Here is a 144,179-nt window from a genome sequence, read left to right on the forward strand (position 1 = left end):
ACTCTTATGTAGGCAGCGGATAAGGCTCTTGAGTATTCCAAATGTCCTCTCAATGGAACAGCGGGCGGGTGTGTGGGCACTGTTGTACCACCGCTCCCCAGCAGTGGCTGAATTCAGGTAAGGAGTCGGGATAAAGTCACTGACAGCATACGCGCTGTCTCGTGCAGGATGAGAAGAATCAGGTTACATACTGTCCTGCCACTGCTGTGCTTTACTGGTGTGTCCTTGCCCATTTGTGAGTCATCGGTGAATACCACTGTGGCGAAAGATGAATGAGTCGTGGGTGCTGCCTGGGTATTTCGCAACTATGTCAGTGATGATATGTTTGGCATTGCACACTACCTGTATGTTCAGGGAATGGTAGGGATTGCGATTCCTGAACAAATACTCATTCTGTGAGGGGGAAATAGCAACATGGGTCCCATCTATGCAGCCAATTATGTGGGAGAATTGTGCTATCTCGTAGAATTCCTGCTTGGACTGGTCTAGTGCCTGTTGTGTGCTGCGGAATTGCATGTGATGATACAGCCTCTGTACCATTGCATCAAGGAACGCATGGAAGAAGCGCAACAGTGCACTCTGAGAGACCCCTCCTGCTGTGGCTTTCACCCCCTTAAAACTCCCTGATGCCAGTAAGTGCAGTGAGCACAAGACCTGTACATGGGTGGGGATGGTGTGTGTCCTGCGTGTGGGGTGTTCAAGTATGGATTGAGCTCCGCTATTAGGTCCAGGATGCTGTCTTCATCCAGCCTGTAGTTCACATGGATCTCCTCCACAGTCCGCTGGAACAGGGTAATGCGCGCTCTGAAGATCCTTTCCTGACGTCTCCTTCTCTGTGCAGCAGCTCTGATTTGCAGCCTCATGGCTATCACATACAGCCCAGCCATTGTGGAAAAGGCCTGTGGCATTGTGGGCCTCTTTAAATAGGTTGCACCTGGTTACCACCTGCTCAGACTTGGTGGTAATTGTGATTACCAAAATTGCGAATTTCGTGAATTCGCAATTTATGATTTTTTTATGCATTTCATTTTGCGATTTCGCAATTAGAGAACTCATTTGCGATTTTCGCAATTGGCATGTCGCAGATTGCGAGTTCGCAAATATATTCGCAAAATGATTTCCTCGCAAAATAGCTAATCGCTAATTTTGCGATTAGTAATTTTGCACTCATGCCGGCTCTCATACATAGGGATTCTCTGTTTTGCGATCGCAAACACCATCTTTTTGCGATTTGCAGTATTTGTGATCACAAAACAGCTTCATACATATGGCCCAAAGTCTCTTAACCTTGGTTCCAACTTCTGCAAAGTCCTGTACCAGAAGCTAGGGTGTTGGTTAATGGTGCTTTGACAAATGCGGTTCGGATTACCAGGGGCACGAGGCAAGGTTGCCCCTTGTACCCATTATTGTTTGATCTATATATCGAACCGCTAGTTAAAAGAATCAGGAGCAACCCAGATATCTTACCCTTCCAACACAATGGCTGGAGAAAGAAACTAGGTCTATATGCAGATGACCTTTTAATTTATACTACCAACTTACAACAAACTCTGAGCTGTGTCTTGGCATTAACGGCAGACTTTAGGTAGATCTCAGGTTATGATATCAACAAAGAGAAAATGGAAATCTATACAGTGAGGGGTGAAGGGAAGAGTAACAATGAAATGAGATATCTAGGGGTTAAGATCACCCATGACATCACAAAGTTAACCAAAGAAAACTTTGAAAATGTTAGGAAAGAAGTGAGAGCTGAAGAACTGGTTACACCTCTCGCTGGCCCTATTCGGCCGAGTTAACTTGGTGAAGATGATAGTCCTCCCCAAGTTTACCTTTCTTTTCGATTCAATTTCCTTAACTTTTAGGAAGGAATGGTTTGCGAAGATGCAAAGTCAGATTAGCACTTTTATTTAAAGGGCCATGGATAGCTTGGAAGAAGCTGAGAAGGAGGGTGGAGAAAGGGGGACTAGCATTACCGGACCTGTTCTTCTACTCATGGGCTTACCTATTGAAGAATGGGGAAATATTATTGGACAGACCTACAAATTCAGATATTGGCAGGCTTTTTGAGGTGATGTTGAAGAAGGTGAATGGAGGGAAATGTGGCTTTATACATAAGTATGTGGATCCTAAGTACTTTAAAAATGTTAGACTAAAGATTTTAGGGGTATATCTGAGACATGGTATAAAATCAGAAAGAAATAACAAAAATGGTAACAGTTCCTTAAGAGGAAGAAGGGGCTGGCAAATGCTCAACAATCTGACTATGGTTGTGAGTCATTAGTCACTGTCTAAAGGACGATTGAGTGTGCTCGAGGTGGGGGTATACCTCCTACTTTTCTTTTGTGCCCTCACACACTCTTACGAGTGTAAAGCATCATCATTGGGCGGTGCTCCTCGTGAGGGTGGCGCTGCAGTCCTTCACGGGCCCTACAGGAGGGCTCTTTGTTGGAGATCTTTTGAAGGAGGTGCCGTATTTGTGCTTATATGTGGGTGTGTGGGCCAAAGTGGTGAGAGTGAGTGATAATAAAATTACCTCTCGGTACCTCAATGAATTTAATAAAAGGTCCTCAAGGTAAATTAAAACTTGTAATATGGTTTGAAGACTCTCCTTTGGACTAAATAGAGGGGAGGGATTAGTGTGGTCCCACCTGCTCTCACACCGTGATTGGGATATGTGATGTGTTAAAGGTATGTGATGGTCGACATGTTTCGTGCAACCTAGTGGTCCCTAATGGATCCTTGTGCGCTTCTTCAGGACCGTGTGTCCAGAAAAAGGGGGTTATTGGTGGGAGTCAGGGAAAAGAACACCCTATACAACCACGTCAGCTAACGTCAGGATATACAAGACGTCTCTGCGTCCGAGAAACGTGTTGTCCGTATTCTCAATAAAACCGAACCCTCTCCTAAAGAAATAAGGGCCGCATCAGCGTATCGTCTGGCAGCCGGGGGAGATAACGTGGCTCCCTCGTTGAGGCGTCCGTATACCTGTCGCTCGATCAGGTTACGCTGGTTATTGTAGAACTCCCGTATTTCAGTCAACTTACCCCCATTTGGGTCTCTCCAGGCTCTCCAGAATGGTCAAAGGACATGTTGGCAATTCCTTTATGAGAGGCCAGTATATCAAGGTGGAAGCATCTAATTCATGATGGTCGTTTGACCATGTGGGAGTGGTTTAACCAGGAAAAGGGATACAGAGCTGGTATCAGGCTTCAGGTACAAATATTGGGGAACACAATAAACTTGAAGACAGACTTATGTCAGGGACCGCAGTGAAAAAAGAAATTGCTACATGGTATTGGCAGATGATTGAGATGGAAGATGGGGATTTTACTTTGCCGTCGGACTTGTGAGAGGATGATTGCCGGAGACTAAGCTGGAACACCTGTATTTCTGAGGAGAAATCCTCTTTTCACCATCCACAGGGCTTATTGGATCCCCCAAAACCTTTCCAAATTTTTGAAAGAAGGTGATGTGGCATGTCCGAAATGCGGCAGCATGAAGAAGAATGACGTGCATATGTGTGGGCATTGCGCAAAGATCCAGGTTTTCTGGGAGGCTGTGAGTAGAGTCTTGTCTAATTCCTTGAAGATACAAATAAAGGTAAGCATTTTACTGATTATCTGTGGACGTTTGGACCCGCAACTCATAAGCAGTAAAAATCATGCAAAGCTGGTATTTTATGCTATGCTACTGGCACGCAGAGAGATTTGCAAACAGTGGGTGGCCCATGCTCCTCCTAGATACGAGGATTGGTTATCATCTGTAAAGAGTACGTCTAGTCTGGACATTTTAGATAAGGGACAAAGAAGGTATGAGGTATGGTCACCCTTGCTACTTTGGTGTGACCAACAAGAGAGCAATTTGGATCAGGGGTCCAATTATTAAGCCTTCTCTGCCTCAGCTGGCATTTTCGAAGGAGCAGTGCTGCTCACTGAAAATGTGTGTTTGAAAAAGGGGGTTGTCACATTCCAAGGGCGGGACTAGGTGAACCCTCCTTTTTGCTCCATTTCCAGCTAAGAGGTTTGGACACTCCAGTTAAGTTGCAAGTGAAATGGTGTGAAAGAGGCAAATGAGGACAAAAAAAAGAAGAAAAAAAACGTACAACAGATTGGCCAATCTGCTTTATTCCAATAATCTGATCACATTTTGGGACAATAATTCTACCTTATCCCTGTTTGGAAAATAATTAAATCAATAACTTTACCCATAGCACCATTTACTAACCCTTCCTCAACATTTAAATTATTCTGCAAAATAACTCAACAGTTTTTACACACGTAAACACTTATCTAAACCTGCAGTCTTCAATATAGACTTTTACAAATAATCCAATTTTGCTTATAGTTTTTCAATTAGTAGTCAAGTCAGGATTCTTTATTCGGCGAGTAAAAGCCATAAAAACACACAAATAAAATGCTTAAAAATACAATAACATTTCAATTAGTAGTATTGTTACTCCGTAGTGTTCCATTTTATTGATAGCTGTAATTTCCAAAATATGTTGTTTTTCCAATTTTAGTAGTTCTTCATTAAAGGTGGAGCACTCTTGTAGTATAGGCATTAAACCGACTATGGATTTGTCTTCTTTAATAAAATTGTGCATTAGTTGTGCTGGTGTATTTTTAGATGAAAACAGTTTCCTGATTAGTTGACTTTCTAAAGTACGTTTCCCGTCTTTTGCCAAGATTCCCACTCTGTCATTTAGAATATTTCCATATTCCATATCAGATGCTTGATGCCCATTCTTAACTAATTCTTTGTATTCAGTGTTTAAAAAAATATTCACAATACCAATGCTTCCCAAAGAATTTCTTGTGTCATTATAGAGAAGTGTTTTGAAAACAGATTGTTCTTTGATGGTGGTACCTTGCAAGTAGGTCAACAAAGACAATTAAATGCTTTCCTGTAAATAGCACATCATACTCTATTTTTAAAATCTGTTGCATTCTAAACTGTAGGAAGGCAAGCATTAGGTTTGAAACTATGCTTATCTCATCGATGATTAAAAGCTTCAATTTCTTGAGTACTCTTGAGACTTCATGACAAGCTTCACCGGATACCTTCTGGTATTCCAGTTTATTGTCATGTGGAGGAATCCATGCTCTATTTTCTCTTTTAATTCCATATATATTTCTTTCTGCTCAGTGTTTAGGTGTCCTTCTAACTGGTCAAAATCAATAGTTTTCTGCCTTGCTTGTTTCATTGCAGTTCCCACCTCATTCTGCTTCATTTGCAATAATTGTTTGTCCAAGAGGATCCTGACTCAATGGTCCTGAACTTTGGCTGCTTTGCGAACTTTCACTAGTTATTTCAGCTGTGTTTTTTTCAAACAGATAGGTAAGACTGAATACTGTCTTATATAGCGTTGAAAGAATTTTCATGGCAGTCATAGTCTACAGGTAGTTCGGATGTAGCGGGCCAAGGCTTGAGGAGTTTCAGAAGTGCTAAATAGAAAATTTGTTTCTTGTCTGGCGTTTGTCAACTGAGTTTTCTATGGTAATTACATTTCCTTTTTCATGTCTGACCGAAAAAGAATTCACACCAACTACTGAAAACTCCTCGCACATCTCCTTCATCTCTGACTGCTTTGATTGTGTAAGGTATGATGTAACATAACAAGCAACAGCAATCGAGTTGTCTGCAATGAACTATATACCGGTGCTCGCATTCCACATTTTCAGAATAACTAGATTATAGTGAAATGAAATGAAATGAAAAGACACTTATATAGCGCATGGGTACCCGGAAGCATCCCAGCGCTGAGCAGTAATAGAAGAGGCAGAATATTAAGGAAAGAGCAAGGTCTTTAGCTGTTTTCGGAAGGCAAGATGGTTAGATTCCCTGCAAAGGTGCAGCGGCAGAGTTTTCCAGAGCTTGGCGGCATTATACGAAAAAAGCCGGCCTCCACTTCTGGCTTTCTTGATCCTGGGCACCACTTCTAAAGGGAGCTCATCCGAGCGCAGCTTCCTGTTAGCCCTGTAAGGGCAAATCATGGCTGAATTTATCAGTTGCCCATTCCCTTGCAAGGATTTATGGAGAACGCAGGATTTGTCAAACAGCGATTAGAGACTCTCACCAGCAGTCTAGCTGCACAATTTTGTACAGTCTGAAGTTTTATGACTACTGAGTTTGGGGCGCCTAAATATAGGGCGTTGCCATATATATCCTTCAGAGTATTAGTGCTTGAACTAGCACTTTTTTTGCTTGGAAAGGTAAAAGGGGGAACACTTTGCGCGCCATTCTGAGCAAGCCATAGCATGTAGCCACAGTCTTCCTAGCTTGTGCCATAAAGGTTAGATTCTGATCTAGCCAGATGCCCAGGCTCTTTATCTTGGCTTTAGGGGCCGGTACCGGGCCCATGCAAGCTGGCCACATGGTGCTGGATTTCAAACTTGCAGGATTACCGAGAATCATTAGCTCGGTTTTCTCACCGTTAAGTTTTAGGTGTGACATACCCATTCACTTAGAAACTTCTTCAGGACATGAGTGGAGGCCATTGGGCCTCTGATCTGCATGGTTCAGCACTACGACCAACTGTGTATCATCGGCGTAAGTCACCATGTGGATCCCGAAGGGAGCTACAATGTCTGCCAGGGGGCCATGTAAACATTAAAAAGAGTCGGGCACAACGATGAGCCCTGGGGGACTCCACACTGTAGAGGTATGGGTTTTGAGGTGATACACTCAAATACCTGGAAGAATCTTTCCTCCAGAAAGGAACACAGCCATTGAAGTACTGTATCAGTTACGCCTGCGCTCCTGAGACGGTGGACCAGGATGTGATGGTTCATTGTGTCGAAGGCAGCGTTAAGGTCGAGGAGTATTATGGCTGAAGACCCTCCTAAATCAAGAATCTTTCTAGATTTTTCCACCACGGCCAGCAAAGCAGTTTCGGTGCTTTGGCGCGGGCGGAATCCCGTTTGAGAGGGATGGAGCAGTTAATGGGATTCAAGAAAAGTGGAGAGTGTGTGATTTACATATTTCTCCATGATCTTGCTGATTCCCGGAAGGAGAGAGATGGGGCGATAATTGCCCAAGTCTGCAGGATCCAGACTAGGTTTTTTAACAATGTTTTCACCATAGCCCTTTTCCATTGCGTACCCAGATCGTAAGCTCTCTAGTAACGTCGCACTCACCGTCACTCTAGGGTAGGCATTTTAGGATGTTATGTACTTTAGTGGAAAAATGCACTGCCTGTTCATTTCAGCGCTGAACTGAGGTGTCTGGTGTAGCCGGAGGGGCGGGGGCTTTGAGTATCTTTTTTTATAAGGAAATTTTCTCTTGGGGAATTAGCAGCTGACAAGATCTTTTCCTCATAATAAGAGGACTGGGGTTTTTTTCTTTCTGCTTTGTAAATGCTGATGGCCACCATGTATTTCCTCTTCTTATTGAGTGAAAAGTCAAGTCTTTCCTCCAGCTTCTTTCCAGTATTTTACAATGCTGTTTTAGAGTGCAAAGTTGGGGGAGAACCATGGGGACTTGTTAGGTCCACCTGTCTGTTTGATCAATATTTTTGGGAGTCCCACATTTAGTGATTCCTCTATCCAGTTACAAAAGCTATCATTGGCTTTGACTGGGTTAGGATCACTATTCGGTCCTTTCCAGATCTTGAGCCCAATTGTCCAAGGGGAGCTTGGACCAGGGGCGAATTATGGTGTGTATGGACTGGGTTTGTAGTGTGATAGTAATAGGGGACCAGTAAGAGGGATGAGGAAATGATCCAACCATGGGAGGGGGATGGGATCTTTTCCTTTTAAATCACTTAGGTTAGAAAAAACAGAAATTAATATATTTCAAGGCTTCTTTTGTTTTAGGTTGTACCTGTTTTTCAGTGATTTCTATGTTTTTGTATGTCTTACTGCTGACAAAAAACTATTTATTGTGCTTGTGAAGTAATGGGTCGTGGGAATCCAAAACGAAATCTTGTATAAAATCTACCTTTGCATCTGTATTTTTGATTGTAGTATTTACCACATCTATGACTTTGAAAGCGCAGATCTTTATGTCTCAAGCTATTTTCACTACTGTCTTTTGGGATGGCATATGTGACATACTGTTCAATGAAAAGACAAGACAGACTCATCACTATCTGTCCCAAATTTTGCTGCATCCTTTATTCGTATCATCATGTGAATATGAGGAGCACCTCTTGCCTGGTACTCTTTTCACCTAAAGGCAAATTACTTTTGTTGCAGATAAAAGACATCATACCATGAAATCCATGGTTAAAATATCTGCAAACATTAGTTCTCCGGCGGTCTTCACTGTGATGTATTTAATGTTAGAGTTTTCTTTTCTCAAAAATTCAAGTAGGTCATCTCGGGCATACTCAATGCAGCTGAGTGTGAGAAACCAAGTAGGTGCACCTAAATTTCACAACATACATTTGAGTTCTCCATGACAGCGATACCAATACTAGGAGTTTCATATTGGCATGCCATCAAATTGATCAAGCTCTATTCTAACTATTCATCCTTTCCATGAACTTTATCAACTACTCCCCTCATAGAGACACTTTGTATGCAAACTCCTGTCTTCAGCATGTGGCTAGCAGCATATGAAAGTCCAGACAAGTCACTCTCAAACAGAAGATGAAATATGTAGGGAGTTCACTGCAAACATCTTGGCTCCTGTGAGTCTAATTGGGTTGCCCGGTATTCAGCTGCTGGTATCTGTACAGGGCAGTTATCTAAGCGACCACCTTCTCCAGTGGAAATCAGTTGTTGAGAACAGGAACCTTCTAAACTTTTCTCCCACACACTCATAGGAGCCCATTAGTTTGCTTCATTTAAAACAGTTCAATAGCATCGCACATAACTTGTTTGGAATGGAGAGGATGGATACTGTAGTGTTTATAAATCTCTTCTGACATGGATCAATCTGTCCACTTGATGGTAATCTTTCATCCTCCACACATGTCGCATTTTCAACAACATCAACATCTTTGTAATGAACATTATTTTTTACCAGGTATAATGTTGCTTTTTGAACTTTACTAAGATCTACTAACTCCCCATATGATTTTATTCTTCGTAGGCACACCATTTACTAGAATGACAAGTGGTTCATGATGTTCTCTGTGTACACAAAGTGTTTCAATATTCTGTTTAAAATCTAAAGGTAAGTTCACAACTCTTCCTTTAAGACATTTTTGCAGGTCAGTTGGTGGCAACTTCCCTGCCCTAGGCTCCATCTGAACTATGGCCTGGAATTCATGTACAAATTGTGTTAGAATGGCCTCATAAACATTTAAATCTCTCAGTTCTTGTGGAATAGATACCAAGTCCAATGTTTTATGTACTGCTCTAGCAGGCATTTTGTTTTCTTCTAACACATCGTACCATTACAAACAGTTCTTCTACAAGTAAATTAACAGCATATTCTTGCCACTTATCTCTATTCTCATGTTCAGTTTTCGAGAATACAACTACATCGCAAGTTTACATTTTGTAGTGAGCACCTCAACAACAAATACAAACCCAGGGCCTAATTCACAAATGTGAACTGATACGAAAGTCTAAGTTTACAACTTTTGGAATTCACAAAGGACATTTACTACCCATAAGTTCCCTTTGTGAATACCAAAAGATAAACTTAATAAAGGGCATTTACTACTCATAAATGTTCTTTGTGAATACCAAACGTTGAACTTTAAAACTTTCAGTATTCACAAAGAGCATTTTGCGAGTAGTAAATGCCCTTTGTTAATGTCAACAGTCATAAAGTTAGACTTTCGTCTCCTTTTACCTTTGTGAATCAGGCCCACAGTTTGGTTTGTCAGAGAAAACTATGTTAAACTTGTAATCTCTTTTACAAAGTCATCAATACTAATCCCTGTCTTCTGTTCCACAACACCAGCAGATGCAAAACCCTCATTTCCTTTACACTCCTCTTTAGGACAAAAGAAACGGAACTGAACATCATCACAAACGTTTTCTACCTCTGCCTATACCATGAAAAAGAACTCTATTAATTTCTCCTAACCATGGTGCAAGTGTTTTAATATAGTAAAGTCTCCTAACTTACTTCTGCATTTTCAGAGTGGTGAATAGCTAAGACTGTGAAATGATTAAAGGTGCATCAGCATGCTAGTGAATATCCCTGTAATTTACTATACTTTCTCAGTTTGCATGGATCTAACCCCTGCAAAACTGCAATTTTATTTTTCAAACTTCTACATGAAAATTCACATAGAAAACGTCTCATTATATCAATAGATTATTGCTGACCATTACAAATACTGCTATAATTCCACTTACATGCAAAGAGCTGTCTACACCTTGCCTGTAGCTCTTCAGCTATAACTTCCTCAACATTTCCAGGAACCATGTTACTCTTTTGCAATGGGAATACCTTTCTTCAACTGATAACATTGATCAGTTGTTTCAACTGCATGTGTTTTCTTGTAAGTAGCTTTTATAGTTAAAGGAAGGCTCAGTTCTAGAGGTATGCTTCCATTTACCTTTAAAGATTTTACAAGAGATAGTTTTATTCACAAGTCTTTTTTCTGACTTTTTCTTTTCATACTCAGCACTGTTTCATTCAGTGTCTTCATTCTGTTTAATATTAATGTAAATAGTTTGGCAAATGCTAGATTTATCACAGTTTCTATTTATTGTTTTTGTTTATAAGCTCCTGATCTTCTCTTATACTGCTTCATATTTCTCACCATATTCTGCATCACCCTACTTTAAAACATTCTTCTTCGAATTTACTTGTACTGTTTCTGCCTTCCTGTCATATCACTTGTTTTTTTAAATGATTTCCACATTGAAAATGGTTTAGTGTTTTTTGTTTCTGAGCTGTTGGTAAACTTTTCTTTTTAATGTTATCATTTTCCACATTTTTAATTTGTCTTCTCACTGTTCTAAAAAACTCTTTAGTTCTCTTACCAGCAGATTTCTTTCTGTGCAGTATATTCTTTTCACCATCTCCTTTATTCCAAGCAGAATTCTTTCTTTTGTGCTTTACTCCTCTCCATTTTTGTCATCTTAAATTGATCTCTTTTAAGTGAAGTACTTATCTGATAACAAAATACAGTGCACATTTTAGATTCTATGATTTAAACATCTAATCTATATGATTAGCTTAGTATTTCATACCATTCTAGAATTAAGAAACTTAACAGCTGTATTCACTCTGGAAATACATGTGTTACTTCTAAGTACACAGCACTGTATCCAATATCTTAGCAACAACCTACATTAGTAGTGAGTTATATGTAGTTTTTAGAAAATGTAAGATTTACAAGGAGTTTTAAATGTCAAGTCTATGTAGTAGTAAGCCTGGATACTATGGTGGGGCCCTAGCAGATCTGCAAAATTTTGAAAAAGCAAGAGGTCTGGATAGACAACTTCTTAGTGTTATTTCCTTAGTATATGTCTGCATGAATGTTTTAGTTTGTATTTGGATGTCTTTTTGTATATTTAAGAATCATTTTGTATATGAGTGAATCTCTTACTGAGTCTATAGCTCTCTAAATGTGTATGAAAGCAGCTGCATTGATTGGTTACTGGGTGTTTTATGGAGCATTGGGGTATATAACTGTCTGTATACCTTCCTCCATTAGGCCTAGTTAAATAAGAAAGGTGTGTGTTTGGGACCAAATTTTGAAGTACCTTTGAGCATGTGTAACTGGGTGTGTGAGAGGCTGTGCGCTTTTCTACAGAGCTATGTGAGTTGCACTAAAGGTGTGAGATTGGATGTATAACTAGACAAGAGTCTGTAAGTGCAGATGTGAGACACACATTTGAAACTATATGTCTTATGTTCTGAATACATACCTCACTGTCTATGGTATACAAACAGAATATCTTTGAGGTGACTTACATATGTAGGAGAAATCTTTATTGGCTTAGAAAAATTCTTTAAATATCAGGAATCTCTAGCAGTTACACTGCACCCACATGCTGTCCAGTAGCAGGCCTAAAAGAAGTTGAAAGAGTAAGTGGTCTGCATGGCTCACATCTGGGTGTCAGTTCCTCAGCACATGTCTGGATGAATGCATCAGTCCTTATTATAGTGTGATTGCATATTTAAAGAAGTATATTGGTATATGAGTGTCTCTTTTAGTGACTCTATAGGTCTTTAAATGTGTTTGAAAGGAGCTGCATTGGTTAGTTACTGGCTGTTAGAGAGTATTGGGGTATGTAACTCTGTGTGCAAGTTCCTCCTGTAGACCTAGTTACTTAAGAACTGTGTGTGTTTGGGACTGATTGTTGAAGTGCTTCTGTGCATGTGTAACTGGATGTGTGAGAGGCTGCATCTGTTTCTACACAGCTATGTGCCTTGTAGTATGCATGCAAGACTGGATATATAACTATTCATATGAATTGCATGCAGTGTCTCACATCTATAAGTGCAGATGTGAGATACTGAAACTTGAAAGAATGTGTCTTATTCTTATGTTGTAAGCCCATACCACAGTGTATATGGGCTACGTACAGTGCACCTTAGAGGCAACATATGGGTAATAGGAGAGAGCTTTATAGACTTGATGTTGTATATATGAAGTCGTTCTACCAGTAAAACTGCACAGCTTGGTTGTCCAATACTAGAGCTGAGGCATGTTGAAAGGGCAGGTAGTCTGCATGGCTTGTTAGTTTCAGTTCCTCAGCACATATCTGAATGAATGGGTTAGTCCCTATTTGGCAGTGATTATATACTTGAACATATATGTTGGTATATGTGTAACTGTATGAGTCTCTGTGTTTGGAAGGAACTGCATGTATTAGTTATTGGCTATGTTAGAGAGTATTGGGTATGTAACTGTATGTACAACTGCATCCATTATACCTAGTTACATAAGACTACTGTGTGTCTGGGACTGAATGTTGAAGTAGCTCTGTGCATGTGTAAAGGGGTGTGTGAAAGGCTGTATCCCTTTCTACATCGCTATTTGAGTTGAAGTACAGATGTGAGACTTAAGGTATAAATAGACATATGGTCTCCAAGTGCAGATGTGAGACACTTAAACTTGAAAAAATATCTTATGTTGAAAGGATATACTTCAGTGCATATGGCCTACTTACAGTGTACCTTAGAAGTGACTTATATCTGATAAGAGATGGTGTTATAGACTTTGGGCCACGTTATATATGTGAAGTATGTCTACTACTAAAACTGCACAGACAGGCTGTCCAGTACTAGGCCCAAGATGTGATCAAAGGTCAAGTAGTCTACATGGCTACCTTGTTGGTGTCAGTTCCTCAGAACATACCTGAATGAATGTGTCAGTCCCTATTTGGAAGTGATTATATATTTGAACAGGTGTATTGATTTATGAGTGCCTCTCCTAGTGACTGTATGGGTTTCTAGCTGTTTTGCAAGGAACTGCATGAATTAGATACTGGCTAGGTTAGAGACTATTGGGCTATGTATCTCGATGTGCAACTGCCTCCATTACGCCTAATTTCACAAACTGTGTGTGTCTGGGAGAGAATGTTGTAGTGCGCCTGTAAATGTGTCTCTTCTCTATAGGTCATGGTATCCTTTTCTGGATAAATATATCAGTTGCAGGACAGGTGTGATACTGCTTGCAGTGATGGACATATAAGCCTAGAGGTACATACAAATACACTGAAACTTGAAAATATATCTCTCATGTTTTAAGCATACACCTAATGGCCTATGGCCTACCTACAGTCTACCATAGGGGTTGCATATACAGTACAAGAGGTCCTTTTAGACTTGAAAACATGTTGAAAATGTTAAGTCTGCCTAGCAGTAACTCTATGCACACAGGTTCTCTAGTAGTAGGTGTAAGGAGAAGTTCTCAGTGTCAGCTCCTCAGTACATATCTGTATAAATGTGTCAACCCCAACTTGGGTTTGTCTTTGTATGTTTAAGGAAGTATGCTAGTGTCTGACTGCCTCACTTACTGAGTATATGGCTCTCTAAACATGTATGGTTTAACCTGCATGGATGGCTTGCTGGGTGTAGTACAGAGCTTTGGAGTATGTAAGTCTGTATGCAACTGACTGCAATAGTCCTACTTCCATAACAGGCCTGTGGGTCTAAGAGCGAATATTGAAGTGCCTCTATAAATGTCTGACTGGGTGTGTTAGTCACTGAATCATGTTCTAGGTAAGTATGTGAGTTCCACTGAAGGTGCGACACTAGTTCTAAAACTGCACATATTGGTCTGTAAGTGCACATAGAACACAGTTATAATTGAAAGTATATGATGTACAATTTAACCACATACCTCATTCATTGTCATGTACAGTGCATCTAACAGTTCACTTATATATAGTACAACAGCAATTAAGGATTTGGCAATATATTGTAACCCTTTCCATGCTGAGGATGGAATGGTTCCGTCCTCAGCCTTGGCGCTCGTGTGCTGGGGACAGAACATATTCGTCCTTTGCACATGAGACAGGTGTGGTTTGTGTGGATCCCCCAATGATTTCTTACCCAGAATCCCCTGCAAACCTCAAATTTAGCAAACAATATCACATTTTCCTCACATTTCTGTTTGGGAAAGCTGTGGGATCACCTGGCTGGCACAGATTTCGTACCACCCAGCGTTCTCCCAGGTCTCCTGATAAAAATGCTATCTCACTTGTGTGTGGGCCAAGTGCCTGCGACAGGGAAGGACCCAAAACGTATTGTGGAGATATTAAAATTATCTATCACAAATTGATCTGTTTTTGAAAGGGGGCACCTGCATTTTTGGTCCGGAACTCGGTGGCCATTTAGGGATATCTACAAAACACAGATATTTCTGAAAACTAGATACCTGGGGGAGTCCAAGGATGTGTGGTTTGCTTGGATTCCCTAACATTTTCTTGCCCAGAATCTCCTGCAAACCTCAGAGTTAGCTAAAAACTCTGATTCTTCTCTCATTTCTGTGTGGGATCAACATGTCGTCACAAATGTCCTACCATCTAGCGTTGCCCTCGGTCTCCTGAGTAAAATGATACCTCACTTGTGTGGGTGGGCCAAGTCCCTGAAAGGGAAGAGCCCATAAATGTATAGAGATTCATGAATATTAATAAACAAATATTTAATAATTAATTAAAATATATAAAATTAACATTAAAACATTTATAACACAATTACCATAATTGAATAAATAATACCCATTAATATATTATAAATAAATTACTTCCCACCCTATGCTCCTATAAACCTACAACCTGCTACTAAATATCACGAAAATATATTACATTTAATTTAATAACAGCAACAAAATGAACAAATATATTAAAAACATAATAATAATACACAAAAATTACATTATATACATTTAAATATATACTAAAATACATAACAATATATAAAAAGCTATATTTTAAACAGCTATATTTTTGCAAACTATATTAATGACTTTGATATTTTAAAAATCGATATTACTTACCTTAAAATCGATATTCTTGACAAAGATATTTTTCCTGATGATATTTCCATATCACGATATTTGGACACAATATTTTGGTATATTTTGGTATGGCAATATTTTATTTCTAAATATTTTGTCTGAATACTGCTTCTCAGCTGAGGATGTAGCAGTTATGCTGGAGAAGCTCCTTAAGCTCACTTCCTAGGGTCCAGAACTAGCGGGGAATCACTTGGCAGGGTAGACTCACAGAGTGTAGGTGCAAAAGCAGGGTGGTTGGAAGTCTTTTATGTCCCTGAGACTTCAGATCAGGTTGCCAGCCAGCAACCACTTAGAGTCACTCTGGGCTCAAGTGATGCGGGTCCAGTCCCCTTACCCAGGCAAGAGGGCAGCAGGTCAGCAAAGCAAGGCAGGACTAGCAGATTGCAGTCCTTTCAGCAGCACAGCACTCCTTCTTTCTGGCAGAGTCTTCACAGGTTCAGAAGTGTATTGAACTGGTGGTGTCAGGGGTCCAGTACTTATACTCAGGTCGGCCTTTAAAACTAAAAAGACAGGTCTTTGAAGTGAACTGAGGTCCTTGCCTTCCTGCCCTGTTCCCCAGACTCACTACAGGGGGTTATGCAGCCCTTTGTGTGAGGACTGGGCACAGCCTATTCAGGTGTAAGTGAGGCTGGGTCCAGCTCCTCCCTCCCATCTTGCCAGGCTAGCCCATCAAGTTACACCTAAACTCCCATTGTCTGTGGCTCTCTAAGAAGAATATACAAAGCCGAACTGTCACCTACCCCAGACATGTGATTAGAGACAGGCAGCAGGCACCAAATGGCTAAAGTAATAAAATGCCACCTTTCGAAAAGTGGTATTTTCAGAATTGTAATTTAAAATCGACTTCACCATAAGTGAGGATTTTAAATTAGGATTCCATAGACACCAGACATGGGGGTTTTATCTCTTCCCAATTGGAAATTACATTTATTCAATTTAATAAGGTAACCCCATTGTTATGCAATGGGAGAGATAGGCTTTGCAGTGGTGAAAAATGACTTTGAGAGCTTTCTACTACCAGGTCATATCCAACTTAAAATTACAGGTCCTGCTTGAAATATACATTGTTACTTGACTTCTGGGTTGTTTAGGGTCTACCTTATGGGTAATTTATATGTACAAAAGATTCATGTTTGTGACAAGTGTATTTTGCCAGGTCGACATGACAGTGAAAACGGCACACACAGGCTCTGCAATACCAAGCCTGAGACATGACTAAAGGGCTACTTAAGTGGGCAGCACAATAACTGCTACAGCCCCACTGGTAGCATTTAATTTACAGGCCCAGTGTACAGGAGATATTACTTTACTTGGGATGTATAAGTAAATTAAATATGCCAATTGGGGATGAAGCAATGTTACCAAGTTTAGAGGAGAGAGCCGAAGCACTTTAGCATTGGATAATAGTGGGAAAGTACACAGAGTCCCAATCCCAGCAAAAGTAAGGCCAGAAATGTAAAGGAGGCAGGTAAAACATTGGGGGGAAGACCACACTATGGCTGTCAGGTCTAATACATAGACACTAAACAACAAAGGTTAAAGTGGACTTATACATAACTTTTAATTTATGTTAAAAAGCTATGAAAATTCACTGAAAGAGCAACTAATCCCAACAACAGCAGCTATCCCTATTTTCCAAAACCTAATTTCTCAAAAACGATTAAACACATTTACACAAAACTAGAATAGTATGCTTTCTGGATGATTATCTAGCTTTGTGGCAAACTTTATGTAAGTCTTTTCAGCTTTTTTTTCGGTATAGTTGTCTAATTTTTCCTAAGGTAATTGAAACTTTTCAGGACGGAGCGGAGGTAAACGAAGATTTGTAATATATATGGATGTAAACTCTGCAGTAATAGTAAGGGCTGCCAGAGATAGGAATTCCTCAGATTTTCTTGCCATTAATACCATTGCGCCTGTTTGACAAATCTCCACTAAACCTTGCAGAACTATTTATTTTCCTACATTGGTGGATAATGCAAAGTTTTGTGGTGATTTGTCGGTGAGGTGCAAAGACTAAAGGGGGAGTCCCAAAAGACCTTTTGGCATCAACATATTTTCCACAAACTTTTTATTCACGCATAGGGGCCAAACAGGCTTTTGGATTGGCATGAAATTTATCAGGATTTTAGAAAATGGTGAGCATATTATAGTTTTTGGAACTACAGTTAGGTAGGGCAAGTTTTTTGAAGGTATGAGGCATTCAACCCTAGTGATATCTGTTGTTTAGTAGTTTCACTGTATTTCGCTATTACACTCAAAGCCACTCCATTCTACAACACTCCAGTCTATGCCACTCTAATGAATGCTCCTTCATTCTATAATATTTCAAAGTACTCTGTTCCACTGTACTTAACTCCGCTCTACGACACTATACTCCACGCTATTCCACTCTATGCCACTCCACTGTATGAAACACAGTGTACAACACTCCACTGTAAGTTGTTACACTGTAGGCCACTCCACTCTATGTCACTCCGCTCTTTGCCAATCCACTTTATGCTATCACACTGTACTCTACTTCACTCTATGCCACTCCATTCTACCCTATTCAACTATATGGCACACCATTCTATGTCACTCCACTGTACAAGACTACACTCACTGTACACCACTCCACTGTATGCTGCTTCACTGTATTTCACTCCACACTATGACACTCCCCTCTACGCCACTACACTGTACAGTCTGTCACTCTACGCCATTCCACTAAATGCCAATTCACTCTATGCCATTCCACAGCACGCAATTACACTCTATGCCACTATAGTCTACACCACTACACTCTACCCCTCTTCACTCCACTATTCCTTTGTATACCGCTACACTGTACCTTACTTCATTCTACACCACTCTATTTTATGCTATTTCACTATATGCCACTCCACCCTAAGTTATTACACTGTACATCACTTCAGTCTATGACACTATGGTCTACACCACTTCAGGCCACTCCACTTTATGCTGCTTCACTCTACGCAACTCCACACTATGCTGTTCCAATTTTAGCAACTCCACTCTAAGCAATTCCACTCTATGCTGTTCCTTTCTACCCCAATCCATTGTATGACACTCCACTGTATGCAGCTACACTCTACACTACTCTATTCTATTCTACTTCACTGTATGCCACTCCACTGCATGCTACTTCACTCTTTTCCACTCCACTGTATCCACTCCACTCCACTCCACTCCACACCACTCCATTCTATGCTATTCCACTGTAAAGAATTCCACTGCACGTCACTCCACTGTAGTTATTACACTCTAACCCACTCCACTGTATAGCACTTCAGTGTATGCCACTCAAATGAACTCCAATCCAGTCTACTCTGCGACACTCTATGCTACTCCACTCTATACTAGTCCACTCCACGCTGATCCACTCTATGCCACTCCATTCTACACCACGCCACTGTACACCACTCCATTCCATACTACTCAACTCTATGCTAATCCATTCTGCACTATTCCATTGTACGCAACTCCACTCTGTACTACTCTACTCTATGCGATTCCACTGTTCCCCACTCCAGTGTAAGCTACTCCTGTCTATGCCACTTTACCGTACGCTACTGGACTGTATGCTTCTCCACTGTACGCCACTCCAGTCTATGCTATTATAATATATGCCACTCCACTCTACTCCACCACACTCTACGCCATTACACTGTATGCTTCTCTACTCTATGCCACTACAGTGTGCACCACTCCAGTCTACACAACTCCACCCCATGCCACTCTATGCTATTCCAATCTATGCAACTACTCTCAACACCACTCCACTGTATGCTATTCCACTCTTCCCCATCCACAGTACAACTCTCCAATCTATTGCACTTCACTGTACACCACTCCACTCGATACTATTCCTCTCTGCAACACCCCTCTGTATGCCACTCCACTGTACGCTATTCTACTGTATACCACTCCACTGTACATTACATCTCTTTATGTTATTTCACTCTAACCCATTCCACTCCACTCTAAACCACTCCTGTTTAGGCCATTCCAATGTACACCATTCCACTGTATGCTACCTTACTCCACGCTATGGCACTCTACACTACATTAGTTATAACTTGCCACTCTACCATGCTCTGTGTTCTCACAAATAATGTAATTTCAGATGTCATAAGTGTTGTGTGAATGCCAAAAATAAAGTGCAAGGGTATAACCAGTGCATGGAGAAAGCCGACTTATACTTAATTTAGTGTGGTGAGTGAGACGACTAGACTGTGTACGGAGGTGTGAAACTTACAGTAAAATGAAGGTGGTGGATACATTATAAATGTAAGTTATAACTGGTGCTGTGTAAACTGTAAACTTAAGTTATAACTATCACTTTAGAATGTCTAATGTTTGTATAGTTTAAGTTGGCTTTGTATAGAAAGAATCAATCAATAAACCATATATCAGGAAATTGTGAAGCACGCTACTCACCTGTAAGGGTCTTAGGGTGCTGGAGGGGTGTGCAGCTCCAGTCAGGTGGAGAGCCAAGTCTTGAGGGTCTTTCTGAAGATGTGCAGAGTGCGGGCGCATCTGATGTTGATTGGGAGCTCGGTCCAGGTCTTTGCCGTGAAGTAGGAGAAGGCTCTTCCACCCATTCTGGCTCTGCAGATGAGTGAGGTTTCGGCGAGGTGGGTGGAACGGATGTTTCTCTTGGGTACGTGAAAGGAGATTCTTTCATTGATATAGTGGGATCCGGTGTTGTGGAGGCATTTGTAGGTGTGGGTGAGTATCTTGAAGGTTACTCTCTTCTCAATGGGGAGCCAGTGGAGGTCCCGCAGGTGTTGGGTGATGTGTTCATGTCAGGGGATGCCAAGGACGAGTCTGGCTGCTGTGTTCTGTATGGTCTGGAGCTTGTGGAGTAGAGATATGTTGATCCCGGCATAGAGGGCATTTCTGTAGTCCAATCTGCTGGTTAAGAGTGCATGAGTGACGGACTTTCTTGATTCAGGGGGATCCATTTAAAGGTCTTGCGAAGAATGCGGAGGCTGCTGAAGCAGGTGTAGGCGCTGGCTTTCATCTGTCGGGTCATGATGAGGGAAGAGTCAAGTATGATGCCGAGGTTCTGAGTGTGGTCCATGGAGGTGGGGGTGTTGCCCAAGGCTGCGGACCACCAGATGTTGCCCCATGCAGAGGGGGAGGATCCAAGGACAAGCACTTCTGTCTCCTCCGAGTTAAGCTTCAGTCAGCTGCTGCTCATCCAGGATGCGACGTCCTTCATTCCTTCCTGGAAGCTGAGTCTGGTGGTGAGGGGGTCCTTAGTGAGGGAGAGGATGAGCTGGGTGTCATCGGCATAGGATACTATGCTGAGTCCATGCTGTCTGACGATGGCGGCAAGGGGGGCCATGTAGATGTTGAAGAGCGTGGGGCTGAGCGACTATCTTTGGGGTACTCCGCTGTTGATCTCTGAGGGTTCGGAGAGGAAGGGTGGATAGTCTGTCTCTTTGGGTTTGGCCAGTGAGGAAGGAGCGGATCCAGTTGAGGGCGGTTCCCTGAATGCCGGCGTCATGGAGTCTGTGGCTGAGAGACAGTGTTGAAGGCTGCAGAGAGGTCAAGTAGGATCAGGGCCGCGGTGAGGCCTTGGTCGAGGAGGGCGCGGATGTCATCTGTGGTGGCGAGTAGGGTGGCCTCGGTGCTGTGGCTGCTGCGGAATCCTGATTGGGAGGGGTCAAGGATGGAGTTTCCTTTCGAGTAGTTTCATTAGTTGGATGTTGATTATCTTCTCTGTGACTTTGGCCGCGAAAGGGAGGAGAGAGATGGGTCGGTAGTTCTTCAGGTCCATCGGATCTGCTGAGGGCTTCTTCAGGAGGGGCTTGACTTCTACACGTTTCCAGTTGTCAGGGAAGGTGCCTGTTTTGAAGATGGCGTTGATGGTGCGTCGTAGTTCAGGTGAAATGGAGGCTGTGGCTCAGTGCAAGTTGTGCGGAGGGCAGGGGTCTGTTGAGGCTCCTGAGTGAATGCCTTTCATGGTTGATGCAGTGTCTTTGGTGGTGACCGGGGTCCAGGAGAGGATGGCGGGAGCGGGTTCAGTGTCCGGAGTCTGTTTGTTGAAGTTCTCATAGCGGGATCTTATTTTCAGGTGGAAGTAGGAGCCGAGTTTGTTGCAGAGGTCCCGTGAGGGTGTGATGTCTGTGGCTTTGCTGGGGGGCTTGGTGAATTCCTGAAAGATGCTGAAGAGTTCCTTGGAGTTGCTGGCGTCGGTGTGAATTTTGTTACAGATGAAGGTCATTTTGGTGGATCTGATGAGTTGGTGGTATTCTGTCATGGCGTTCTTGTAATTGGTGCGATCTTCCGAAGTTTTGCTGTTTCTGTAGTTCTTCTCAAGACATCTGCACGTGCGTCTGTATTCGTGGAGATCGGCGGTAAACCAGGTGGCCCTCCTCGGGCACTGTCTGTCGCGGTTGTGGAGGGGGCGAACTTGTCTGCGCAGTTGGTGATCAATCTGTGAAGTTCTATGGCTGCGAAGTTGGTGTCGTCGAGGGGGGGCATCGCTGTTGAGGGTGGAGTTGTGGTGCTCCTCAGTGACCTTGCTCCAGTTCCTTCGCGGAGGGCGGGGTGCAGGTTTGGGGGTGGTGGGTGTGTCGAAGTGGAAGTGTATGCAGTAGTGGTCTATCCAGGGGGATTGCATGGTGTGGCTGAAGTGGATGTTGTTATCTCCTGCAAAGATGGGGTTGAGGGTGTGTCCTGCCTTGAGGGTGGGAGTGGTGACGAGTTGTTTCAGTCCGAGGATGGCAAGGTTATCCAGGAGGGTGGCGGAGTTGGGGTAGCTGGGGTTGTCAATGTGGAAGTTGAGGTCTCCAATGAGTAAGTAGTCCCTGGAGGCGATGGCGGGGGGTGCGTGAGGTTAGCGATGGTGGTGGTGAATGCGGTTTGAGGTCCAGGGGGTCTGTAGGTGAGGGTGCTGCATAGGGTCATTCTGGGTCTGGTCTGGATCTGGAAATGGAGGTGTTCGGTGGTGGGCAGTGAGTCGCCCGTGTTGGAGGTCGGGAGTTAGAGGGAGTCAGAGGGAGCTATTGTGTGCGATAGCGAGTCCTCCTCCTGGGCAGTTGCGGCAGTCCTTCCTTTGTATCTTGTATCCGATGGGGATGGCGGAGGCGATGTCGGGAGCGGAGGTGTGGTTGGTCCACGTTTCCGTGAGGAAGGCGACGTCTGGCGAGAGGGTGTCGAGGAGGTCCCAGATCTCCACAGCATGGCTTTGCAGGGAGTGCACGTTGAGGAGGATGCACCACAGGGCTTCGGGATGGTGGAGTCCAGCGGGTGGCCATGGGGGTGCGGAGGGTGGTGGAGGATTGTCGGCAGTGACAGCAGGAGAATTGGCCGTACGTGGTGTTCTACTTAGACAGCTGGCAGTTGTTGTTCCTTGCGGGGTTAAGTTTGAGGAGGTCAGCTGAGTCGTAGAGGTGGGTGGTCAGAGAATCTGGGTACAGGCGAGCTTGCCTTTGGTGCGCCTTTGGCACGGCTGCACTGCAGATGGCAATAAATAGAGGAAGGGGAGGTAAGTGCAGCTAGAAGGCAGGAGCAGGAATCAGCAGGAGAGAGGGGCCACGGGGGCAGCAGCAGCAGGAAAAGGGTGGTGAAAATGGGCATGGAGGACACAAACTGGAACAGAGACAGGAAATAAAGAAAGAGGTCAGAATAAAATTAAAAGCAGAATTAAAAGCACAAAAAAAGACAAAAAGACAGACAAAGAGAGAAAAAGGCACAATGCAAATACAGACAACAGCAGATTAGTAGAAGAGCAAGGCTCTCCCACTGGACTACCAGAGATGAGGCACAGGCAGGAGCCTGCACGTGGAGACGGGCCTTCAACACCTAACTTGCAGAGAACTGAAAGGGGCAGCGGCACAACAGCAGAGCTGCAGGGGCGGTGAGCTAGGTCTCTGACCAGGAGGTCAGAGGTCTTGCTCAGACACTCGCGCAGCGGCCGCCATTAAATAGGGAAAGGGGAGGAAAGTGCAGCTGGGCGGCGGGAGCGTAAACTGGCAGAGGGGAGGGGCCACGGGGGCAGCAGCGGCGGGAAAAGGGCAGCGAAAACGGGCACGGATGACACAAACAGGAACAGAGACAGGAAATAAAGATAGACGGCAGAATACAATTAAAAGCAGAATTAAAAGCACAAAAAAAGACAGAAAGACAAGCTAAGACAGAAAAAGGCAACAACACAAAGAGAGAACAACAGCAGACCAGTAGAAGAGCAAAGCTCTCCCACTGGACCACTAAGGATGAAAGCAGGCAAGAGGCTGCGTTTAGAGGAGGGCCTTGAACAGGTACCTTGCAGATAGGTGAAAGGGGCAGCGGCACAAAGCGGAGCTGCAGGGGCGGAGAGCTAAGTCTCTAACCAGAAGATAAATAAAGTTTTCCTAACTATAATTTATCCTTAATAGATAGATAAATCGATATATCTATCTATCTGTCTATCTATCTATCTATCTATCTATCTATCTATCTATCTATCTATCTATCTATCTATCTATCTATCTATCTATCTATCTATCTATCTATCTATCTATCTATCTATCTATCTATCTATCTATCTATCTATATATATTCACTGAAAAACCAAAGGTTTCATGCACGTTATTCAATCCCTAACACACCCATACATACACTCACTCAACCATACAGTTCATCACAGATGCACTCTTAAAACCATGCACCCATATAATCACCCACTCACACATCTATGCATAGAGTCACACACACCCTACCCACACAAACACTCAGGCACCCATACAGATACTCAGACAATGAATCAATAACCCATATAGACACTCATATAGCTATTCACAAAACCATGCAGCCACTTATACACCTACATACAGACACATACAGACATTCACACAGTTTAGTCACTAGTCTGCAGTAAGATACATTTAATGACTCACTTATAGAGTCAGTTACGCACCTACAAAATCATCCATTCACACACTTGTACACCCACTCATTCTTCCACAGGCCTTTCACTATAAATATATAAAACATTTAAACTTTACAGAAACACACAGTCACTGGATGACGTCATCAGTGATGTCATTAGTGATGTCATTTGAGATGTCATCAGTGATGTCATCGGTGAAGTCACTGACCATGTCATGAGTGATGTAATATGTGACGTCATCAGCAGTGCATGCGGGGGCGCGAGTTATACTTAGCTGAACTAACTATAACAGGGGAATTTCTAGGGTTTTGTACGAGGGAAATGTCCAGCTAACTATAACACCCCTGAAACCTATGGTTTTTTTCAGTGAATTTCTAAGGTTTTTTAAATGCCAATTCCTAACTATAACGCCCTTGAAACCTTTGTTTTTTTCAGTGAATTTCAAAGGTTTTTTAAATGCCAATTCCTAACTATAACGTGCATGAAACCTATGGTTTTTTCAGTGAATTTCAAAGGTTTTTTAAATGCTAATTCCTATCTATAACTTATCTCTGAAGGTATCATGTTTAATGATTTTGATTGGATTTGTATATTTTTCAAATTCAGTGTGTCAATTTCATTAATTATGTTTTTTTTTAAATACTTTTTTATCTCTATTTTTTAAACTTATTTTTTCAATTAATACTATTAAAAATTAAAAAATATTATTTGAACTTAATGGGTTTTTCAAACATATTTTTTTATATTTTTCAAAATATTTTTTTAACTATATGTTCAAAACTTTATTTTATATATTTTTTTCAATGTTTTTGGATCCGCGCACCCTATGCGCACCGTTCTGAATTCCTACTCATTAGCATCCGCGCATGGTATGCATCGGGTACGTGGTTAGTGCGCGATTCCAATGCGACCGGTACGCAACTCCCAGCCTATACGCGACACGTTCGATGTACGTAACGTGACGTTTACGCGCTTCCACGATGCGTCATCTGTGTCTATGACGCGGTACGTGCGCGGTACGTGCGCGGATCCCGCGCAGTATTTAACATTTGAAAAAAACATATATATGTATTTCATGTGAATATTAATTGAAGACAAACTCTAAACTAGTCTTAAAAGTAATATATTTTTACATCTAATCCTATAATTTTTTTTAATTCAATTTCGCGGATGCGTGCTGGGTGCGTGCTGCATAAGCGCAGGGTGCGCGGATCCCATGTGACCTTCAAAAAAAGAGATTTGATTGGTTCATTACACTTCCTCTTCTAACTATTGAAAGACCTCACCCATTTCAATCATTCTTCTTTGACCTTCTTTAGAGAACCATCTCTTTGGAGAGAAGAAGATTTTTTAGACTAAGTTTACACTTAGCTCTAACTTTTTTCAACCAAAAATGGCTTCAGGGCAGCAGGCATCACCTGCAACTCCTCATATTTCTGAGGATGAATTTTTGGAGGAGGCACCACCCAAAGAACGTTTTTCTTCAGTGGTGTCGAAATTTTTTACATTTTTACCAAGGAGCAGAATAAGACCAATGCCACCTTGGTCACGTGCAAGATTTGCAAAAGAGTCCTGTCGCGAGGGGATCCTAACAAGAAATACTCGTGTGGCACAGCAAGTATGATGAAGCACATGAGGACCCTTCAGCCGAACAATCTTGCACGAGAAGAGTGCCGACGGATGAGATACACTCCTGCTCCTGCGCCTTTCACCTCATCGCAGCCGAGCACATCAAGAGTGCATCCATCAGCCCAAACCTTGGACATCCGTCCTCAATTTCAATTTTTAAAAGTGCTCTGCACTAAGTGCAATGCGACTTTGTGCTATGGTGAGCAGTCGATCGATCTGATCTGCCGCCGGCAAGAAAGTCACATTTGCTAGGTTTTTTTTGTTGTTTTTTTTATTGTTCCCTGAAGTTCATTGTTTGGTTTCTCCTGTTTTGTTTTTTGGTTTTTTTTGCAGAAAAACCCCACAAAATTCAAAATTGTTCAGAAAACCCCAAAAAATGTATAAAAGAAGAAAGAAGAAAAAAAAAAGTTCTTGTAAGAACTAACTTTCCTGGTTTAAAAAAAGAGCTAAATTTCTGTGTTAGTGTGTGAAAGTTTAGATGAATGTATGTGTAGTACGTAATTGACTGAATGAATGCATTAGTAGCGTATGGTGAATGTATAAGTGCAGAACTATGAGGAATTGCTGCAGCAACACACAGTAACGTCTTTAACTGCAGTGTGCTGTAGTACTTCCGAAGCACAGGGATGCAACATATGTACATAAATATGTTGCAAATCTATGCTTCTGTCTGCACGGCTGCTTAAACAGCAGCCATGTGGTGACACAGGCACCCTTGCACCATAGTGCAAGGATATCTGTGTCATGTGCTGTTTCTTTTTCTACAGGAAGACACACCTTCCTGCACAAAAACAATGAGAAAATGCATTTTTCTCCTTCAATGTATGCTGAACATTTTAGCATGCATTGAAGATATACAAATGTGGAGAAATTAAAACAATTCTCCTTGTTGTGCTTTCCTACACCAATTTTAGAGTGGTGCAGCATTCACACACATATCGAGATTTATGATTTCTGATAAATCTAGACATGTGTCTTGTTCTATGAGTATGAAGTGCAATCATGCACAACAACAGTTATAGAACACCCTTTTAACACAAAGTGGTCTACATGATGAGGCTCTATTTACATGGAGTATAAAAAGCGTACAGAGTGCCTTTTCCTCTCTTAGTAAATATGAAAGAGTATCTTACACAATAACTATGTTACAAAAAGTGACATATTTCCGTTTTTAAAATTCCTTGCGAATGATAAAAGGTAAGCACAGAGTTTTGTCTGCAAAGATGTTCAAAGAAGAATGATTGAAATAATTGCGGTCCTTCAATAGCTAAAATGGGAAATATTATGAACCCCTCAAATCTCTTTTTTTGCAGGTCACATGATATCTGATTATGGTCAGATTTCAAAACTACATAGGTATAAACAGAGTGTTTTTAGAAACATGTTTCAACTTTGTAGCTTCTTGCAGACCTCCTCATTCTGCATATTGAGACTTAGTTAAACTTACCTTCACAGTAATAGGAATAAAAAATGGTACACATTTTTTTCACATTTTCATTCCAACCTAAATTCATAAAAATTGCTTATTTTAAAATTTTGGATCTGTGAAAGAAAAGGAAAAAAAAAATATAACATGTAATAATACCTTTTTTACAACACAGCATCATTTCCACAAAGTAATTTTTTTGCATTTTTTGCTGTTCTCAGAATATATTAAATTTCGCTGAAAATAGTGATTTCAATCGTACTCATCACTTAACAGCGGGCACAAAAAAAACAATCTCAAAGATTGTTAAAAAAAAAACAACATGCTATTCTCAAACAAAAAAACAAGATACAAATCACAGATATATAAAATGCATACAGCTAAAAATTTTTTATAAGTTTAACTTACAAAAACTGTAAATGTTGTCGCTTTAAAATATTCACCGAATCTAAGGATGAATTTTTGGAGGATGCACCATGCCCACAACGTTTTCCTTCAGTGGTGTGGAAATTTTCTACTTTTCTCGAGGGGCAAACAAAGACCAATGCCACCTTCATCACACGCAAGATTTGCAAAAGAGTTCTGTTACGAGGGGATCCTAACAAAAAATACTCGTGCGGCACGGCAAGTATGATGAAACACCTAAGGACCCTTCATCCAAACAATCTTGCACGAGAAGAGTGCAAACGGATGAGAAACACTCCTGTTCTGTATCTGTAAAAAAGAATCACAAATAAATGTATATTAATAACTTTCAAATTTATACTATTCCATTACTGTACAAACACATTTTATATAAAAACTGACTAAGAAACTATAGCCCTGAACCACAAGTGTGACGATCGTTAAAACACTACATGCATGGTGCATACTACTTTGAAGCAGTTCATGCCCTAAAGCCTACCTCACTAAAAGACTACATGCTAACTGACTAAATGATTACAGTACTATAAGGAGACACACTGGGTGAGTGTCAGGGTGTTTGCTAGAAGTGTATGAATACTAACTAGGGAATTGAAGGTGTGAAAGACAACTGTGTAGGTGATTAGAGGACTACATCCATACTGGATAGGCATTTAAAGCAGTCCATTTGCTAACGCCTGGCTCACTGCATGAGAACTTGGGTACTGACTGAATGATTAGAGTACAGCAAGGAGAGTGCCTAGGTGAATTTATAAGTGGTAGGCTTTTCGCACAGGGAATAGATTAGTACTTGGTGCTGAATGGGTCACTAGAGGAGTGCAAAGAGAGTGACAGGATGTTTGCTGGACTGTATGGATACTGACTAGGGAATAGAAAGTGTGAAAGACAAGTGTCTAGGTGGTTAGGAGACTGCATACATAGTGGATAGGGGTTTGAAGCAGTCCATGTGCTAAGGCCTGGCTCAGTGCATGAATACTTAGGCACTGACTGAATGATTAGAGTACTGCTAAGATAGTATCTTGGTGAATTTATAAGTGTTTGGGTTTTGGCACAGTGAATGGATTAGTACATGGTGCTGAATGGGTCACAAGAGGACTGCAAAGGGAGTTACAGGGTGTTTCCTGGAAGTGTATGGATACTGACTAGCGAATTGAAAATGTGAAAGACAAGTGTATAGTATGTTAGAAGACTGCATGCATACTGCATATACATTTGAAGAAATCTATGTGGTAATGTATGGTTCACAACATGAGTACTTGGAAACTGACTAAATCATCAGACTACTGCTAGGTTAGTGCCTGGGTAAAACTTTTACATTTTCAGTTCTGGCACAGTGAAGAGAATAGTACATGGTACTGCACTTTAGTGTCAAACCCTGACTCATTTTATCAATGCAAAAGCAAAGAATAGCTTCTAAAGCTACTAAAACTTGACAACATGACCGATTTTAAAACAGTTATCTGTCATCAAATACACTATGTTACCAAATGCTTCTCTCACAATCCTTACCCAAATGTACACAGACTCACAGTGTGATTTTAGACAAGCAACACTATCCCTAGCAGTTTACCAAAACTCATTCACTAGTCTAGAAGAGGTAATGGTACTGCACACAATCTACATATTTAAGTACAGCACATTAGTGTCAAAGCATGTCTCATTTAATCAACGCATAAGCAAAGACTGGCTTCTAATGCTACTAAAACTTGACAACATGACAGGTTTTAAAACAATTATCTGTCAGCAAATACACAACGTTACCAAATACTTCTCTCACAGTGGTTCCCAAATGCACATAGACTCACAGTGTTATTCTAGACAAGCAATACTATCGCTAGCAGCTTACCAAAACTCATTCACTACTGTGGAAGGGGTAAGGGGACTGCACACAATCTACATATTTCAGTACTGCACTTTAGTGTCAAAGCATGAATAATTGTATCAATGCATAACCAAAGACTGGCTTCTAATGCTACTAAAACTTGACAACATGACAGGTTTTAAAAGAGTTATCTGTCAGCAAATACATGATGTTACCAAATGCTTCTCTCACAGTGGTTCCCAAATGCACACAGACTCACAGTGTGATTCTAGACAACAACCACTATACCTAGGAGTTTACCAAAAATCATTCACTACTGTGGAAGTGGTAAGGAAACTGCACACAATCTACATATTTCAGGACTGCACTTTTGTGTCAAAGCCTATCTCATTTAATCAACGCATAAGCAAAGACTGGCTTCTAATGCTACTAAAACTTGACAACATGACAGGTTTTTAAAAAGTTCTCTGTCAGAAAATACACGATGTTACCAAATGCTTCTCTCACAGTGGTTCCCAAATACACACTAACTCACAGTGTGATTCTAGACAAGCACCACTATCCCTAGGAGTTTACCAAAACTCATTCACTACAGTGCAAGTGGTAAGGGAACTGCACACAATCTACATATTTCAGGACTGAACTTTTGTGTCAAAGTCTGACTCATTTAATCAAAGCATAAGCAAAAACTGCCTTCTAATGCTACTAAAATTTGACAACAAGACAGGTTTTAAAACAGTTATCTGTCAGCAAATACACGATTTTACCACATACTTCTCTCACAGTGGTGCCCAAATGCACACAGACTCACAGTGTGATTCTAGACAAACAACACTATCCCTAGCAGCTTACCAAAACTCATTCACTACTGTGCAAGGGGTAAGGAGACTACACACAATCTACATATTAAAGTACAACACATTAGTGTCAAAGCATGACTTATTTTATCAATGCATAAGCAAAGACTGGCTTCTAATGCTACTAAAACTTGACAACATGACAGGTTTTAAAACAGTTATCTGTCAGCAAATACACAATGTTACCAAATGTTTCTCTCACAGTGGTTCCCAAATGCACACATACTCACTGTGTGATTCTAGACAAACAACACTATCCCCTGCACTATACCAAAACACATTTCTTCATCTAGAAGAAGTACTACATTTTAGTATAGAAACATAACATAACTCATTTCACAAATTCATAAACAATGACTGGTTTCTAATTCTACCAAAATATAAAAACAGCACAGTTATCTGTCTGCAAACACATGAAAAACACAAATGCTTATCACAGAATGGTTTCTACATGCACACACACTGTCAATAAGATTGTAGAGAAAAAAAGTGCTCTCTACACTTTAGCAGGAGAAATACATTAGTCTGATTAAAATCAAAATAGTCTTCATACATCCCCTCACAATTAAATAACTCACCTTTCAAGTTGTTTTGTAGATTAAGAAGTATATCAGTCACACACCAGATTTTCTTTTACAAAATCTCTGCACTGTGCACCTCTCAGCAAAAACAAAGAATGGAAAATATTCCCTTTAGTTTTCCACACATATACATGTAAACATCAAATCACAATCCTGCACACATAAACTCAAAAGCAAACACACATTTCTATTGGTTAAACATTTCAACCCTTTCCAACTGAAATACATTTCAACCCTTCCTCCAATCTGACTTCTGCCTCTTACCATAGAAACAGGTCATGAAACACAGGTCACAAGTTCAGCACACAATGTTGCTAAACAAGACAGGAAGTGTGCTTGACTTTTCAACATATCAGCTTATCATATATAATGTTCCTTACAATCTGTTTTTGTTAACCAATAAGAATCATACCTTTAAAAAATAGAAATATACACCCTACCTTTCAGAGTAGAAAGTAGTCATACAACCAATGATTTCTTGTCTTTTTTCCCAAAAAAATTCCGTGGATCCGCGCACCCAACGCGAGAGAATCCGTGCACCCAACGCGATAGGATGCGCGCACCGTGCGCGCATTTCGCCGTTTAAAAAACAAAAAAGGGGGGTCCTTCTAGAACCCCCTAAGCACCTCTAGAGGGTCAGAGTATTTCCACTCTCCCCCCTTTATATGTTTTACACACTTATTCCCCTTGCTTCTTCAGCCTCGCTTCTACCGAGGAAGAAAATGGCCGCCAACAGTTCCTGGTTTCGAATGTAGACAGACATTCGACAGCCAATTAGCATTCAGTGCGTGATCGGGAGGATGCGCGCTCGGTTCGGGGAGGGTGCGCTCACAGAGCGGGTAGGGTCCGCGGATCCTCCCCTGCTACAGATATTTATGTACTTTTAATTCTAATTTTCTCAAGAACTACTGAACGGATTCACACCATTTATGCAAAAGGCATGAGTCTGAACTGAGGACTACCTCTTTGCCAAATTTGGTGTCATTTCGTTCAGCGGTTCGGGCTGTAACTGCGACAAAAGATCCTATGGGAAATTGCATGGGGAAAACGGGTTTTGGGACCCCCCTTTTTTCTCGGCCCCCGCTTGACGAATCACCACGAAACTTTCAGGGTAGGAGCGGAGCGGAGCTGGTCAAAAGTTTGGAAGATTTCGTGAGGATTCGTCAACCGGCGCCAGACTTATTGGGAATAGAATGTTGTGGATTTCCTATGGAAAATAGGTCCTAACTATAACTATCTACTGGCGACTGCCAGTAGATAATAAATATATATATATATATATATATATATATATAGATATATATATATATTTTATACATATATATATTATCTACTGGCGGTCGCCAGTAGATAGTTATAGTTAGGACCGTGTTTCCATAGGAAATCCGCAACATTCTATTTGGAATAACTTTGGCGCCGGCTGACGAATCCTCGCGAAATTTTTAAAATAGGTGGGGCGCTCTGCTCCGCTCCTACCCTGAAAGTCTCGGGGGGATTCGTCAAGCGGGGGCTGAGAAAAAAGGGGGGTCCCAAAACGAGTTTTCCCCATGCAATTTTCCATAGGGACCTTTAGTCCAAGGTACAGCCCGAACGGCTGAACAGAATTACTTGAAATTTGGCAGAGAGGTAGTCCTCAGGTCAGGGATGTGCCTTTTGCAGGTCTGGTGTCAATCTGTTCAGTAGTTCCTGAGAAAATCAAAAGTAAAATCATATATATATGTGGGCGGAGCCTAACCACACATCTCATCCTGAGATCTGATTGGCTATCAGCACTTCATCCAAGAAGTGTTGGCAGCCATCTTAGGACCAATATATATGATATCAACTCATTAAAAAGCATTGCAGTTAATAGAAGGTTTTAAGACTTTAGTTACATTATAAATCATTGTTGATGATACCATACTCATTTTATGAATTGTGGTATGTTCTAAGGTGATTTCAACATGTGAAAAAGCCTTCTGCTGGGATATCATGATTGAGAGAAAAATATTTTCTCATGCTTTTCCCACAGAGATTTGGAAGGTGATCTATAAGCTAAACTGAGAGCTTATTTTCTGTAAATTCACATTATCTTTCTCAGTCATGTGAGAATGAAGTCTGACATTCTCAGTAAAACATGTACATCCAACAAGGGCAGAGACTGTCAGTTGATTCCTTTGTGTTCTACTGCAGCTTCCCAGAGTGTTCCAAAGAACAACTAGAGCGCTAAGAATCCTACTTATGATAAACGTATGGCACACCTGAAGCCATCTTGCTTGGATTAAAGTGGTAACTCTTAAAACATTTAATTTAAAAAGGAACAAAATGAGGGGGTTCATTTTTCCATAAAAAGTATGATTAGTGCTGCAGAAAGAAAAATTAGGGCACATTTTGAGTGACTTCCCAAATCCTCTTCTATTTCATTAAAAAATTCTGACATGCAGACTGAAACATGCACTTTCAATACCAGCAGCAGTTTCCCCTGGTGAGCAGTAGCTTTACTACAGTGATCTAATGAGCAAAAAGAGTGCTAACATTCTGAATTTATGGCAAATGTGTGACACATCTGAATGCCTTTGGAATCAAAGTAAAAAACTGAAAGTATTTCCTACTGAGGAGACTGCAGTAAATGAGGAAATTAGGAAACTTCATAACAAATAAGTCTGCCAAGATGGCCACCAGAGACAAAAGAGCCCAAATGTAGCCCAAATATTACCCAGATGTAGCCCAAGTATAGCCCAATTACTGAATGTCCCAGAGTGTTCTTAAAAACAACTAGAGCGCTTACTGTCTTCATTATGACAAAAGTATGGCACACCTGAAGCCATCTTGATTGGAATAAACTGGTAACACTTAAAAAATTTAATTTAAAAAGGAACACAATGAGGGGGTTCATTTTGCCATAGAAATTATGATTAATGCTGAAGAAAGAAAATGAGGGCACATTTTGAGTGACTTCTCAAATCCTCTTCTATTTCATTAAAAAATTCTGACATGCAGACTGAAACATGCACTTTTAATACCAGGAGCAGACTTCCATGGTGAACAGTAGTTTTACTACAGTGATCTAATGAGCAACTAGAGTGCTAACATTCAGAATTTATGGCAAATGTGTGACATATCTGAATACCTTCATGATGGAATCAAAGTAAAAAACTGAAAGCATTTCCTACTGAGGAGACTGCAGTACATGAGGAAATTAGGAAACATCATAATAAATAAATCTCCCAAGATGGCCACCGGAGACAAAGAAGCCCAAATGTAGCCCAAAATCACCCTGATGTAGCCCAAATATAGCCCAATGACAGAAGTGTGCAAAACACTTATTATTTTGTGTTTTTGCAGTGTTATATAGTGCAGACTTGTCAGGTATTGGAGTGCTTTACATGAGCATTGGTTACATCACACAAAAACAAATTCATTTTGGTTGTAGACATGGGGAGACTAAGTGATTTGACCAGAATCACAGAATGTCGAGCTGAAGCAGAAACTCCAACCTGGTTCCCCAGTTGCAAAGTCTGCAGTTCTGGAAGTAACACCACATCCTCTCCCCTAAGTGCAACATTTAATCAAGTGGTCAACTGGATAAAAAAACATAAAGGTAACAAATAATTTAAAAGTGCTTTCTCGCTATTTGAAAACTCAGAAAATATGTCCTTATTTTAGTCTTTTAGAGAACTAACCATAATTTTGATGCCAATAAGACCCTCTCATATATGTAATTTCTAAAGGAAATGCTCTAGGTATTACAGTTTTGATTACATCAAGATGACGTCAGGCGTTCCACACTTTTGTAATAAATATAGAATGTTAGCAATCTAGTTGTTCATTAGGATACTGTTGAGAGGCAGAGGCCAGGGGCACGGACTCTGAAAATTGAAGGCTGGTAGGAGGGTGCAAAGGAAACAATTTAACCACACTGAGCAGGCAGGAAGGGCCGTGGCAGCACAACAGACTATGGAGGGCAGTGGAAAGGGGGGCAGGGGCAACAAACCAACAATACAGGACTTGCAAGAGAGGCTGTGGCAATGTAATAGACCATTGTGGGCAGAAGGAAGAGGCAATGGTAGTACAACCATACATGCCAACAGACCCGATTCAGCCAGGAAACGTCCAATATTTTTAAGCTCAAATGGGCTTTATTTTATCTGTCTCCTGTCTACAATCTCCTCTTTTTCAATGTAACTCAAAGGGGAAAATCAATACCCCAGTTTTTTTTCAAAATCTCCCTCTTACCAAGTTCAAAATGTTCGCAAGTATGGTACATTGGATCATGGAAGGAAATGGGGTAGGGACATGGACTTGGATAACAGAGGACAGGAGGGACATGGAGAGGTGCACAAAACTGACCCTGCAGGGCAGGCATCAGGGTTTGCAGCAACACAATACACCACACAGGGCATGCGGGACGGGAGTGCAGCACAACAATCCATAGAAAGCAAGAGGGAGGGGACAGGACCATGCACATGGACAACAGAGAACAGAGGGGCAAGAGGCAGGACCATAATGGACAGACAGGAGAGAAAGCTGCAGCATAACAGACCATAAAGGGCAGGAGGGATGGATCAGGAGCATTACAATGGAACAGACAAGCCAGGAGGGAGGGAGTAGGGGTCTGCACATGTAAACAGAGGGCTGGGGGCAAGGGGGCAGGGCAGGAGCAGCAAGATAGCCATGGAGGTCAGCTAACTGACCACACAGGGAAGGTGGGAGGGGCCATGGCAGCACAGAAGACCATGCATGGCAAGTGGGAGGGTTAGTGGTAGCACAATGGCTATGATGGGCAAGAAGGAGGGTGCAGGGGCATGCACAAAGGACGATGGAGGATAGAAGGGAGGGTCAGGACCTGTGCACAGACAAGAAAGTTCAGGGGTAGGGGCCTCACAACAGACTGCACGGGGCAGGCAGGAGGAGCAGTTGCAGCACAACAGACCAGGGAGGGCAGAAGGGTGTCGCAGCACAATGGACCATGTAGGACAGGAGGAAGAGGATAGGGGCATGGCATGTGGACAGGCAGGGTGGAGGTGGCAGGGACAGGTTACAGTCATCTGACAACGCTAGGCAGGTGGGAGGGGAGTGGCAGCTCAACAGAACACTCAGAGTAGATAGGAGTGGCAGGTCCATGGAACATGGTGGGCAAAAAGGATGGAGTTGGGGCATACACAAAGACATCGGAGGGCAGGGGGAAGGAGAATAGGGGCAGCAAGCTAAGCACAGAGTTTAAGCAGGAAGTCAATGATGGGGCATAGAATTGGGCAATGGAGGGCAGGAGGAGTGGACTGGTACATCATACTAAATTGAGGGCAGTGGCAGCACATCAGACTATGCATGGCAGGAGGGAGGAGGCTAGTCCATGGATTCACACAACAGAGGATAGGGAGGAGGGGGATGGGGCAGCAAGCTAACTGTTTAGGGAAGGCGGGTATTAGGAACTTTATTGTTTTTAAAACGTGTGTCTGTGCGAACTACTTAAAATATGAACAAGTATGCAGCATAATCTCACTTTTATTCAGGAAGAGGAGGACCTTTGTGACAGTGACTCCGGGCTCACTTGGCAGAAACACCCCCTGACCCTCCACCCCCTATCGCAAAATGTAATGCCCGTGAAAAGGGTAGGTGAACACAGTGTTATATAGAACATAGTCCTGAGAGCACGATTGAAAATGAAAACTAGATATAGTGTATGGTATAAACCAAAAAGTGTGATATAAGATGAACCGGGCGTGAAATATAATATGCAATACATTGTGCGCAATGACAGATTCATTGGAGAGCGCGAGATAGCACAGGCACTAGCGCGTGCTATGCGATATGCGCCTTGGAGTGTAATATGCACAGGGCAGTGTTGTGTAACCTAACTAGTCTCTAAAGTTGTAATATAAAATATGTGCTGGGGAGTGTAACGTTGCATATGCACTGTGACAAAGATATGGATCCCAGATTGTAATATGTATGGCATAGCACTGTGCGTTATAACATAGGCATCGAGGAAGGCACGTTAGATGGGGCAATATAACCCGTGCGAAGACAAGTGTGGCATGACATATTCACGGGGTGGTGTTACAGTGCACATGGGCTAGAGAGTGTCATAGCATATGCACTAGCTAGTGGAATAGAACACAGTGGTGTGTGGCACTCAGCAGGCAATGGTGGGTGTAACACAGCATTGGGCTCTGCCAGGAGCGCGCTGTGACTCTCAAGTGATGTTCGTCCCCTTTCCAGAGAGTAAAATAAAAAGTATTACACATCCGGCAGTGGATGTGTGTTTTATTAACCGTGAGGGGGGTTTCTTGCATAGTTTTGGTCGAATTTTTGTCGAATCCCCTTTGAATGGCTTGGTGTGCATGTGTATTAAATGTGCCCGTCAATAGCTACCCATGTTTGTATAAATAAACGACAAGTGTGTCTACCGGGATTAGGCACGGTAGGGCATCAGACATGTCAGAGCTTCACTAGTGGTGTAAATACATTCCACGTGGATTCATTGTATGCATAGTCGCCTTTTAATGAATATCACGCAAATCGTCATGGTGATAGGTACGTACGGTTTGCCCAGCATGTCCTAGGTATGTCTATAAATATATATTTTTTTAAAAATAATAAAAAACAGTGGCCGGCCCTGGGGATTGGGGTCAAAAAAATATAATTAGGAGACAGGCCCTGGGGGATGGGGTCATCAGGGCCAATAAATTAGAATAAGAAGGGGAACCACACAGCCCCCCTTCTTAAAAAATGTAAATAAATAAAAGACTGGCATCGTGCCGGAGGCCACGCCCCCTCCTTGCAGCACTCTGCAAATGTGCCCCCTGGCGAGTTGTAAGTTGGGGAATACATTCCTCTTCAATACTGAGGGTCCTTGAGGGCCAACTAGCCCAACAGGCATCTCCAGTATGCACCAGGGAGCTGCGCTGCAGACAGGTGTTCTGAGGCCAAGCCCCTTTTTACACCTCTCTGCACCGCAGCTCTGTGGCGCTTACTGGAGGTACCTAGTGGTCTAGTTTGACCCTAGGGACCCTTAGGATTCAAGGGGACTTAATCTCTCAACTTAGAACAGCCACAGGGCGCGTTTACTCAGTGGTGATGGGAGGGGACGGGGCCTGAGGTGACGTGTGCAAACACGCACTATGGCACATTTTAAATTGGGGATATAATTTTCCTTCAATACTGAGGGCCCCTGGGGGCTAACTAGCCCACCAAGTGCTTCCAGTAAGCGCCACTGAGCTGCATTGCAGAGAGGTGGTCCAGGCGGTGCCACTTTTTACACCTCTCTGCAACGCAGCTCTGTGGCACTTACTGGAGGTACCTAGTGGGCTAGTTGGACCCTATGGACCCTCAGGATTCAAATGAACTTAATCTCCCAACTAAAAACGGACACAGGGCGTGTTTACACAGTGGTGAAGGGAGGGACGGGGCCTGAGTTAACGTATGCAAAAACACCCTGTGGCCTGTTTTAAGAGGTAGTTTTAATCCCCCTGCCCTATTATATACTAGGGGCTTACAGAGGAGGTCACGCTAATCACAGGGGGACCCCAACGCATAATGTTCCCTAGTGTATGTAGGTGTTTTCACTGTATTCTAAGTATCTTTTAACATAGCACTGGCTCTAGGACTGGTTAGTCAGACTCAGTTACCACCAGTATCCATCTGAAAAAGTTGAGGGTACAGGATGATTTTGCAACAAGGCTTCTTTCTGCTCTTCTTTTTGTTCTTTCTGCACGTTATCCTTCTTCCTGCACTTTTCTTCGTCTTTGAGGACTTCGGTTGCTTCTTTCTGCACTTCTTTTTTTTCTTTCTGTGCATTTTTTCTTCTTTCTTCACATGTCCTATCTCTGTAGGCATAGTTAGAAATTAGCATTTAAAAAACCTTTGAAATTCACAGAAAAAACCATAGGTTTCAGGCACGTTATAGTTAGGAATTAGCATTTAAAAAACCTCAGGAATTCACTGAAAAAAACATAGGTTTCAGGGGTGTTATAGTTAGCTGGACTTTTCACTTGTACAAAACCATTAAAATTCCCCCGTTATAGTTAGTTCAGATAACTATAACTCGCGCGCCCGCAATGCACTGCTGATGACGTCACATATTACATCACTCATGACATGGTCAGTGACATCACTCATGACATCACTGATGACATCTCAAATGACATCACTGATGACATGATGACATCATCCTTGTGATAGAGTGGCAGACCTCCTCTCACCCTAATATAACCTTTGATACACACATTCAAAAATAGAGACTAAACTTTTCAAAACAATGGACATACCAATACCAGTTACAACAACCTCTTCAGTAATTCTAAGATCCACATACACATCCACTCATTCACCAACAGTCCTATACAGTCACTCATACATGTATTCACTCATCATATGTACTCATACACCTATACATCCTGTTACACAATGCCACTCATCCATAGAGTTACTCACACACATAGTCACTCATGCTAATAAAGAATCAAACATACATTTATTTGCATATACAGTTATACACACACCACCACACTTACTTTTACGGAAACTTACACATACTTAGTCTTTTAAACAATCACTTATAGAAACACATACTTATTCATACAGGAACTCTTTCAATCTCTCACTCTCACATATACTCACTTATATACACCAATAGTCACATATACTAGTTTAAAACATATGTAGTTACTCATAAAGACACTATTGAGACAGTCATTCACTCACTAACACACCCATACACACACTCATCCACCCATACAGTCCTGCACACATGCTGTCTTCAACACATACAAAGAGTGAGTCACTCATTCATGCACCTGTGCACTACGTAATACCCCCCACCGAACCATGCAGACACTCAGACTGATACTCAAAAAACCAACTAATAACCTATATAGACACCCATGTAGCTACTCACCAACCCATGCAGCCACTTATACACATATTTAAACAGATATTTACATATTTAAACATTACTCACTAAGCCATGTATTCACTATGATACACTTAATCAGTCAGTTACACAATCAATTTTTCAAAAACAAATCATCCATTTAGACACTTATATACCCATTTATTCTTCCATCGACCTTGAGATATACATATATAAAACATATTTAATTTTCAGAAAAACACACATTCACTGGATGATGTCATCAGTGATGTCATTTGAGATGTCATCAGTGATGTCATGAGTGATGTCACTGACCATGTCATGAGTGATGTAATATGTGACGTCATCAGCAGTGCATTGCGGGCGCGCGAGTTATAGTTAGCTGAACTAACTATAACGGGGGAATTTTAATGGTTTTGTACAAGTGAAAAGTCCAGCTAACTATAACACCCCTGAAACCTATGTTTTTTTCAGTGAATATATATATATATATATATTAAAAAACACTAGAGTTGCCAGTAGGTAGTTAGAATTAGGACCTAGTCTTCAAGGCTCCATAGGTGAAGCATTTTTAGTTTTGCTAATAACTTTGGGTCCGTTTGATGAATCTTCAAAAAAGTTTCAAAACTAGTAAGCTATTCACTTCAGCTGCTGTTTTGAAAGTTTCAAGGTGATCCATTAAGCAGGGCCGAGAAAAAGGGGTTGTCCTTCTTAATTAAGGCACTTGGGATTTATGAAGGATTTAAAAACAAAATACAGACGCCATTCATGCCTGAGACAACGTTTCAAACACGCTGAGCTCACGCAAATAATATTTTGATAACATCCAGAGAGGAAAACATAAGTGAAAGTGTGATTGCAGCTATATACAGATCTGACACACTTCCCACAGTTATAGAACGATCCACTTCCCTCTGTTTGTTTACATGTTTTGCTCACACATTCAGCGTCTCATCGCACTTTAGATTTTAATCTATTAAAATTGCATTTACTTGAACAAAATCCCAAATGGCTATTTATACCAGATTTGTTGAGCCCTAACAACTTTTTAAGACCAACTGTTCATCTGTTTTGAAAAGCATTTAAATCCCATTGGGCTGTATCAATGACAGCAGTACACAATGCACGATTCTTCCCATGTAATGTGAAGACAAGTCTTAATTTTATCACAGACGCGAAGGCGAGAATTCTGCTTCATCTCCCTTTACTCGACCTCTAGCAGAAAACGTGGCAGTACACATTTAAAAAAAAAGAAAAAATCTTGCAATACAAATTTGGAAAGTGAACTGTCTGTCAGAGATATTTACAAATATGAAGACAAAGCGAACTGTAAATTCGTTGTACAAGCAGCGCTCATCCTCTTAAACCAACACCAGCAGACAGAAATGAAAAAAACAAATGGGCAGATGTACAAGCCCCTTGCGCCACTTTTGCGTCACCTTTGCGTCACTTTTAACATAAGTAAAGTGACGCGCAAGGGGCTTGTAAATATGCCCCAAAGCCTTTATATGAACTTATGATGAAGTGATTGAGCATTGATGAGTAGAGTCAGAAAAAAATATCCATGGAAATGATTTGAACACTCACGAGGGCCTCATCAGGAGCTAATTTTTAAATCTGATTCAGCAGGCTGCATGTTTACTATTTTTTCAACTGACTATTTCTCATATGAAAATGGTGAGCAACATGCAGAAATCGGTTCGGAGTATCTGATAACCACGTTTTTACCCATTTCTTAATGCCAATCGTCTTATTCTCATAACTAGGAAGGACCAATACCCACCCTGTCAGTACTCCTGTATGCAGAAATGCTGATGTGACTTTCTCACATCTTGACAGTGCATTTATAGTGCACTTATGTTTTGCATTGACCAAGAGGTAATTGTCGATTGCTATGCTATACAATAATACCATAACATAACAAAATATTGTTCATAATATGTTTGTTGCAAAAACGGTCTTAAAATAATGAAGTCAGAAAATGTCATGCTGGTGATTCAATAGTGGTGATTCAAATGTGGGCAACACGCAGAGTACAAGTAATGTTTATAAGAAGTATTCATAAACTAGACAGGTTTCACAATCAACGGAAGTTCTACTGGGAAAGGCCCTCTGAGTACAGCTCGACTCATCTGTAAAACTCCTGCTGGATGAAACAGAAAAGAAGCTTCGAGTTAAGGCCAATTCTTATTATAAGAAAGTGAAGTGGATAATGTTTTAGATGGAAAGCCTCGGAGGGACCACCCCAGTGCAGAGTGCCTGGTGATTTCTATCAGTAGCGAAGCCAAATATAAAGGTGGCTACTTTAGGTGAAACATAAAAATTATATTAGCATGAAGATAATCTCTACACAAAACTGTACTTAATATCACTCAAAATAGAGTAAAGGAGCAGTACTCTCACCTCAAATGACCCAGCTCAGGTTTTCACAGCTATCTCAGCCACATCAAGTAGGATGACTTCAGGGAAGGATGTGAATATCAAGTTGTGTGAAGAAAATCCAATCTCGTCTGCCACCTCACATAGGAAAGGTCAAAGAAACTGTCTCCAATTCAGCAAATACCTCAAACCTTCTCTTTCAGTGCTGTTTTCAGCAAAGGCTCACCCCATCATATTGGCAGGGGCCTAAGATCCTTTGAGTTTTACCATTCTTGACACTCCAGTTGGAATTTTATGGCAAGGCCCTGAGGCCAATATTATACATCATCTCTTTCATTGCCTCATACACAGCAGCAACAAGAAATTAGAATTAGAACAATAAAAAAAAAATCCAGAACTCTTAGAGCATGCATATCATCACTGTACGCTCAGCCATCTTCCTTCTTTTGTTGCTGCTCACACACAGATAAGTACAGTTTGTCAGTTACTTAAGATGGTGTATGAGAATGGAGCTTGAATGTTTATAAGGAGTTTGCTCAGGCATTTGGGGTTGTAATTATAATAGTATGAAGCAGGTGTGTATAGTCTAAGTGAGTTTAGGCAGTGGCTAGACTGTTGTGATGTAACAAGCCAAGATAAATGCATGAGGTTGTTTGTGTGTATTTACACAAGGTTTTGGTGGTATACAAATTGGGATATTGGTATAGTTTTCTGATTTGAAGGAACAGTCGGTGTTCACAGGGTAGCTGCGGTGGACTTGAGTGGGATGAGAATTTGAAGTTTAAAGCAGCGCTGTGCAGTGGGAGCGTGTAGTTCAGATCATTAGGAATCAGCTGATGTGGGTGCATCTATGTTGGCGTCTTTACGGAGTACAGTGCCGAGGCTGGTTGTCAGCTCAGAAAGTATTACAACAGTGGGACTACAAGGCAGTTTTACACCATGTGTATATTTACATCCAGGCTTACCTGGGCAGCGTATGTTTTCTTCATGCCGCAGGCAGGCAGAGCGCAGGGAGGGCCTGTGTCAGGGCTACATTGGCAGGGGTTTTGTGAGCTCAGTCGTTCCAGCCGTTCAAGCGCCAGCCGCAGTGCATACGCAGTTCGTGCACAAGATGAAAGGAAATTGACAGAATGGGACCACCATACTCCATATACATGCGGCAGCCATTTTTTAATGTTGAGCAAATGTGCCTACAGGGATATGTGTGAAAGGGTGGCCATGTTTTGGGAATGTAGAGATCACGTTTCAATAGAAATCGTCATTAAAGCAACTGTCATTATGACCAGTTGTGACAAATAAACAGTGGCGTAGTGCTTACAGTGAGAGGATAATTAAGTGAAACATTTTCAGTTTGAAAATAAGTTTATTGAGAGAACTCAAAGTAACAATACAAAAGATCATATAAACAGTAAATAATTTCATAAATTAAACTAAAATTCAGAATCAAAATTATTGGAGATATGAGTCAGTTTAACATATCTTGAGAGATAGAAAGATGACACAGGTATGCAAAATAAGCAGTGCAGATAAAAGAAGGTTACAATTCAAATGTAAATCTTAATGCAAAATGTAGCGTAACCAATTAATATAATATCAACTCAAGGAAAGTCACGGAGATTTAGAGACTTCCTGTTGTATTGGATTTGGGGAAAGGGAGCATTTAGCACTAGCATCAATGAACAATGTGATAGGTAATCATAAAATTGAGCATTTCGTTGCCATATGAATAGTTGTATCTAGTCTATGATTGTAGCAAACAGCGTACCACCATACTTGATATGATAATTTGGTAAAATCCTTCCAATTTTTGGTTATTTGTTGTAGAGCAACTGCTAGCAATACGTCTCTTATCTTTGTGTTGGAATCAGACTCCATCCAAATATGGGATACGCTTCCCAAAAATATATGAGAAGTAGATAAAGGATAACTAGAGCCAAAAATTGAATTGATTCGAGTCCAGACCATTTTCCAAAAATTGTGGACTAGCGGACATATAAAAAGTAAATGGCATACATCTGCGTGTGGACAGAGGCAAGTCCATCAGGTGTCTGAGACATTTTAAAGGTGGAAGAAGTGTGGAAAATGAATCCAGTTGGGGAGGAAATTTTGGAAGGTAACGTTAGGTAATCCATGGAAATGATGTTTGGGAATTTAGCTGAAAGAATGTATAAAAAGATTGACAGTTGTGTAGAAAAGCACATAAAAGAGAAAGGTGTAATTAAGAATGTAGATGATGACAAGTATTGGTCTGTGAAGCCAGTGGCAAGTGGTTCTAAGGCCAGAGGGTCTAAGAAAACACATAAAAGGAAGCCACCTGAGATGAATAAGGAGAAGAAAGGGTCTGGGCATAAGGATCCAGAGGCTAGGTTTGCTATAAAGGCAAAAGGGGATGCTATAAAGACACATGGGAAGAGCCACAATGTAGTGACGTGTGACCACCACAAATGGTGATGTGAAATTAACCTGCTCTTCAGAATTTGATGATTCTGAGGAGGAAGGTGAGAAATTTAAAAGTAGAATGAAACATAAGAAAATTAAGTTGGAGCAGGGTGACTTTGGAGACCTGTTGGGGGAGGAGATGTCTGACCCTCTTCTGATACAGCACCTGCTGTCTCCTCAGTGGTCTCCGGCAGAGCATGTGGCTCAGTATATATCTTATTGGATACACAGAGAAATACCTAAAGATGTGCAGACTCGGCTATGTTCAGAGAGTCAGGGACCGACTTTGCAAACAAAGGTGGCATATACACTGGCCTTAGACCCCAAAATGTTGACCTTCCTCAACAAGTCAGGTCCTGACACAAGGAAGGGGTGGGACAAAAGATTGAAATGGTGTCAGAGAGGCTTTTAGATATCTTTGGACCCCTTACAAAGGTGTTTGATTTGAGTGAGGAGGCACATGCAAATAATATGGGGGTGGATGAGGCGGAGTTATTCCAATGGGTCCAGAGGACAATTTGCCTTCTGGGAAATACGAATACTGCATTATGCATTGAAAGGCGCAAGAGTATCCTAATGAAGATAGACCCCAAGTTGGCAGAGCTGGCAAGAAAGGAATTTGGAGTGGAGAGCAAAGGCCTTTTATTTGGCGAGGAATTCATTTAGGATATGTCCAGATATGTAGGGACATTTATTTCTTCACAGACGGTCCAGAAGGACATGCAGAAGGTTTTCAGTGGGGCCGGGACAATGCAGGGTTGATTCGCTGGCCACAGTCAAGGGATCACTCGTGGATATTTCACACGGGGATTCAGAACCTATGGCTATGGGTTTAGAACAGAGCAGGGTGGATTTTATCCACAGAGGCAAAGGGCAAGGTCACAAGGAGCACAGAGTGAGAAAAGTGGAAGAGGTACAGCCGGTGAGTTTAAGCAAAGACCTTACATATACCCGTGTAAAACTGGGTGGCAGACTAGCTGACTTTATTTCAAGTTGGAAAGAAATGACACAATACCCATGAGTGTTGAGGACAGTATGGGATTATATAGACTTTGTGGGGGTCCCATATCAGGAGGTATGTCTGTCTTGCTTCGGCCTTAGTCAGATAATATAGAATATAACTCCCACACGGTGGCTCAAACACGATAAACCAATACACGAAACACCAAACCCCCCTGGAGAGGGATTTCACTTTATAAAATGAAACACATCAAAGACTCTCTTTTCAGAATAAGGCTTGTTTTTTTATGCAATTCTCTCTAACAAAAGGCTTTCCCAGATGGCAAATGAAAAACATTCAAATTTATATATATATATATATACATATACATATATATATATAAGCTCTAATGAATCTGCACATGAGTTCATTAATAATAAAAATGAGAACAAACTCAATCTAAAATTTACAGAACACATAAGCAGCATGAGTGTCACATATTTAGATCTAGAGGTGTATATCTCACAAGGGAAAATACAAACACGCACTTATCGCAAGCCAACTGCAGGAAACACAATACTGCACGCGGAGAGCTTTCACCCTCCTAATCTAAAAATGAGTATTCCTTATGCAGAAAATTTGAGGATGAAACGCACTGCAGTGACAAAGATACTCTAGGTGACGCCCAAAGCGCTTTGAATAAGAGATTTTTGCAACGAGGATATACCCCCAAAGTACTGAATCAGGCAAAAGAAAAAGTAGACAACATACAAAGAGAAACACTGTTACAACCAGATGAAGTGAAGGTTAGTGAAAAGAAAAAACGAACACAAGATCAGATCAGAATGATTACAGGGTACAATGCCTACCAGCAAAAGTGAGAGATAGCCTGTGTAGGTTTTGGCACCTAGGAAAGCAGGATCAGGTGTTACATGGCCTTGTGTCAAGAAGACCAATGATAACTTTTAACAAAGCAAAATCAATGAGAGAGGATTTATTTAAAATAAATCCGGAAGTGGAGAAAGGGGGAAGGAGCTGGTTACAGACCACCCCTGGCTTCCATAAATGTTATAAATGTAAGGCCTGTAAACATGGTAAGAATGAAAAACAGGTAACATCATCCCTAATTAACAGTCCATGGAAGATAAGAACCTCACTAAATTGTAAAAGTGATTATGTTGTTTATCTTTTGCAATGTTCGTGTCCAAAAATGTATGTTGGTAGCACTATCCACATGGTTCACATTCGCATACTCCAACATTTAAGAGCAATCAAGAATAATGATAAGAACTATGTGGTAGCTCGCCACATCAATGAAGAACACAAGGGAAACATTAACCCCTTCCATGCCCATGACGGAACGGTTCCGTCATGAGCATCGGTTGCGCTGTGCTCATGACGGAACCGTTCCGTCATGGCCCCGCCCGCGCTCGAACCCTTCAGCACCGCGGGGGAATTCCCGCCGCGCTGAAGGGGTTAATGATCTTGTTTATTTTGCGATCAATCAAATCCCTAAAAACTTGAGAGGTAGTGACAGAGAAAGAAAATTGCGCAAATTAGAGTCAAAGTACATACTCTTATTCAATACCAAAATCCCAAATGGTTTGAATATAGAAGAGGATTTACATGTACACTTGACATAATTGATAATTTCAATTCCCATTTTAATTTTAATTTTAATTCTTAGCTGAACATTGATTTTAAAATTCAGAGGAAGGAAGAAGGTCAAACAATAGGTATGCATTAGTAAAGTAATATGAGTATGTGGCAAATGATTAATAAAAGTGCTGTATTAAGTCATTAGACAACAATATTTTATACTGTGAGAGTTAATCAAGGGAATGCTTTAATATGCCTATTTTTACAGTTTATAAAGGTATGAGAATAACATAGTTTGCACTAGCACTTTATATACTTATATTCATATATTTTAGTGAGTTGTAATTTAGGCATAAAAATACAATGGAGGTATTTAAATATTTAGCACAATTTTTCCGCTTGAGGTTATGAAATATAGAAATTTTTATTATTTTAAAAATTACTTATTGTTTATGAAATAATTTGCACTTTAAATTGCTATTTTGCACAGAAAATCAGAGGTACTGTAAAATTTATAGCAATTTTGCACATAATATCAGACGTACTGTAATGCACATGCACTTTAATAATTTTTACTAAATTGAAACCTTTTTGATTTATTGGCAGAACCATGGACTGGATATGACTCAACATTGGGGCACTAGCCCAATACTCTTTTTCAAATGGACACTGAGACCAACATCAATGTTGATTGGATGTGATGATGTATAGTATACCATGAGTGATATTTGAACTTTTTAGCTATCTTGAGATTTTATCATGAAATAGCGAATGCTGTGGAAATTGAATTTCAATTCAATGGTGAAAACTTATTTTCAAAAAAATAATTTATTTTCAAAAATGATGGTATACATTTTGTATCAAGTTTTAGCATATGTAATATGGATTTTTACAATACTACATGTGTGGGTCTGGTAGTGATGTTTAACTACTGGATTAATGAGTTGGTCCCAGTAATTCAATTGATGGTGTTTGCATTTACATAGTCTGTTTACCATATCTATCTAACAAACTATCATGTGACCTCGACTATCTGTTTAAAAATTGTGTTTTTAAAAGACTTCCCATTGTGAACAAGGCAGGTGTGCCGAAACGCGTCAAGCGAATCAAATAAACTGACAGCTGGATGGTGAAGCTTACCCATGTGTCGGAGTCTGATTTCTATAGCAGAAGTTGGAAGTGGTTGAAAATATATATATATATATATATATATATATATATATATATATATATATATACATTCACTGAAAAAACCATAGGTTTCACACATGTTATAGTTAGCGGAAATTTTACTGATAAAAAACCAATGAAATTCCCCCGTTATAGTTAGTGCAGGCAACTATAACTCACGCGACCGCAATCCTCTGCTGATGCTAATACTGTATTTAGACACTTATTTGCCCATGTCTTCTTCCATACATTTTTAGCTATACATATATTACAAATATTTTTTTTTCATAAAGACACATATGTCATCAGCAGAAGATTGCGGTCGCGTGAGTTATAGTTGCCTGCGACCGCCAGTAGGTAATATATGTATATATTACCTACTGGCGACCGCCAGTAGGTAGTTATAGTTAGGACCCTGTTTCCATAGGAAATCCGCAACATTCTATTTTGAATAACTTTGGCGCCGGTCGACGAATCCTCGCGAATTTCTCAAAATAGGTGGGGCGCTACGCTCCGCTCCTACCCTGAAAGTCTCGAAGGGATTCGTCAAGCGGGGGCTGAGATAAAAGGGGGGTCCCAAAACGCGTTTTTCCCATGCATTTTTCCGTAGGACCTTTAGACAGGGCTACAGCCCGAAAGGCTGAACAGAATTACTAGAAATTTGGCAGAGAGGTAGTCCTCAGGTCAAGGAAGTGCCTTTTGTAGGTTTGGTGTAAATCTGTTCAGTAGATTCTGAGAAAATAGCCTTTAAATCAATATATATATCTGAGCCAGCTTACGGTACGCTTACCGTAAGCTTACCGTACGCGTACGGTGGCGTGCGCGAGCGCGATTCTGATTGGCTGTTACATCTAAGTAAACATTTGAATCGGTCGAAACCAGGAAGCGGCGGCCGCCATTTTCTCTCTCGCACTCTGAGGGGGGGGCTGTAAACAAAGGCAAAAAACATATAAAGGGGCTGGTTAGACAGCGCCCATGCACATAGCCATGTTAGTTGAGTCCTCAAAGGCCAAAAACGGTAAATTTTTATTTTTTGAAAATTTCGTGCGCTTACGCTAAAAATTTTAATAAAAAAAAAAAAAACACTCTCTGTGCATATTATTGTCATCACTTACAAATTAAATTTAACAGATTACCTATCACAAGGAAGCGCATAATATGTCCTCCATGTGCGCACGGTGCGTAACATGGGCACGCGGTGCGCGTAGCGCACTGCGTGCCCACCTTGCGTGTACGGCACTAACTCCGTAAAGTGGGCGCGCGGTGCGCGAAGCGCACCGCGTGCTCACCGTGCGCGCACGGTGCGCGCACGGAACGAACTGCGTTAAGTGGGCGTGCACGCCATGAATGGCGTAAAGTAACTTAGCATTTAAAAAACCGTACAAATTCACTGAAAAAACCATAGGTTTCACACACGTTATAGTTAGGAATTAGCATTTAAAAAACCTTGCAAATTCACTGAAAAAACCATAGGTTTCAGACATGTTATAGTTAGCGGAAATTTTACTGATAAAAAACCAATGAAATTCCCCCGTTATAGTTAGTGCAGGCAACTATAACTCACGCGACCGCAATCTTCTGCTGATGACATATGTGTCTTTATGAAAAAAAAATATTTCTAATATATGTATAGCTAAAAATTTATGGAAGAAGACATGGGCAAATAAGTGTCTAAATACAGTATTAGCATCAGCAGAGGATTGCGGTCGCGTGAGTTATAGTTGCCTGCACTAACTATAACGGGGGAATTTCATTGGTTTTTTATCAGTAAAATTTCCGCTAACTATAACATGTCTGAAACCTATGGTTTTTTCAGTGAATATATATATATATATATATCACAAAACCAATCCAGCACCGCCTGACTGTCAGCCAACAGGCGGGAAGAACGCTGGCAAGGACCTCTATGATATGCTCACGCTGATAAGTATAGGCAGGAATCCAGAATCGGTGCAAGAATTCATTTATTTAGGCAAAGGCAAGTGTAAGTCCATTTCAATCGTCGGACATAGTGTCCACCATGACGCGTTTCGCTCGCATCCGCGAGCTTGATCTATCTCTATATATATATCTCGCTCCTGATGCACCGATCAGGCAAAGTACTCTACGGGCGGGTGCCTCGTTGCGGTGGTGACCCGCAAAAATATAAACGCTCCAAAACCCTTTCCGCTACTGTAAGGATACCAGCACTCACGGGGTTCTGTGAATTACAGCGGTAATTTTATTTTCGTACCAAACGCGTTTCGGATGAACTCCTTCGTCAGTGTTTCACAACTGGCGCTTGGAGACACCATCTTTTTAACGTCACACTTTTTTGACATGGAAACAAACGAGGGATCACAAAACACTTTTCGTAGGTGCCATCTTACAATGTAGTACATAGTAGTTATTCGCACAGCATTCAATGCGGACGGCGATCATTATAATTATTCAATTCATATGGATACAGGCAATTCATTGTAAAAACCAATCATAGTATTAAGTTTACATTGCTGCCATATTATACATTTTCGCCGTGAATCGGCAACGGATGACCTTATCTTATTTCAAGGCTCATTCCTCCATGTATAAAACTTCCATTGCTAGTGCTGCTAACTCATGTATATTTGACGCTTGATGCTTATTATTATATACATACATACATCATGAAGAGGCGCAATTAATCATTATTATGAACGCCATTATTTGCTAAAATCTTGCCGTGGATCTGCTATAGGCAACCTATCTCAGGTTGCCAAAGTTCCCTCTAGCTTCCATGACGCCATATATCGACATCTATTTCAAAGGACAGATTTCAGAGAAAGAAAGCTGGATAAAAATGTTGGATAAAAATGTTCTTATTATCCTAAAAAATCCTACCATTGCAGGAACTGACATTTATACCTAATCTATTGGCCTCAGGAGCTTCTGTTTCTGTGCTGTCTAGTTCCCTAGATGCACAGTCAGCTCCTCCCCGCTGTTTAGCCCATTCGGGGTTTTGGTCTGAAGGTCAATAATGTAGCGCGATTCCAATCTTCTTAACTTTAATACTCCATCTCCCCCTCTGCTCGAATCGTGACACAGTCAATGCTGAAGAATTGTAAAAGGTCTCTGTCACTTTTATGTTTGATTGCAAAATTCCGTGCCACTGGATAATTAAAATATTTTTTTGCTATCGCACGCATATGTTCCAAGATTCTGACATATGTACCTAAGCCCACATGGGCACTTAAGGCAATATACAGCATGTGTTGTTTGGCATGTCATGAATTTATTTATTCTTTTACCACACTTGAGCCCTTTTATCTCATAGGTCAGCACAATTTTACTAAAGGTGCAAGCTTTGCATCTCCCACATGGGTAAAAACCTCTCATTACATTCAGAGTTCCTTGTCTGGGTGAAATCGTCTCTAAGTGGCTATGTACTAAATTATCCTTCAAAGATCGTGCTTTCTTGAAGGTAATCATTGGAGCTGTTGGAATATCAGCACCAATGATAGTGTTTTTCTCATAATCTTTCTCAGAATGTCAGCATCCTCTGAGAAAGTGGTGACTAATCTGAATTTTCCTTCATCCACACCCTGTTGTTTAGTCTTTTGTTTCAACAGCTCTTCTCTAGGTAAAAGTTCTACTCTCCTCAAAGTGTTTTCTAAGAGGCCTTTACCGTACCCTCTTAGTACAAAATGATCAAAACTCTCTTTTACTGCTTGGTCGAAATCACACTGCCTTGAACAGTTTTGTTTCAACTTAAGAAACTCCCCGTAGGGTATGCTGTTTTTAAATTTTTGAGGGTGGCTACTAGACGCATGTAGCGTGCTGTTGCCTGCCGTCGGCTTTCTGAATAGGTCAGTTGTTAATTTCCCATCCCGTACTTCCACTCTCAGGTCCAGTAGGTATGGGTCATGAAACCAGTAGAGCCCAGAGGTCTCCAGGTCTGCTGGACTGGCCCATCTGAGAAAATGGAGCCGAAGGGGAGGCCACCTACCTAGTGGACCTCCAGACCCCCAATAGCCCTCCAAGGCTGCTCCATGTGAAACGACTGAAGTCTCACTTAGAGAGGTCTAAAGTGAGCATGCTCCTAATGACAGATGAGGGAGTGGAAGGGGAGTGTGAACCTCTCCCTGGCTTGCTCTCTACACAGGAACAGGATGGGTGAGTAGAGGGTATCAACCTCTCTATCACACTGACTCCAGAACAACAAGGTGACTGTTACCACTTACTGGAATAGTTTGCCCCATTTTTCTCCCTCGCTCCTGGACTCACACATCTGTTCATCCATGATATCAAAACTGGGGACAGTCCCCTTGTAAAGAACACAACGTACAGGTTTTCTGACAGGTCGAGAGGCAGTATCAAGGAGGAAGTTTCCAAGATGATGGCATTAGGGGCAATTGAGCTCTTTAATAGTCCTTAGTTCATCCCTGTGTTATGGGTACCAAAGGCTACCCAGCTTGGTGCCACACAAGAACTTTGGGCCAACTTGGAGTACAGGGGAACCAACTCAGTCACCAGAACTGATGCACACCCCATCCCCAGAGCTGAAGAGCTTATTGATAGGGTGTGCTGCCAAATACCTTAGTACTTTTGATTTGACATCAGGGTACTGACCGATCACCTTGACTAAGGGGGCCAAAGATAGGCCGGCATTCTGAGCCCCAGAGGGTCATTATCAATTCAGGGTAATGCCCTTTGGATTGAGGAATGTCCCTGCTTCCTTCCAAAAGTTTGTTAACAGGGTCCTGGCTAGTAAGGAGGATTTTTGTGCTGCCTACTTAGACAACATTGCTGTCTATAGTTCCAGCTGGAGGAACACCTGCATTACCTCCTGAGGTTCTTCAGGCCCTGTAACAGGTAGACCTGACAATCAAGGCCATTAAGTAAACTGGGCAGGGTTTGGTGGTGTATTTGGGATACCTGATATGTGGAGGCAAGTTGCAGCCCCTCCAGGCCAAGATTAAAACCATCATGGCCTGCGAACCATATAAAACTCAAACAGAGGTGACAGCCCTCCTAGGCCTTACTGGCTATTACCCTAGATTTGCTAAGGGTTGTGCCGCCATTGTTGGTCCCTTAAGCGAGCTGACTTCTAAGAAGCAGCCCAGATTGGTGACCTGGATTGAGGCTTGTCAAAAAGCATTTGACTCTCTCAAGGAAGATATGTGCACAGCACCTGTACACAGGGCCCCTGACTTCTCTAAGATGTTCATCATGCAGATGGACGCTTCAGAGCATTGCACAGGGGCAGTCTTAGCACAGTTGAATGAGTAGGGCCAAGATCAACTGGTAATCTTCATTAGTAGAAGGTTACATTCACGGGAAAAGAGGTGGAGTGCCCTTGAAAACAGAACCTTTGCTATGGTCTAGGCAACCAAAGATGTTGAACCCTACCTGTTTGGGACTCACTTCCTGGTTCAGACAAACCACAGGCACCTCAGGTAGCTCATGCAGATAAGGAGTGAAAATCCCAAACTGTACAGGGGACTGATAACGCCAATTCTGATGCTCTCTCCAGATTCCTCCAATTAGTGAAGAGAGCTCCCAAGTGGTTGAGTACCTCTCTCCACTTTCAGCTGGGGACACACATGTTATACCTGACAGCCTTAGGGTGGTCTTCCCCCAAAGTTTTGCCTGCCTCCCTCCATTTTTCTGTCCTTTTAAATTAAATGCTACTAATGAGCCTGCAGCACTGATTGTGCCACCCACATACCCATGTCTCAGTCTTGTGACTGCAGAGCCTGTGTGTGCAGTTTCACACTTCCATGTTGACCTGGCAAGTAAACCCTCTTTTCAGGCTAAGTGTTCTCTTTTTATACAAATAAGTCACCCCTAAGGTAGTTCCTGTACTACGCTCAGGGGAGAGTGCAGGGTATTTAAAAGGAAGGACATGGGCTTTTAAACTTTATATGTCTTGGTAGTGAAAAACTCCCAATTTATTTTATCACTGCTGCAAGGTCTATCTCTCCAATAGGATAACGTTGTGGTTACCATATTACATCTTTTAAGTGTTACTCCCAATTGTGAAGAGATAGACTTTTGGAATTTAGCGTCACTGAACTCATTAAAAATAAAAACTTATGGTGAAATTGGATTTTAAATTTCAGTTTAGCAAATGCCACTGTGAGAAAGTTGATACATAAAAACAATGTGATCCTACTGGCACATAATCCAAGAGAAATGCAATATTTAATTTGCAATAGAGGCAAGTGAGAAGGAAGATTAACACATAAATCACACTTACTACTGACAGTTAAACCAAATTTTATGTATCAAAAAATCTTGCATAATATATGTGCAAAACTCCTCGAGTTTATTATATAGGTATTGCTCCAAATAGAGTGAAAACAAAAATGTTTATAGAAGTGCTCATATGCACAGTATGCACAGTGATCAGAAAGGAAAGTAAGAAGGAATTAATAACGATTCACAAAGTAATCATAGCTCAATAACCTTGGCGATGAGAAACTCAACCTAGCCACGGCTGAGAAGCCTGTGTGAGGGATTTATACAATCCCATTTTTGCCTCTTGTTAAAAAATGGGTGATGATTTGATCAACCCCAGAAACCACAAGGGTATAAATAGTCAACCCAGACTGGGATGGTTAATATTGTCAAGGTTTTGGCCCACCTGTTTCTTGAGGTAAATTTGGTCCTTGCATGCGGGTATTCTTCAGGACGATAGGGCGTGGTGTGATTTACATAGTGCAACCTAAAAAAGGTTTTAGCCCTTTGGTTGCCCCAGTAATTTGTAACAAATTTTGGAAAGTTAGCATTTACTTTCTTTACAAACACAAGGAGATGATGGACGGAGCACAGAAACTTTTCAGACATTCACCTCCAGTCACAGATCTGGGTTAAATCTATTATCGTTCTTTAGCTCACAATGCCACCCAAGTTCAGACTCAGCTATATGCAAATCAGTTGTGACCCTGTTCCTCATGGGAACAGTCCAGCCCAAACTGCCAAGCCAGGTCTTCCCTGGACCGGAAACAAGCATTCTGAGATCAGTTTCAAGGCGACACCCCTCATCTGCCAAGCTAGCTTGAATCCAGTGGCAAAGTGAGCAAGGGACCCACATCAGGGCATGCCCTGCCAACTTAGGGCAAACAAAGCAAACACAGGGAGATGATGGACGGAGCGCTGAAACTTTTCAGACACTCACCCAAGTCACAGATGTGGGTTGAATTCATCATCGTTCTTTAGCTCACTTTTTCCCTGCCCAGACCTGGCTTGGCAGTTTGTGCTGGACTGTTCCCATGAGGAACAGGGTCAAGACTAATTTTCATGTGGCTGGGTCTCAACTGGGGTAGCGAAGTAAGCTAAAGAACAATGTTTAAGAGTTAAGTGGCCACCACAGAGGAGAAACGTCTGCCCCATCTGACCCTGCGAAATTTAGGAGAGATCAGTTTTCTCTGAAAGGAGGATCTAAGGGTCCCCCCGGGGGTGCACCAATGGGACATAGTTTTCAGGTACGGTGAGCCTTTGCTGTGCAAGGTCCTATAGGACTTTGAAGGAGATGCGCTTCTTAATGGGGAGCCAATGCAGAGCGCGAATCCCCTCCCTGTCTGATTGATGCTTAGGAATATTAAGGATCAGCCTGGCTGCAGCGTTTTGAATGACCTGAGCTTGTTCAGGGAGGCCACATTGATGTTGAGGTACAAAGCATTGCAGTAATCAAGCCGGGAAGGGACTAGTGCAATGATGGTTGGTCGATGCAGTTCAGATGAATTACAAGAAAGCACCTTTCTAAGAGTTTTCAGGATGTAGAAACAGGTGCCAACAGTGAGACTGACCTGAGCATCAAAAGTCAGATCCTTGTCAAAAGTGACCCCCAAGTGTTTAGCTGTCCTAACCGGGAAGGGGAGAGGGCCACAGTCTGTCGGCCACCAGGCGTTCGACCACATAGAATTCTGCGGACCAAAGACCAGAATCTCGGTTTTATCGGCATCAATGTTAAGGGAATTGTTCTTCATCTAGAAAATATTGCTTGCCATGCAGTAGCTACATTTTTCTGTGACCAAGTGCAAATCCTTAGAGATGGAAACAATTTTTTGCAGATCGTGTACATAAGAAATCACTTGGAACCTCAGAAGATCTCACCAACTCAGCCAGAGGGGTCAAGTAAATGTTAAAGAGGAGGCTTAGCGATGAGCCATGGGGAACCCCGCAAGGTAGGCTAAAAGCCTTAGCTCTGAAACCTCCGCAGCTGACGATGTTCGTTCTCCCTGTCATAAAGGAGTGGAGAAGCTGCAGGGCCTTTCCCGAAACTCCTACTTCCTGCAAGCATCGAACCATATGTATTGGAATAACGGTATTAAATGCTGCCGACAGATCAAGCATAATCAGCACCACCCTGATCTACCTGCATGGGGATATGATCCATGGCAGCAATGAGGGCAGACTCGGTGCTGTGATTGGCGCGGAAGCCATTTTGAGACTGGTCTAGGAGCTTGTGGGATTCAACGCAGTTCATCAGCTCAGTGTTGATTAAGGGAGATGGGGTTAAGGTTCTTCAGTTCTGAGGGGTCAGCATTGGGTTTTTTGAGGAGTGGTGTAACAATTAGGCCTGGGCGGTAAACTTTGCTCAGTTCGCGGAGTTTTCAGGACTCCGTACTCCACGGAGCTCGCGGAGTGTAGAAAACTATGCAATGTGCAGCAGAGTTTTTCCACGTTCGCGAGCACGAGGTGCCGCTCGGGTAGAATTTCTACCCGAGCTGCAAGAATACCCGCACAAACTTCACTCTGCCACTCGCGGGACTTCGCAGAGTTTTTTTGTAACTTCGCGAAGTTCCGTGTAGCAAAACTCCGTGAACTAAGTCCAGGCTTAGTAACAATAGCCTCCCTCGCTACCGGATAGGAGAATGTTGTTAAACACACTGCATAGGAAGTCTTCAACCTGGTCAGGAACCAGCTTGAGTGTGAGAGACGTAGAGCGGTCCGAACGTGAGCCAGATTTAAGGCCCATAAGGAGATTCTGGGTTTTCTGGACAGTGATTTGTGGGACGGCATCAAGAGGGAAGGGAACATACTTTCCACGGTCCTGAATGACCTCCTCAACATCAGGTTCTTTGATTTCCGTTTGACCAAACTCCTGAAAAGTTTTAAGGACCTTGTCATGTAAAAAAGCGGCTAGTCTATCACAGAAGTCTTGAGAGGGGGACAGCAACTGTGTCCCTGGTGGCTCAGAGATCTCCTTAATGACTTTGAATAGCATGCTATAGGAATTGTCTGCTGCAAGAATCTTTTTGGTGAGGAAGTGAGATTTGGCTTGGAAGATGGCGAGTTTATACTTCTTCAGCAGAGATTTCTGCTTGGTTTTTTTCCCTAGCACAGGGGTTGATGCGGTCTACATTCCACTCCCTTCTGATGGATCTAAGTTCTTCCGAGAACCATGGGGCGGCTGGCTTAGCCCTTCTGAGGACGTAGTTTTTAAAAGGGCAGCAGTGTCAAGGGCCTCATTAATCCAGTTGCTGCTGCCCCCTGCCATGAGAGGGAACAGACTGTGTCTCCCAGCACATGCTGAGGCCAAGGCAGCCTCCCATTTGGAGACTGAAAGCTTGTTCAGTCCCCTACAGTGAATGCATCTGGGATGGTACTTTCCTTCGCAGTAAGGGGAAGTGTAGGACAGACTTTGAATTCAATCAGCCAATGGTCCACCCAGCTAAGGGGCTGAACGTTCAGGATCATTTGATTATCGTGGTTAGTGAAAATGCCATCCAAGGTATGGCTGGTGGTGTGGGTGTGGGATTGGAGAAGTTGCTCAAATCCCAAGGATGTCATGAGTTCTAGGAGGTGTACTGAGTCATTTCCTGTTTATTTTCGAGCTGATAATTAAAATCTCCTAAAATGGTGAGGTGAGTAGTGGTGACTAATGTTTCCAGTGTTTTGCACCATGATTCAGTAAACCTGGTCCTGGGACCTGGAGGGTGATACTCTAGCAAGCCAGAGAAATTATAGTTATTGGACAGCCTATTCCTTAAGGAAGCTGCTTCCAATGGCTAGCCAAGGAGCCCGTTCACCATGGTGAGGGTGCAACTAAGAGAGTCCTGGGCCACCAAGGCCAGACCGCCACCTCTGTGGTCAAGGTGGTTACATCTAAGAATAGTATATCCAGGGGGGACAGCATCCACCAGGTCGGGACCCGAGTTGTCCCTGGCCCATGTCTCTTTGACAAATAGGTAGTCCAAATTGAGTGTTTGAACGGGAAAAGCATTTCGGTTTGGGCATGGAGGGAGCATTTATTAACTCCCTCCTGAAGGACTGGACTTGAGACCAGCCATGGTACTGGTCCCTGTTGTTTTCCCATCCGCCTGTTCCTGGGGCCCAATACGGGGAGCCAAGGGCAGGGGCCAGACCATTGGTGGGTCTGAAATTGCAATGTTGGCAGTGCACCAGTTCCCCGATAGCGAAGTCAAACTTAGCTGCACACTCCCTGTGATAGACTTTGGGACATAATTAAAGGAGACTAGTCCTGGAGTAATTTCTTGCTTGGGCGTCCTCGCTTCCTGGGGAAAAACGGGTAGCCTACCTGGCCCCTGGTGTCATCCAGGCATGGAGGGGCACAGACGGGCTTGCCTTTGGCGCACATTCGGTGCCCCAGCGGCATGCCCACATGCGCGTGTCCACTGTGCACCCGGGGCTGTGTCTGCATTTAAAGCCCCAACCCGGAAGCGCAAGTAAGGCTGGACCGCAAACCTCCAAAATGGCAGCCAGCCAGGGGAAAGTTCTGATGCAGGGGACTCTCTCTGCGCAGTTGGAAAAACCTGTGGGGGACCGGAGAGACCCCGAGGGATCGACGGAGAGAGGAAGAAAAACCCCCAGATGAGGTGAAATGCGGGACGCCCCGGTATGTAAAGGTGAGGCAAAAAAATGCGCACTGAAAAGTGCAGAGGTAAAAACCCACACACACCCCACACACTGTATTTAAACAATAGCACTAGCAATAAAACAGAAGTTAAAACATGAAAGCGCTAAAATAATTACAAATAGTAGTAACTTAAATTGCAACAAACATCAGCAAAGGTGTGTCTAACTGCTCCTCGCATCCGCTTTCCATTGAGTTAAACCTGGTCCCTGTATCTGACTCGTAATGCATCGCAGTTAACTTAACCTTCTGTCCAGCGTGACCAGATATCTGTGATTGGCGCTTGTGCTTCTTGTCCCCATTCTTTCCTAAAACATTAAAAATTAATTACTCTCATTCTACTAATTGATTTTTGTTGTTTTTGTGTCTTTCATTTATTAAAATGTATCCTATGTTTCAATATTGGTTTGGGATTTTCTTCTGTTGTGTTTTCACTTTATTACTGTTTGAGTGCTGCCTAAATACTTTACACATTGTCTCTAAGTCGAGCCTTACCGCTTTTGTGCCAAGCTACCAGAGAATTAAGCACTGGTTTAATTGGTGACTTTTGAGGTTAACTCAGACAAGAATTGTATTTATTACTTGACTGGGACTCTTTCCCCTCTCATCTAATAACCCCATTTCTTACACTCACAGATTGTTTAAATCTCCCATTAATGACCACATCTGTCAATACTTATATTGACAATAGATCGGGAAATACACTACAAGTAAATCCTGCAATGAACTTAAGTAACTTTCCCACATGTGCTCTGCTTAGGATGTCTTCTTTGGTTCAAAGGTTTAACAAACCGAAGTGCTGGGGGGGGGGGCTAGTTTTTGCTTGTCGAAATGAACTGTAGGAGTTCTTCCAACTGTGTAACCTGGATGTTAGTTGCCCTCATTTAGTATGGAAGTCTGAATCCAAATATTTATGAATGAGATCATGCTTGTGGAGTCGTGCACATTGTCTGGTACTCCGACAAATTAAAAATGTGATCTTCAAGAAAGATTTTCCTCTACCTCAATTTTATGTATAACGTTTTTTATGGCAATTGTAATTTTATTATGGTGAAATATGGAGTTACTCTCTATATTATCCGCTTTACCCTTGAAATACAGGCAGGCATGTTCTGCATTCTTAGAGCAATGTCGTGTTGCTTGTTGTTAATATAAGATACACGCTCCTTTGTTTTCTTCTGGAGACAATTTTTTCTGAAAATCTGTCAATATTTTTTAGAGGGTGTGTGCTTATCCTTCTGTTTTTTTGTCCAAATAATTCGTTACATTCTCATTTTTCTTTTATTTCCCATTCCTCTTCTCTTTAAACGTAGTACATTTCTATTTTTCTAACTGCTACTGCCTTTGGACTCTTTGAAGGGTAGAATAGTGTGAATGACAAATTAGGTGCTCTTCCAGTCTCACATGGAATTAGTTTTCATACATTAAGTCAAGTCAAAAATGCCTTAACTCACTTCCCATTCATTTGCCAACTTCAAAAGGAATATTGGGGCATATTAACAAGGAAAAGGGAAAATTAACGCTAAGGGCGCTTAGCGTTAATTTTTTTAACGCCCGCTATCGCTGGATAATATCGCCTGGTTATCGCGTTATTAACAATGCTAACCGCCTAGGCGATAAAAATCTAGTGATAGCGCCATTTTGGGACGTTATCGCTGGTAATGCAATGATAAAACTACAAGGGTAGGGATATTCTTGTTGATAGCCCATGGTGGATTTAGCCATGTAATCCACCTCCCATTGGATTACATGGCTAAGTCGGAAAATTAGCAGACGTAAAAAAGCAGCGTTAACCGTGGTTAGCGCTGCTTTTTTGTCTCTAACAGGGTTAGCGTGAAGCTTGATAATAGGAGAAATGTTGCTTGGCGACATTTCTCCTATTATTTTGCTCTGGAACGCCCACTTTGCATCTCATTAGAGATGCAAAGGGAAGCGTAGTTAAAAAGGGTGCTAACATGCGATTTTGCATGTTAGCACCCTGTTGTTGATAGGGCGATATTTTTATCTGTGCTTCTTTGGCTTTTCAAGCCAAAAAAGCGGAGCTAAAGCCCTTGTTAATATGCCCCTTAGTCTCAGCCGCTGACACCTCTTTTGGGGGCATATTATCAAGCAGGGCGTTAAAATAATCGCCGCTTTAGCGGCAGAAAACTGCCACTAAAGCGGCGATAATGGGCTTGATAATATGCCGCAGAGAATTCCCATAGAAGCCCATGTTGACACCAGAACATGGGCTTCTATGGGAATTCTCTGCAGCATATTATCAAGCCCATTATCGCCGCTTTAGCGGCAGTTTTCTGCCGCTAAAGCGGCGATAAGTTTAACGCCGTTTCTTGATAATATGCCCCTTGGTGATTTACCACTTGATTGCAATTCTCTACTTAACATGGGTGCTCTTTTTCGTTGGTCAGGACTATGAAATTGTTTGTTTTCTGGTTGTTGCCTTTGGTTGTGAGCAGTAGCTGTTCGGCCTTTTTTATTTCTCTCCATACCTTCCCTCCATTTGCAAGAGTACTATACTCATTATGTTCATGCTCCCTGATGCTTCTCAAATGAAAACAGGAAGGCTCCTTGCTACAAAGAATTCATACTTATCTGATTGGTCTTTTCTTGTTGTAGGGCAAAACCTCAGACCTCAATGCCACACCTTAGCAGAGCAGCTAATGGGTCAATTGCCTGCGCACGGAGTCCCGTCTTGGGCCTCGAGGCCCCCTTCACGGGGTTTATCATGTAAATATTGATCTTTCTTTTCATTGCGGTTACATTCATGAAACTGGTTGTAGGAATCCACCCCCCGCCCCCAAAGTATCTTGTAGTGCAATATCCTTTATTTGAAGCGAAGTTCAGGTTTCCTCGGAGGTCAGTGGTGGGGTGACATCTGTAGTATCTGGCTGGATACATTCTAGTGTTTCACCAGGGGTGCAAGACACACTCTACACCCACCCACCACAGGTGTCACCAGTCAGGTGACCCTGTCAATAAAAGGGGCCGGGCGCACGTGCCCTGGGCCAGTTACAATACCCTAGTATGGTGTCAGTGTGCTCATCCCATCCAGCATGTGGGCCTAGCGCCCAGGACACTACAATGGCGACGAGGGGGTCTGACCCCGCACGTATATGCAGGCAGCGGTTTTAAAGTTCTGCGTGGGGGGGATATGTAGCCTGTGCCTAAGGCACCCCACACCACTTACCGGCACGCTGCCAGCCGATGAGCGGGGATGATGGTGTCCGTGTACTAATGTCCCAGGTAGTAGCCCACCTGTGGCGCAACAGCACACAGCCTATCTCCTCTCCAGAAGCACAGAGAAGTGGGAGAGACAGTTTGGCAGCAGTGTCGAGACAGCAAGAAGTGCACAATCATGTACACCAGTGACAGAATAACAGCCGCAAGTAAGTGAAGCGCGGCTTACACTGCCACTTTGCACATTAAGACTGCCCCCCAGCAGTGAGCCGACCGTCCTGCAACAGTGAGAAAGCAGACTCACCTGTTTGACGAAAACCACAAGACCCGGCGCCCCGCTTGCAGGAGGCCCGGAACCAGCACCCCTAGCCCTGTGCTACATGTCGTGCCCCCTTGTGAAAATAGAGAGTGGTAGCTGACGAAGCCGCAGCGAGAGAGGGGCCCTTCCCTGATGCCTTCTGGTGCGGCCGCAGCACAGCGACTGGTCTACTCCCTACTTCTAGCAATGCCATAAGCCAAAGACGTACCGGGGCCGGAGTTTCTGCGATCGGCCCTGCTCCCAATAGTCGGACTCTCCAGCAGCAGAATAGAAGCAGAGGTGGTCATCCCCTCAGGAGGGGAGGGGAGGGCGAGGCACAGCTGACCGAAAGCTGAAGCTGCACATGGAAGAGGCCTGCAGGGCAGGAGAAGCTGTAACAGGCCACCTAGCGGTGGATCACTAAACCGCACACCGTAAAGCAAGCCACCGTAAATTATAAGGTTCCCAAAAGCTCCTCTGCCGGCTGCCATCGGTCGAGGCGAAGTGGTGCCACAAGTGGAGGCACCCACAGAATGAAACCAGTATATTTAGTGCACCGCGAGGCCTGCAGTACCACAAAAGCTGCCGTGGCCTCCCGAAGGATTTTAGCACAACCTTGCAGTTGCCCGCATACACCGCACCCAGCAACACTAGTGATGCGATGCGGCGGCCCGACAGGGGCTGTGTGAGAAGAGCCACCATTAACTAGCACTGAGCCCCCCCTTGCGTCTGCATCTATAAGGAGTGTGTGCCTGCAACTATGAACACTGCAGTTGGCCTCCTAAAGTAGCTACAGTGCCACCTAGCAGACGCTACGCACTTGTCTTAATGACTCGGCCCAGACGCAGCCAATAGAAGAAAATATGCCCCCTTGCAGCCCGAGAGAGATACCCATGTGTTGAGCGGAGACAAGCTCCCAAACAGTAAAGCACACTGATGGCCCCTTCATATGTGTTTCACCTCACCTCGCTTTTGATCGTGAAGGGATCCCAAAAAGAGATATGACGGTCTGGTCAGTAGTGCACCGCCGTCCATGCAACCAGCCACTGGTTAAGCATGACACTCCACTCGACACTGAGCCATACATGCCATGAATGTCCTGAGGCTGAACGAGTTGGATGCCCCCAGTACCTCCCTACTTTGAGGTTACAGGACAATTTCTGAGCCCGCAGCGTCAGGAAAGCTGTTGTGGCCCCTGACTAATACTGCAGTGACATCTAGTGGCCGTTCCCAGTACCACACACAGTAACAATGAAAAGGAATGTGGCCCTGACAAAGAGCCAGTAGCAACAGGCACTACCCACTGCAGCACTGAAATTTCTTTGCAGCACCCACATGACAGACTGCCTGTGCAGGCCCGACAGCTCAACCAGAATCAAACCCTGCAGAGAGAGAGAGAGAACCCCAAGAAGCCCAAAAGCAGCAGAGCTACAGGCGGCAAACCCAGCCAGCAAGCGCACTAAAAGCATAAGGACCACTGGGTGCTACGTCCCAGCGGCTATCTGAGGCCTCCGCACCTGGAGAAGATAATGCCGCATACTCACTAGTGGTGAGCGACCACCGGAAGAGAGAGGAACAGGCACGCAAGGCGCCAGCAGAGGGTACCCACAGAGAGACAGTACCCCACCGCTGTCTGCGGGGGCAACGTTGCAAAACAGAGACTGAGCGCCAAAGGTCAGACATGCACAGAAGGCTACACCAGAGAACCTGATGGCCCGGACAGACGACCAGGAGTGAAAGAGAGAGACACCTCTCCACAGATAAGTAATGCTGAACACAGCAAGGAGAGCATATTCTACATCTCCACTATGCCAGCAAAGCCCCGACGTGGGCCAAAGGAAACACAGTGTCCTCCCAGGACGGAATCGGTAGTGACCCATGACAGGCATGAGAGGAGTTGCACACTCCATGTGGCAGGCCGCCACAGCAACAGGCGCTCCAACAGCATGGCAACACGTGACCAGACGTAACAGCGCACAGCAACAAAGGAGCCCGTCACACAAAGTGAGCAGTCCGGTCAAGCGCACCAGAAGGAAGAAGCAGATGCCACGACAGTGCAGCATCAAGGCTCAAGCACGACGCCCTCGAGCGAAGAGAAGAGGGACACCGTGAAACCCCAGAGGAGGGGATGGTGCCCATGGAAGTCCCCAAGAGACACATGCAAGTCCTACTGACAGGACAGGCCTGCAACAGGTCTGCAAAAGGAAAGGAGAGACCGTCACAAGAACGATGTGACCAGTGAGATGTCCGTGTGGCGCTAACATGAGACAGGTGGCAGGGCGCTACATCCAAGTGAAGACCTGGTCGGAAGAAGAAGAGCGTGGCATGACGCCACTCCGTGACGAAGAAAAGAACAGCGGCAAGACACTACAGGGCAGTAAACCACCACAGGCACGCAAGGTGGAACCGGGAAGAACGACAAGACAAAGGACTAGCACCAGCACTGAGGAAGGTGCTCATCAGCATGAGCCAGCCACCGGGGTGCAGAGACGTCACTGGAGACAGCACCGCGGGAGGACCTCCCGTAAGCTGCTAGCAAGTGCGATCTGCGTCCTGGACCCACACTTCGCAGTTCGACTGTCCTCTCACCTGTCACCGGCTGCTTGGTATCGATAGCACCACACCTCGCAGTGCACCTGCCTTAAGTCAACGGAGCGATGCCACGAAGTCCATCAAGTCCTTCTCACTCCCCAAGATCACCCCGACAGAAGATCGCCGCCTGGTTGCCCACTGTAGAAAACCAACATTCTGTTATCACCATCCAGGTGCATCATTACCACGGAGCATCGCACCACCCGAGTGAGTCCACACATGCCCCAACTAACCGAAGCTCAGAGAGACGAGTCACCCAGGAAACTTCTGTGCACCCCCGTCAACCTACAGCCTGCCGAAGTCGAGCACACCCGGCCATTGGAAGATCCGCCCTTGGGGACTACACAAGACTTGGCCGTGGCCCTGTTGGGAGTTCCTACACGCTGCCTACGCAAAGACCCGTACAGCCCACACGGTCATGTGGCAGTCCAGGGGACAAGGGCCTCATCGGAGTTCCTGTGCGAAAGGAGTCCGAGCAGGAGAGATGTGTCGGTCGCAGCTCCACGTCAGGCGCGGGAAAGCATGGAGGTCACATTTGAAGACTGGTCCCCACAAGATAGTCAGAGGTAGGCACAGAACCCAAGTCCAGATGGCGAGGATGCCCAGACGAAGACACCACCATCGGAGGCCACATGAGCGACTTGGCTGTGAGTCCGTTGGCAGTTCCTCACGACGCCTTTGCACGGCTCACGCGAAGCCCCGCACGGTCCACACGGTCCCATGACAGCCAGCAGGAAAGCCCTCCAAGAGGTTCCAGTGGCAAAGGAGTCCAGGTGTGAGAGGCAAGTCGGACGTCACTCAGCAATCAGGAGTAAGGGGGGATCACCGAGCATGCCACCTCCAAAGGAAGGCCTCACTCACAGAGATCATCTCCAAATCCAGAGCGGATTCCACCACAGCTCCAGATGCACGAACACTGAACTTTTATACATAGACTTCAACACCGCGAGACCAGGCCGGTCTAAAGAACATCGCCAAGGCAGATGAAGGCATCCTGACCATGCGGTCCGAAGCTCCAGCGCTGCCTGGCTAACGGCCTGAATAGACTCATTTGGTGCTATGTGTGATTTATCTGTTTTGTTACAGGTTGGACTCTCATTTGTTTTTCTTCATTAAAGTTTGGGAGGGATGTAGTATCTGGCTGGATACATTCTAGTGTTTCACCAGGGGTGCAAGACACACTCTACACCCAAACACCACAGGCGTCACCAGTCAGGTGACCCTGTCAATAAAAGGGGCCGGACGCACGTGCCCTGGGCCAGTTACAGTACCCTACTATGGTGTCAGTGTGCCCATTCCGTCCAGCATGTGGGCCTAGAGCCCAGGACACTACAACATCCAATACATTGCTCCAACCCCAGTAAAAACTCTAAATCACATTCCTTTTCCTCTCCATCTCTTCTTCCACTCGTTCTAATTTTCATTACACAAACCCACAACTACTGCCCGTGTGATACTTTCTATGGCTTTATTGCAGTTAGCAAGCATATTTGATCTCCATATTTCAGTCTTATCAGCCCTTCAGAGATATTACTATCGTGTAAGCGTGGTGCTCCCCTTCTGCAACGTTTGAATCTAGGTCGACAGCAGGCTCTCACCCAGTAGCCGACATGTGTCCTATATCCTTGTAATCTCACACAACCAACCACAGGAGACAGTTTTCTGATCCTATTCTACTGTCACTGGGAAATGCGAGCCACCATCTAAGTCCTGATATGTCCTGCTCTATCTGATGATATCACTTCTCTGCTTGATGCTGTCAGCTGCCCAGATTCCACTGCTCATCCCTCCAAGCCCCTGAGTCTGATGTCCGGGCACAACTCAGTACTGGCGGTCTACCTTCAGCAACAGCAGCTAGACTTGAACAGCTGAGGTCAGAATTCAATTAGTTGACATTTTTTTCCCATTAGTTTGGCTCCGTCACTTTCCAAATTACGTTCATCAGTAGAAGCAGGCCATAGGCAGCACCCTGCCTTCAGTCACCATTTTAATTTTCTGCACTTTCTCACAAGAAAATGTCAACATAATTGTTGGACTCGCCATCTCTAAATATAATTACATTCTTTTGGTTCCCAGATTATTAGAAAGAAAGTTAAACAAAAAAAAATTCACATGCTTACAAGAGCTATGCATTGCAATAAATGATGTGCACTGGAGGGCATATTTACAAGCCCCTTTCCGTCGTTCTTGAAAAAGCAGTACAAGAGTGATGCAACTTCAAAATGAGATTGATGAAGCCACGTAAGGCCACCTTGCGTGGCCCTCAGTGGCTTCATAAATCTTGAGTAATGCAATGCAGTGCCAATCGCTGTGTTGCAGTATTCTGCGCCAGGAGGGAGTTTCCATGGGTGTTGCATGAGTGTTCCCATGCAACATCCATGGTTTTTGAGGCATTCCCAGATTTACTAGACGTGGTAGACCTAGGAATACCTCAAAAACCTATGCCTCCCCAGATGAGGAGTAACAAGGAGAAATATCTTTATTTCTCTTTGTTACTTTGTCTTTCTATGTGTGCTGCATTCTGCAACACACATAGAAAGAGGCTAATTCCCCAAGGGGATTGTTTTTGTAAAGGAAGGTGCTCCTTCCTGCACAAAACAATCCTCCTCACAATGCAGACACACTTGGCCCATGGTAAATGGGTGCCTGTGTTGGCGCTAGGCTGCTAAAAGGGCGCCTGCCCAGGGGAAAAGGCAGGACTGTACAGTATTGACTTAAATCACAGTTATAAAGTGCAGTGCAGCAAAGTGAGTTGCTGCGCTGCACTGCGTGACTTTACCATACATATGGCCCTGGGTTACTTCAGGAATAAGCAGCATTTATAATAGGCAAAGGGGCATAATTATGAGTCCCATTGCATCGCTCCTGCACCACATAATGTGGTGCAATAGTGATGCATCACAAAAAAGAGATTGTTGAAGCTACACAAGGCCACCTTAGGTGGTCCTTAGTGGCTTCAGGATTTTTAGTAATGTAACACAGTGCAAATCGCTGCATTGCATTCCTCTGGTATTTCCATAGGTGTTGCATGGTTGTTCCCATGCAACATCCAAGGATGTTGATACATCCCCAGATTTACAAGAACAGATAAACCTGGAAAAGCGCCCAAAATATGCCTTCCCAGGAGGGGGTTAACTCTGGGAAATCTATTTATTTTCCCTCATTTTTTTCCATAGTCCTGTGTGCTGCATTCTGCAGCACACAAAGAAAGAGTACTATGCCTCAGGGGATTGTTTTTGTGCAGGAAGGTGCCCCTTCCTGTATAAAAAAATCCTGCATGCAGCCCATGCACTCTTGTACCATTGCAAGCCCATTGCACGCCAGTGCAGCGGAAAAGATAGGAATGCGCTGTATTGCTCTAAATATGGTGCATTCCTTCCCTTTCCCTGTTACGCAGCTCAGCACAGCAAGGTGACGTGTTATGCTCTGCTGTGTTACTTTCATCTAAATATGGGCCAAAGTATTTATCATAAATCAAAAGCTCGCTACAGCAACTGTTAATCATTAAAGGCATCTAAAACAAGATGCAAAGGAAACTAAGGGCCAACTTATGACCTTTGTTACGCAGGGCTGCGCAACAAGTTACCTTGCTGCGTTGCCCTGTGTCACAGGGAAAGGGCAGAAATGTGCCTTGTTTATTCAGTATGGAGCATACGAGTCCTTTTCCCTGCACTGGTGCCAGTTCGGCAGACTAGAACCTGCACAGACCCACTTGCACTATGGTGCAAGGGTGCCTGTGTTGTAGGCAAGATTTCTTCCTGAGAAGCTTTTTCCTCTTTTTATGTGTAGAAAGATGAAAAAACAAGGAAAAATAAAGATATTTCTCCTCATTGCGCCCCACCTGGTGAGGCGTATCTTTTTGGCACATTCTAAGGTTTACCAGGATTTATTAATCTGGGAATGAGTCAAAATTCATGGGTGTTGTATGGGAACACCCACACAATAACCATGGTACTCATCCCTTGTGCAGAGGTATGCAACACAGTGATTTGCACTGCGTTGCATTACTCCATATTTTTGAAGCCATTCAAAGCCAAAGCAAGTGGCTTTGCGTGGCTTCAAAAATATTACTTTAGGTTTGCGTCGCTCTTGCATCACCTTGCGACGTTACACTGGTTATAAATATGTCCCCAACTCTTTAATTCAATGCCAGCACCGACATGCAATTGGATGAAAAATATAATATACGATGACTGTTGATTGCTTTGGTTGGAATAGCATGATTGCATGTTGCTATAAGTGAATATTTGAACTGTAAGAAACGAATGCCAGAGATAAATAAGTCTGGAAGAGATATCACTGCCTGTTAAAATCATGAGCATTGGTGCTGTTCAATATCAGCAGGTTATTTGGCAGTGCTAGATATTCAAGATTTATTAAACAGATCTATTTGAAAGCAAGATTGGTGGGATGGAAATAAAATAGCGTTAATCTCTGTAACTAGCCTGAAGCATTAACAAGATGCACTGTGCATTTCGATTAAAACATGCCGCACACTAGAGTACTCCTCATAGTTAAGCGAAACCCTACCTGCCCCATTACACAAATAAACGCTATTGAGATGAAATACATTATGAAATAGACTGCAGGTTTGATTTATACAAGCAAGGCTATGTTTCTAAACAAACCAAAGCAACTAAAATTAGAGTACATCCATTTAATTCTGAGGCTTTTAGCAAATATGAATGTAAGGAACAATTACTAATCCCTTGTACGAAGCAAATTGGAAAACAAATGAATTCACATCAACATTAATGATTGCAGGCAACATAATTAATATTGTTTCTCTAAGCAGTGGTGGCTGGTGACATTTCAAAGTGGTGAGGCATAAAATCTGGGATGAATTTTACGTGGTGATGGAGTCTGTCCAACATAAGGACGATCAGCCCATGCCTCATTCACCCAATCAACCCCCCATTAATTCCAAACATGTTTCCATCCCCCTCTGGATACATCTGTTCATCCTTCCTTCTAGACATTCTCCTTCTCATTCACTCAGTTACCCACCCAACCATTTAGGTATCCATTTACTAGAAAATCATCCATTCATTTGTCCATCATATGGAGTATTCACCCATTCAACCTTGTATACATCCACTCATTCTACTGAACACACTCTCCTGTAACTCTTCTGCCCACCCGTCCATCTATGTATCCTTTCACCACTGGAGAATCACCAGAGCATCCAGCCATCCCCAGGCGATCTCCCATCCATCCATGTATCTCTCTATCCATCCATTTTTCCACACACCAAACCAGGTAGCCTCAAGTAATCTAAACATGCTCTCCCGTCAAAACATCCACTCAGCCTACTATATAGAAAATATAGAGCCTTCGAATTGTCTTGCCATGCATACTATTCTCATTTTTTATGAGGTCACAAAAAGTTTGCAGTGTGAAGAGCACCAATTTAAAACAACCTTCTTTATGAGGTGCAGACAGAAAGTGAGAGGCGACTTCATTGGTTTACAAATCCCACTGCATACACGCTATTCGTATAGATTAATTCTAAAAGAGTACTTAAAATACAGCAATGGCTGTTAAAAATCCTAACTTGTAAATAAGTGCAGCCAAAGTAGCCATTATGACCCCATACTAGTTGTCCAGAATAAAAGCAGGCCTTTAATATACACAGCACGTTTGCCTGACTTCCAACCAGCAGAGGGTAATTATAGGACTATAAATGAAATGAAATGGCTAAATACATTTATGTCCAAAATAGCCAATAATGTAATGCCTCGATTTAAAAAAAACACTCTTGATATACTTAACTGTACTTTTAAAATGTTCCTTTTTCTATCTACTACGGGCAGACTGAAGAATACAGTACTTTTACTTGCAGCATTTTAACCGGAGAAGCATTGAATAATTCGGTAAAGATTACATCAGAGAAAACGTCATGTTTCACACCGCTCATGAAGATCGCAGATTACTTTCCAAATCTGCCAGATCGTCTGTATTAAAATATGAGCCTTGAAATCACAGCATCGTTTTAGTTGTTTGTCTGGGAAAGTCTCAGTCCTCATGTAGACATCAGTGTTTTCCTGAAAACAGAGATGCCGTTTCTGCATATGACATATACACAAATTGGAAAATATAAACCTGAACCCGGCACTACTGAAGCTCAGGATGTTTTTTCAGCACCAGGAGATCAAATGATCTGCAAAGAATTACAGGATTTTAAGTCGAGGTCCCGACACAAACGTAATTTCCCAGTTCCAAAGGAGGGGGATGAGTGCTCTGTAGCTGGTGGTACCCACTACTCAGTATGAACTGGTAACCACGGGCACTTCTTACTGAGGGCAACCACTCTTTCTTATTGGCCTAGCAGGCAATCCAGATACTCATAAAGTGAAATTCACTGTCCCAGGCATGTTGCTGCCCATGTTTGTATACCACAAATCTCGCTGAGGTCCAAACATTAAAGTTAATCAAATGTGTGCAATGGCATCATTCCATGGGACAGTGGCGTCATACCAGCCTGTCATAGCCTGTGCTGGCTTGCACCCTTCTGGAGTGGCCAAGAGCTGCTTCTCATTTGCTCAGCTAACTGTAGTTCTAACCATGCTACTGAATGTGTTCTGAGTCTGAGGGTGTTGTAGGGTGCTGGTGAGCCTTGAAGTGTAATGAGGAAAGCACACCAGTAGGGCTACCAACCCCGCCCTGAGTGGAGGCAGACAACAATGAAACACTCCTCCCCAAATGACCCACTTAATTCACTTTGAGAGTGGGACAGACATACATTCCTCCCGAACTTACAAAACATTCAACCGTAGAAAAGCTGTGGTTTTGTTCCTTAAAGAGAACAGCTCAGCAAAAACAAATGAAGATTTATATTTCAGTGTAATCCATTAGCTCTATGATCAAATCATTAATTCATCTCAGCAAATGTCTGATTTCAGTTGCTGTGTTCCTTCCCTATTGTAAATAGCAAACAATGCAGACTTTTACTATGAAGGTGTTTCCTAAATTTGTTTGCCTATATTTGAGCCACATTCTGAAAGACAAAATATACCCTACTTGTGCCATGCCGCCACAGAGCGAAGACATAAATTAAACGTACCTAAATCAGGACTCAGAGTGGATGGATTTCGAAACTTTGCCACGTCCGATTCCCAAAGTACATACAGTCCCAAAGTACATGCGTCGACCGGATTCACCTAAACCAAAAACTGATTACTCAACCCCAGGCTTGAGAGTAGGCCTGTACGACAAGTGAAAAGTGAAAATAACGGGGCGAGGCTTGAGCGCCGTAACAAGATGGCGGCAACTCTTTGAGTTCCGCTATGCACGGAACTCCGGATTCTCCTTTCGGCTGCATTGGGACCTCCGTCGGCACCCACAGGACGGGTTCTGTTTACACAATGTCTCTGAAATATAACTCTTCCAGAAGTGGACCTGTGTAACCCCTCCTGCTCTATTTCTTTGCCGTGACACCGTTACTTCACTCGTGGGCGGCCGCCATTTTGTGCGGTGCCTCGCTCGAGTCTTGGGTTAAATTTTCTCCATGCGGCCAGCAATTACTGGGTGAACTTTTCCTCTGCACCTTCCTTCATGCCATGGTTTTTGTCAATGCCATGTGCTATGGTGCTTAATTCATTTGGTTTCCTTTTTATTTTTCTTGTACTTTAAATTAATGCCTCACAATAAACTTTTCCAACTTACCATCCCAGCAAAGGAAATCATTTTCCTTTTTTCCTCTGTGACTTTTCATACCCTGATATCTCACTTTTATGGCATACTCAGTTCCTGAATCCTGGAATGGATTTCTATCTTAATTAATCATTGGATCACCCCTATTTGCACCTTTTTATCACAACCTGAGGAGTGGTGTCTGCACCTACACATGTTGTGAGGTGTTCTTTACATGTGTTTTACTTAGCAAATTTCTTTTCATACCTTCTCATTTTTCAGTGGTGCTTGTTTTATTGCTCACCTATTCTGCTCCAATATCCATTTTATGGGCAGACTTATCACCGTTAAAGTGATTCCTCAGCGTCAACTAAGCTCTGCTAAAATGTCTACCGACTTGCGTAACCTTGCCAAGGCTTCCTCCTCCGGCACTAAACCTAAAAGGGCCAAAAATGATCCTCCGTCTCCAGTCCATTCTTCTTCCAATCTTGTCCTGGATGCAATTTTGGATGAACTGCGTGATCTGAAACCTTTCATGAATGCCACTAACGAAAAACTACAGCTTACTGAAGACCGCTGGATTATTATGGAAGGCAAAAAAATGGAAATTGAACAGCGTGTGGGCCACCTTCAAGACATAGCAACCAAAATTCCTCTGCTTGATTAAGAAATTCAAAAGCTTAAGCTCCATACAGAGGACCTTGAAAATCGCAATAGAAGGAATAACCTGCGTCTTTATGGTTTACCGTAGAATATTGAAGCCCCCGATTTACTTTCATTTTTAAAGAAACTCTTGCTTGACCTTCTGGATCTTCAATCCTTTACTCCTCTAAAAAACCAATGAGCGCATCGTCTTGGTAGTTCTCAAATCCATTCCACCAGACTGCGTGGTATCATCATGCTTTTTCTAGAATTCACTGATTTGATGCATGTTCTGAAGTGCACCAGAGAGAAACCTCATCTTGTTTGGTCTGGTCACAAACTTTTCATCTCCCAGGACCCTTCAAATGCAACCAATGATCGACTTAAGGAATTTCTATCACTCCGTCCTCAAATGAGATCCTTGAATATTCGATATGGCATTTTACACCCTTGTCTATGTAAGATTACTTATGAAGGTGTTTCCTGCTCGTTTGATGACCCATCTAAGTTAAGACTGTTCCTGCAATCCATCACCAGAACACCTATGGACACAAATGCACAATTTTCCTAAGCTGTTACATTGTTGTTTCCGATAACTGGCTTCTTGTTTCTAGTTTTTCATTTACTAGTTATGTTCTCCAAATATGGGTTATGTGGCCGAATTATCTCTTTTTTATAAATGTATATTTTCTTCTCTCCGCTGCTGTTCCTGCTTCTAGGTGCCAACATGCCCTTTTCTCATCTTTCTCTTTTTTTGCTTCAGATCTGGCTTCACATTCTTGATCTGTCTCTTTTCTTCACTATCTTTCTCACTTCTCCCACATTCCCCTTCTTGTTATCCTTTCTTTCTCTTTTTCTTTTCTCTTTTTCTTTTTCCTTTTTCTCCCTTTGCAAATTTTCATGGGTTTTTTCTCCTTCATCTCTTTATGTTCTTTACAATTTGTTTGTGTTACTTAGTGTTGATAAATGGCATATTTTTGTCTTCGTTGTCATTTTTGCAGAGTGTCATCATCTTATTTTCCCTTTTTTCTCATCCTTTTCTCCCCTTTTCCTTTTTATCACTTTCTTCCTTTACTTTCTCTCTTTACAACCTCATGTGGGTCTTCTTCTTTTATCTTCTCATGTTCTTTCTACTTCTCTTGTGTTACCTTGTTATTGACAAATGGTGTCTTTTTTTCTCATTGTTGTCTCTGCAGAATTTATTAATTGTTTCTGTATCCTTGTCTTTAAAGTGATACATGCTTAATGTTGTGTCATGGAACGTCTGTGGTATGTGTCACCCTGTCAAACGTCAGAAGGTACTCTCTCATTTATCAAAGTTAAGTTGTCAAATTGCTTTTTTGGAGGAAACCCACTGTAATGATATTGAATCTCTTAAACTTTAACGCCAATGTGTGAGCCAGGTAGTTTTTTCACCAGCGGTTAACCGTAAGGGTGGGGTTGCAATCCTATATCATAAATCCTTACAAATTCAAATTTTGTCTACTGAACATGACACAAATGGACTATGGGCAATACTTCAGGCCAAGGTCCATAATAAAATGATCACTGTTTTTCAATATTTATGGACCAGTTAAACCTGACCCTGATTTTTGGAATATACTTAAATTAAAACTATTCTCCATTACCAATCCCAATTTTATTGTTGCTGGAGACTTTAACAATTGGCTTGTTCCTTTCTCCGATAGAAAATCAAAATGCAAATTCAAACCTGATGAGTCTCATAAATTATTTCATTCTGCTATTGCCTCTCGCCCACTTTTGATGTATGGAAAACCTGCAATCCTGATAAATCTGAATTTACATTTTTCTCAACTGTTCATCATACTATGTCACGCATTGATTATATTTTGTTTTCAAAATCCCTAATACCCTCTGTTCAATCTTCAGAAATTGGATCCATTTTTATTTCTGACCATGCCCCTGTCTCCTCATCATTCGATCTATCCCTTACCAACTCCACAGATGCCTGGTGGAGATTTAACAACTTACTCCTGTCTGACCAATCTTATATATCTGAGGCTACTTCTTTTATAAATGAGTTTGTTCTGTTCAATATCTATCCATAACAACTGGGATGCCTTTAAGGCCTTTAAGGCATCCTTTAGAGCTTTCACCATTGTGTACACAGCCAAAAAGAAGAAATTATTGCACTCCCAGTATCTCTCTACTCTTAAACATATCAAATCTCTCACACACTCTCTTCACATCTAATTTTTCCACACATCTATGAGACCTCATTAATGCGAAGTCAGATTTAAATAAATTAGCTACAATTGATGCTTGCAATATTCTACTTAAAATAAAGTCCAAATATCATGGGAGTCAAAATAAAGCAGGTAAAATCTTGGGCAACTATTAAAAAAAAATAAAACAGAAAAGAAAACCATTAGTCCTATTTGTAATACTACCACTAATAACTTACTTCATTCTGACTCTGATATTGTTACTGCTTTCCAATCCTTTTATCCTTCTCTATATATGGATGATACACATCCCTCTGATTGTGATACTCAGTCTTTCTTTGATGATCTTCCCTCTCCCCCGTCTGTGCCTGATGCTATGACTCTCCTTGAAAAAGATATATCTCTTTGAGAGATCCTTTATGCCATTAAATCTTTAAGGAGGGCCAGGGCACCCAGTTCAGACAGTTTCTCTATTGAACTAATTTCTTCTTTCTCCTCTATTTTTGCTCCTCGTCTACTTGAAATTTTTAATTCCTTCATATCTAAATCAAAACCTGAGGGATCTTTTTTAGATGCTCTTATAGTAAGCATCCCTAAACCAGATAAAGACCATACCCTATGCCAAAATTATCACCCAATCTCATTAATTAATTATGATTGTAAAATGTTTGCGAAAATTCTTGCCTCTAGATTGAATAATGTTATACCCCTACTAATTAAATCTGACCAATTTCGGTTTTTTTAGAGTTCGACTTACCTCTGATGATGCTAGGATGTTTTCTAATATTCTTTAGTTAGGGGAAAAATATCCTGATCCTCTAGCTGCATTATCCCTCAATGCAGAAAAAGCATTTGATAGTGTAAATTGGCCATTCATGTTCAAAACTCTTCATTGGTTTGGTTACAGTCCCAAATTTATTTCATTTAATAAATTAATATATTTTGCACCACGGGCATCTCTTTCTATCAATGGTCTTCTGTCCCCACATTTTAGCTTACATAGAGGTACCAGAGAAGGTTGTCCACTTTCCACTCTTTTATTTCTTTTGTGCCTTGAACCTTTCCTTGAACGCATTCGTCATAACCCCTTAATAACTGTTTTTCAACATAAATCCCATGAAATGAAATTATCTGCCTATTCAGAGGATATCTTGATCTATCTCTCTAACCCTCCTTCCTCTCTGCCTCCTTTCTTACAGGAAAGTGATTTATACATTAATGTTTCTGGCTATAAACTACATTTTTCCAAAACTGAGGTCTTACCTTTAAACTCCACCTGTTATCAATACATGTTTTCTGACACCAATTTCAAATGGTGTCCCTCTAAAATTAAATATCTGGGTATATGGTTTTCCTCTTGGTGGGGTAGATTGGACACTTTATGATTGTTCCTCTCATTCTTTTCTTACTTTCTATTCTACCATTTAAGATTCCCAATTACTATTTTAAACAACTTGACTCTCTCTGTACTAAATTCCTGTGGAATAATAAGCCATCTCGTATTGCCTTATCTAAATTAATTAAACCAAAGACTGATAGGGGTGTGCGATTTCCTAATTTTAAACTAGACCATCCTGTTTTTTTACTCAGACAATTTTATGCTTTAAATAAGCAGGATCATTACTCACCGATACCTAGATGAATTACTTTTGAGTGCTCCCTACTACATGAATTCTCCTTTTCCAACATTTGTTCTATGTCCAACTGTACCTTCATTTCTCAATACCCCATTTTAAAATATTCCCAACATTTGATACACTCACTGTTCACAGATGGTGCTACCTTTCAGCAAGCATTTCTTGTCTCTTTCATTTGGTATAATAAATTCATTAAGGTTCAACACAAATCATTCCACTTCAAACATTGGAAAGAAAAGGGTATTTTTTATGTTCATCAAATAGTATCCCATAATTCTGTCATACCCTTCACTGTATTACAACAACCTTATAATTTACCTCTATCCTACTTTCCTCAATACTCACAAATATCAAATGGTCTACAGTCATTCTTGTTATCCAAAAAATGTTCTGATGGCCCCCTTTCATTTGCATCCCTGACCCCTTTTCACACAATTCTCCCTGACTGCACTCCCAAAGCCTCTGTTATATACAAGCTTTTGTCTACTCCCATATCTGATAGACCAAAATCCACCATAGAATTAGCTTGGGAACAAGACCTCTCTATATCCCTCTCCACTAACAGATGGAACAAACTATGGCATAATATTTTAACTACCTCAAGAGCTGCTAACATTACTCAATCTTTATTTTTTCTCTACAACAGAGGGGCTTAGACTCCGGTTCATGTTCATAAGATTAATTCCTCTTCTTCTCCCCTTTGTTGGTATTTTCTCTCTTCGGATGGCACACTGTTACACTTAATATATTATTGTCCCAATGTTTTAAAATTTTGGAAGTCCATTTGGTCTATTTCCTCTAAGATATTTCATTGTAATACCCCATTATCAATTTAAAATGTATTTCTTGGATCCATGTCCGATGATTTTTCCGACATATCACAAAAGTTGAAACGGTTTGATCTTTTTATTTACCTTGCATTTAAAGCTATTTTAACCTGTTGGAAAGATAATTCTAAAGTTTGTACATTAATGTGGTGGAACCTTATTTGCAATGAACATAGAATCTCTACTGTCTCATCATCAACGTTATCTCGAAAAATCAAATCTGACTTATTCTGGATTCCCTTTACTAATTTCCTATCTTCTCACACATCTATACCTTAATTACCTATCTCATTTTTCCATCTTCCCCCTTCCCCTTTCCTCTCCCCTTCTCTTCTTGTTTTTCCTATTTTTCTTTCTTCTTATTCCTTATTCTTAAATATTTACTCCACTATCACCTGTTTTAATATGTACCCTTAACTTTTCTTACTTATTTTCATCCATAAAATGGTTCCTTGCCCCTTTTTCTCATTATCACTGTAACAGATTGTTCCTTACTATAATATCTTTTGATGATATTCATTTTATTATTCTACTGTTTCATCTTATGCATCATTGTATCTTTCATACTTTATTGTTATATCAATAAAAATCATTAAAATAAAAAAAGTGAAAACAACAGAAGGTGACTGATATTCCCAACTCCTATCATGCACAATGCTGTACGCTGGTGGTGTGCATGAGGCGAAAGAAGTGTCATTGTTGCATGATCATGTAAAAACATGACAAATCACTGTGTGGTACTTAAAAAACACCCACAGAGTGATTGGTCATGTCATTAGTGGTCCCACCCCTGCAATGCCTTCAAAGCCCAGACTGTGAGGGCAGGCTAGCTTTTACCAAACCAATCAGCACTTTGCTCTCATTCTTTTTATACATAAAGCTGAATGAGAGTAAAGCACGGATTGGCTGGGACAAGTGAACCAAATGTTCCAAATGAGACCAGAGGGGTTGTGCTCTGTTTCCCCCGGCTCCATAATAGAATGCTGGTTCAAGAACTGAAGTGCGCATTTCAGGTTTGCCGCTGGTCGAGACCTGTCCAACTCAACATGCGCACTAGATTTCATCTGCCAGCATTGCATTAGCAGCCAGGCACCCACCCTAGGAAAAGACTTAGGGCCTGATTACGGTTGTGGCGCACTCACAGTCGCGGGGTTCCATCTAGTGTATTATGACTACAGTTAGTCATAGCGGCAGAGGATCACCAGTTGCACCAGGGAAACGCCATTCCCTGCCAGTTGCACAGCAGAGGCTCTGCCCAATATGCTGAGAGCCTGACTGGCGCAGTTCTGCTCAGCATATAACGAGTTACGCCACCACCAGGCATTTCATGTCGAGAGCCCCAACATGAAAAGGCTGGTGGTGGAGGAACAAAGGGTGCCCTTCAAGGCCCCCATGCCTCTCCCACCATGGAGATACATTCAAGGGGGCACAACATGTCCCCCCGTCTGTGTTCCTCCCCAGTTCCAACACGGTATGGATATCACCGGCCATGTTGTGCTGAAACATTTTTGCCATTCCCATTGCAGCAAAAGGACCGTCTGCCTGTATGAGAAACACTTTTAACCAGGTGGGCGACCCTTGCGTGGCTGTGTTGGCAGAGAGCCAGTGCAGCGCCCCCAAAGACATAATTAGGCCCTTAGTTATTTCTAAAATTAGACACCGGCCACCTCACATGGGTGAAAAACGTCCCTGAAGAGGAACTACCAATTCCCTTTTGAGGGTTTCTCACTAACGGGACATGTAAAACTTAAAAGTACATGTCCAACTTTTTAAATAATGTAGATTGGTTCCGTAATGTCATTTCCCTATTCCAAATAAAACATTGAAAGTGGCAAGGGTAAGTTCGAAGATGAAGGTGTCAGCATTAGAATAACCAAATTAGAGTTCTTGGGGGAAGAAATGGGCATTCAAGCATGAAGCTCAGCGCCTGGGTCAGGAGAAATTGGCAGAGTTGGAAAAGGTCTTCTTTCAGTGAAATCAGGTTAGGACCTGCCAAACTAATCTGAGAAATACACAATTAATAATCAATTAAAATTTCTGGAAGCTTCATCCCATCAACTCACTCTAGATGGTCCAATTAGGGGACCAATGTTCTATGGTTTCTGGGAGCAGGTAGACTCACCAGGGCCCCATGATCAGACAAAGAAACACACAGCTGCATGGTCTTGAAGTTGGTAACATGAATACTGGTACATGAGACTCTCTCCAGTCCCTACACACTACATGTCCATGGCCAAATTTCAATTAGGTGAGTTAAACTTGACAATTCTCAAAAATAAAGAAAAGCTCTTATTGCAACTAATGTGTACTTCTTGAAACTGCACCTACAGAGGAGGCAGAAACATGAAAATCACAATACCTTTATTTAAGAAATAATTGGAGTTGCTGAGGCCAAGGCACAGGTCATGTCAAGCTTTATGAGAAAAGATGGCAACCAACAGGCACAATTAGCATGAGCGAAGTGAGGGAATGAGATTACAATTCATTAATATGTGTGGCACTCCCAACTGGTAAATATAACCACCCACTGTTATTCAATCAATACGGTGTACAAGATTAATAGGGTTGTCATACAATGTGTAAATATGATAAACGTGTGCATGAGGGGCTACATTGCACTGCAACACGACCATTCCATGATCTGTATCCCATAATCAGCGGCACATTATACACCTGCTAATTTCCACATATCATGCCATCAGAAAGGAGTTGGAGTGAAATTTGCAATTACATTTGCATGAGTTAGAATTTTGATGTAAGAGGGTTACAGTTGAAAGTTAATCTTCAAGTAATAGACATAAGCTGTTACTCCAGTGCTCATCATGCTGAATTACATTCACTGCACAAGATTAATGCTGTAAATGTCATTCATGAAAATGGGGAAAAAAACTTTGGCTCATGTTAAATGTCTACAGTTGAACTTCAAATGTGCTATCAAGCACCATGAGTCCAACTTCAATATTACTTTCTGCTGAAAACCGTACACTTCAGACTTGCCTTTCTCTGAACTAAAAACAGAACAGAGATGGACACTGAAGAGTATTAGATACTACTTCAAACCCACACTGATGAGACTTTAATCATCAAACTACAAAACTGGACTTTCTCATTCTGCCAAAACTCAGAAATAATCAAAAGGAGCCCATTGGGTGTCCAACAAATCTCTTTAATAAAAAATGGAATTAAATATCTATGAAAATGCTATTTGTGTAAGCAAGCACACACTTTTAAACTGCTCTTTTCTTCCTCAAATAAAAGATTTTTACAATGGGTAAATCTTTATTTACAATCCTCCATTACGAGTTCTATGAAATGCCTGACTGATCCAACAAGTTTCCAGGAAAAATTGGGTATGACATGTGGTGTGAAAATATCAAACTCCATATTCCACTCAGACTATTTCACCAGCTTAAATGAAAATGGCTGAAAAATTAAGTCACAATGCAAACTGATTTTCATGGTCTACACCAGAATACAAAAATAATATTATCCCCGTGCACTCAAGTTATATTTACAAAATTCAAGAGTTCCTGTTGGCGCCACCTGTGTCACACGGAGTCCAACCGTGTCTTTGAATATGAAGAATCTTGTGGAGAGTATCACCTACCCACCAAACAAGTGCGCACTGTACTCAATGAAACACTAAGGTTTCTTCACATATTTCGATTTATTATTTTTTTGAAAATAATTTCTCCATCGATTAAACTTCAAGTATTGTTAGATCAGTTACATGTTGCATACACACTCATCTTCTGATGAAATGATTCACGTTAGAATTTTCAACTTTATACATCCACCCAATGCATTTCGGGTCAACAAACTCTGACCCTTCTTCAGGGGTATATAAGAAATGAAATGAAACAGGACCATTAGGTTCACAATACAGTTCGATAAACATAATATGCAATCTACAAAAACATGATATGCAGCCAAAACTCAAAATGAAACGCGAATTAAAATGAATTGGCAAAGTTAATCCGTATCATAGAAAATCAACATCAAGTTAACTTGAGAGTTTTTTCATAAAAAACACACTGTGACATGCGCAGAAGAGATCATGTTGACATTTCAACGACCTAGGTATTATAGATGTAAAGCCTTACAAACATTCATGGAGCGCATCTGTGTGCTAAAGACATTGAGCATACACCCTCGATTGAATTCTGTTGCGAACATTTGTAAAACAAACATGTGAAAGACGTATTCAATCGAAATGACTTACGCAGGACCAGTGGGTCTCAGTTACCGTTGGTTCAACCTCTACTGGCGGAATTCTGTTTACGCGGCCATTCAGTGTCGGTTTAAAAAACGAGCAGTCTATAACTACTAATATGTTGTGGCTCTTACCACGTGATGAAGGTGAGCTGCGTACGGTGACGTATTCGCAGGGTAACCAATCCTACTCTTCACTCAACGTCTGTCTCACGTTATCGGGGAGACGACGGATACGACTACGGGTGCACGATGTAGTGAACTTTGCTGAGTTAATAAAGTTAAATTATGTGTTGTGGAAAAAACTCCCATGAATATACACAAGACTGATGTTAGCTCATAAAATGCGTATGGCTTGAGATGTTCAATTCGCGGAACTGATGTTAACTCATAAGATGCGCATGACTCAAGGTATTAAGTGTTCACATATATGCACAATTCAATACACAAAAATGAAGATGAAAATGAAATCAAAATGAATGTTAATCTAAAAACGAATTAAATTAACATAGCTCAGAGGATACCATCAGCCAATGTAGCAGTCTGAAACGTGTTATAAAAAGCATGAATATTCAATGCGGTCATTTAGCCCAATGGGATGGGAACAGTTCAATTTTTTGATCCAGAAATATTCTGTTCTTAACCTCTGTTTCATGGAATCCTGGTCTCGGCGTTGTGTGATCCACTCTAATATCGTGAAGCGTAATTGAGATATTTGATGTCGAGCTTCAATCCAATGGCATGCCACAGTAGATTTAGGATTCTTCAATCTGATGTTACTTTTATGTTCTGTAATGCGGATTTTCACTTTCCGCTCAGTTTGTCCCACATATATTTTGCCACAAGGGCATTTGATAGCGTAAATACAATTGGCCGTATCACATGTACTGGTGTTTTGATAACCTTTTGTGGGGTGAGTGAATTTGTTCCCAACAATAACATTACTGCAATGTGTGCAGTTGTGACATTGAAGCATTCCACGCCATTTCATGATGATTCTCTTAGGAGTGTTCAATAGTTCTTTCAAGTTTTTAGAACGTTGAAATGCAAATGTTATCTTTTCATCGTATAGATCTTTCAACTCTGGTTCCATTTGTATAATTCTCCAATTTTTGTTTATGGCTCTTTTGATCTTTGACGACTCTGTGGAGTATTTAAGGACGCATACAGTCTTTTTCTTGTGAATTGGTGTTTTTTTAAACCGACACTGAATGGGCGCGTAAACAGACTTCCGCCAGTAGAGGTTGAACCAACGGTAACTGAGACCCACTGGTCCTACGTAAGTCATTTCGATTGAATACGTCTTTCACATGTTTGTTTTACAAATGTTCGCAACAGAATTCAATCGAGGGTGTATGCTCCATGTCTTTAGCACACAGATGCGCTCCATGAATGTTTGTAAGGCTTTACATCTATAATACCTAGGTCGTTGAAATGTCAACATGATCTCTTCTGCGCATGTCACAGTGTGTTTTTTATGAAAAAACTCTCAAGTTAACTTGATGTTGATTTTCTATGATACGGATTAACTTTGTCAATTCATTTTTATTCGCGTTTCATTTTGAGGTTTGGCTGCATATCATGTTTTTGCAGATTGCATATTATGTTTATCGAACTGTATTGTGAACCTAATGGTCCTGTTTCATTTCATTTCTTATAGACCCCTGAAGAAGGGTCAGTGTTTATTGACCCGAAATGCATTGGGTGGATGTATAAAGTTGAAAATTCTGACGTGAATCATTTCATCAGAAGATGAGTGTGTATGCAACATGTAACTGATCTAACAATACTTGAAGTTTAATCGATGGAGAAATTATTTTCAAAAAAATAATAATTCGAAATATGTGAAGAAACCTTAGTGTTTCATTGAGTACAGTGCGCACTTGATTGGTGGGTAGGTGATACTCTCCACAAGATTCTACACCAGAATACTACAGTATGACTACAGTGCAGAACTGCAGGTACCCCACTATTACTAACTTTCAGTGTTGGGAGTACTACAGTCTTATTAGCATCCCTTTGGGATTGTGGCTTATAGACAGTGAAGCCAATAGGTAGCTCATGAGAGACACAGAGGAGGGCCTATTATGACATTGGTCCTCGAATGAGCATTTGCCACTGCAATGTTATACTTAGCTATTTCAGCCTATTTGAATTACTGCTTCAGAGGTGTTAAATATATTTGTTGTGTGGTGTTGTCTATGATATGTTGTCTATACTTTAGGTCTGGCGTTAGCCAAGATCTTTTGTTTTCACAAAAATTCTTTATTACAGTGAGTGCTACCTGAGAAGATTTTAGGCAGCATTTCCAGTACCCCCAAAACAATGTGTTGCTCTATACTGAAGAAGGACAACAATCCTGAAACATGTGCCTAAAGATACACAGCACTGGTTGCACCAATAAGGGTGAACAACTAAAGAAGGTCACTGAATTGAGTGGTATCATGCACTGCATTTATCATGATGCCTTGGGGAGAACTAAGTTCTGGGATGTGAGGCAATGTGCTTCCACACTCTTTATTTTTGAATATTGACATATATACACAGTCCTTTAGTATGTTCTCTTCATTCATTGATCTGTTGGGAACAATTACATAATATTGTTGAAAAGAATATCAGTTCACAAAAATATAGGAAGAAAAAAAATAATTGACAAAATATTGAAATCCAACAACTAAGCAAATAGCGATGACCGCAATATCGTTGTTGAAAATATCTATTTCTATTACATTTGAACCCACAAATATCTTAAACAAAAACATTGTTACCTTAAAAAAATAGATAATAAGTGAAATATTTGAACTTCACAATATCTACTACACTAATATCAACACCAAGTGACTGGAGTTTCTAATCTATCCCATTAATGTAGATTGAGAACAGAAATTGTAACAAGACACATCCTTATCATCTTCCTGTTCATCTCCTAATTTGTCGTGTTAATTTTCCCTGAGGCACATAATGTACTCTCACAGATAAGTTACTACACAGGTGCACTAAAAATAAAGTTATATCTTTCGGACACCCCAAAGTAATATTCCTTTCCATGACTTAATATGATTTACTATGTCAAATGCTCAACTTAACTCCATAAAACTCATGAATACGTTGCCTGATTTGACCTTTGTGTAATTCCCCATCAGGAGTTTTTTTTTTTAACTTTATTTATCATTTTGGCAATAAGCAAGATAGTGCAGGATTACATGATCACCGTCAACGGCATAGCATTAAAACGATAAGTGATAAAGGAGAAAGAAATGTGCAAAGCGTCACATCATTATCACAAAACAAGCATGTCATAGGCTGTGCACTCCCAGCAATATTATATTGTAGTAAAAAGAAAGGACAGTCCTACAGTTTGACCCCATTCTGCACGTCCTGGCAGCTTGTATTGAGGAGCTTCAAACCAGACGCGTTTCAATGTCCACACTCATATTAAGCCATAGACTTTAAGAGGAACAGACTGTGAGGATAAGGTGGTACATATAACACAGATAGTGTGTGAGGACAATCACTTCACCCAACTCCGACTATACCGTGGTGTAGCTGCGAGCTAGAGGCATGCCGCATATTTTCTGCATACAGTCTATAGGGGCCCCGAATTTCTTTAGGACGGGAAGACTGTGGTAGTAGACCGGCATATACCTCACAATTTGTATTACAATAAGCTAGGCTGTGCAACCAGCCTGTCAAGGTAGGAGCAGTTTTACGGCCCCACAATAGAGAAATTTCCCGTTTAGCTAACAGTAAACTGAGGATTGCAAAACGTCTGACGTTTTTGGGGAAGTTCACTGTGTATCCCAGTAGTGCTACTTCCGGTGTGGGGATAAGGGTCAGCTTTGTCATGGCCACCAGAGTGTTGTGCACTTCTTTCCCGTATGTGTGAAGCTTGGGGCAAGTCCATGTCAGGTGAGCAAAATCAGCATGTGGAGCTACGCATTTGCGGCAGGTGTTTGGTCTAGTCGTGTCTAATCTGTGTGCCTTGGCTGGGGTGAAATACTTTCTATGGAGGATCTTGTAGTGCAGCAGCTTATGTCTACTGTTTAGTGAGATATCCTGTGTCACTGTGCAGCACTTAGCCCACTGGTCGTCCGTGATGGGGTGGCCCAGGTCCATCTTCCAGTCTGCGCGAACCTTGTCCTCATGGACGGGCCGCAATGACGCGAAGGCTTTGTAGAGTTTTGAGATGAGATGTGCCCCGCTAGGGCTTTCGATTATTAGTGTTAGGGGCGTGAATGATTCAGGCTCAAGGGGAAAACCGGGCTGCACAGCGCGCAGCACAGAGCAGATCCAAATCAGTACAAAACTGTCCATAAAGGTGACGGTCTTAAAACGGGTATCTTCCAACAGGGAGAAAATATGCCCCTCTGGGTATAGGTCCCGTAGTGTAGTGATGTCAAATTTGGTTAAGGTGCGCTGGATCAACCTTTCGCCAGTGATTGGAGGCCAACGGGGATTTGGGACAGGCAAGGCAGAGGAGTATAGTATGGGGGCAGCGGTGAGTCGTCGTAGCTTGTCCCAGGTCCAACTGGTAGTGGAGTCTGACTGTATGTCAGGGTCTCTGGGAACGCCCTTGGGCAGTACGGTTGACAAATGTTCAGGGAGGACAAAATCCATCTCTGGACGAAGATAGGGGATCCGCGTGTCCGGTTGAAACCACGTGTTGGCATAGCAGCATTCAACCACTAAATTATACAGTTGCAGATCAGGTACGCCATATCCACCTCTATCATATGGCAGGGTAAGAATTTGCCAGCAAACGCGCACCTGCTAACCCCACCATACCAGCCATATAAGAAGCTTACGCAGCTGTAAACAAATCCATTAGTGAGGGGGATAGGAATATTGTTGAAAAGATACAGAAATTTGGGCAGTACAGTCATCTTAAGTATTGCAACCCGGCCAGCGATGGACAAGGGCAAGTGTAGCTATCTCTCAATCTGGGATTCGAGAGTGGAAATTGCTTAACCATAGTTGAGACAAAGGATCTGGGCAGTATCAAGATGTATATGAATGCCCAGATATTTGACGGAATCAGTGCACCATTCAAGAGGGAATTCGCACTCCCAGGGGGTCGTACTGGAAGTTAACGGGAAGATCACAGATTTACGGCAGTTAATGCCTCGGCCAGAGAAGAGACCAAACCGAAGTATTTCTATGATGAGGGGCTCTAAGTTAACCCGGGTGTCTCTAACATATAGGATGGTATCATCAGCATATAGGGAAATTAGGAGGGGGCCAGTGTTAAATTGTGAGCCCCTTTGTAGATGCCCTTCCTGAAAGTGGCATATAAGGGGTTCCATGGCCAAAATAAATAGCAAAGGGGAAAGGGGGCAGCCCTGATGTGTGCTGTGGGATAGGGAGAAGGAAAATGACAAGGCTCCGTTTATGCAGGGCCACGCTTTGGGATGGCTGTATAATAGGGCGGTGGTGACTATGAAGCCAATTGACATGCCCATGCTGTGCATTATTGAAAGGAAGAAGGGCCATTCTAAAGAATCAAAGTCCTTCTCTGTATCCAACAGGATTGCAGCCGCTGGCACCGCAGGGTTGATTCTATGGAGGACCGAGAAGAGTGTCCTAAGATTTAAAGAGGTGGATCAGTGGGGAACAAAGCCAGATTGGGCCGGAGATATGATGAATTCCATCAACTGGGAGAGGCGATTGGCAAAGATTTTGGTTAATATTTTATAGTCTTAGTTCAGGAGGGACAAAGGCCTGTATGATCCACATGACGCCAGATCTTTTCCTGGTTAGGGGCAGTATTTTCTTCTCGAGGGCCTCTGCATATACCTCAATAAGCTGCAGGGCCAGTAGATCCCTATACGTCTTGTAGAAGTCCCCAGTGAAGCCGTCCAGACCGGGGGCAGAGGAACAGCGGAGAATGTCTATGGCACTAAGAACGTCAGTTTCAGTTATGGGTTCTGCTAGGAAGTCTTGCATGTCCTTCTCCAGGTATACCAAGCCAATCTCCGACAAATAAGCTTCCTGTGCGAATGGGTCTTTCCCTGCCCTAGTGGAGTACAAGGTCGTGAAGTATTCTAGAAACTCCTCACGAATCTCCGAAGTGGAGGTGAGTGTCTGATCTGTAGAAGATTGTATCTCAGTGATGCAAGCTTTACTGTAAGGGGGCCTTAGCATCTGGGCCAACACCCTGCCTGGTCGCACACCCTCTCCGTACCACCTAGAGGTTTGATATTTACCTAGGTATAGTATCTCGCGATCTGCGCCATCACAGAATTCAATCACAAGAGCTAGCTGTCATGTCAGGAACTGAAGAGTGCAATGTGGCGTCATCCAAGTCAGCGAGTTCACGCTCATTAAGGGTGATTGTGGTGCAGAGACTTTTCAGTACAGTGTTTACCTATGCATACGCCCCTGATGTATGCTTTGAAGCCCTCCCACAAGACTGCCCATGAGTCCACTGAACCCCATGTTTATGGTGAAGTAGTCTTCTATTGCTTTGCGGACTTCTTCTTTAAAAAGATCATCATAAAGTGCTCGGCTCGGGAAGCGCCATTGGCGTTCAAACCCCTCTGGACGAGGGATCCTCAGACGGAGCTTAACCAGAGAGTGGTCAGAGTACATTCTAGGGAGCGTCTCAAGTGCCTGAAACCAATTGGAAATAGCCGGGGAAACTAGCCAAAAGTCAATTCGCATCCAGGTGTTGGCCGGCATAATGTGTAATATTCAGTGCAGGTGGGATTGCGCTGGCGCCAGATGTCTATTAGGGAAAGCTGCTCGCAGAGGGCCATGAGAGTGCGTCTGGAATGCAGTTTAGTGTCAGGAGTGGAGGTTGTGCTGTCTAATGCAGGACTGAGAAGCAGATTAAAATTCCCCCCATCAAGAGCAGGCAAGGGTCCAGTTTTAGTAGCTGGGCTTGTAATGAGTGATAACATTCGGGTGACTCAGTGTTCGGAGCGTAAACACACACCAAAGACACCTTGTGTACCATTAGCAATCCCATAACAATAATGTATCTGCCCTCCTTATCTCTGACAACAGTGCCTAAGCTAAAGGGGACTCATTTGTGAATAAATTTGGCCGTACCCCTGGCATAGTTGCTGAAATTGGGAAAGTATCGGTGAGTACCCCAACTGTCACAAATCGGAGTGAGTCAGTCTTGGGTAAGTGCGTTTCCTGTATATAAGCAACATCCACTTTATGTCTGATGAGGTAATGAATAACATGCCTCCTTTTACGGTTATCATTGAGGCCCCTGATGTTCCAAGACATAAGGGACAAGCCTGAAGGACCATCTATATTACCCAGCTGGACCATAGGGAGTATATATCGAATACGCCATGCAAACACAGCAATGCAAACAATAATATTGTGATAGTGAGCACATCTGCTTCCAACTATGAACCTCTCAGCCAAAATCCTGTGATCTACTATGTAACAGATCTACATAACCCCCCTCCCCCCACCCAGCCTCTTCCAAAAGGGAGAGAGGCATACCCCAAATCTAAAGGCATTTCCTACTATACCATTAAACTTTGAACTGCAATGGAGGGAACTCTAACAAGGTATATTTGAATTCCAAGAAAAAACACCAAAGGTGTACACCACAGGGCTGACAACGCCACGCCAGTCAAGCAGACATTAAAAACATACTGGTAAACTGCACATTAATTTCCCAACTTATGAATATTCTCCTGCCGAGTGTGCAATTCAGCCTGGGGCCGGCGCTGGAAAACAGTTCTACGCTTTCGTTGCAGCAGCTACCCGAGGGTGAGGATCTGTCCCCGAGCGCCGTTGACCAATCATTGTTCTGCTTATAAGTGTGGCAAAATTCCTGCGCCTCCGTGAGCGGCCGTTGACATCAACTCTCAGTCTCTCAGGGTAGAGCATGCCATATTTCAAGTCCAAGTTTCTGAGAGTGGCCTTGACCCTGTTGAACGTGCAGCGGGCTTCCTGGACCATGAGGGTGAAGTCCGGATATGGCGCTATTTTGGAGCCTTGCCAGTCAGTGTCTCCTTTTTCTCTGGTGAGGGGCAGAGCTGTATCGCGGGCGATGATGGGCCATGGGGAAGTCCTGGATTTGGCCTGGGGCCCAGAGAGCGGTGTGCTTAATATATCAAGAATCCAGGGATGAAGGACACCCTGCCAAACACGTCCGCCAGCAAGGTCTCAATAAAGAGGTCCAGGCGGCCTGTTGACGTGGTCTCTGGGACCCCTAAGACCTGGATGTTATTGCGCCAATTGCGCGCCTCGAGGTCTTCGTTTTTCAAGGCCACATCAGGATGCGCTCCATTCACTCTCGCCATTTGAGGGATTGTGCTTTTCCATCCTCGATGTCTGAGATCCGTTCTTCTGCAACGTCCAGATGCCGATCATGTGATTGGATTTTCACCCCCATATCTTCCAGACACTTATCCAGCGTGTTGAAGCGCCCATCAAGCGCCCGGAATCCCACCTTCATTTCCAGGAGCAGCGTGGATGTCTGCGCAGAGAGAGCATCTGTGCTGTCTGTACCCAAACTACTCTCCGCCATGGTGGGATCGGTGTCACGGTTTTGCTTTACGATTGTTTCAAACGGCAGGGTCATTTGTTTAGGGTCTTTACGGCCCATGCCGTTGCAGGGTCGAGTTGTGTAGGCGATAGTGTCACTAGTCCACGTCGTCTGTGCTTATTGGGCTTGGGAGAAGGGCTGGCATTACAGGTCGATATTTACGTCTGTTGGATCAGTGTGGGCACCTCTGACGTCCACTGGCATTGACCCCCAGATGAGCAGATCGAGGGGTGTTTGCCCACACAGCGGACAGGCGTAGCTGTAGTGGTGCTGCAATGTCCTGCATGGTGGCACGGCGCGGAAGCAGGCTCCCACCCCGCTTGTGCACAGGCACGCAAAGGCCAAGGAGAGATGCAGGCAGGTTGGAGGCGGCACCGGTCGAGAAAGAAGGCCGCGCCAGCGCCGCCATATAGCGAGCTGTGGTGACGGGTAGGATGCTGTAGCACAGGGCCCACTACGGGGAAGCCAGCGTGGTGTGATGCCGACAGCGGCTGGCTCAGTTCCTAGAGCGCGCAGTACAAGAGCCGCCATACCCTGTGCGTGTTAGTGACCCACCAGCGCCAGGGTGGAGAAGCAGGCTGGCTGTTCTAAAAGCGCAGGCATTAGCGGGGGACTCCAATGGTGGCACCTGGAGGATGGAAACAGCCCCAGGTTACTCCTGTGATGACCAGACTCTGAGCCGCTCAGCCGCCCTTCTCTATATGGGGGCAACTGAACAGCGGCTCAACTCCCCACGCCACTCCACCCGCACCCTCTAAAGGCACGATTTTCGCTGCCCAGGCCCGCCGTGGGCCCTGTCCCCGCTGGGCCTGCCAGGGGGAAGGTCGAAGAGTGTGGGCCTATTCGGCCGATAGGGCTGCAACACAACGGTAGACAGACGGGCCCAGGAGGGGGGATATCGCCAACTGCCTTACATGCCCAGCTGACTTACCCCGCGTCGTAGCCGTTGTGCAGGTTAGGCAGTTAGCTGCATCGGGCGTCTCCGTTCTGGGCTGGCCTCGGTGGGATAGCAGCGTCCCAGGCATAGGCTCGCTCCTCCTCCCCGCACTTCAGTCGAGTGTAGCCTCAAGGAGCCCCAAGCAATTTACAGTCTAGGCATATCTGGGTGCACAGCACACGATGGGCCACCCTCCGGTGCCGTGTGCAGTGGTGGTAGTGCGTCGATCAGCGAGATATCGCTGCCGGTCTGCATACAACTGGCGGAGCTGCAGAGACGCGCGGCCATGTTGGTCGGTACCTTGGCCACGCCCCCCTCCCCATCAGGAGGTTTAAATTGAGACTTTGTCCCTCAGTCCCCATTCGTCTATTAAAACCATACTTTGCACGAGACAATGTTATTATCATCTACCCACTGCTTTAGTCTTTCAAGAAGGACCCTTCCTATTATGTTAGCTGAGAAATAAAAAAGGGAAATAGGTCTATAACATTTTGGGTCACTTTTGGAGCCCTTCTTAAAGATTGGGGTCCCGATTCACAGAACTAACTTAAGACAAAATCCTAAACTTACTACTTTTGGTATTCACCGAAGTTAGGATTTTGTCTTAAGTTTGTCTAAAGACAAACTTAAGACAAACTTAAGACAAACTTAAGACAGGCTTAAGACAGACTTAAGACAGACTTAAGACAGACTTAAGACAAACTTAAGACAGACTTAAGACAGACTTAAGACAGACTTAAGTTAGGATTTTGTCTTAAGTCTGTCTTAAGTCTGTCTTAAGTCTATTTTAAGTTTGTCTTAAGTCTGTCTTAAGTCTGTCTTAAGTCTGTCTTAAGTCTGTCTTAAGTTTGTCTTAAGTCAAACTTAAGACAACATCCTAACTTCTGTGTGAACACCAAAAGTCGTAAGTTTAGGATTTTATCTTAAATTAGTTCTGTGAATCGGCCCCTGGGATTATTAGAGATTCAGACCAAGCGGCTGGAATTCTGCCTGACCAGACTGCATTGCAAACCTTAATAAGCAGAGGTGCACAAACACCAGGAAGTTATTTATAGATGTCCACAGGGACACTGTTGGGGCCAGGTGCTTTACTCTGAGGGCATCTAGCTAATTCTCTGTTAGCCTCCTCTAAAGGAAAGACAATGTAAATTTGGAATATGTCTATAAGTGTCACCTCATCTTGATCTATGCTTGAGGGTGACGCAAAGACCAAAAAGAAATGATACACCCAAGGCTCTGCCAATGAACACTAACAAATAAAAACATCCCTAAAGCAACCTAACCAATAAAAATACAAAATTAATTAAATAACACACTATAAAAGACGCAGAAAATGTCATCTCCTCCCACACCAAAAACACTAAAGCTTTAAGACAATGACACAAAAGAAAAGCAAAAAAGAAAAAACTAACTTCACAAGTAAGTAACATAGTGGAAAGAAACTTATTTAAAAAACATAAAATACAAATAACAAAGTGTGGGCGTAGTGCTCCGCTCCGTCGCGGAGTGTGCGTAGTGCTGCCTACTTCGCGGTCCGCGAAGTAGGCGTAGCAGGCAGGCTACGCACACGCCACGGCGGAGCAGAGTTGCCTGCCACCCGCCTCCCGCCCACCCTTATTTTAAAATCACTTACAACGTTTAAAAGCATGTAAAAGTAATGAAAATGACTTACCTGAGCTGTGGCGTCCCGAGGCTCCCTCTTCTTGCTTCATCGCCGACTTCTTCCTCACAAATGCGCATGCGCGGGCGCCCACGCAAGCACATTTCTGATGAAAAATGTCAGGATTAGACTACAAAAGCTGTAAAAAAATAAATGTCCTCTAAATGAAAACAAAAAAGACTTTTGCCCTATTTAAAGAATGGGATTTTCAGTAAAAATTATTAAAAAATGTGATATTTACTATTTACTATTTTGTGGGAGGATTTCAGCACTAAAGAAGTTACATTTCCTATTCCCGTTCTGGTCAAAGCCATTTAGGGGAAGGTGCTAGACACTAAAGTTTTCTATTCCCCCTGCATCCTAATTCCTTTACGGCCAAGTTTTGGACACTAAAGTGGTCACATTAACTATTTTCAGTACAATCTAAATTATATTTTGAAGGTATCGAACACTGAATCTAACACGTTATCATCCAAAAATGCAATTTTATTAAAATATATGAATGCACAATATATTATTATTTAATAAATCGAATATATAATGATTTTGCATCACACATTTAAAGTAAAATAGTACATACGTATATGCAATCAACTTAAAGGAAAAAAATATTCAAACCTATGAATAATAACAATCATTCAACAGAACAGAAAGTCTATATATCACAAATATAAATTGTATGATTGATTTATACAGTACACTTTGAAGCAATATTATTCAAATAAAAATATAATGTATTTTTTTAATCAAATATAAATAATTTGTTAAAACTTAAAATATAATAAAAAACATAAATATTACTAAGGGCCCTACTCCGATGCCATAGGAAATGACTCTGAACCTAGGTCGGAGCCATTCCTACAGCATTGTAATAGGCTGTCCAGATTCCTATCCAACCAACCCATTTTGATGGGGTCGGTTGGAAAAGAATCCAAACCGGATTTCCGAATGGCTTATGATGGACTCAGAGAACCTGTCTGCCATTCGGAAAGCCTCCAGTAATCCCTAAGGTGGCTCTTTCCACCCGAGGTATTACAATGGCAGATTCCCACAGCCTTTCTGTGTTGCCTTTCTGACACAGAATGGATAGGGGAATCCAACTATGGAGGCCCCCAGCAGTGCCCCCATGGGTGCATGGCTGCAGGATCGTGGCCTAGGGGACACCTATGGTGCCCCCCTGTTGATCCCTGCACCCGGTAGCAGGCACTCCTTCTAAATGCCCACCAATTCAGGGTTATCACTTCAATCCTAGAACAATTTAACTTCTGCCCTTAAAGGGGTAAATCTTATATATTGAATATTGTGGTTATGTGAGTGCCTGAGTGATAAATAAACCATTATTTTTGCTCACAGTTTTTAATGTGTGTACTGGATGTTGCAAGAAGGATAACAAGTACAGGCAGGTTTTGTAAAATTTCTTGTTTTTGATACGACTTTGTTGCATTGATATGTTTCACTTTTATAGATATGCTGAATAATCAAAGGTCTTGTCTAGTCACTTACATCTCTGGGAGGAATTGTTTTAGATTTGCAAAGCAGTCTTTTTCTCACACTCCCTCTTTGTAGGTCAGTTTTTTCCCTTTTCTCTTCCAGGTTTCTGGTTTTTGTGCGCAATGAAAGAACATATGCCCAGCTATACATTCAGTATTTGCTTTGACTATTGTTTTTTTTTCATCTTCGGTATGTTTTTTATTCAGAAGTAATTAAATTTGCACCAATAACTTAATTACAAAGCACAGTTAGAGCACGTTTGCTTAGTGTATAAATCAGTCATAGTCTCGGCCAAGTTTATTTGCTAATACCATAGCCAAGCAAACAAGAATTGTAAACTTTTCTATAACTCAGCAGAACGTCTTCACAAGTGCATTTCAAAACTAGTTTTAAAACATGGCTGTTTTGATAATTATCCAAATCTGCTTCAGGCTGATTGCCATCATTCAAATCTCTTCCTTTCAGTTAGTGATTCTCTACAGCTTTTTCCCTTCTGTATTAGAGGTCATCGCAGGGTCCAGTAGAAATGTGCTATTATTCATTCACAATATTTTCCAACAATGGTGTAAAATTATGGTGCAAAAATATATTAGTTCTTAATTGAGCTCATAATTTATAAAACATGGTACCATCTGAACCAATGTGGAGCTTGAGCAATATAAAAAAAATGACAACTACTTTTGCGTTTGAGGTGCTAATACTGCACTTGGTAAATACTAATATTGGCAGTGTGTTATTTACTGTGTGTGGAATCATCTTCCTATTCTGAGATCTACACCTCATAAATGAGAGGCAACACAGCAGTTCCACATGTTGTTGTCTGTTCCAAGTTACAAAGCTCAGAATGTTGCTATTCGCTGAACAAATTTAGCTAGCATTTATTTGAAAATTGTGCAGGGATATTGTATGCTATCAGGATCCACATATCCTATATTTCTTTATAATGTGATAATACACTTTCCTCTAAGAACTAAAACAAATTGTATACAACCATAGAAGCCAGCTATCTGAACAAAAGGTAGAAATCAAAGAGTACTCAACTTATTTAGGTTTGAATGTTCTTGAAAACTTTGATGTCCACCATCCTGAAAGTTAGGTATCAATGTTCTCAGCTGTCTTAATCTTATAGATTTCTTGATCTGTTGGTGCTTCAAAATGTCAAGCAGTGAATATTTAGAGGTGTGTTTGCTTCAAATGCATGCTGAAGATCTTTAGGATACATGATTTCCAATATTATTCCATGACTTTTTAATGTTTTGTGCAAAGACTTAATGCTGTAGATAACTCTGTTTGGATGGTAATGAAGGGAATCTTTTAATCTCTGAGCCAAGGTGGCTCAACATGTATTCCTTTAGCTGGATCAACATATAATTTCTGCTTATGTCATGAAAAACTGTAGTACACAGTTCTCTATTATGGGACCTGACATGTAGAGAATATCATAATTGCACATTGTTGGTGAAAGTTATTTTGTCGTCCTTGCAGAGATGACATATTTCTTCCATACAGGTATCTACTAGTGTCTCTTGCAAGTAATTTAAAATGCCAACAAAACAAAAGGAAGATAAAAAGAACACATTTGTGGGCACCTCACTTTAGTGTTATTCTTTAGTTAGTGGCTTTGTAAATTTTATCGTTTCAGTTTGAACAAAAATTAGTGTCATAATGGGTTGAGAATAACCTCAATAAAAAATGTAGTTTGAACCCTAAATGTACCAGATGAGTGAACAAAAGTCAAATATGGATTTGATTTCCTGTATATGATATCTATTTAGTCCTAAGTCCCTGGGAGAGGTCTCCAGGAGAAGACAACTAGCTTAGTGGAATAGGCCACTTGGTGCAATAAGACCAACGTTGCAGTATTGCTTTGTTTAATTAACTGAGGCTGGCTGCCCTCCTAAAGTTCTAATCACCCACCATTTGAAGTTCATGGCGTCCTTTTAAACATTCTGCTTCTCTGTTTCAGGGCCAACTGTGGAGTGAGTAATTACTAGAAACTGTTTTGTAACTTTCATTGAGTCATGTTTGGTGAATATTAGATTTAAGCATTTTACAGAGATAGAGTGTGTGACCAATGTATTTGCTTCTTAGGGAATTCCAGTTCTAGGCTATGTTGTTTTTGCAGAGATTTTCAATCATGATTGTCAGCCACTTGTTTGGAGATAGAAGTGAATGAATGTATACTATCTTTCTGGATATCAGACAATAAGCCAAACTAAATGTGTGCTGCTGCATGCAGAGGATTGAAATGTGGAAGACATTTTGAAGAAATACTGTATGCAATTCTTTGCATATAAATATATTTTGTACTGCCAAAGTCGACCACAAATACTTTGGGAAGTTAAAGGCTATGATTATTAGTGACCTAAAAATATTCCTGTTATTTCCAAAGGCGGAATTAACTACTACCAGATGTCTCATTGAAATTTATGTGGCCCTCGTAAGGAGGGCCAAATTGCCATGTCTTTATCATAATGTCATATATTTATGAGAAATCTGTCTCAGGTAACATAGTGTAGTATTGCTCTAAACACCTTAATCTACCTTTGCTGATACTAAATTTCATCCAAAACTAATCTACCTTTGCTGATACTAAATTTCATCCAAAATATTTTTGTTAATGTGAAAAATTATGCCTTTACTGGACTCCACCTCCAACATGCTAAAGCTTAAGACAACTTCTCTTCATGATAAAGACAACCTCACTCAGTAGGTGTAACTTTTGTCTGCAAAGAGGTTACATGTTCTGCAAGCATGTTGTCCACAGAAGAGCCTTGTCACACTGAAACCTTTAGTTGTATTTCACTTTGAACATCTTCTTACCGGCTTAAACATTAATGTGCCCTTTTGATAAACCTTTTTTGATTTTTTATTGTATGCTTTATGCTTTTTCTCAGTGGAACTGTTTGTACGTGATGATTCTTGATACATATGAAATGTGATCAAGGCGAACCTTAGAGGAACATGTGTTTAAGTACATCCAGGCAATTTAGCAGCTTGTATAGAGTGCATTTGACTGTGACTCACTTCTACAGCTATCCCAGGGCAGTGACATCAAGCTGCACAGTTCAAAGGCTTTTAAGCTGTTGCCCTATGGGAAGTTGACAGTATTTTATTTAATTACATTGATCTAAAACTAGGCATATTTCTGAGTTCTGACACAAAGCTGCTTTGCGGCAGCATTGTGTCAAAAATATCTCAGCTCTGTTACAGCATATCCTTGCCCCATGGATACGCCTTATGTATGATATGTGCACCATGGCACAAGGACAAAAGATGCATCACAAATTCCGAAGCATTGGTGTCAGAAACACTGCAATGTGCCACAACTCTATATCCTGCAAAGCTGGTTTGTGTGTCCTAAAGCACCTCTATGCACCGCAAATCAGTATTTTGTCATGCAGGAGTGCTTTGCATCGCAGGAGCACTTGAAGAAGTGATGTAATCAGCACTACTCCACAATACTGAGAAGCATGCTACGAGACTCAGGGAGCCAGGAGGGTAACAACCCAAACACAGAAGATGTCCCATCATCCCAGAGGAAGAGGAAATCGAACTTCAGTGAGGAAGAGAACCCGTTTTTAATAAGTGAGGTAACAAAAAATGAACATCTTACATTTTTTGCCTCACAATTGACATTAGGGAGAAAGGAGACCATTGGCAATCCATAGAGGACAAATTCAACTGTATAGCAGAAACAAAGAGGACCATTCTGGAGTCCAAGAAGAGGTGACACGATTGCACGTGTAGGATCAAGGAAAAACTGGCCAGGATCCTTAAGGCAGCCATGAGGACCAGGTGAGGACCTGTGGTCCAGGAGGAGTTGAATCCATTGGCAGAGGAGGTGGCAACCCTCATTCAAACAGAGTTGGTAGCTGGAGGGGAGGAGCAGGACAGTGCTGCAATGGAAGACCAGCACGAACTGCAGGGTGAGTCAAAACAAGGGACCATACATTAGCAAACTGTCATGCAGGCCACCAGAGCAACACACTTTGCTGCATTGTGCTGGGCTGGGCTTTGCTGCATGACAGGGAAAGGGCAGGAATGCCCCACATGTCAACTCATCCCATCCTTCACATTGCTGTCCTTTCCTTGGGTAGTATCAATTTTACCAGCCCAGTCCAGCCCTGCCAAGTTTGTCCTGGTTCATGCGTGATGTGCTGCCCCAGTAAAGGTATTAACTCTCAATGCTGGGACTTGTAGTGTCATTTATACTTATTTACAAAACAGAAGTACAAGTTACAGAATACAAAGTTGAAAACCTGGACTGGAACAGCACATCATGCACAGACCTTGGAAACTTTGCATTTATGCTAGTGCAAATGATGCACCGAAATGCAATTGTGCTTGTGTTGGGGCCAGGTAGCCAAAAGTGTACTATAATTTTAAATCTGTTAATGTGTCTTTGTAGAGAGTTAATGTGCCAGTCAAGAATGTTTCCAGGTGCTGAGGAGGTGCATGCACTGCAAGTAGTATCACTCAAACAGTCAGGTTTACAGTTACTAGAGTCAGGTGTACAGTTACTAGTACAAATCAATATTTGACGAAGATGACCTGATTGTGCTGGGGGAGGTTGTCCCAGGTGTATGCTGCCATGTATGAGATAAACCTACATCATGGCATGAACATATGGAAAGTCTGGGTGTCGGTGAAAGAAAGTGATGCAGAACAGAGTTTCATAATTGGTTGGTGGTAGCATAGATGGTGTGTGAGCTAAGTGGGTACCTGTTAGAGTAGTGCCTTGTAAGTGTGGCTGAACATCTTGAACTACCAGTGTTTCTGAATGGTAAGGCAATGTAATTTTCTGAGGTGATGTGCATGCCACAAGGTAGGCAGAGTAATATCTCGGCAGTGCTGTGTTGGATAGTTTGCCTCTTGTGTAGCAGGTGTGTAAAGATGCTGTAGTAGAGGTTGTTGCCGTATTATTGGTGAATTTCAGTTAACATGTGATGATGGCCTGGGTGATGGTTGTAAAGGTGTCAGGAGGAAGCCATATGAAGAAGTATCCAACCATGTAAATAAAGTGAAAGTAGGTGGAGGGGATTGTGGCAATTCTATGTCTCATGGTGAGGTAAGTGTCCAGGATGATGGACAGGTTTCTGTAGTTGTTGGAGAGTGAGGGTTTTCATCCTAGTTATGTGGGCAACCAGGAGGAGTACATGTTGCAGAATATCTTCACTTCTTTCTAGTCAGGTTGAGTATGAGCAGCTAATCTTACATACCAGTAGCCTTGTTGCTCAATGGCATAAATAACTACTGTTGGTGGTGTTGGGGTCTCCTCAGTGTTAATGTATGATATGGATGTTATCAGTGTTAGAGATTTTGTACAGTTCACCGGTCTGATTATTGCAAAAGGATAGAGATTTGCCGGGCTCTGCAGATGAACTTCTTGGTTAATCAACGAATGGAGTGGACATCAGCCGTTGCATACTATCAATTATGAAGGAGGCTATCAACTTTAGAGATGCTCTTTACTTCTTAGTATTGAGGAGTCTGGAGTTGACTGTGTGTATAGAAGAAAACTACAGAATTCGCAAGATAAAATGGGATTTTGGCATTTACAGGCCCTTTCCCTTACATGCATTGCAGCAAGGTGTCATGTTGTGTATTGTTGTATGGAGGATTGTGAAAGATGAATCCAAGGGCCCAATAATGCACAAATTGCATTGCAGGCAAGACAGCACAGTAAGGCAGCTTGGTGTGTAGTGCTGTGTGAAAGGCAGAGTGCGGAATAGTATGAGGTATGATAGTATTTGACATGTCTTAGCCAGTTCTGGTCCACAAACAGATGGCTAGAGCAAATGCAGGCACCCATGCTACATGCTGCAAGGGTCTCTGCAGTGGCGCCAAGATGCCAAATTTAGAACAGTGCAGGCTGACAGCAGAAACATGAGGAATGCGGCCCATTCTTGCACTCACTCTTTAAGGCAGAGCAGGAGTAGCTGACCTGCATTGCATTGTCTGAAATGTACACAAATAAGCTTATATAATGAGTTTATGTGTTGCCATGAACACTTGTAGAAACATATGCTCCATGAATCACTTATGTCATAATCAATCATGGATTCTGCTTAACATATTTCTATTTCTTTCCAGAGTGACAAACAACACCTCCTGGAGATCAGCCTGTCGGTGATGTCTAACCTGTTGAGGACACCATTTTGCTCCCTCTGGATGAAGACACATTCCAACAGATCCTGGCCAGTTTTGATAATTCTCTTCGAAGACTGACAAGACTCTCCAGATGAACGACGCACACTGGACATGATCGCTCAACCAATGACATCATAGCTGAGGACTCTGAGAACCCCCAAGTTGCTTTTCAATGGCGAGTGATAGGAGTCCAGTAGCAGATGACTGATGAGGTCTGATCGGAGATGAAGGCCATAGTGGGCACTCTTGAAGCAGTCCATAGGTGTCTTAGCCCTAGTTTGACAAAGTCTATCAGAGACACTTACTCTAAGCTCCATGGGATTGATAAATCCCTAGCTGACTGACATCACTGGTGTCATGATGCAGATGGAACAACAACATCAGCCTTCTACCTGTGACACCAGTGATTCTGGGGGCCATTGATACATCTATCCAGTCCTTGGAGGCCAGATAGACTCTTTCCTAGCAACAACGAGTACCCTCAATAGCAACATCGTTGTTTTGTGACTAACCACCAAACTCTTGTCAGAGCCCATCATGCTGCCTTGCTGCCACTTACAAATGTTGTTGGGAAAATGAGAGTCACATCTGTCTTTGATGTGTGTGTGTGCCTGAGTCTAGTAACATCTATCAGCTTCCTCCCACTAAAACATCACAACTTCCAGGTGAGGCAGAACATGCATCAAAGGAGGAAGATATAAGGTTCCCAAGTAGCTGACGAAGAACATCCCAATAAACATTTGTGAATGTCCCCTGGCCAGTTTTCCTACCTGTCCTGTGTAGGACATCATGCTACCCTCTTTGTAAGCCAGGACCGCACTCTTTGTTTGTTCTGTACTTGATTTTGTCCACATGTGCTCCTAAATCCTTATAATGCAATGTTTAAATGTTGAAAGAATATTGACATTTGTATGCTTGTTCCTCAAAGCTCTAAAACAAAGTGTTGCTATAACCCCCAATGTCACTTTCGTTAAGTGGAAGAGAGTGCACAATTTAATTGCACACGCTGCCCTGTGTATGTGCGCATGCACTAATTACACCCATCGCAATGTTATGATGAGCAATGTGTACCTTATCAATGTCATGTCAGGGTGTATGAACAAGAAGCATTTTCTTGATAGACACACAATGAGAATGTTCTTAGAAAGTACACACAATATTACCACCTATTAATGGGATGTGTGAGTCAAATATTGTCAAAACACTGTAAAAAATGTCAACATCAATGTTGCAATGTAAAGATTACACAAAAAAATCCAAATGTGAAAATATTGCTGCTCATAAAAGTCATAATCAACAATACACAACTCTAGATGGTTGTACCAATACCAACCAGATAACCATGCCCATAGCCTTCATGGATGAGTATAGTACTTGTGCCACAGATGGTTGCACAAGTGGAACCCAATACTGTAAATAAAAGTGAACAAGACATTCAAACGCACCTTGCCTCCTCCTGTATGTACTGAAAAGTGTTGAGAAACTAAACACAGGCCAAAATAGATGACTTATGCTACTTTGCCACACATCAAATTATTTGCATTTAGACATTTAACATAGTTAGAAGGCCAGTGGAACTGTGTTAATGTCACACCTCCCCAGGGGGATTGCATGATGTGGCACACTAAGCAAGAATAAATTCAAACAATGATGGACATTGTCCAGGTAGGTGTCACTTCAGGCACATTTAAAATCCACACAACAATGCCAATCTCCTTGCACAATGGTACAAGGGGGTTAGCGTTAGTGCTATGCACCAGTTTAGGTCACAATGCAGGCAGGGAGCAGCATTCTGGAATACAAAATTCTAATTAAACACTTACCTTTCCACTCCCTTTCACACAGGGTGCTACAGTAGAAGACTACCTCTGTTGTGCAGTGTGTAATCTCACTTTCTGTGCCCCAATTTCAGTGTCTAAAGTGTGGAACTGTTTCCATACGGAACTCAGTTCTGAGGAAGACATACAGTTGTCCAGAATCCTCTGACAAGGTGACATATATCAACAATGAACTCAGGACAATTTGTCCATAATGTACTCTACTCACTTAAAACAATAGTACCAACCTTTGACAAATAAATAACATTCAACTAGCGAACATTGATAAATGTATTAATCTTGATAGAGGACTGTCTACAAAATCTAACTAACCCTACTTATCCTACACCAACTATCCTTAACACTAGCCAATACTAATTTATCTAAATCCTAACCTATTTTATCCACCATTCACACCTCACAAGTGAAGGAAACCGCCTCTCTGTATAGGTCACACTATGTGGAGAGTGTGAGTGAACCCCAAAAGGCAGGTGGTGGTAAAAGTATATAATACTAACTCTCTTTTTGTGGTAATGTGTTCGGGCAATTAGGCTTATCAGTGGGTAGCATTAAGCATTTGTCATGATCACAGAGGCAATAAATGAGAGTCACATTTGTAAACATAATATTGATTTTTATATACTTTTTAAGACCATAAACACAGTTCTATGGTAAGTACTTTCAGAGATACGATTTTGCAAAGTTAGATAAATATATCACTTCTATGCACAATTATGCACCGTAGGAAACAATGGGGAGAGAGCAGAAAAACACAAAGAAAATCAGGCAATGCTTTCGCAAAGTTCACCTTCCCGTTTTAAGTTGATGTCAGGACCAAAGTTCCTGCAGAACACCTCGGAAGCATCCAGGATCGGCCGGGAGCAGCTGTGCTGAAGTCTTGGAAGCTGAAAAAGACCTGCACAGAGGGACATACAGGTAAGTCTGGTGGGTCTCTGCAGAGGGAGGAGGTCAAAAGGACCAAAGGACCATGGGAGCAGGGCTGGTTGGTTGGTGCTGGGGCCAGTGGGGTCGGATGCAGAGCAACCATGTCTGCCGGGGGTTGTGCTTTGGTCCTGCGGACTTCATGGGATCGGTTCCTGGGGTGTGCAGGGGACTGATACCTTAACTCCAAGTGAGCATCACGGATTTCTTGAAAGCTGAAGGTGCTCCGGTGTTCTTGGTGTCCTTTCAGGTTTCAGGACAACACAGCAGTAGCGATTGTCAGTGCTGAATTATTAAGACAAGATATTTGGTACCAAACACCTCAGAAATCAGTGAAGTCATCATGGAGCTAGGAAATTCATGTTGGCAAGCATCCATCCATGTATTCTTTATGGCTTCTCTGTGCATATATAACATCTCAGAATGTATTGGACATTGTAGGGACATATCTGGTTATGCCGATATGCCCACACATATAGTGCACCTGCCTTAGGGCTAAAGGCCTGCAGTGGGAGTGACTTAACTATATCTCATGTAGTGTATGGGAGGCATGGCATACAGGGCTGTGTGCCATGTGGACTCTTCAGATTTCTCTTCACCTGGACAAGCAGCCTGCAATGGCAGAGTGCATAGCCTTGGTGAAGAGTCCCTGTGGTGGCACAACCAGTGCTGCAGCCCAGAGGACCTTCTTCAGTACCCATGCCCTAAGTAGCAGGGGTACTATTTATTAGGTGCTTACAGGGGTAACTGAAGTGGTGAAAATCATAGTACAGTTTTTGGAATAGACATCTGGCCCTAGGAACCTGGTTAACAGGGACCCAGTTCACGTATAGTTCAAAATCATATCAAGTTAAACATCATCCTCCAAACCCTAATACACATAGCTCAGTACAATACAAATATCAACTACATTCTAAACATATACTAAGTGCACATTTCAGCCTAAATAAATATATATTTTTCTGGTATTTTCTTTTTTCTTATCCTACACACAAAACACCAACCGTCCCACCCACTTACAAGCCTACCTTTCTAAAAACAACCATCGAAAAACTTCTTTACTATCTAAAACTTAACTATACCTACACTAAACCTTAACTTTCACAACACACATAAATGGGAATGGAATGTACTGAGAGAGAGTCAGATATGTTTTGCAATCCTCTCTGGTGCCTTCTGCCATGTCAATAAGATTTCATGAATACTCACCTGATCCGTCTCATTCCTGTCCATCTTCCTGTCCCTTTGTCGCATCATTTTCACCAATGCACAGTTTAAGGTGGAGAGTGCAGCACGTCTGGCCTTCTTTTTCCCTGTTGCTGCACTGTTTGATCAACTTGAGGATCGGCTGTGTACAGCTCTGCTGCTGCTTACCACCCTGAGAAACGTTTGCTGCAGGGGGTCTTCTGTTGCTGGACCTGCTTCCTGATCCTCATAATTCACTTGCCTTTGCATTCTCATATTAGCGTCCCATTTTGTGATAGACATGGGAATTATTTCGGACATGGACATAGGCTGCTCAATGAAGCCAAAGGTCTTGGCCATGTCTGCTGTCATGTTATCAAGGGAGTAAATGTAAACACATATTTTCTCAAGCTGCAAATGTACAGGACATTTACCAAATGTTGAATGACATTGACATTCAATCATAAGTGCCAGTCCTCACCTGTACCAAATCTTGAGCTGTATATATGTATGAATGAATGAAATGCAACTTGTACCAAATGTGGCTACTCCAGGGAATGTCCTGGCGCTTTGCTCAAGGTCACAGCGTAAGGTATGGTCATGTTTTCTATTCCTGCATTAAAATCCAGGATTTCAACCTTTTTTTGAACACCGAGATAGCATCCACTGATAGTAGTCCCCATGGGACATTGATTCATGACACTGGTCCTAGAAAGGAGAACGAAGCTCAAGGAGCTCCAGAGCGGCAAATTCTGGGGATCCTCGCTTGAACGCTATTGCCAGACTTTAGATTTCTTGAAGGAACATAGAAAGTGAGTCTTGTTCTGAAATATCCTGCACCTTTGTGGTAAATATCCTTGTAAACCAACACTAATGCTTTGAACATGATTATTTTCCTTATACCATATACCTTCAGTACAATGACATCTCCTAAGACAATATCAAACTGACTCAAGTGAGTTAAGTGTAGGTGTACAATATATCTATTTAGTCACAATTTAATAACCTGCATATCACTCATACCAGAGATTCACACTCATTCAGATGTGCCAATGTCAAAATCTAGACATGGCCCAGATATGTTACTTTTTTGGTGTTGGTCTTGCATCATGCAAGCGGGGGCAACGTTTTTCCAAAGCCTATGTGAAAGATGTTAAGGTAAGCTAGTCTATCTTCTGTAACTGCATTTCATAAGTAATCTGGAGTTACGCAATTGCTGACATGCCTTACTCTGCATCAAAGATTCAGTCTATAGATGGAGGGTGGGTGTCTCAATGCCACAAGACTTAAATGTTGAATGCTTCACCAATCTAGCATCATTAATCAACCTGGAGACGTGACATAATGCATCATGCATACCGGTGTACCAACACCAGGAGAAACTTTAGAATTTGACTTATCTGTACACTCATTCTTCCTGTGCTACAGTCATCAGCGCACAAAGAAAATGACAAACATATCTCAGGAGTGTGTGTGTGCAGGCATGAGTACTCATCTGGCCAAGAACTATGTATCATAATTGTCTATAGCGATTACCTAATTGTGATTCTCTGTGAATCGCAATTAGGAAATAGCTGTTCCAAATGTATGACACTCTATGAGTTTCAGTTGGAAATTCCTAGTGGGTCACAAATTGACCTACCTCGTAAATATTAATGATGCAGTTCACAATTTGCGACCCATTGGGAATCACTAAAATCACAGGGATGGTGGCCTGCTGGGGTCAGCAGACCACAATGTCCATGATTACTTTTAAATAAAGCAATTATTTGTTTTTAAATGCAACCCATTTTACTTGAAGGAAAACGAGTTGGGTTTAAAAAAGAAAAGTGATTTTTTAATTTTTTTTAAGAGCAGGCAGTGGTCAGTGGGACCTCTGCCAGCTCTGAAAAAACTTTTTCGCTACTATTCCCAAAGGGGAAGGACCCCTTCTCATCTGCTAATGAGTTGCACCCACTTAAAGTAGGTAGGAAAATGCGAAAGTTTTGCGAACGCATTTCGGTCGAAAAACATTATTACATACTGCTGTGATTCGGTATTAGGAAGGGATGCCCCACACATGCCCCTTTCTAATACTGAATCACTATATATTCAAAATTCTGAATTGTGATTCAGTAACATGTTACCGAATCACAAATTGGAATTCATACATACCAAAATGTATTTTACCATTCGCAAATGGCCCAATTCTGCAAATCGGGCCGCTTGCGAATGGTAAAATGCATGATACATATTTCCCTATGTTGCTTACAATGCAGGGCACCTTCCACCATGATGCGAGGGTCCCTGCATTGGTACTAGTCAAGCAAGAGTACACTACCAATAGTAAAGCACAGTAATGCACTGTATTCTGGTATAACACACAGTGCAGCAACTTGTCGTCACACCTTGCATTCTATGAATTTCTCACAGAAATGCAACATAGGGGATATACTGGCAATGAGGCTGGCACTGATATGCCAATGCATGTGAATAACATTTTATCTGAATCTTAGAATATGTGCCAGATGATGGATAATGTTGTAAGTTTGTCTAATCTATAAATATGCAAATATCACTATAGCTGCACAATTGCATAATTACAGTGTCCCTGCCAATATTGACACTACATTCACTTTCACATGCCTCCTAGTCAGTTCCAAAAGATTCTGTGGACATGAGCTGTTGTGTTCGCAGATTGATTGGAATTTGTTGCTTGTTGATTAATACCGCCCCATACACATTACACTGTTACAACTATCATGGATCACACACAAACACCACTACTGCCATATACGTATTGAACTTACTTGTCACATCAGGTTCCCAGAAACTGTTCACATCTTCCTGGTGCAAGGCACATGTCCACTTGTAAGGCATTGATTTAGAAATTGCATTGTAAATGATGCAACTACACACAGTTCAAATTCAAAACTAAGCACAATGACATCCCAGTGCAATGGTACATTTCAGCAGCCTTACACACATATGTGTACATTGTCAGATCATGTGATGCAGATAGTTACCTTGCAGGAAAGACCTGGCTGGAAGTACAAGGTCAGAGATATGACAAATCACATGCCAGAATCATGCTTCAACATATGAGGTTTTGAGTATTGCTGGCCAGCATCTTCACAGGCCCCCTTGCACCATGATACATGGGTGCACCCATTGGCAATAGTCACCCAAAAGTGTAACTGTGATGGGAAAGGACGTGAATGCATCATGAATGTTAAATATGATGCATTCTTGTCCTTTCACTATGGCACAGCACAACAAGGCGACTTGCTGTGCTGTGCAGAACAATAATAAATGTCAACCTTGGTACATACATACTACCCTTGCCACACACACATACCTTTTAGTGTGTGCAGTGTGGATGGTGATATGTAATGTGAGTCTAGCTATGAGGCAGTTTGCCTGAGATAGTGTGCAGTAGCAGCATCAGCTGAGTGAGCCAAAACAGCAATACATCATGTATACAATTACACTGACATGCCAGTGCATTAATCAGGGCAGGTTATTGGTTAATATTGACTCTCAATTGGGGAAAGGGCTGCTTGTCATTATTGGCCCAATGAGTGCTCCATATAAGGCAAGATTGATTTAATGTCAGGTGTACTGTTTATTGTGACCCTTTGATAATTCTGCCACTTGGTGTCACTCTCTCTTTTGCCTTGCGTGTCAGGAAGCATCCATACACTGCAGCTAAATTTGCATTTTAATTTTAGAATGGCCAATATAGCAACATAACTCCATACCTACAGGGCCTCCAACCTCCACACAGATCATATCCACAACATCTGTTTGTCAAAAACCTGGGCTATGTGCCACTGCACCCTCTCCCATCTGTCTTTTTAATCCTTTGGGGGTAGCCTTGGCTCACCCTACCTTTGAAGCCACCATCTGTGGCAGGTAGCGTGTCACCAGCCATATCAAGCCACCAACCTCTTGCTCAGAAGATTGTTTCCCTGTACCCTTCCTAGGCATGACCCTATCCCTTAGCCAAAATATAATCCCCCATAAACAACAAACTAGGCCAAAATTACAAAAATCCCAAAAAGGACAAACACTCAACAATACATAGACAAATTACGGCACAAACACACAAAAAAGTACACAATACAGAGAAAACAGGGACAGACTAGACATCAACAACACTACAAACAGCCACAATCTCTGCAAAACACTCTCTCCACTCCATCAAAAACCAGCTCAAACCAACAGACAGCAACAGAAAGTGAAAGTAACTAGTAGTATGGAGTCTTCCACACCCGTTGCGTCTTTTCCTGATTGTAACCAGCAAGCTTTCAACATTTGGGTCCGGATCCAGAACGGCCTTAGAACCACACTGCAGGGCACCGTCACCTACAGACCCCCTGACCTCGTGCTTCGTTCGCCGCTACCATTGCTGACCTCATCACACCTCACGCCATTGCCTCCATGAGCTACATACTCATCGGAGACCTGAACTTCCACCTCGCCAACTTCAGCGACCCTAACTCCACCACCCTCCTGGACAACCTCGCCAACATCAGACTGAAACAACATATTACAACCCCTACCCACAAGGCAGGACACACCCTCAACCCCATTCTCGCAGGTGGGAACAACATCTGCTTCAGCCACACCACGCAGCCCCTCTGGAAGGACCACCACTGCATTCACTTCTCTTTCAGCTCCTCCACTGCTCTAAAACCCACTCCTTGCACTCTGCGAAGAAACTGGAGTGAGATCAGAGAGGAGCACGCCAACTCCACTTTCATCCACGACCCCCTCCCACCTCGACCGACGCCAATGTGGCAGCCAAGGAATTGCACCGCTGGATCGCCAACTGCGCAGACAAACTCGCGCCACTCCGCTGACAGACGACGTCCCCTGAAGGCCACCTGGTTCACCAACGACCGCCAAGATGCCAGGCGCTCCTGCAGATGTCTCAAAAAATGATGGAGAAACAGCAAAACCACAGAAGACCTGACCACATACAAGAATGCCATGACAGAATACCACCAACACATAAGGAGAGGAGTTGGCCTAATGGTTAGGGCGCTCGACCTCGGAACTGGGGGAACTGGGTTTGAGTCTCGGTAATGACGTTAAAACATCCTGTGATTCTGGGCAAATCACTTAATCTCCCCGTGCCTAACAAAAAAATGAGTGTGTGTCCTCATGTAATGTAACTGGTGCTATGTAAAGCGCTCTGATACCTGATTGGATTCGGGTCAAGTTCGCGCTATATAGAACTCTGCAAAAAAAAAAAAAAAAAGATGCACAAAGAAGACTTTTATCCAGAACAAAATCCTCTCCAACGCCAGCAGCTCAAAGGAACTCTCCAACAGCATCCAGTAATTCACCAAACCCCCCAGTGAAGGCACAGACGTCACTCCCTCCCAGGACCTTTACAAAAAGCTCGGCTCCTACTTCCCCATAAACCACCTGTCCCTCCAGAAACGAAAGCCGGCCCACCTTCACCGCCTGGACCCCGGTCACCACTGATGATACCACCAAGACCATGAAGAGCACTCACTGAGGATCCCCGATGGAGCCCCGCACATCTTCCACAGAGCCGTCACCGCCATAGCACCCAAGCTACAACGCACCCTCAACACCTCCTTCGAATCCGGCACTTTCCCCGATGACTGGAAGTGCGCAGAAGCCAAGCCCCTCCTCAAGAATCCCTCTGCAGACCCTACGGACTTGAAGAACTACCAACCCATCTCTCTACTTCCCATCGCAGCCAGAGTCACCGAGAAGATCGTCAATGCCCAGCTGACAAACTTCATCGAAGAGAAATCCACCCTCGACCCCTCCCAGTCTGGATTTTGCAGTAGCCACAGCACCAAGACCGTCCTCCTCACCACCACAGAGACATCTGCATGCTCCTAGATCAAGGCCACACCGCAGCTCTCATCCTACTTGACCTCTCCAAAGCCATCAACACCATCTACCACCTCACTCTTGCAGTCAGACTCCACGACACAGGAATACAGGGAGCCACCTTTGACTGGCTCCACTACTTCCTCGACAGCAGAACCCAATGGATCACACTTCCGCCTTTCCTCTCTGAACCAACAGATATCACCTGTAGAGTACCACAAGGATCACCGCTCAGCCCCACGCTCGCTCGTCAACATCTACATAGTTCCCCTCACTGCCATTGTCAGACAGCATGGACTCAGCATTGTATCCTATGCTGATGACACCCAGCTCATCCTCTCCCTCACGGAAGACCCCCAAACAACCAGACTCAGCTTCTAAGAACATATGAAAGACGTCAGAGCTTGAATGAGCAGTAGCTGACTGAAACTCAACTTGGAGAAGACAGAAGTCCTCATCCTTGAACCCACCCCTGCATCTTGGGACAACTTCTGGTGTCCCTCTGCCCTCGGCAATCCCCCCACCCCCTCAGACCATGCCTGGAACCTCAGCATCATACTCGACTCCTCCCTCACCATGACCCAACAGATCAACACCGTCGCCTCCACCTGCTCCTACACCCTCTGCATCCTCTGCAAGACCTTCTAGTGAATCCCCCCCGAAGCCAGAAGGACCATCACTCATGCACGCATAACAAGCAGACTGGACTACAGGAATGCCCTCTAAGCTGGAATCAACAAATTTCTGCTACGAAAACTCCAGACCATCCAGAACACCACGGCCAGATTCATCCTTGGCACCCCACGACAGGAGCACATCACCCAACACCTGTGAGACCTCCACTGGCTCCCCATCGAAAAGCTACTCAACCACGCCTACAAATCCCTCCACAACATCGGACCTAAATACCTCAATAAAAGAGTCTACATCCACGTACCCAAAAGGAACCTCCGTTCCGCTGACCTCGTCCTAGTAGAAACCCCACACATCCACAGAACCAGGGCGAGTGGAAGAGCCTTCTCCTACACTGCAGCCAGAGCCTGGAATGAGCTCCCAGTCAACATCAAACGCTCCCCTACTCTTCACACCTTCCGGAAGAGCCTCAAAACCTAGCTCTTCGTCTGGTCCAGAGCTGCACCACCCCCTTCCCCCAGTGCCTTGAGACCCTCACAGGTGAGTAGCGTGCTCTATCTAAACCCCCTGAATGATTGAGTGCTGATTTGGGTCATTTTATCTAGGGCATTGCATGATGCAGTGTGCAGTTGCACTTATGGAGCTCTGCTAAGCACCATGCAATGGTGGAATGCACCAGTTTCAAACAGTGCAACAGGGGCAATGCGCTAACTCTGAACCAAGGCACAGAGACGATGCAACTGTTTCGACCTGTGCAGTAGAGATGATGTGCCGGTTCTGACCCACACTACGGAGCTGATGTGCAGGACCTAAAGAAGAAGTTTTCTGCTACAGCACAAACCTCATACCAACTTCCATGAGTTCCAGACTGGGGTGGCACCACTTGGCAGGGTAGACTGAATGATGGCAGAGTCCAAGTGCTGAGGCATGGTGGCTGAAAATCTTTAACCCCTTCCCTGTGGGGGTATTTCCCCCACGGTGCGGGAGGGCTGCGGCGCCGCAGCGCCGCTGTTCTTGTATCAAGCTCAGCTCGTCATGACTTACAGTGAAGCTGTGCTCATGACGAGCTGAGCTCATCACGGCCCCGCCTGCTGATTAATTCTCCCGCACAGGCGGGGAATTTATCGCGCGTGGGCGGGCTGCGGCCGTTATGACGAGCTCAGCTCGTCATGAGCACAGCTCCACTGTGACTCATGACGAGCTGAGCTCGTCATGAGCATGGAACGAGTTAATGTACCTGAAAATTCATTTACAGGAGGCCAAGCATATTTCCCTTGGTGTTGCTTTGAGTTTGAAGGATGCGTGAGCAGACCTTATCACCTACCAGGGTAACAGCAGGACAGCACAACAAGGCAGGAACCAGAGCTGATTGCTCTCACAACACTTATCATGAGTTATCAGAGTATACAGCTAGATGTCAGCCACAGTCATATGTGCATTAAAATGTTGATCCTGGGCCCTCTGTCCCACTCTTTTAGGTTCCCCATTCCGCCCTATCTCTCTCTTCCTGAGATGTGTCCAGGCCCCTTCCTTGTGATGTATCATGGATTCAACAAACACTTAGGGAAGCTCAGAGACAGGTGGACTCTCCCATACTCCAGTGTATGTCCCACCCAGCTTACAGCTTTGCTGGACTATCAAACTCCATCTGGTGGAATTCCTCAATCCTCATGTGTTCCCCAGGCAGCCATGCCTTTCCCACAAATAAACACAAGACCCCTATGTGTTGTAGCGGGCAGGCACGTCTGCACTCAGTGTACAGTCACCGTACATTTAGTGACCAGTACTGTTATCCACATGAATCTTGCTACCACCACCGCACTGACATGCAGCACACATGCACTAAGTCTGCACACACTGTTCAGTACTACAGTCCCTTTATACTGTACTAGAATGTGTCCCTTTCAACACACCCTAGCATCACACACACATTAACCATGTGTACACAGTTCCACATTTCAAACTGTGTTGTGTATGTCTTGCATAGGCACATGCATTTTGAACATGATTTTATCATGCACACACTTCCAGATCAACCTGATATTTGGCAGGGGTGAGTGAAACACACACCGGCAGAACTTTAGAAGAGGTGAGTGAGCCTGTAGGCCACACTGCAGTGAACCAGAGTTGAATGATCATGTTCACTAATACTGATAACTAAACAGTATGCTGCCAACTCTACGTTTGATGTGTTTTACTTCTGGTGAAGTCAGTAGCATACAACTTTGGAAGGTAGGTCTTTTGGTGGCCCTGCTGGTCCATGACACAGAACTATGTCATGGCACACACGCATATTCCATGTTCCCTATGGGAAAATACCAATATTAGTGATCCACACAATAATACATTTGGGCACTCAGGCCAGAGGTACACAATTCTTACCATGCAGGGAACCACCATTGCATAATATTTAATTCAATTGTGTATGTCCACATCAATTTGTTCTGCATTTTGATATACACATTGTACACAGTACCCATCACGGTCTTCCTAACGTGATGTGATGGTTGGCAAACATCTCCCTTTTATTTTACTTCTCTGAAAAATGTCACGCATTGCTACTTCAAAAGTTTATTATGTTTTGTTATGTGTCTTTGGGCCTCCTTGCATTGCTGTGCAATGCATGGTAAATGTGCATTGTATTAAGTGTTGGCAAATGTAGCATTTAAATCAATCAGCCCTGGAAAGGTGTTCTATGTGTGCTGTTTTGCAGATCCCCAAATCTGCATGAATATATTTATTACAAATGACAGTTTCACACATACACCTGAGACTATGCCTTTGGCCGTGGAAGATGTCTCCCATTATCCATGATGGAATCTGCTGCAAAATATGTACCAGCAAAGTCTGTCACTGTGCATGCTAGTCCATATGTGAAACACACATCAATTTGAAGATTGCATCAGTGACTGACCTATTGGGAGATTTGTGATCATCCTATACTGAGTGTCACATTTAACACATTATGATGCAGCAAAACACAGCAAGACATTTCACTTGCTGCATTGATTTATTCTGAGTTGGAGATATGCTCCTATGCTTATCAACATCTAAGAAATGCAAATTATACGTGTTGAGGCCTATATCTAGTTGACAAGATGTGAGTGCCTATATTGTTACATTGACATTCACACATACATCACACAATGGATGAGTTGAAAAGGAATATTTATTGGATGAGAAGTTGATATAGTTTCTGTCATTATTTACCTCATTTCCATTTTACTTGGTAAAAAATGACAACTGACCTGCCATCTCTCCCTCTGAGTTTTCTGTCTCTTCATGCTCATCTGGGATTACACCCTAAATAGTCCCAGTGTGCATTGGTCCTTGCACATATATTATGCAAAATTGCACAAACTAATGTTATTTTGCACAGCATGGCAGGTGAATAGAGCAGTCTGCCACCTGACTTGTTGATTATTATGAAACTAGGGAGATGCCCAAAATTCATTGCCGCTCTTGGGCTAACAACATATTCATAAGAAAATAGATGAGAGCAGGGAAACATTACTTGTTTACAAGCTCAACCAAACATTGCAAATGTGTTTGGGAGATTAGCATCATTAGATAAAACAGATAGTGAAACCATATATTTTCAGAAGCCCAATTGTAGGTGCCATTTATTTAACTTAAAGTGTTTGAAACAGTTCTTTTTAGAATCTTTGTCTGGTGCAATCACAAGAACAAACAATTACATACCATACATTTAAATATCAAAAATATTAGCACAAATCTAATTTTCACACAAATGAGGACAATCTTGGCCTTCATGACCACATCTTTCATAACTACAAAAAAACGGTTGGTTCTATTATTCATAAATAAAAATATACAATCCACCAAAAAGGAGACACTACAGACAACTTTCAACTGGTGTTTTTCCAAGAAGCAATTAATTAGCAATTTTCAACTTTAATTTTGCTGCTCCAAAAGAGAATTGGTCTCCAAAATAGAGCTGGTTAACACGTTTCAGCCTTAAATGTGTTCAAAACCTCATCAGGAGCGGTGGAACTGGGTGACCAATAAATTATTGCAACCGCAATGGAGCAACACTCTGTTTAAAAGCTTGTGTTCAAAATGGTAAGCTGGTTTGATGACTTGGAAGGGAGGTGGAAAACCTTCCTTTTCCTGTATGGTTTGTTATCTGTCTTTTGTGAGTGAACATGTGGGGCTGGTATTAAGGGAAAGAAAATGGGGTCCTAAGTATGCTTTTAATGGAGGGGATACAACTCCCTCAGCACCAGTGCTTCGGCTTTACCTAAAGTGGGACTTGAGTACCCCAAACATGCACTCCACTACAATGTGGGTTTTGGACACAGCTGCATTGTACTTCTTCTGAACATCTGTCTGCGGATTTGTAAATGGGGTGATCAGCCATGGCGACAATCATATCCCTGGTCACCTAAAAGTTGACATCACAAGTCAATGATCGTATTACTTGTGCCTTTAACATAACTATGTATGTATCATTTGTATGCAGGCACTAAGAAACACATTTAATTGACACTGATATCTTTTAGCTATTGTTGAACATTGCTTTACACTTGCTTGTTGCAAAATGTTTTATTATTTTTTATACATTGTATGCAGGTAAGGGATACAGCACATCGACATGAGAGTTAAACTGTTTAGACAGAAGATTGGCAAGATAAGCAATTTGTCTACTTGTATCGGCTAAATGTAAATTGGGGACTATGCGTGTAACATTTCTCCATATTTAGATGGGAGTCTCTCGCAGCCATATTGAAATCCATGGGTTGGAATAATTACAGTAAATTTGACTGACACTCACAAATAAAATGGACATAATTTCAACTGTGATGTGCTTGGTTGCCTAGATGGTATACTAGGGCCTTCCATAGTTTATGACATTCCATGTCCAGTTACTTATTAAAACTTTCCATTGCTTGATATCTGGCATGGATATTTCAGTTTGGATTGATTATCCTCCAGGTATTGATTTCACCTTGGCAAGATGACTGGATGACACACAGGAATAGAAATGTGGCCCTTTTCTGTATGAAACCTAATTATATTTGGAAGACTTTCTTGGACCAACTGACCTGTACAGGAAAGGTTCTGTAATAAAATGAATACATGTGCAATTTCAATGTTGATGAATCACTACTTATAGGCCTTGATTCTTCAACATCTCCTCAGCATCAGTATGCAAATTTGTTTGTGGTAATTATACTGTGATAGCTTTCCTTTATCACTATGCGACCTAGGTTTGTTCCTAGTGTATTCTGTATTGGCATATGTATGCAATGTGTGACAATCACTTTGATTATGTGAAATGAAGCAGATGTAGGCAAATTGTAGCATGTATGTAATCATCTATTACATTGATGAAGAATGTGAAAGTGCCTTATAATGAATGTATATTATATGACTTTGAATGTTGTAATGGCTGGTGTTTTCCTGCTATTTACTCTTTTAGTGTGACTTATGAACCTAGAGTACGTATTTGTTAGATTATTTGATCCATCACTTTCAGTGCATGACAGTCATTGATAAATGATGGTCCGTTCACATCTGCTGTCATGAGAAATTAATCAGCCAATAGATATACTGCCATGTGTTAAACAGATACCTTGGATGTGAAGATCTTGCCTACAATATTTTGAAGTCAAGAGAATTAACATATATTTCCACCTTGATACACCACTGCACACACACACACACACACACGCACACACACACACACACACATCCCACTCATTTTTGAGCTTGTAACTTTAATGTTCGCTTAAAGCAGTGGGGGGCCCATGGATTGTCTTTTGCTGTCAATGCAATTACACTCCTTGTGAGTTTGCCAGCTCACACAGTATGACAGGTCACAACACCTAGCACTGTGTATTTGATATCCTTCCATTTATGAATCTGTGAGGTAATCACTCATTGGGACATCATTGGCTACATGTTTGAGTGACATGCTACAACTAGATGCAAATTACCCATGATCCAATCACAAATGCACAGATGGGTGTTCAGTCATTCATTTCAAAATATGCAAAATATTGGTAATTTTGCTCTCCTTACCAATGAGTAGGCCATTCCTGTAATGGCCATTCTCAAACCGCTCCTTTGTGATACTGTGGCAGAAAATGTAGCCATCGTGGACAATTCCGCGGTATTCAGCCAGAATGTTGACTAAGAATCCCTGATTTGTCCACTATTGCCCAGACAATTAATAAATAGTTATGTTTCTGATTCCTATATAAGTGTACAGTGGCTGAAGGGGGCACAAATTGCACATATAGGAAAACTATGGCACCAAACACATGGAGCAAAAATGAAATATTGTAGAACTCTTGCTTGATATCAAAATACTGTTGATTAGTTTGGGGGAAGAGTAGGTACTGTGGGGTCAGTTTAATTATGGCATCCAACTCAGATGGGAGAGAGGCAGATAATGCTTCCTGTGATATGCCTGTCAATCTTACTGCTGTAGTGTGGAATGATCCAGAGGGCAAGATGTGTGGTACCGTCATCACTTTGACATGTGCTGGAATGGTATGGGTCCTTGTATTTGCTATCTGGAGCCTTGGTCCTATCTCCTACAGCAATTCCATGATGAACTTCCTCTTCAACCTGTGAAACTGTATGACCTCCATCTTCCTGAGGTCAATGTGGGGTATGTGTTGGCAGAAAATATGTTCTTACCTCCTTCCCTGCCTACGTGGTCTCCTAGCTGATCCAAGTTACAGTATGGTGACCTCCATAGCATAGTTGAGCTTGCCAAAATGTTCTGGGATGTTGAGGATTTTAAACCACAGCCACTGAGTCATTTGCTACACCTGGTTTGCTGATGCACAGCAATTCTGGTGCATTTCTAACTTTGCGTTGAGCTACTCCAGGATGAATGACACACTCCTAAACTAATAAATACCATTGTGTTATCGTTTGCATTGGGTTTTGCATGGGAACGCCTACACTGCATATATTAATTACTGTGTGACGCAGCTGGATTCAATGCAGCTTTTGCCCCATGCAAACCTTAAAAAACAACAAATGTTTTCAGATGCCTTGTGTTTTTAAATCTGACCTACTGATTGTGCCAGGCTTGTGTCAAACTTCATAATGCAGGCTGGCACAAACAACTCATAAATATGCCCCAAAGTTTCCAGTTTGCTTGTAGCATGTTTATTCTCATAATAATTTAGAATATACAGCTAAGGTGGATCAACTTCTCTTTATCTTTGCATTGTCTTGGATCTAGATGTTCACATATATTATAACGCACTATTTTCATACCAGAAGAGGAGAAACAGGAGTTACAGGAAAGCATGTGGATAATTGGTTTCTGCTATATGCTCTTTATAATTGTATGAGGTCTGACATTGATTACAATTGGATTCTACTATTCTGTCATGATGGGCCTAAAAAGTACACTAATTCACATTCCAGTGAAAATACTGATTTAAACTGGTCCTTAGTTAATATTCTGGGTGTTGACAATCCCTCCTATTAACCATCTTCAATGTAAAATACAAAATATTTGTCCCTGTTGACTATCCTTAATTTACAACATTTTACTTGCTAGGGTGATGTATTACTATACTGCTCTGCTCTGATATGTTATTTTTGTTTACTCCCCCATCCAGGTGAAACCTGCCTCATAGAGCTTTGTAGGATAAGAGAGAAGAGAAGTGTCTAAGTATAGAAGTATATCTTGAAGGAAACATTGCAGTCCACTGTGTTCTAAGAGAAGTAGATTGAGCTCTAAAGCTGGCTTACCAAAACATTCTTGAAACAGAAAAGATAGTTATGATTCACCATTAGGAAAGTTATTTTAAGGATTGATCTATCACTAAACATGTCAAATTTAATTTGATTTAATATAACACATCTCATTAAATGAGGTCTGATGTGGTTCAAATACTTTCAACACCCTACCTAAAAAACTATTTTCCTGAGGATTGGTTCCCAATCCCATCCTCTTCTGCTTGTGAGATTGAAATCGTAATGTTTAAACATATCGTGATTACTCACAGCTGTATTGATTTTGCTATCAGTTAGTGCTGGTAAACAAACCTGACCGCGAAACAGTCACCCCTCATGTTGTTACAATACGGTTGTTACAGCGAACGCATTGTAACAATGCATACCATTACCCCACAAGTCGTAACGATGACTTCCAGAGGGGGGAAAAGGTGTTGGATTTAAAATCCAACACCTTCCCTACTGTCCGCACATACTAGAGTTGGAATAGTAAATTATATTATTCCAAAATCCAGCGCCCCCCTCCGCAAGTCATTGTTACGACTTTGGGGGTAATGGTACGCATTGTTACAACGCGGTCGTGGTAACGATCGTGTTGTAACAATATGCGGGGTGACGGGCTGCGGAAAAAAGAGGCATATGCATTAGTGGTATAGCTAGTCAAAAACATTCTTTGTCTGTTTTATTTCACTAAAGGTTACTTGTTTGTTTAAACTTCAATCTAACTTCAATTGTAGGAGAAAGCTAATAGAGTGGAACAAGTGACAATTTCTCAGGATGAACAAAGTGGAGAACACAATGAACAAACGAGAAACACAAAGTATTGTCTCAACTTTATGTAACAAGGAACAGTTTCAGACTATAAAAACTCTGTCTGTATCACGCTGTTATCCTTTCATCCCTATCTTTCCTTTACTCAACAGAGGGTAGGAATACCTTCCTATTATTCTGTAAAAAAATATGCTCACATATTTTCTCAAGTAAGGTTTCTTTAAGGAATCCTACACAGATTGTTCACAAATAATCTGTTTGCATGGATGAACAGACAGACACATCAACCTATTAATAAGACATGGCATAAATGTGTCCCTATATCAAAACAAGGGAAAAAATTGATACATGAAGGTAATCAAGAAAGGACTTACTAATCACTAGGTCTTCCTTTGGATAGGGGGTCAGTCCCCTTGCTTTTTTGATCATCTATTTTTTTTTTAAAGAAAGGGATCAATCACAAGCCAATCAGACTTAATTCTGCCCAAATACAAACTTCTATGCCAAACCAAACTACTTTAGCCAATGTCCCCAAAACATGACAAGAAAAGAGGGTCTCATATGTTTAAGACAATTGGTCCCTATGTGATAGGGGTAGCTTATTTCCTGTTTTGGTTTGTTATTCCCTCAAATTTGCTTGTAATAGGCCACAACCAGTATGTTACAGAAAGCTCTTTAGTGGCATAGCATCTTTAATGTGTAGGCACAAATTTGGTGACAAAGTAATATGTGGATTCTCATACATAATGGTTCCCACCTTCAGTATTTCAGTTGAAGGACTAACTTCTTAAGGCACCACATGTACATTCAAAATAATAATGGGTGACAATGTGATTGATGTACCTGTAAATGACGCATTCTTCATGGACAGTTACATTACCATTGACTCATTAACAAGATATTTGGTGTCCCAAGTCAAGGAACACTCAGAGAATATTAGCATGTTCAATTGAGACACACCAGTGTTAGTATCTGAGATTGCAAACACAAGCTCATTCATAATGATATCCATTACAGGTATAGGTGTGCATACCAAATATATTTAGGGGCATATTTATGTAGGTTTTGTGACAACCTTGCACCTCCCAAGGGGGTGCAAGGGTGACACAAAACCTAAGTCAGATTTGGCAAGCCATGCAAGGCCACTTTGTATGGCCCTGCATGGCTTGATAAATCCAGAGTAATGCAATGCAGCTCAAATTGTTGCATCGCATTACTTTGCCCTGGAGAGGCGCTCCTTGGACGGAGCTTGTGTATTCCCAAGCATCCATCCATGGATTTTGGAGCATTCCCAGATTTACCAACACTGGTAAACCTTGGAATGCATCAAAATGCTACGCCTACCCAGGTGAGGAGTAACGTGGAGTAATATCTTTATTTCTCCTTGTCACTTGTTCTTTCCGTGTGTGCTCCAAAATGCAGAACACATAGAAAGAGGAAAATGCTTCACTGGATTGTTTTGTGCAAAAAGAACAAGCACAAAAATAAACCTGCTTACAATGCAGACATTCTTGCACCATGGGTGCCTGCATTGACACAAGGCAGCACACTGTGTGCCAGCACAGGAAAAAACAGTGCACCATATATTGTTAGATACAGTGCCTTTCTGTCCTTTCTCTATCATGCAGCACAGCAAAGTGACTTGCTGCGCTGCGTGATATCTCAAAAATATCCCTTTAATGTCTAACTTAATTGAATCTTACCTGTTTTACTGTAGAACTAAACCTAGCCATTTGTTTGAAAACAGCTTAGATAATTCTAATTGCGATTTGGAGCCCAAATTCAGTTATATGCATGTTTATTCTATCTATATTTTCTAACATTTGAATGACAACTATTATGTAGGGGTTGTTTTGTTCCTCATCACAAATGTATATGAGGTTTATCTCCAAAGCGTCATTCAAAGTGCAACATAAAAAATGCAACACTAATAATTTTATGTTGCCATAATTGGATTGTTTTCCAGTGCTGTCCCCGTTAAGGTTTTATTGCTATGTCTGTGTTACACTTCATTTTTCAGTTGCATTTATTTGCTCTATAAATGAGAATGATGAATTCTGCCTTAAAGGATTATTTACCACATTTTTTATAGTTACGTGGCACAAAAATTCACCACAGACTGTGCTGAATTTACACTTTGGCACCAAAAAGGTAACATCGCTGGGCTCTAGGTTAGCATGTAGTTGTTTCACTAATTATGGGAATTGTCCAATCATGAAAAATGGTATTCCCTAATTTCTTTCCTTTCTAGTCTTGCACCTGTATTAAAATGATTTAAATTATGTAACTATCTCATAAGCATCAGCAAGGATATCAAAACTGACAGATCTCTTGTATATGTATATATACCAGCTCTCTGCCATATATTGGTTTGGCTGTAAGTACAATTTGAGTTGTACCATCACACATTTCTCAAAATGTGTCGGTTTTTTTCTATGCTGCAAAAGAATTCAATTTGAAGTGAATACATATTTCCCTGTTAATATATATTTTTAGCAGTGGCTCTTAATTTGTGAAGGAGTAGGCCTGTTATTTATTTAATCGGCTGAGCTGTTAACCCTGGTATTTGCCGAGGGGGAGATATTAAGCTTCCTGGATATACCACATTCCCTGCTGGATGTGAGTATGGTTCAGGGTGACTCCGATATATTTTGTCCAATTGTTGGAGCTCCTAAGGTTACTAATTAAAATTGTTTTTTACTGGATTTACAGCAAGACGCTTCTGAATCATATCATACATTTTGTGGACTCCATACGAATGATACCCTTTCAGTTGGCTCTACCCTTGCAATAGGTGACTTATTGTTTATAACTTTTTTCTAAGGTGATGTTCACTGACTTTCTTCTATGCACTGATATTCACTCTTGATTTTTGCATACACTGGATCTCGATACGGTTTGATGGTCTTTTTCTGTAGCACTGGTCTTCCTTATTTTCCTTGTTTACTTTCCCTTTTTTTTAATTTAAGATTCTTCTTATGCTGTGACATAACTCCACAGATTTTAATCATTGATACCCATGTATATATTTTCTTCTTGTTTTAGATGTTTTATTGAATTGTCTTGGACACTCCTATAATCATTGTTCTGTCCTGATGATGACCATTTAATTACACTGTGGTCGAAACGCCGTCAATGCATATATGTGGCCGAAATTGAAGAGGACACATTTTTTGCTTTGTGATGTTTCTGTCTTGTCCTGAACCTCTTACTTTGTATAATTCTTTCCTCAGCCACTTTTTGATTACAGATTGTATTATTTATTCTGTTGTTTGTGTATCGTGTTGAGTGCCATTGTTAATATATATTTTTGGATTTAACTATTGATCTTTTGTTAATACATTTTCCATAAACTGCATTTATTTATTCATGGGTACCATATATTTGAGTGTTTTCTTCTTTACATTTATGGTTCCTTTCCCTTTTTCTTTGTATAGTATAATATCTTTTTGATTTGATGTATGTTTTGTGTATTTAAGTATTACACCTGAACCTTTGTAGGATTCTAGTACAATCTAAGATGACATGACATCTCATCACTTTCCTTTAGGATAAAACCATATGTAGTGACCATTGATCTTTTTATGTAAGCTTTGATGGATCTCCTACTAGGAACACCTGAATAATTCTAAACTTCTTTTAGCAATTTGGCTTGAATAGAAGATATATGCACACAGTCCTGCTGTCTAGTTCATTCTTGAACATTTGCAAAAGAAACAAACAATAATGATAGCCAGACGAGACATTCCATCCTTTGTCAGAGTTTTCAATTTTTGAAAAATAATAAAAACATTACCTCAAGGAATAACTAAAGGGTGGGAGGGTGTGCCTGGGTGAAGAAGCAAAATAGTGTGCAGGACGTAATTCCCCCGATAATGTGCCAGAGGACAAAAAATCATGCATAACACTTATTTTCCATGAATTGAAATCATAAGGAAGTGTCATTAAAAGGCTACTGTGCTCAAGATATCAATAAGTATATTTTAGACACTGTCACAGTATTTTCTAGGCAGTAAACTAGGGAATATCGCGTGAAGTCACCTACATGAGAATGTGTATACATTTCAAATACTCATGTATAGATTGGGTAGTTATAACTATATACATATTCTGTGGATAATCATTAAATTAAATTAATCATATAAAAACACACAATTGTCATGAGAGTGATCATGCCAGACATCACATGGACACTAACAAAACACTTATATGCAAGGAATATTGTGTCTCATGGATGGAGTGCCTCTTCAAACCCTTTCATTGCCACATAACCGACCCTCAGCAATAGTAGAATACAGAGAGGTGAGAAATCTGGGTTGGAGGGTTCCCAAGTAAAAAGAAGTTACTGAGACCCATTTTTGACAACCACGGTCTTTTGCTTGTGTCCTGGGACCTCTGTATCATGGACCCAAAAACTGGTAGCTACAAACCCCTTTTAGCACTTAACTTTCAGAGTAGCTAGGGAGAGCAGTCCAAGATTCACTCCAATGTAAATTTGATTGTCTGGGAAACTGCCAGGTTGAAATTGCTGCTTTCTACTGACATTTTTAATGTCGAACTACAAACTTTGAGCAAGGGTGGCCTGCCCAATTGTCTTTGGTGGAGCATAAAAGTGAAAGTGTTTTGATTTCAAGTTTAGTTTGGTTTTCTCTATTCACTCTGCTAATTTTAACTTTAGTCTGAAATCAGCACTCATTTTGGGAAGAAGCTGCACTATTTTATTTTCGGATATTATTACTCAAGAGAGTTGAGTATTATGGTAACCTACAGCATGTCCACTCAGTGGTTGTACCAGTTGAATGCCAAAGGAAAGCCCATCTATGCCAGAATCATGTCCAGTGCCCTATAATTCCATCCATCTGTAGGTGCAGTTGCTCGTGTTTTTTTCCTAAGTCGTATTGTTGCAACACCCTGCTAAACCTCTTTTCCCCTTTGGATAATCTCAATGTTGAGACTATAGAATCTCTGAAAGCTCACAATCTTTATGCAGTTAAGGCACCATGTTTATTTCTGATAGCACAGATTGGGGTCAAAATTAAAAAATATGGTTCAACCTTTCAATTACCATCACTTACAGAGTCAATCTTCATTTCCACGCTGGTTTCTTCACACATCGGGTGACGAAGCTTTGCCACCGTATTTTGATTTAAAGAGCTATTTCGCCATCACAAGCTACATTTCAAATACAATTCCAGGTTCAGTCAATGATGAGAGTTTGAATAAGTTTTAAAAGCTTTATTCTCATTAGTAGAATAGTGAATGTCTTTTTATTTTTTTTATTCAAATTATTCAATAAAACTTTAGTACGCATACAGAAATCTCATTAAAAGGTTTGGTTAGAACAAATAATCAAATATTGCATCAAGCACATTCTAAAAAGGATAAGAACCCTATTCTAAAGAACAGGACCCGTATTTGAAAGTTAGTAGAACTCATGAAGAGTTCAGTTTCAAAGGCAAAGAGTGAGATCAAAGGAGCATAAAGCTCAAAGTCAATTTAAAGCAGTAGAACCTCCCATAAAGAGTAGTTCATTAAACTCAGCCGAGTCAAATGGTCATACAGTTGCATAAAGCTCAAAGCCAATTTAAAGCAGCAGAACTTCCCATAGAGAGTAGTTCATTAAACTCATCCGAGTCAAACGGCCATACAGTCGCAGTAGCAATCTGTAAAAATATAGCATAAAAATAAAGTAAGGATGAGCAGAAGTAGCAGTAGCCACAACCATCAGTCTAGGACAAGAAGGTAGGTAAGGAGAGGAGAAAAAGCCAAAAAAGCATTGAATTTAACTAGGAACTTGCACTAATATAAAAGTTATTAATACATGCTGCAGATATTGTAGCAGGCTTCTTCTTCTCTGGACCCATCTTATGGCGGCACTCAACTGTGAGCAGGTTCAGCTCTTCCTTTCCCACGAAAATACATGTGGCTGGCAAAGCTTTATCACAAATTTCCTACAAACATCCTTATTTAGTAGAGTAATGGAAACATAAGCCTCAGTTCCTATAGGCATTGAATGTAGGTTGGACTTTTAAATATTAAATGTTTCACTGCATTCACAATGAACTATACTAAAGAATAGAAACATCAACTTGCAAAATACTGTTTAGTAATGCATTTCATTAACATGAACAAGAAATATTTTTTTAATGTGCAACTATTCTATTCAAGCATTATGAGAAAAATTGTGAGAATCTGAAGTTAATTATTACAACCTATATGTTGCCTAGTAAAATAATACATGTATTAAAACTGGAACATTTCACAGACATGACAATCATTTCTTAGCCTGTTTGTCTTGCTTGTTTTTTATAACCTCTACAACTCTGACTATTCTTTAGATAGGCAGAAGGACTCAGTATGGGCCAGAAATAGACATCTATGACTTTTTACATCCATTTCACATAATCACATAGATTTCTTTTAATTGCACTTTATAGCTGGGTGGCTGGGTTTAGTATCATGCATTTGTATTCCCTTTTTAGGTGGGTAGGTATTTTGATTCTGACAATGAGGCAAATATTCAGATGATTTTGTTCATATTATTTCTAATTTTGTCAGGAATTTTGTGTTTTCACAATGGAATGTGTTCTCCATGGATTACTATCTTTATCCTTTTGTTTTTCCATATTCATTGTGTTTTCCCAATTTTCATCACACATTGGCTGCTAATGTTTATGCTCACGATGATTTCTATTATATGATTGTCACTTTATGATTTTTATGCATTGCTTAACTATAGTGCCGGTAACTTTAAATGCCATCAGGCTTCACATTGTAACCTCGATCCAATTAACTGGTCTAATTTAAACTTCTGATTCTATTTTTCTTCCTCCTTATTCTTTCGTTTCATTCATCACTTTTGTTTATAACTCTTTTGTTCATAACTCTTTTGCCTATAACTTTATTGTTTGGTGTGTGGTGAGCGTGACCCACGGGTTAAGTTTCCTTTGCACATTTTTTAGCTTTATTTTTTCACTGTACATTCTCTCATGCACATTCACTTTTAAGGTATAGTGGGGTTTCTCGTGTTCGTGTCGTGGAGATTGTGTTGGACTATCGCTCACAGTCCGCTTTCTATGCTTGCTAAGTACGTTTTTAATGCGTCAAAACATATGCGTTGTTTTCCATACGCTCGTTTGAACAGTTGGGGTCTGACTTGTTGCAGCGCAAAGGTTTTTCAGGCTTTGGTGAGTTCATCTGTGCATTGTTGCATCACAGATACTACTTTTTGGGTTTTTACGGGAGATTGTGGCTCATGGGCATGTATTCCCCCTTTATTTTTTAGATATTGAAGGCCTCTGAGAGATAGGATTGAGATTTTTTTAACACGAACGTGTTTATACGTCGTGCAATAAGTTGACGTATAATACTTGGGGAACAGAAACTCCCGACTTCGGGGGTGCTGGTGAGTTCATTACTTGGTTGCTTATATCCAAATACAAGACTTTGCATTCAGAAGAGATCGGTTGATCTGGTGTCCATTTTTTCACTCTATTTTTTCAGATTTTTTAACCCCTTCAGTGCCCGCCCCTTTCCCCGCCCTGTGCCGGCCGTTTCATTAGCGGGCGGGGTTTATGACGAGCTGGTCACGGGCATTGAAGAGGTTAAAGTGGGATACTCACCAAGTTTATTTGATCAGCAGTTCTCCTAAGCTTTCTTTTGGGTAAGGAGTTGTGGGAAGGAGTTGCATGAAAGGTTTGCAGCACTGGATTGCGTTTTCGTTTTTTCTGATATGTGGCTTCATCTATGTTTGACAGATAAAGAATTTGGTTCCTGTTGGAGTCAGGTTATTCTGAACCATTGACTTAGTCGAGCTTCCAGTAGTTGGTAATGTTCACTGTCATTTAATAATTATTCACTGAGTTTGGTGGTAACCATGAGCACGAGTGCAATTTACTTTTGCCTCCTATTACTTTTTGTACACATACATTTTGATTTTAGTTTATTCCTTGTCTTATTATTTGCATTCTGTCCTAAACTACATGAAAGCTCTTTCTGGAATTGGCCTATTCGGATCTGCTTCCAATATGAAAAGTATTGTGACACATATCACCGATTTGTTGTTTTTTCATGCATGGGGTTTATTGAATTCAGATTGACTTCTATCATATGTACATTTAGATTATTGTTGTTTCCGTTTAAATTTGTAGAAACCCCTGAAGAAGGGCACTTTTATAGCCTTAAATGCATTGGGAAGTACAATGAATTGCATGTTCATCTGAGAATTGAATAATATGAATCAAGAATTTGGTCTTTGACATTAAATCAACTGGATTCACATCTCGTCATTGTATTAGGATTCTTTATACATTTGAACGTTCTGTTCTTTCACAACCTCGTTGTTAACATTTGTCTGAATACGATGCTTTGAAAATATGTATATCTATGTAAAATGATTTTCACATATTGATTGACCCTACTCGGGGCTTGTGTAGTGTACACTGTAACCTGAGCATTCGCTGAGGTTATCTGTTGTGATTCAATAAGGGGGAGAGGGTGGGCCCATGTTGTGGGCTAGGCCCACATGTTCAAGTGATGAAGTAGACGTAGCCGAGATTATTTTAGGTAGTTTATTAAGTCCATAGATAGAAGTTACAGCAAGCTAGGACAAGCCCAGAACAGGCCCCAGAACAGCCCCACCAGGAGCAGCCTCCTAGCTGCTCAGCCCATCTTCCCAACTGTCTCTCACACACACAGGAACCCAAGCATTCCACTCACAGTAACATTCTATGTGGAACACTCACACTGGCTGAGCAGCTAGGTACAGAATGAAAGGGAACATATTAACATGACCTGAGGATACTACACATCCTCTCCCTTTACACTGAAAAATTAATAAGACCTAAACTAAACCCAAACTGAAATTTAAACAAATAAATACAGAAAATGTACAAAAGATGTAAAGAGTCCATAAACCCAGGGATGCATGAAGAAATACATCACGAGAGGGAAAACAGACACACTAAGGAGAAAGGAAAAATGAAAGCATAGATCAACACACTAACACCATCCTCCTCCTTTAATACTAAACAAAGAAAAATTTAAAAAGTGAAATAAAAGCTCACATAAAACAAGTGACTATGTTACCCAGACTGGAATCCTATGGGTAGAACGACACCCAAGGAAGTACTTCTCACGTGAGAAGACTGTGGCGAAAATCCAATACGCCACCCCTCATGTGAGGGACACTATGGGACTTAAACCCAAGTGAAATAAACATTGTTTGGGACTGACACCCAAATGTACAGAATACGTCACATGGGACTAAAACCCACGGACTTGTGCAGCATGTAGAACAGAAATGCAGCACAGTGTGGCATCAAAGGATGGCTACCCACACACACGACAGCAAATATTTAAATGAAGGGACTAATACCCAACACAAACGTAACAAAGGTGAGACTCACACCCCTTTAAACAAAAAGAAATTACTGTAAACATGGGGTGATGGGACTAAAAACCCACTCCCATCCCTAGGCAGGGATAAAACATCAAAATATTTGAAACATGGGGTCATGGGACTGAAAACCCACTCCCATCCCTAGGCAGGGATAAAATATCTGAAAATGGGGTCATGGGACTGAAAACCCACTCCCATCCCTTAGACTGGATATATCTTAAACAAGGGGACATGGGACTGAGAACCCACTCCCATCCCAAGACAGGGATATAATATGTGAAACAATAAAATACGTAAATAAGAGACATGGGACTAGTACGCACTCCCATGCCAACAAAACAAGTACGTACAAAATTTCTTGATGCTTGTTTCTCTTTATTTATTTTTTTTGCTTGAAGTAGGTTCTTTCCTACACGTAGTCCTGCTGCACTCCACATCCTTAGTTGACATCAGACTACCTTTAGCATGAGATAAGCTCCAGATCGTCGCCATAAATGTAGTGGGCTGGGCCCACATGTTCAAGTGATGAAGTAGACGTAGCCAAGATGATTTTAGGTAGTTTATTAAGTCCATAGATAGAAGTTACAGCAAGCTAGGACGAGCCCAGAACAGGCCCCAGAACAGCCCCAGAATAGGCCCCAGAACAGCCCCAGAATAGGCCCCAGAACAGCCCCACCAGGAGCAGCCTCCTAGCTGCTCAGCCCATCTTCCCAACTGTCTCTCACACACACAGGAACCCAAGCATTCCACTGACACTAACATTCTACGCGGAACACTCACACTGGCTGAGCAGCTAGGTACAGAATGAAAGGGAACATATTAACATGACCTGAGGATACTACAGCCCCCTTTACCGAGTGCACTTAAAAACAAATTCTTGGGTTGAGACTGTTTAATGTTTGTTGAATAGGAGTGCAATGCAACGACGTTCATACATTTTCCTTTACCTTTTTTGGCATTTTACAAAAATCGTTTAATGATGCAGCCTGCTCTGCTTGAGCAGCTGCTCCCAGAGGTGCCCCTGCCATAATGGGTACCCATGCCCTGAATTCCTTTCAGCAAGTGGCATACCATAGTTGGTGGTCATGCGGTACTCCCTTGTTGCCCATCACTTCAATTTCAGTTCCAGAGGGTGAAGATTGCCTGCTCTTCTACTCCCTGTGTTGTTTCTCCTAAATGTGGAGAGCACAGAGTAGAGTGAGCACTTTCCAAATCCCTTATGCATGGGGTTTGCCTTTTCCCACAGTACCTCTCTACTAAGGTCAGGGCATGCTTAGCTAGGAATATATCACTTGTTCTAATTCCCCAGCTCATAAAAAAGGATACTTTTACATTTGCTGGACTCCATTGAGGGGCCTAAAACTACACAGGGAATTTCACAAATTGCAGTTCGAATTTCATTGCAGTTGTGTCTGCCCTCAGCTACACAACACCCACAACAGGAATTCAGAATTGCTGTGCATGAGTATCTTTAGACTTCTGGGGAAACTGCAGAGTTTAGCTATATTTTGGATATCATTATCACTCATACCTCCAGCAATGTTTTGCGAAGCCTCCAGGATTCGAAATATTGATGGTGGTTGCTTAATATTTTCTACAGCCCCTTTGCTCGGCTTCTTCCTGGTAGCAGGTTTTTGAATGAGGTTTGAAACTGCTTGCTGTTCTAGCCCTTGGTCTTTCTCCTGACCTTGGATCTTTCTTCAGTAGCAACCAAAGGTGCATTAAGAAGACCACTCTGCTTGCACTTGACAAGCACCCAAGGCTTTCTCCACATGCAAGGTGATTGTGTGTCGAGCAGTATGGAATACCCATGCCTGAGGTGTACCCTGCAAGGGCACACACAACCAGGATCACTCAACAAATTCCAAGGAGGGTCAATACATTTAGAGTTGTCAGCAATTCCAACCTATTCTGGAACAACTATCTCGGCAGATAGTGCTAGTAAATGAAGTGTAAGTCTATAGTATCCTTCAACTGCAGATGGGGATTAATCTTTGTCATTTGTCTTCTTTTGCTTGTCCTCGATTCTTCGTTGTTCAGGAATATGAAAATGGAGGTGATATTGCTTGAAGGTGGAAGACCCTACTCAAGTAAGAAAGAGACACACATCACCCCCTCTCCACCCGCAGGCAATTCTGGAAAGCATGCATCTGGTTGTCCAACCCCCCTGTACAACATTCTTGGAAGTGACAAAAAGCAAGCTTGATGGACCTTAGGAAATAATCCTTTTTCTGAGCCAGGCTATGCTTATCAACGTCCATCCTTCCCACAAAGGTTCAAAGACACACCCTCTCACCCCCACATTTTCACTATATATAGAGGTCTGCCTGCTCTTTCTTTGCCCTTTGCAAGGACCTTTGCTTGTGCTTGTCAGAGAGAGACAAATTATTGTAATATGAACATTTCATCATCACCATTTTGCTAGAAAGTTAATCTTTCAGAATGAGTCTATTTTTCAACAGAAGCCATTAAATGCCAGCTGAGCAACAGAGAATTATTTTGAGCCAGTAGGGTATCTCAACATGAGAATCCCATTAAGGCTGGCTCATGGGAATGTGCCAATTTTTTAAATACATAAATGAATTCCTATAGCGTAAAAAGAACTCTGAATTTTCATGGTGGATTTTTTTTTGTATGGAAATCAATGTTTTTTCTCATGGAATCAAACCCTATTGTTTATGCATACTGGTATGTGCAAAAACAGCTTAAATGGGAGCTACCCAATTCATTTTGGGTTCCAACTGACACAATGATATATGTTCACAGATACTTGATTGAATTAGACAATATTCTTCCTCACTGAGCATGCACACATATGCGCATGCATGAGTAAACACACTGAGCCATAACCTGCGTAGATCCTCGTAATTCAAATTTTAATTTTAAAAGGTGGGTGATGACAGTTACATCAAAAGAACATCTTAAACTGAATCTTACAGTAAGTGAAGCTCTATTAGGAGGACCCACTCAGAATAGAGATACAAAAACCAGAGGTTTCAAAGCAAAAAAGCGGGCGGATTTTCATGGTTCTAAGCTGTTTTCCCTGTGAGTACACATTGTTGTTAATAGTATCATTGACCAGATCACTGATTATTCGGAAGTCACATTTTAGCAACATCATCTCGCAAATGGTGTAGGCCTGTGCAATTCATCTACGATTTGCCATATCGTTAGAGACTGTTTTTTGTACAAGTTTGCAGTCTAAATGGATATTAATTTTGAGCTTCACAGTGGGTTTCTCCACGACCAAAAACAAGATCTATCGCTTTAGTGGGTCACATGAATTAGGTTTTGAAAATGAATCATCGGCTGACTGTTTTTATCAGGAGGTTCACCTAGGTTTGAATTTAGCCAAGAGCATCTTTCAAATGTCTATCGAAGATGATACAACACTCTGAGGAAGCGACTATCTTTGACTGTCGAAACAGTTACAAGAAATGCAACTCCTCAACTTGTGAGCAATGCGTATATCTACTTCAGTCAATGATTAAAACCTAAGGTGTATGTGAATGTTTGTCAGTGTTGTGAGGTGTGAGCACAAAACTTGATTTTGCAAAAGCAAGTTCTGATTGATCCATAAATACTTATTTAGTACCAACAGAAGAATCGGTCGATTACAACCAGTAAGCAGATAGATAGTTAGGGCTATGATACGTTTGGGGTATTTCCCTTGCTAATACAAGCTAGCACACTCTCAATGCAAAGTTTACTATATCACATATGTGAAACAGTGTACTTAGAGCATATAGTAACCACAATTAGACCAAGCTTTCTGCTGTTTTGACCACTCACTGGGAAGTCTTGCTCCAATAGTGGGGGTCCTCGCGGGTCTTATTGACACATAGGCAGGTCATAATGGATGCCACTTTCCCTTGGAAGCCTACTATACTTGCAGGGAATTAATAGGTGGACGGAGATTATGCAAAGAGATTGCATACGTTAATTTCTCTCTGCCAGGATTATTATGAGTTCAAAAGATAAAGCATTAAACCGTCTGCCATTTTTGTGAAATGTCTCTCTTTACGTTTTTTACACGTTGATTTATTTAAAAATTAAATTAACAGCTTTCTGATGTTTGGTCGAGTAATGGATCTAAAGGTGCGACTAAAACAACCAATGCATTCAACATTTTAATAAGAGTTTGGTGATAATATGGTTTATTTTTAAATGATCCGCTCATCGTCTGCCAGAGTCCCTGTTGGAAAGTGGTATAGGAAGCCAGATACTAAAAAAAAATACAGAGCACAAGACGATGAGGCGAGAAAAAGGAGAAGAAACCAGAATAGAAACGCAAGAACAAAAGATACTGACGTCAACTTTTACACATCACCCTGGTCTGCATTGCACGACCCTTAGCTCCTTTTGGGAATTAATAATTGACTGCATTGATCCCAATGGGGACTTGAAGTTTGTGAACGGTCAGATAAGCAATCCAAGTTCAAATAAATAAGAAAACAGGTACCTGCACCCAAGACTTCCTGGAACTGAGCCAGTCTTTGAAAAAGCAGAGCAGCTTTCCATGTTTTTAGCCTTGATGTGGGTCTGCACTAGCATTTAAAGTCACATAGCAGAACTTGCTTGCCCTAAAGCTGCATGTCTTTCCATCAGTATTCCAGGTGGATTAGCATTCACGTGCTGACTTCTTCGGTCTAAGAACTTTCAACTATGTAAGATTAAAAGCATGAATTTACCCATGTGTGTTATATGTTGTGCGAATGTGCATTTCTGAAATGGTTTTACCTACACTTCATTCCCACATTGTTTGTAACATATTTTCCCATAGCTGAAATGAACTTTGTTGTTGTACATTCCTAACTGTGCGTGCATTATCAGTGTTTACCCTATATCCTAATGCTTATTGAAACCATTGTAAAAGAGACACATACCATCATCATACCCTGCACCTGTTTATAATTAAACACAGTCGAATAGTCATTTCATTTCATTTTATTGCTTTATTTGAGGTAAAAAACTCATAAAAGCATGAAACATTTATAACATATTTAGAATCTCTTATAAAATCTTTAAAATAATAAAGCATCATGACATCAATAATATTAAAATTCATCAATAGAAACTAAAAATCATGTGGTTGTTTAGCCAGTATAAACATAAAGAGACTAAATTCTCATTGACTGGGAGAGCGGGCAATGGTCTAAATTCATTTCACCTAAACTGCTTTTAGGCCAAAGATTTCCTTCTGATGGCCCAAACCCAACCCAGAAATTTAGCAACTGCCACAGCAATGAATGTTGAGGGACTGGTGCAGATAATCCTTAGGGCCATGTCACTCTCTCTCGTGCCTAGCTGTTTGCACATAGTCCTCAGCCAGACACGTCGGGGGATTAGATAAGCCCCACACACAAAAAGTAAGTGGGCAATGGTCTCAGTACTTGTTTTACAGACTGGGCAGGCTTGAGAACTACCCTCTGCCCATCTTCCAGTTAGTGATCTAATTGGGAGAGACCCCACTCTAAGCTGGAAATATAGCTGCCTGTCCAGGGGTCTGGTTATAGTGTCCCAATAGGGCTCAAGGAAATGGGAAGCTTTTACTTCGAGAAATAGTCCCTCCATAGTAGAAGGATCGGCTTCGTTCCAGTCCCGATGTTCTACCATTTCCTAATACTTTGCTTTTATAATTGCTTTAGTCGGGAACTGGGCCTCCTCTGGATTCTCCCATAGCTCATTCATGCCTAAAATCCCCAGCATTCTACGCAAATCCACCAGCCAACCTATCTTATGGAACTTATCACAGTTAATTAAATCCAGGAAGCCCCTTGCGTAATGAGCAAGTTCAGGGGTGACCCAGATGCGCCGCCAGTATAAAATGGGTCTTAGTCTAGCCATATCTGAAATGGCTTTCCTGCCTAACTCGCAACGCAGAGGCCTCATGGGTGTACTTTTGGGGAGGCCGATAAGGTTTCGAAGAAATTTATTCTCGCCTAGATTGCCATAGCCCCAAAGCTCTGAGCCATAGAGTGCCGAGCTAATGGCTTTGGCCTCATATACTTGAAGTGCTGGCGCAATAGGTTTGGTCAAGGACCTTTTATGTTCAGCACTTATAGCACCAGTATTTTGGCGAGATTTGAGAGCCGTCATTTCTGTGTGTTTCCCCCACTTTGCACCCTTGGCTATGTGGATACCCAGATAGACAAAATCCGAAACCATTTCTACCTTTTGGCCATCCATGAGGAAGTTCCCTCTAAAGCTGGAATGGGGATTAAATATCATGAGCTTTGTTTTAGCTACATTTACTTCTAGGCCTCGATCAAAACAAAAGCCCTCGAAGATATTCAGGGCACGCTGCAGACCGCTGGGAGTTTTGGATAGAATGAGCGTGTCGTCTGCGAATAATAGGATTGGCGTTTTCACTCCATCAAGTGTTGGAGCATCTACAGAAGCAGACAACATACGCTCCACTACTCCGTTAATGTAAAGGGAGAAGAGCATCGGGGCCATGGCACAGCCTTGGCGTACCCCTCATTCTACCGGGAACTCGTCAGATATTTGCCCATGTCTCCCCCACTGGATCTTTGTGGTGTTTCTATGGTGTTGGGTTGCAGCCACCATTATATTCTTTTTGGGTTATTAAAAACAGCGAAATACATCATCCACTTTAGCATCAATTGTATTTTGCATTGCGCAATTTTGGAATAAGATTTTTGCTCTTGGTATTTAAAGTACACATAAACAATTAAAGAGTAGGGAAACATATACCATGAGGATCTATTTTCTTTGGGTTATCAATGATGGAGCAGGTAAAACAAAATTTTGTATACCTTCTCTATTTTGCATGAAAATACTAATGACGTAATTAGTAATATATTAATCGGTATTAACTGTGTGCTGTGATTTATTAATCAACAAAAATGCATCTTTGTTATACACGAATTACACGCGGGACTAATTGCTATGTGCATGGCAGAATCACTATTAACAATAGAAGGTGTGGTAATAGAAAATTGCATGATTTATGTTGCTTTGGTGACCTTTGCGTTCCTGTTGTGACCGAATGGTATTACTGCTTTAAATGTCACTATAAGATAGGAAAATACTAATATATAATGGGATTAGTGTGGGTTTAAACATTAGAATCTTCATTTCCATATATTAATTATGTTTTATGTTTGTTTCGCTTAAGTTGGCATTCGGGCCTACCAGGCCATGACATTCAAAATGGAGTTCGGAAGTGGCCACCGTCTTGTGAGCGCGATGTCTACTGCGCATACTCGGATGGCTCCGAAGATCTCCAGGCATCCTCAATTCAGAGCACAGTGTTCCTGGTCAAGGATAGGAACGTGGAGGACTGCCAGATTTCAGTCAGTGTAAATTACCTGAAGAAACAATAGTCACCTATAATGAAGAATCAACATTGTTGCATGAGAATGACATAAACCGAGGATATGACCAAGCTATTTCCCTGAGAACCCAAGACTCTGAGAAAGTCGCACCATATAACAAATTTTGCAGGATTGGCCAATCACAGTTCTTCCCAGTTCAATAAATGTTTCATGTTACCCAGAATTTTATTGTAAAAAGGGTAGTAGAATAGGGAGGGGTTATCAGAGTGCCACCTTAGACAGAGTGCGTCCCGAGGAGAGAGTGCGTTCCAGAGGGGTGTTCCGAATTTGCTTGATCGACTTGCTTCCACGATTGCTTGGTCCTTTGAATATCGTTGGGACCGTGCCGTGCTGAGCAATGGAACTTTCCAGACTTTTTTTAATCTTGGGCTACATTTCGATTTGGACGATTTATCAAAAGAGATTTGAATTATGCAGAGCTAACAAAATTAGAGAAACGACCCCGGATAGCAAGAATAGGTAAATATAAATGTCATGCTAAATTGTGTTGATTAATTAATTTGTGTGACTAAAAGCAAGTAATTAGATAAACTAAATATAGATTAACAGAGAATGAGTTTGTGGTTCTTTAAATAGGGCATTGAATAAGAATTCCGAAGCTTTAAGGGTGTTTTAGCTGGTTCTAAAATCACAATCAACCAATCCAACTAATTGGTCCATATACCAAGTGGTGGAGTGCCTTGATGTTAAGATTAGGATTCTATGGTTATTGAGGTACATATGTATATATTGTGAAAAGTTTACCTTCCATATAGGTAATAAGGTACCCCCCCCACATGTCCAGTGGATTCATCGTCCTCCTGCGTGCAGGTACGATTCAGAGTGAGAAGTGCGAGTGTTGGTGTCATTGGCACCACGAATGAATGCGTGTGTGAATGAGCTTAAGGTGTCTTACGCTGGCTTATAAATTAGGTCCCCTGTCACGCTATGATTAGCGTGAAAGGGGTGGGCAGTGGATGTTGCGGTGGGCATTCCACCGCAACACCCATTGATTTTGACGTTGCACCCTATTTACAAGGCCAGCGTAAAGAGGAGGCAGCACCAAAATTAAGACCAGGGTAAACCTGGTCTTAACTTGGTGAAACGAGGAGAAATGCTTTATTTCTCCTAGTTTCTGCTTTTTCCACGTGTGCTGCCTTGTACAGCACACATGGAAAAAGCAAAACGTCTTGAATTGTTTATGTTCAGGAAAGTGACCCTTCCTGCACATAAACAATCTTAAAAAAATATGAAATTTTGTAACTGCAGAACACATAGAAGTGACAAAAACTGCATTTCAAGATTGTTTATGTGCAGGGAGGGGGACCTTCCTGTACATAAAAACTTTACTGTTTTTGTATTTGCAGATCAGTAAAATTTTCTCCTCTTTTTGAAATTCATGAAACCTTTTAAGTGGGGTATGGCGCCTTCCTTTTAAAGCAGGTGTTTTAAAGATACAATATAAACTTGATAATTGGTCTCGTAAAAGGGAAACCAGCAGCCAAGATACATTATTTCCCAACCATGTTAAAGAGAATACAAAAGTTAGCACCGACAGATATGGTCCTCATATAAAGTCACTTTTAAGAAGAAAGTAAGATGTGTAGCTTTTTTGAGTTAGGACGTTATAAGAGCAGTGAGGCTGAAACGCCCCAAATTTTAAACACAAGACCTATAATCGACGATGGTTACTATAATATACATATGACCTTTGGTTCCATTTTCCAAATGTTATAAATTGAATATATTGTTTTTGCTTTTGTAGATTAGTAAAATTGTCTCTTCTCCTTGAATTGATGAAACCTTAAAGTGGGGTAGGGTAAGAAAAAGGAAGACCATCTTACATACAGGTGATGACGAATTTATACAAATATAGAAACAATATCATTATCATGATTACGTTGATACTTCAGCTATATATAATATACACAGTATAACAATTCATTCTACTCTTATTTACATTGCTTCTTTAGCTATAAATCATAGCTAAACAATGAAATATTAACAAAGCAGAGGCTAAAAACAAACAGAACTGTCTATTAGGGGTGGGCGGAATTTGCGAAATTCAATTTCGCAAATTATCACGAAAATGTTAAAAATCTCCGCAAACATGCGGTAATATCGCGAAGATGCGGAAGTTTTTTTCCCACCCGTTCGCGGTATTTTCTGCATGGTCGCGGCTCGCCAACTTACCCATGCGGCTGCTCGCGGGCGCGGCCATCTTGTTTTCACTTGTCTCGCGGTGCATGATCGCGAGAAGAAAGACGTGATCGCGCGACAAATGACGTTACTGTGGGTGCGAACTCTCGCGAGACAGCGCAAATGGCTACCAACAATCCAACATCTCGTGGAGAACGCGACCGGATCGGGAAAACTTGTCGGCGAACCCGGGGATTCAGGTAAGGCGATCACGCGCACGCGAGAATGTATTATTTTACAGCGCGAGCAAGCCAAACATTTCCGGTACAATGCGGATTGCGGAAATTGTGACATTTTCGCGCTCTCCGCGGAACGCGAAAATGTCAAATTATCGCAATTTCCGCGAGCGGAATGGAATTTTAGCCCAGGCCTACTGTCTAGGAAGCATCAACGTGTAGTGAGACGTCAGACCTTTATACAGGTACAGACTTTTTAAGAACGAGTAAATTCTATATTAGCTGGATCCCAATAGATCCGTAGGACGTAGGTCACACTAATGGAAATATCTTTATTCTTATCTAGAGAATTTTAAAACAAAGAAGAAATAATTAATAATCTATCAAAAGTGAACAGAATTCGTCTACATCATCTATATACATAAAGATATTATATCTTTAAAAAAAAAGGTAATAATCCTTAATTGAATAGGACAATTTCAAGAACATAAATAATAAGACCAAAAAAAACTCTTTCTTACTATCTCCGCTTATCTACTTTATGTTTCCTAACAGAAATTTAGAAACTGTGGAAGGCTAACGTAAATCCAAGGGAAACACAACCATTTTATTCGGAGCCAACACCATGAGGTAGATTTTGAGTAAAAATTAGGACCTAAACGTGATAGGGACCAACACTGGTGATGGCTTAGGGAGTCAAAGGGATCAAAAACTAAAAAGAAGATCTGATCTCTTAGACCTTGGCTCCTTCTATATACTCACTGTATATATTAGATTTCATTAATTCACACACATGGGTGTTTTTTCTGAGCACAATTTTTCAAAACAATAAGGTGCTGTGTTAAAGGGATGCACTTGGCCTCTAGTGTATTATCATTTTCATTTTAAATGTACAGTTATGTTGAGTCTTATTCATCAAACAGACAGATTAACGTTAGACCACATTATTGTTAATCTCTCCTTTTAAGACACTGAGACGGAGTCCTGATGAAGGCGAAAGCCGAAATGCGCATAGCAAGAACACAAAGCCGCCAGTCTCCTTTAAATAAGAAAAACATTGAATGTATAGATGAGATAAATGGTGCTATTACAGGACAAAATGAAATGCATATGTTGAATTGTCTTTGTATAAAAAGTTAAAATATTTGTGTAGATAGACCTGTGAGAAAAAATCATGTGAGAGTATTAATCAATGTCAAATATATGCACATCACAACAATTTTGTTTTTATTAGAAAAACTGTTTTCTTTTTGTATCAATTGTCTTTTATATATAAAAAAGTGATTATTGTTATCAAACAAAATACAGAATAAAAAATAAAATTAAAATAAATCCATTTGATATAAGGGTTGTTATGCATTCAAACTATGTATGTGGTCATTTTAAACAATTGATGGTTATTATATGTGTCTGTGTTGTGTTACAATTCACCTTGCCAAGGTGACCTTTTCTAAGAATCATAAAAACTTCCCCTGCATGTAGACACCCTTGCACTATAGTGGAAGGGTGCCTGCGTTGGTGCTACACTGCTAAGTGTAACACCAGTGCAGGGGGAAACGCAGGGCTGCACCATGTTCTTATAATTATGATGCAGCCCTGCATTTCTGAAGTGGTGGAGCGTGTCGTTAAGCCAAGGAAGCTAACGACACGCTCCGCCTATTCTCTTGTAAATATCCCCCTTTGTTTGATCAATGCATTAGAAGACTGCAAAATGCATTTTCTGACAGCGAGTGGTGACAAATTGAAAGCTGAATAATTTGCAGAATTGTAAATGTTCACTCTTTGTAGAACATCATTTTTGATTTTATGTGAGACTACTATTTGCAAACCATTTTTTACAGGGATTTTTTTAAACCTACCTTAGCTGCTCGATTATCAAAGGTGTTAATTACGTTTTCTCATCTAAACTAGTGCATGATTCCGTACTGTAGTTCGCATGTACTTTACTTCTGAAATCAGGGAAGGACCCTGTTCACTATGGATCATACATTGCTCTACTTAAATATGCACTTAATGCTGAGAAAGTGTTTAAAGGGGTTGAATTGCAGTACATACCACACTTCCTACACAGAACGAACTTTGGAACTCTCATTAAAACTTACCTATTGTAGAATTTTGTCTCCAAAGATTACATTTAATAGTGTTTATCTAAATAAACCATACGGTACTGCCCCCATCACCTACTGTATTCCTCAAAACGTGAACGCTAATAGACAAAGTAAATGCCAACCCAGATATAGTGCATGTCAATGCAGGCCATTGACAAGTTAGATCATTCTGCATATGCTATTTTATATTATACTGGCAAGATTGTCGAATTGGGAAGAGGAGAACAATATTATCTCTGACTTGCCATATAGCTTCAGAAAAGGAATGCCTAGCTCTGTGCAGTGCTTGAACCTATATTTGGTTGTAAGGAAGTATACAGTTGCCCTCCCTTGACCTCTCCATCTGGCCTTAATGGACTTTCACATCGGCTTTTGACAGGGTAAATAGGGATAGACTGTGGTTTATCCTTTTTGGGACTGGTGTGGACCCTACCATCATTCACTTTCTGCGGGACCTTCTCACTTGCACCGTGGCTTCAGTTACCGATAACTTCTAAATTAGTAGAGGGGTCTGTCAAGAATGTGTATTGATTCCTTTTTCCTCCCTTTATATTAAAGAGTTCGAACTGATACCTGGGTTGACTGCCCTCATTTAGGATCTCGCACACTTGCTGCTATATGCAGATGATTCAGTCCTGAAGACCAGGACCACTAGGGGCTTTCAAACTCTCCTTAACACCATTGTAGATTTTATGTATAAACGTGATCTTACAGTTAATCTAAATAAATCTCATGTGATGAGAGTGGGCGCTAGCTTGATGGAGACACAATCATTTAACATCCAAAACTATAAAAGCTCTAATGTGAAAGCTTTTCCTTATCTACGAGTATGGTTTGACTCTAATTTGGATTGGAAACCTCTTGTGGCAGCTAAGAAAAATGAGTTTAACAGATCAGTGGCTGCAATTTTCAGTTTTGCTTCAAGACTTGACAGTTGTCCATTAAGACCTTGGTGAAGATTTACTAGGCTAAATGTATCTCCAAGGTCTCTTATGGATGTGAGATTTGGGTTTGTGTGGCAGCTAGCTAGGTTTCTGAAAATCATTTTTTGCAGCAGTTAATTTGTGTCCCCCAAAGTACCTCTTCCATGTGTGCTCACGAAGAGCTGGGTGTTGGTTATGTGTGTGATCTGTTAGCCCTCCATCCCCGGATGGGTTTGCTGAGGTTGTGGACCACAAGGGAACTCAGCCTTAACAGACTGATTGTAAAGTTTTGCCTCTCACTTGATTGTGCACTAAAGATCCCCTGGTTTAATTATATTAAGGATTGTTTTTTGTATTTGGGGAGATGGGAGCTTTTTAACAAACCCGAGGTTATTTGTAATCTTGTTTGAAAATTGGTTTAAGGATAATTTCCTTGCCTGGAGATCTATATATAGAGGAGAACGAAAGTATGAAACCCACGGTTCGAAGATTTGTATTATCAAGAACAACATTGTTCATGGAGCCTTACCTTGCCTTGGTTTAGAATAACAGAGATCGCTTTCTGCTTACGAGGTTCAGATTGAATCTTTTTCCTTTTTTGCTAGCATCTCCTAAAGGACGTTATTATTCTGGATCCTTATGTCCCTGCGGCTGCAACAACATGTCTCTGCAGGATATACTACATTTTGTGATGTTTTGCAAATTTTTTGATGAGCTTAGAAATGTTTTTATCATTCTGGTTTTAAATAATAGGGGATTCTCACAAGTTGGGCCTGCACTTGTATTTTTACAAATGTTATCTGATGAATAACTTTTAATGTAACTTGTTTCTTACGAACAACAACGGGTCTCAGGATCCTTTTTTTCTGCAGATTTCTCCATCTCAGAAATAATTTGATGAATCGCTGTGCTTGCTGGACCACTGACCTACACTGTTAATTCAACAAACACATCTCTACTGAAATTTTCCTATTCTGGCTCTATCTTCTGCTGTTTGACATAATACTTTAAATGTTTCTCTTTCTCCTCAAACAATTTTTCATTAACATTTCAGGCAAATGAGGAGTAGGAGGACGATGAACATTTAACACATTTTCAACAAGACAGTCTTCATCTTCCTCCATCCTCTCTGAAGCCAAAGGTGCCAGAAATGGAGAATACAATCCAGTTCCTTTCCCAAATTCCTTTCACCAACACTGCTTCTTCTTCTGCACTGCATCCTTGCGTATGCCAGCCAGCACCTTGTACACCTGTCCCTTCTCCATACTCTCATTCGATGTGTTTGTTATACTCTGCTCCCAATCATCAACTGCAAGCATATTTGCAGGTCAAGGTGGTTAGTTTCACTCATTCAAGCACTTCCACAAATACTGCAAGCCGTTTATCTCACACAAACCATTTGCAGGAAATTTATATGTAATGTATTTTATTGGCAATATTATGCCATTCTTTGAACCATAAACAAGTATGCGTACTAATCTTTATGGTATGTTACCACAACTTGTATAGCGCAACAGCTGCCCCAGCAAAGCGGCGTCCCGGCGCTGACAGCAGAGCAACTGACACATGCGAATTTCACTAGATCACACCACTTGTCATTTTCTAATTCACTTTTACTCCATTATTGTTCTGTGATATCTTGAAACTGTGTGGGAATAACATAATTAATATTAAAAATAAAATCCACTTCTTTGATATTATTTATCAAATCCTGGTTGCATGGTAAACGTGACAAGCAATCAGCAGTCCCATTTTTTTTTTCCAGGTAGATATTCTACCTTGAAATGGTACTCTTGAAGTTTAGAAGCTAAGCGAGCAATTCTGGCTGTAGAATTCCATCCTCCCCCTGTAGAAAGAATATGTACTAAAGGTTTGTGATCAGTTTTGATGGTAAATTTGCTTCCCCAGATA

Source organism: Triturus cristatus, chromosome 7, assembly GCF_964204655.1.
Source record: "Triturus cristatus chromosome 7, aTriCri1.1, whole genome shotgun sequence".
NCBI classification, from domain to species: Eukaryota; Metazoa; Chordata; class Amphibia; order Caudata; family Salamandridae; genus Triturus; species Triturus cristatus.